Genomic DNA, 124,736 nt, shown 5'->3' with positions numbered 1-124,736 from the left:
GCTGTAAGCATGCGCAGCGGCCATGGCAACACCCAGCTTGAGCCGGAAGACAAGCGACCTCAGAGGCGTTAAGTTGTTTAAATCCATGGATCAGCTGGAGTCAGGAAATGCGTGTGTCGTCCATGCCGTGGGTTGTCATGACAACCACACATTACGAACGTGGACATATTTTTATCTTTATTCTAGTGATGCATAAGTGACGTCATGACATTAAATACCCAACTATCTTGGCCAAATTCAAAAATGTAAAACGTCGTAAAACAAGCAGCCACACGTCCTATGCTTGCGATGCGCAGTCGATTATTTCGTTAGTCTTTTTTTTTACTCAAGAATCAACAGGTTGCCCAATCGTGTAGCACAAATATTATGAATATGAAGTTTACGAAAGACCAGTTAGCCAGCCATAGCCTCATTTGCATATCTTTAATCAACATTGACGCTACCGTTGACATTTGAATGGGCGATATTACTTCCACGGGGACATGTATTTTCAGCGCTAAAATTCAGGTTTAAAATACTGTGATCTCAAATAAAAAACATTCACACACAAGGAGTATGTTTAGAAATGTACCAAATTCTAATTTTATTGACAATCTGATGTTTATTTTCTGAAATAAGAGACGTCAAAACGAACAATCGTCAGTAATAGTATTTCACGGCAGACTTCTGGCTGATTTACTCAAAAAATAATCAACATGAGAAAAAGACACTTTGCGGGAAGGTAACATACTACGTAATGCACCGAAATAAGTACTTACTATATTTTTAAATCCTTGCGTTATGCAACGTGTCAAAATTAACCGTCACGAAGTCATTGCCGATGAACGCAAGGGCCACCACTTCCGCGGAATTAGGTCATGACCTCACATAGAACGGCTATTGAAAATGCTGGAAGGTGGGGGTGTACAAGCATTATCTCTAAGACAAACACATTATTACATGGATTATTTTATGGATCTTAAACGAAATAATTTTGTTTACACTAATTTATTAGTGTTATGGTAATTTTATATTTAAATACTGTTCATCGGGTAATAAATATAAAGAAAAATGCAGGAATAACAAAGAAGTAAACACCCCCCCCCCCCCGCACAGCAGATACCTACTGTGCGTGTGTGTGTGTGTGTGTGTGTGGATGCCATAAAACAGAACTTTCCATCATACATTCTGCAAAAACAATATAGAAAAATACAGCCAAAAAGTTCAATGTTTCTCAGCTTGAAATATAAAAAAACATGTATACTTTCAATAGCAAGGCTAGTTTAAAATAAAATCCAATATCTGAAATTCATTTTTATGATACGAAATAAGCCGGCATACAATAACACATTCGCGCATAAATGTGATCACGTGATCCGTAATATAACAGGCGTGCTTGATTGATGTTTTATTGCATGTTGGACATTATGAAATTGAATAAATTATAAAAAAGAATTTCATCTTCTTGCATGCCTAAGCATATGTTTGTTACAAACGAAGTAATGGTTTCACTAAATTACCGAATTAAGTATTCAAACATAACTTAGCAACGTGTACCATTAAATATACACGTATAAGCAATGATATACCAAAATGGCAAGCAATTTAAACACAAATTGAGAGCGAGTAGAGAATGGTTAAACTGGTCCAAAAAGATCAAAGTTGCGGCGCTTTGACTTAAAATTGTGTTTTCCATAAAAAATGCTAATGTTAAAATGGTCGAAATCTCAAAGCAAAGCAAAAGTTAATGAGCAAGAAAATATTCAGTCATGAACCATTCTCATTAGTTTTGCTATGTCACCATCATCATCATCATCAGGGTAGATATCTTGATCATCCTGTTCTTCAATCCATACGTGTTGCTCTACTAATTCTGTCAAATCGGGGTCATCTTCTAAGGTATCAATTTCTTCAATTCTGTTGTTTTCCATTTCCAATAATTCCTCCATTAAAAGTGTTTCCGCAAGTTCTTGGTCTGAATTTCGCACATTAGCCGTGATCACTGGTGGAGAATCAGTTTCCATTGCTTTTGGACAAATTCCATGTTTCTTGGAACCATTACAAGCTCCTGTATTATGTGGATTGTTACACCCAAGACACAAACAAGCTGGTCCACAAAATCCATGGATTTTGTAGCACTTACAACATCGATTGGTACAGGTTGGTGCTTTCTTACACCGGCATCCCTTTGTAAGTAGAGCAACAGTATTGGAAATTTTTTTAATGTTTTCATCACTGTCCCACACAATACAAAGATTACCATCAGTGCCAACCTTGTATCCATGCAAGTGCAAATCTGGAAAATCAACTACAGTTTGGTCAGCTTGTGCCCATAGCTGAGAAACCCAGCAAGATCTTTTCCAGTGTAGCTCAAGCGCATCAAACGACTGACTGAGCTCATCTTCGTACTGGATTCGCGGCCACATACGTTCCCTTATTTCGTTTAGCCATTTCTGATGATTTGCAAGTGCATTACAGCTGCTATCCTCTAATTTCCGATACAGTTGTGCTGGTGTGTTTTCCTCAAAAGCTGTTAAATGCTTCTTAAAATAAACACTACCAACAAGTCTAACAAATGCAAGTAGGCCATCTTTTAATTTATCCTGGCACGTATCAGACAATGTACCTGGATGTGTGGACACACCTGTAATGAATTCACAATACTGGTAAAATATATTGTAAAATGATCCTTTCCCTAACCCAGCAAAGAATGATACAAAATCACATCCTGTGCACATGAATAATGTTTGCATGATTTTACCAATCATGTCAAGTCGTGTGTGCTGCAAGTCAGGATCAAGATTTAGGGCTGATTTTAATTCAGACATGCTAATATATTTTAGATTGGTAGGATCATTATCCAATTGAACATATATCTCTTTTTGTGAGTGTTTATACAATAGGGGCAGTAACGCGTGATACGTGTCTGTATCAGGTGAAAATATCACTCCTTGATTATACTGTGAACTCAATGCATGTAAAATACACCGACTATCTGCTTCCTCGTGATTACTTTGAGCAATCCATTCATTTGTAATACCTGTAGCATCAACACACATAGAACTGTCCTTTTTATTTCCATCAAACCCACCAGCTGTTATAAAACGTTGGTCGCCTTGTAATAATGGGGCCACCAATTTCAGACACTCCTCAGATAGGAAATTCACTAATTTTCATTTATTGGGACGGCAACCAATAAACTTTCTCCAATTAGTGGGCACTGGGGTTTCTCTCTGAACTAAATCAATTTCCACGTCTGTATTAACATTCTTGTCCCGTCTTTGTCTTTCAATGTCCTTAGGACTGACACCCAAATGCTGAGGATCGTCAAATATTAAATGGACTTCAAAACAAAACCTATTGTAATGGGGAACAATCCATCTCCGAACAAAAAACTCAGCATAATGGGCAAAGGTTCGATGTGAAGCAAGAGGGGCCTTATTGATTAGAAACATTCCATCATATATCATAAACTTTGCTCTCCATTCAGGGGGTAAACTCTCTTTCATAATATCACTGTATCTGGTCTTAAGAATTTTTGTTGTATTGCTCTTTTGACTTTTATATGGCAACCCATCAGATAATGAAATTGCCCTGGGAAAAGTAACAAACTGTTCAAGTGTCTTTACTGGTTCGCCTGTTTTTTTTTGAATGTGCTATCTGTTTTTTTAAGCAGGCAGTGACCATTCTATGGTCATTATCTCCTTTTTTTGACTTGACTATTTGTTTTACTTTACCGGAAAAGGTTTTCAAATGGCGTTTACGAACTGGAGCTCCAGTACTTGGCTGAAACATGATACGAACTCTGACATATGCAAGAAAATCCTGTTTGCTTATTTCCCGACAAGACAATAAATCTTGCTGGACTAATTTCTCTGCAACTTCTCCAGTGAATACATTGAGTACACCCCTATATAAAAATAAACTCCAGACAAAAAAGATGAGTGTAATATAAACTTCTGTAATCCTCAATAATTTATAATATAACAAAACAACATCAGTAGTGGCACACTTGGTATTCTGCAAGATAAAATAAAAAAAAATATGAATAAATAATTTGTAAACACATTCCACAATTTGAAACGAAAAAAACAGAAATTGGGAAGGATCATTGTAGCCCATAGCAACCAGTTTACGGTATTTATCAATAATCTCCTTCAAATCCAATATTGTAGAATTTGTGTGGTAATTACCACCCTTTTAACTATTCTATGTAATGTGTATGTACATTTTAATATAATATTGGGAGTATAACAATTTTATGTGAGGTGATGAGATGTTAAATATCAAACTTTGTATTTTTTATCAACTGGAATTTTAATATTTGTACTTATTTGTAAAATTATGGAAATTCATTTTGTAGTTACCAAGGTATAAATATTGAAGCCCCTCCCCATATATGTATACTTGAACTAGAACGGCTTGCTACTTTGGGGCATGTCAATTTTTATTACATAAAATCACTAGTTGCTATAGAAAGTGTACTTATGAATATATATAACACCTAAAAAACAAACTTAACACGTAAGTTAACCGCACCGTCTCAGGCCCCACATTGACCTGACTAAAGTTGACCTCAATTGACCTAATTTATATAATGGCGCCAACGCGGTATAGTGGGAGAAATTGCTCGTTTTCAGAAAATCGCCAAATATTCTACAGAAATTTTGAAAACTTGAAACTTCAGGGAATAATTGCCTATACCCTTTGCTTAGTCCCCATATATTTGTTATAAATCAAAATTCTTGCGTTATGGTAGGTGTCACTTTTAAAGTTGGGGCGAAATCGTGAGCGTATTTTACCACAGCGGTTCCTATTTTCTAATTTACGAAAATATTTCATTGAAACCACTCTAAAAAATTACATATTCGGCAAGGATGAGATACTAACCTGTTGTGTAGCAAAAATCAGGAAGCTGCGTTGGCCGGTTTTGCTTAAATCACGGTTTCAATATGACCACAAGTCACAGCAGAAATTTGCCGGGAACAGAGTGATACAAATGTACTGGTCTGGAATTTCGAATTAGAATACTGTATAAATTATGTTAATGAGGCTTTGGCTGGCTAACTGGGTCCCGTGGAATTTGTAACTATGAACGACCCCTTCACATGTACAGAGAATAAATATTCGAATAGGAATATACTCACGCGGGATTTGATAATAAGTAGCGAGAGCCGAATCTGAATAAGAAACTACTAGTATTTTGATCACACATTCAAGATGGCGACTTCTTCACATGCCTTTGTCATTGTTGGACTGTTATCGCTGGCACACGCCGCGTATTCGGCGGCACAGCGTAAGTATATGGTGAACACTCGGTTACTCGAAAAATACATCAGGTTGTTGACTGCTATCGGCATTATAGCTCGAAGCTGTGTGTTTTGATATTGATGCTGAGGGCGCTGTTTATTTAATTTTTTTCTCTCTTGATTTAGTGATAAATCATATCCCCGGTCTATATACGACCTCTCAGGACTGACTGTACTCACGGTTAGACTTGGGCAGGGAAATGGTCATCGGAAGGAGGCCAACCTATATGACTGTACTCAGGGTTAGACTTGGGCGGGGGGATGGTCATCGGAAGGAGGCCAACCTACATGACCTACTCAGGGCTAATTAAATAACCAAGAACGAACCTCAAACATTAGCATCCATAAAAAAATACTTGAAAGAACAACCCCAAAAACAGTACTGAGATTACACAAAATATTCTCAAAATTGGATACTGAAACTCTCATGCCATGGGCTTGGATATAATGTAGTAACACTACTTCTAAAACAATTGATTGAAAGCTGCATTAAAGGATATCATATTTATGAGTTCTCTGAAACATGGCTTGATCAAATGTCAGTGTAATTACTTAAAAAATATGAAAACTATTATGTTCATCACAAAATACGCAAACAACTCAATACAGCTTGAACAAATGCTGGAGAAATCATTTATTCATTCATACTGTATTTATGAATGATTGATGACGATAAATAAACTCCTCATCCTGATCCAAACTACATTTATGACAGTAATTTTACAAAACAAGATGGGAATTTCCGAAAAATGTTTGTGGTGACCAACTAATACATCTATGTAATACTACATATTCTGAATACAATGGTGACTGACTTTCACATTTTACATTTTATGCAGATAACAGTGGTTCAAAAACTCTAGACTACATCATTATAGTTAGAACATTATATAAATGTATTCTAAACATCAAAATTGAAATGTTAATGCCTGGCAATAACAGCATTGTAGTCAAGGGTGCTTCTGAATTTTGCTGAATATTTTTGGCATTTTTGGTAAAAAGTGATATTTTTCGACTTCTTGTTGAAAACCACAAGTCCAATTGCTTTGATATTACATACATTGTATATAAGTACTACATGTGGACCTCTCTTTGTTCATTTTGTAATGATATCTTTAATTCTCTAATTTTGGTGAATATTTTTGTAATTTTTAGTAAAAAGTGATATTTTGACTTCTTGTCACAAGTTCAATTGCTTTGATATTATACATATAGGTACTACATGTGGATCTTTCTCAGATTTGTTCGTTTCATGATTATATCTTCAATTCTATAATTTGATGAATATTTTTGGTGAAAAGTGATATTTTTGAATTCTTGAAATGAAATGTGCATTGCTAACAGCGCAGCTATCTCAGCAGACAGGCTGCTTGTTTTTGATTTTTTTTTAACCAACATGTTTTGTTAAGAACAAATTCAAATTATGTTGTAAATATTGCTGAATATCATTGCTGATGTTGTCATCCATACATGTACATTACCTCATGTGGTGCACGTACATACATGTAGAGTTTGAGTGTAATTTAGCTGGCTTAAAGTTTTGATCTCAACATATTCAATAATCATATACATGTATGGTTAAGTGACCTCTTTAGATTACATAAATATCATATCTAGAGCACTATTACAGATTGACATTCAAGCAGTGCTTTATAGAAAAAAATCAATTTATTCATTTTAGAAAGATTATAAGATTTTAACAGATGGGTGGATTTACAATCTGGTACAATCTGATAATTGCTGTTAAATACTGTAAAATGCTTAATTTTCACTGCTAGAAATTCTAGTGATTTCATGGTATTCGATGAAGATAAAATTTTGCAAATATTTCTGACTGTGTTGTTGGAACAGAGAGATATTTTTACTGCTACAATATTTCACGATTTCACTTAATCTGATTTTTGAAAATTTATCTCTTGTAAATTAAAGTTTACATATGGTACATGCAGTGTATTGTAACAATAAATTATTGTATGTTTTCGTTACAACAGATAGAGCATATCTTCGACTCACAGAACAAGAATTTACCAGCTTACCCTCAGATGTAAGTAATAATTATTGCTTTATAATGGGTTTTCTGTTATCACTGATGTCCTATTATCCTATTACATGAATACCATCCCATAATATTAGCATGTAAATTTAATTAACTAAAGAACCTTCATTCATTTAAACTTATGTACAGAAAAACATGTTCTTTTACAAATTTCAAAAAGTAAATTTTTTTTTTTGTATTCTATATGTTTTTGTAATGTTCATGTGCTTTTCCATTTCTAGTCTCTGTTTCCAACATAATGAGTAAAGCAGTCTGAATAAAACAAAACATGCGCTAGATATATTTAAAATACAGTAGGTTTTGTTAAAAAGCAGTGTAAGTTTTAATGTGAAAGACGTACTTATTTATCCAGCTATGGTAAATATTGTGGATACATTTAACCACAAGTATATACATAGAGGTTTGCAATTATTATAGTCACATCTAACCATGTAAACCATGGAGCTAAAAAAAAGCATAAATTGAGTTTTGTTTAGCTAATTATTTTCTTGTATACACTAGCCTTTCACCCTATGAGAATATGGGAGGGGTGTTGTGGTGGAAGTATTATGGTTCATATTAGTTGGGTTCCCTCCTAATGCACAGGCTAAGATTAAGGTCAAAAATGTTAACCACTGCTAAGAAAACATGCATGTACATTTAGTATGAGTACAAGCTACGGTATATCTGACCCATTTTTTAAACCCAGACTGGACTCTTAGCATGACTAAAGAAATGTGCGTGGAAACACCAAAAATCAATGCCAATTTTGAAGATGTAGTATATTCATAACTATTCATTTTGGTATGTCATTTCCAACTTGACAAAGAACACAAGCACACTGAGAGACGTTATTCTTGAGAAAAGGAATGAACTGATGATGAGACTTGGTATCCAGGGTACTCGCTTTAAAAATAATATGCTTCAGGGGTGTGGTCACTCAGCTGAGCACCCTTTGAAAATGAATGCAAATGACAATTTTAGTTCACCATGTGTCATATTGTGAGAAATGAATGCAAATGACAATTTTAGTTCACCATGTGTCATATTGTGAGAAATGAATGCAAATGACAATTTTAGTTCACCATGTGTCATATTGTGAGAAATGAATGCAAATGACAATTTTAGTTCACCATGTGTCATATTGTAAGAAATGAATGCAAATGACAATTTTAGTTCACCATGTGTCATATTGTGAGAAATGTTTTGTCTCTTTCAGGAAAAAAAATTGCAAAATTATTTATGTCGTCATTGATTTCCATAACACTTTTACAATTCAAAAACAGTAATGATAACAAAAATATGCACATTTTATTACAATATTAACTATGTATCAGTACCACCAGAATATGCAATGTTGAAATTATTAGGATCTGTGATACAGTCTAAATCTTCTTCATTATCATTAAATTCTTGTAATCTCTAGTTGCTTAGGTTGCTGTATATATATATATATATATATATATATATATATATATATATATACTGTTTTATCTAAAATGCTTCTCTTTTATAGATTGTTCTTCAGTGTTTAATCAGTCTGCTCATTACAATTTACGGTGTTGTCCATTTAGCTGGCAATTTTAGAGAAATAAAAGCAGCAGCAGAGTTGGAAAACAAGTAAGTGTAATTTCAGTTCTGGTTTATTCTGTTAAATACAAATCCTATTACATTTACAGACTTATTCTGGCTGCTTCTCTGTGTTTTTATGTAAATTGTAAATAACTGTCATTTATGTGCGCACAAGTGTGACTAATAGAGCAAGATATTAGTGACACGTGTATTTATATAAAAATTGTAATTAGAATTTGTACTCGCATGGTGATTTAAATGACTACAACTGTATTCAATAAATTAATAAACGCTGCTCGCACTGATAAATATGATAAACATTTTCTTCTATGCTATCGATAAAGAGCCATTGTTCAAAACGTCTAGCTATTTTTAATAGTTATTTAGGACTATGATTACCAAATATTATCTTCTATATATCATACAGCTGTATTCACATGGACATTAAAATGGCTACATTGTATTCATATGGAAATTGGAAATGGCTACATTGTATTCCTGTTCCTGTGAGTTAAAAGTATATTCATGTAGGGAATTGTTACATTGTATTGTTGCTTTCTCAACACACTTGTTTCTTTTCATCTTATTTTCAGATCTTTTGATACAGCAAGCAATAGACCATCATATTATATGTTTATGCATCGAGGAAAGGTGTTAAATTGTCAGTAAAAACTGAACTGAAATTTATTGAAGAACATTTGCATATAGTATGTGAATTCAGTTGCCAAGACTACACTTACATACTACTCATTGATGTACTGCTATGATGAATGTGAAGGGCATAATGTGTAATGTTAACTGTTTTAACAGGGCATTTATATGAGCTTTCAACATGGTAGTCTCCACAATGTATATTTTAACAAATCCACATTGCCTCATACAATCTAACAGTAGCCATGAATTTCTTTCACTATAATAAAATATAAGAAAATTGTATGATTTGTATTAAAGATTATAACCACACTGATGTAAGACAGTGAACATTATTATGTCACAGTATATGTATTGATAAACTGTATGCCATCAAAGACATATGCCACAGTTATATGTATTGATGTACAGTATGCCATCAAAAACATATGTCACAGTATATGTATTGATATACAGTATGCCATCAAAGACATATGTCACAGTATATATATTGATATACTGTATGCCATCAAAGACATATATCACAGTATATGTACATGTATTGATATACAGTATGTCATCAAAGACATATGTCACAGTATAGGTATTGATATACTGTATGCCATCAAAGACATATGTCACAGTATAGATATTGATATACTGTATGCCATCAGAGACATGTCACAGTATAGATATTGATATGCAGTATGCCCTCAAAGACATGTCGCAGTATAGATATTCATATGCAGTATGCCCTCAAAGACATGTGTCACAGTATAGATATTGATGTACTGTATGCCATCAAAGACATGTCACAGTATATGTATTGATAAACTGTATGCCATCAAAGACATGTCACAGTATATGTATTGATATACAGTATGCCATCAAAGACATGTCACAGTATATGTATTGATATACTGTATGCCATCAAAGACATATGTCACAGTATATGTATTGATATACAGTATGCCATCAAAGACATGTGTCACAGTATATGTATTGATATACAGTATGCCATCAAAGACATATGTCACAGTATATGTATTGATATACTGTATGCCATCAGACGTATGTCACAGTATATGTATTGATATACTGTATGCCATCAAAGACATATGTCACAGTATATGTATTGATATACTGTGTGCCATCAAAGACATATGTCACAGTATATGTATTGATATACTGTATGCCATCAAAGACATATGTCACAGTATATGTATTGATATACAGTATGCCATCAAAGACATGTCACAGTATATGTATTGATATACAGTATGCCCTCAAAGACATGTCACAGTGTAGATATTGATATGCAGTATGCCCTCAAAGACATGTCACAGTATAGAAATTGATATGCAGTATGCCCTCAAAGACGTGTGTCACAGTATAGATATTCATATGCAGTATGCCCTCAAAGACATGTGTCACAGTCTAGATATTGATATACTGTATGCCCTCAAAGACATGTGTCAAAGTATAGATATTGATATGCAGCATGCCCTCAAAGACGTGTGTCGTAGTATAGGTATTGATAAGCAGTATGCCCTCAAAGACGTATGTCACAGTATAAGTATTGATATACTGTATGCCATCAGAGACATGTCACAGTATTTATATTGATATGCAGTATGCCCTCAAAGACATGTCACAGTATAGATATTGATATGCAGTATGCCCTCAAACACATGTCACAGTATAGATATTGATATGCAGTATGCTCTCACAGACATGTGTCGCAGTATAGGTATTGATATACTGTATGCCATCAAAGACATATGTCACAGTATAGATATTGATATACTGTATGCCATCAGAGACATGTCACAGTATAGATATTGATATGCAGTATGCCCTCAAAGACATGTCGCAGTATAGATATTCATATGCAGTATGCCCTCAAAGACATGTGTCACAGTATAGATATTGATGTACTGTATGCCATCAAAGACATGTCACAGTATATGTATTGATATACAGTATGCCATCAAAGACGTATGTCACAGTATATGTATTGATATACTGTATGCCATCAAAGACATATGTCACAGTATATGTATTGATATACAGTATGCCATCAAAGACATATGTCACAGTATATGTATTGATATACTGTATGCCATCAGACGTATGTCACAGTATATGTATTGATATACTGTATGCCATCAAAGACATATGTCACTGTATATGTATTGATATACTGTGTGCCATCAAATACATATGTCACAGTATATGTATTGATATACTGTATGCCATCAAAGACATATGTCACAGTGTAGATATTGATATGCAGTATGCCCTCAAAGACATGTCACAGTATAGAAATTGATATGCAGTATGCCCTCAAAGACATGTCACAGTATAGATATTGATATGCAGTATGCCCTCAAAGACGTATGTCACAGTATAGGTATTGATATACTGTATGCCATCAGAGACATGTCACAGTATATATATTGATATGCAGTATGCCCTCAAAGACATGTCACAGTATAGATATTGATATGCAGTATGCCCTCAAAGACATGTCACAGTATAGATATTGATGTGCAGTATGCCCTCAAACACATGTCACAGTATAGATATTGATATGCAGTATGCTCTCACAGACATGTGTCGCAGTATAGGTATTGATATACTGTATGCCATCAAAGACATGTCACAGTATAGATATTGATATGCAGTATGCCCTCAAAGACATGTGTCAAAGTATAGATATTGATATACTGTATGCCATCAAAGATTGTATTGCCATCAGTATTGATATTATCCAAGGATCTGAGGAAGGATGCTTAAACCAGATTCAGGAACTGTTGGTAACCCAGGCGCAGCTGAACGACATGGAGTACAGGCTTAGAGAATGGATGTTCAGCCCAGGCACTCAGTAAGGATGTTTAGCGCAGGCTTAGAGGTATGATGTGTAGCCCAGATGAAGGCTGTTTGTGAGGGGAGAGATCCAAATTTCTGGGATGATGACAGGGTGTATAATGAAACTATAATGAAATTTGGTTGAGTATGATATAATGTATTGTATTTCACACAGCTTATATCAGTAAATGCAGGCTGGAATGCTATAGAAGTTTATCTTGTATAGCCTTGATAAGATTCACACGAAATTCAGACGAAATAACCAGTGCTACACAGTGACTGGTCATTGGGTTTTTACTTAGCATTGTATCAAGGAGAAGAATTTCTCGTCTCAGGTTTACATATGAATACACAAATGGCTACAGCTGTGTCTGTTTGCCATTGAAATACATGCAAGTGTAATGAATGATAAATGTAGAATCTAGTAAATAAACTAGTGATTATAAAGTTTCACTGATAATGTGTAACACAGACCCTGAGGAAGGATGTGTAACACAGACCCTGAGGAAGGATGTGTAACACAGACCCTGAGGAAGGATGTGTAACCCAGACCCTGAGGAAGGATGTGTAACACAGACCCTGAGGAAGGATGTGTAACACAGACCCTGAGGAAGGATGTGTAACACAGACCCTGAGCAAGGATGTGTAACACAGACTCTGAGGAAGATGTGTAACACAGACCCTGAGGAAGGATGTGTAACACAGACCCTGAGGAATGACGTGTAACACAGACCATGAGGAAGGATGTGTAACACAGACCCTGAGGAAGGATGTGTAACCCAGACTCTGAGGAGGATGTGTAACCCAGACCCTGAGGAAGGATGTGTAACACATACCCTGAGGAAGGATGTGTAACCCAGACTCTGAGGAGGATGTGTAACACAGACCCTGAGGAAGGATGTGTAACCCAGACCCTGAGGAGGATGTATAACACAGACCCTGATGAAGGATGTGTAACCCAGACTCTGAGGAAGGATGTGTAACACAGACCCTGAGCAAGGATGTGTAACACAGACCCTGAGGAAGGATGTGTAACACAGACCCTGTGGAAGGATGTGTAACACAGACCCTGAGGAAGGATGTGTAACACAGACCCTGAGGAAGGATGTGTAACACAGACCCTGAGCAAGGATGTGTAACACAGACCCTGAGCAAGGATGTGTAACACAGACCCTGAGGAATGACGTGTAACACAGACCATGAGGAAGGATGTGTAACACAGACCCTGAGGAAGGATGTGTAACCCAGACCCTTAGGAAGGATGTGTAACACATACCCTGAGGAAGGATGTGTAACCCAGACTCTGAGGAGGATGTGTAACCCAGACCCTGATGAAGGATGTGCAACCCAGACCCTGAGGAAGGATGTGTAACACAGACCCTGAGGAAGGATGTGTAACACAGACCCTGAGGAAGGATGTGTAACACAGACCCTGAGGAAGGATGTGTAACACAGACCCTGAAGAGCATGTGTAACCCAGACCCTGAGGAAGGATGTGTAACACAGACCCTGAGGAAGGATGTGTAACCCAGGCCCTGAGGAAGGATGTGTAACACAGACCCTGAGGAAGGATGTGTAACCCAGACCCTGAGGAAGGATGTGTAACACAGACCCTGAGGAAGGATGTGTAACACAGACCCTGAGGAAGGATGTGTAACCTAGACCCTGATGAAGGATGTGTAACACAGACCCTGATGAAGGATGTGTAACACAGATCCTGAGGAGGATGTATAACACAGACCCTGATGAAGAATGTGCAACCCAGGCTCTGAGCAAGGATGTGTAACACAGACCCTGAGGAATGATGTGTAACACAGAACCTGATGGCGGATGTGTAACACAGACCCTGAGGAAGGATGTGTAACCCATACTTCGATGAAGGATGTGTAACCAAGACTCTGAGGAATGATGTGTAACACAGAACCTGATGGCGGATGTGTAACCCAGACCCTGAGGAAGGATGTGTAACACAGACCCTGAGGAGGATGTGTAACACAGACCCTGAGGAAGGATGTGTAACCCATACTTCGATGAAGGATGTGTAACACAGGCCCTGAGGAAGGATGTGTAACACAGACCCTGAGGAAGGATGTGTAACACAGATCCTGAGGAAGGATGTGTAACACAGATCCTGAGGAAGGATGTGTAACACAGACTCTGAGGAGGATGTGTAACACAGACCCTGATGAAGAATGTGTAACCCAGACTCTGAGGAATGACGTGTAACACAGAACCTGATGGCGGATGTGTAACCCAGACTCTGAGGAGGATGTATAACACAGACCCTGAGGAAGGATGTGTAACACAGACCCTGAGGAGGATGTGTAACACAGACCCCGTGGAAGGATGTGTAACCCATACTTCGATGAAGGATGTGTAACACAGGCCCTGAGGAAGGATGTGTAACACAGACCCTGAGGAAGGATGTGTAATCCAGACCCTGAGGAGGATGTATAACACAGACCCTGATGAAGGATGTGTAACCAAGACTCTGAGGAGGATGTATAACACAGACCCTGAGGAAGGATGTGTAACCCATACTTCGATGAAGGATGTGTAACACAGGCCCTGAGGAAGGATGTGTAACACAGACCCTGAGGAAGGATGTGTAACACAGGCCCTGAGGAAGGATGTGTAACACAGACCCTGAGGAAGGATGTGTAACACAGACCCTGTGGAAGGATGTGTAACCCAGACTCTGAGGAATGACGTGTAACACAGACCATGAGAAAGGGTGTGTAACGAATCAAACCACCTAATATATGTGATTGACTCCTGTGTTAGTTCATCATTCACCCCTTGTTTCGTATTGCTTACAGCACAGCCATTTCTAGATATGCCATATGCCCATAGCTTAGCAACAGCGATAGATAATCAAACGTTTTACTGAGGTCCATCTATGTGGTGATATTGCCAAAATTCAAGTGTTTTTCTGTATATTATCATTAAGTTGACATTTTTATATTTGCATTAAGTTGGCATTGTCTTGGCACTTTTATACTGTCTTTGTATTAGGTTGGCACTTTACATTTTATCATTTTGAACTTTCGTTATTATGTCTTGACATTGTTTAAACTTTCATTATTATGCTTTGTGTCATTATCATAATGTATACTCTACCCCAGGTATTACAACACCCCATTGGCAGCTAATTGATGGGTGGCTGTATTTTGACATTAATCTCAGAATATTCTCACTTTGTTCTTATCAGATAAGCTACTATGTTGGATAATTAAAATTGTCAAAATCACATGGGGTCAGCACCATCAAAATGTCTTCTGATCACGCTATGGTAGAAAGTTGTATATCTTTTCTTATCGTGTAATGGCTGTTGAGAGAATGCATGTTGACACCTCGGACCTCGTCGATCGTTGTTGCTTGACAGCCTTTCTGTACTTTATTATATTAACCTCATTTCAACCTTTTTGTCATTCCAGATTAACCTCATTTCAACCTTTCTGTCATTCCAGATTAGCCTCATTTCAACCTTTCTGTCATTCCAGATTAGCCTCATCACAACCTTTCTGTTCTATCATATCAACCTCATCTCAACCTTTCTGTCCTACCTTATTAACCTCATCTCAACCTTTCTGTCCTACCATAAATAACCTCCTCTCAACCTTTCTGTCCTACCTTATCAACTTCATCTCAACCTTGCTGTTCCACCTTATTAACCTCACAATCTCCGTCCTACCATATCAACCTCTTCTCCAACTTTCTGTCCTACCATATCAACCTCATCTCAACCTTTCTGTCCTACCTTATCAACTTCATCTCAACCTTGCTGTTCCACCTTATTAACCTCACAATCTCCGTCCTACCATATCAACCTCTTCTCCAACTTTCTGTCCTACCATATCAACCTCCTCTCAACCTTTCTGTCCTACCTTATTAACTTCATCTCAACCTTGCTGTTCCACCTTATTAACATCACAATCTCCGTCCTACCATATCAACCTCTTCTCCAACTTTCTGTCCTACCATATCAACCTCATCTCAACCTCTCTGTCCTACCTTATTAACCTCATCTCAATTTTCTGTCCTACCATAAATAACCTCCTCTCAATCTTTCTGTCCTACCTTACTAACTTCATCTCAACCTTGCTGTTCCACCTTATTAACCTCCTCCCAACCTTCCTGTCCTACCATATTAACCTCCTCACAACCTACGTCCTACCATATCAACCTCTTCTCCAACTTTCTGTCCTACCATATCAAACTCATCTCAAACGTTCTGTCCTACCATATTAACATCATTACAACCTTTCTGTCCTACCATATTTACCTCATCTCAACCTTTCTGTCTCACCTTATTAACCTCATCTCAATCTTGTGTTCAAATTTTTAATATTCGTTATACATCATGTCATATATATACAATTATTGGTTTGACGATCCTATTCAAAATAGCCGAATGGTGGCCATTTTTGTGCTAAAAAATCACTTCTGGCTGGCATTTATGGATGGATTTCGTTCAAACTTGGTACATACATTAGACAATACTGGTTCCTGATGCACATCATTTTATTTTTCAGATTGATTTCAAAATGGCTGACTGGCGGTCATTTTGTTTTAATGAATGTGCTTCTAGAGCCATATCTCTGACATGCTTTGACTGATTATGTTCAAATTTTATTCGTTATACATCATGTTATATATATACATGTATTCAAAATGGCTGATTTTGAATGCTGTTCCAGAGCAATAACTCTCTATATGGACAAGTAGTTGTTTAACGATCAGATACAAATGTCAATCATTTTAATGTTAAAAAATCATATTCCTAACATGGTTATATTCCAGCTATATTACTATAAACAAAACTGTATATCTTAAATTTGATAACTAACAGGGACTGTTTCATGCATGGCTTTTTAACCTCATCTAAACCTTTCTGTCCCACCATATTAACCTCATCTCAACATTTCTGTCCCACCTTATTAACCTCATCTCAACCTTTCTGTCCTACCACATTAACCTCATCTCAACCTTTCTGTCCTACCTTATTAACCTCATCTCAACCTTTCTGTCCCACCATATTAACCTCATCTCAACCTTTCTGTCCTACCTTATTAACCTCATCTCAACCTTTCTGTCCTACCACATTAACCTCATCTCAACCTTTCTGTCCCACCTTATTAACCTCATCTCAACCTTCCTGTCCTACCATACTAACCTCATCTCAACCTTTCTGTCCTACCATATTAACCTCATCTCAACTTTTCTGTCATACAATATTAACCTCATCTCAACCTTTCTGTCCCACCATATTAACCTCATCTCAACTTTTATGTCATACAATATTAACCTCATCTCAACCTTTCTGTCCTACAACATTAACCTCATCTCAACCTTTCTGTCCCACCTTATTAACCTCATCTCAACTTTTCTGTCATACAATATTAACCTCATCTCAACCTTTCTGTCCTACCATATTAACCTCATCACAACCTTTCTGTCCTACCACATTAACCTCATCTCAACCTTTCTGTCCCACCATATTAATCTCATCTCAACTTTTATGTCATACAATATTAACCTCATCTCAACCTTTCTGTTCTACCATATTAACCTCATCTCAACCTTTCTGTCCCACCATATTAACCTCATCTCAACCTTTCTGTCCCACCTTATTAACCTCATCTCAACTTTTCTGTCATACAATATTAACCTCATCTCAACCTTTCTGTCCTACCATATTAACCTCATCACAACCTTTCTGTCCTACCATACTAACCTCATCTCAACCTTTCTGTCCTTCCTACCATACTAACCTCATCTCAACCTTTCTGTCCTACCATATTAACTTCATCTCAACCTTCCTGTCCTACCTTATTAACTTCATCTCAACCTTCCTGTCCTACTTTATTAATCTCATCCCCTTTTGTGTGACTTACCCTTACTTATCTTCATGTCTCTGCTTTCACATTTCGGTCTTTTCGTTAAATGACAATAATTCAAACAAAATATAGATTGTATGAAAACACAAAATATCAAATATACTACTTTTATTGAAAACTGTAAATGTAAACAAATCACAAGATTGTTGCATAGTTTATTACAGAAACAATTACTACTCAATTTCATGGCCGAGATGTCATTCACAGGCTCAAATTTCTCAAGATCCCTGTTAACTGACAGCGCATATTTTCATAACGCGCAAACCAATCAGAGTTACACATTCATGAGACAGAGATGACCAAATATCCGTCGTCACAGTACGCCGGACAATACGTAACGCGTAAGCCAATCTGAGTTGTACATCACTAGATGGATAAGTCCAGTTGTCTAGCAGCACCCCCTGTAACCTCACATATCACATTACGTAAGATAATTTAATCTCGCATTGTGCATTACATGGAAGATATAAACTGATCTTGTCGACCTAATTGTGATTTAAAATTAGTGAGAAAAAAATTAAAACAAATATGCGAGTGAATCGCTATAAATCAATAATGTAAATATCCAATTCAATCAATTATATACTACATGACCTATTTTACGTCAGAAACGGCAATAACCCTATGGCAAAACAACGTTGTGACTGCGAACTGCAAGATCAGTTATATAATAGATTAGTTATAAAATACTACATAAAATATAGATTTATGTACAATATGGTAAACAAATGTTTTAGAGTTCAGTGTCGTTTTCTTTGGCTTCCTCTTTATTGACGACTTGTGCTAAATTGTTCCATGTGCTGAATATGCTGTAGTCTACGCGTGGTGAACGCATAGACCGCAGATTCCTCAGTGTTTCCACTTCTCCTTCAGGATCAGAAAACGCATATTGATCAAAAGCCTTGGCCCTGGCTTCGGGTAAAGTCATTCCCAGACGTACCGGATCCGGCGTTATTCGATAAGGTCGACGTTTCAGAGATAGCGCGAATGACGTCATCGTTGATCTATTCGTATCTATAAAATCGTCACTTCTTGCATCCCCTGCCGTATAGCTACTACTAGTACGCATCCCACTGCGCATGCCCTCTGTTGTAATACTGCCATTACTGGTTTGCGTGTATTTCGGTGAATCCCACATTGAATGGCGTCTTGCAATGTCAAGAGAGTCTGTTAGTTTGTCAGCATCTAGTGTTCTTTGATTTGTACTGGAACCAAGCAACGTTTGCAATGCGCTTTCTTTTTGTGAATCCCTGTGTAGCAGTGAGTCGTGATTGCTTGATGGGTGGGATGATGATTTAATGACTTTATCATCAATAGAACTTTGAAGAGATTTGGAATCACGTGAACTCAGTAACGCATTGGTTGTTTTAGTATTTCTCAACTTGACTAGTTTGTTTAAGTCATCCTGAGTAATTCCCGAAATGTGTGTGCGCAATCCTCCATTTGAATCCTGGGTAATTCCCGAAATGTGTGTGCGCAATCCTCCATTTGAATCCTGGGTAATTCCCGAAATGTGTGTGCGCAATCCTCCATTTGATAGAGGTCTCTCAACTCCGTCCTTTGAATTAGGAGGAAGAACGACTTCTGCTCCATTCTGCGTTTCTTGAAAATAATTGCCTTTTATTGAGTTTCGTTTTGAGTTCCACGTTTTGTTCTGTTCACTTGATATGTGTTCATCCTTCTTTATACCATCTAGAAATAAAACATATTCGTGGTATGAGATACAAAATAGAATGAATATGTTTACAGCTCGATAGAAGGTCTAAATTAAATCATTAACTGTAATTTGTAATACTACTTTCTGGTACTATGTGTCGATGAATATATTGGATTATGATTACTAAAAACATTTTGTAATACACAGCAGTATTCGGTGATTCTCTCTCACACGTGAGTTTATTCTTTTGGTAGTACATACAATAACAATCACTGCACATGTGTATTAGTTGTTTGATCTACGTATAGTATACAATAACAATCACTGCACGTGTGTATTAGTTGTTTGATCTACGTATAGTATACAATAACAATCACTGCACGTGTGTATTAGTTGTTTGATCTACGTATAGTATACAATAACAATCACTGCACGTGTGTATTAGTTGTTTGATCTACGTATAGTATACAATAACAATCACTGCACATGTGTATTAGTTGTTTGATCTATGAATAGTATACAATAACAATCACTGCACATGTGTATTAGTTGTTTGATCTACGAATAGTATACAATAACAATCACTGCACATGTGTATTAGTTGTTTGATCTACGAATAGTATACAATAACAATCACTGCACATGTGTATTAGTTGTTTGATCTACAAATAGTATACAATAACAATCACTACACATGTGTATTAGTTGTTTGATCTACAAATAGTATACAATAACAATCACTGCACATGTGTATTAGTTGTTTGATCTACGTATATTATACAATAACAATAACTGCACATGTGTATTAGTTGTTTGATCTACAAATAGTATACAATAACAATCACTGCACATGTGTATTAGTTGTTTGATCTACAAATAGTATACAATAACAATCACTACACATGTGTATTAGTTGTTTGATCTACAAATAGTATACAATAACAATCACTACACATGTGTATTAGTTGTTTGATCTACGTATAGTATACAATAACAATCACTACACATGTGTATTAGTTGTTTGATCTACAAATAGTATACAATAACAATCACTGCACATGTGTATTAGTTGTTTGATCTACAAATAGTATACAATAACAATCACTACACATGTGTATTAGTTGTTTAATCTACAAATAGTATACAATAACAATCACTGCACATGTGTATTAGTTGTTTGATCTACAAATAGCATACAATAACAATCACTGCACATGTGTATTAGTTGTTTGATCTACAAATAGTATACAATAACAATCACTACACATGTGTATTAGTTGTTTGATCTACGTATAGTATACAATAACAATCACTACACATGTGTATTAGTTGTTTGATCTACGAATAGTATACAATAACAATCACTACACATGTGTATTAGTTGTTTGATCTATGAATAGTATACAATAACAATCACTACACATGTGTATTAGTTGTTTGATCTACGAATAGTATACAATAACAATCACTACACATGTGTATTAGTTGTTTGATCTATGAATAGTATACAATAACAATCACTACACATGTGTATTAGTTGTTTGATCTACGAATAGTATACAATAACAATCACTGCACATGTGTATTAGTTGTTTGATCTACGAATAGTATACAATAACAATCACTACACATGTGTATTAGTTGTTTGATCTATGAATAGTACACAATAACAATCACTACACATGTGTATTAGTTGTTTGATCTACGTATAGTATACAATAACAATCACTACACATGTGTATTAGTTGTTTGATCTACGTATAGTATACAATAACAATCACTGCACATGTGTATTAGTTGTTTGATCTACAAATAGTATACAATAACAATCACTACACATGTGTATTAGTTGTTTGATCTACAAATAGTATACAATAACAATCACTGCACATGTGTATTAGTTGTTTGATCTACAAATAGTACACAATAACAACCACTACACATGTGTATTAGTTGTTTGATCTACGTATAGTATACAATAACAATCACTACACATGTGTATTAGTTGTTTGATCTACAAATAGTATACAATAACAATCACTACACATGTGTATTAGTTGTTTGATCTACATATAGTATACAATAACAATCACTACACATGTGTATTAGTTGTTTGATCTACGAATAGGATACAATAACAATCACTGCACATGTGTATTAGTTGTTTGATCTACGAATAGTATACAATAACAATCACTACACATGTGTATTAGTTGTTTGATCTATGAATAGTATACAATAACAATCACTGCACATGTGTATTAGTTGTTTGATCTACGAATAGGATACAATAACAATCACTGCACATGTGTATTAGTTGTTTGATCTACGAATAGTATACAATAACAATCACTACACATGTGTATTAGTTGTTTGATCTACAAATAGTATACAATAACAATCACTACACATGTGTATTAGTTGTTTGATCTACAAATAGTATACAATAACAATCACTGCACATGTGTATTAGTTGTTTGATCTACGAATAGGATACAATAACAATCACTGCACATGTGTATTAGTTGTTTGATCTACGAATAGTATACAATAACAATCACTACACATGTGTATTAGTTGTTTGATCTACAAATAGTATACAATAACAATCACTACACATGTGTATTAGTTGTTTGATCTACGAATAGGATACAATAACAATCACTGCACATGTGTATTAGTTGTTTGATCTACGAATAGTATACAATAACAATCACTACACATGTGTATTAGTTGTTTGATCTACAAATAGTATACAATAACAATCACTGCACATGTGTATTAGTTGTTTGATCTACGAATAGGATACAATAACAATCACTGCACATGTGTATTAGTTGTTTGATCTATGAATAGTATACAATAACAATCACTACACATGTGTATTAGTTGTTTGATCTACGAATAGGATACAATAACAATCACTGCACATGTGTATTAGTTGTTTGATCTATGAATAGTATACAATAACAATCACTACACATGTGTATTAGTTGTTTGATCTATGAATAGTATACAATAACAATCACTACACATGTGTATTAGTTGTTTGATGTACAAATAGTATACAATAACAATAACTGCACATGTGTCTTAGTTGTTTGGTCTACAAATAGTATACAATAACAATCACTACACATGTGTATTAGTTGTTTGATCTACAAATAGTATACAATAACAATAACTGCACATGTGTATTGTTTGATCTACGAATAGTATACAATAACAATCACTACACATGTGTATTAATGGTTTGATCTACGAATAGTATACAATAACAATCACTGCACATGTGTATTAGTTGTTTGATCTACAAATAGTATACAATAACAATAACTGCACATGTGTATTAGTTGTTTGGTCTACAAATAGTATGCAATAACAATCACTGCACATGTGTATTAGTTGTTTGATCTACGAATAGTATACAATAACAATCACTACACATGTGTATTAGTTGTTTGATCTACGAATAGTATACAATAACAATCACTACACATGTGTATTAGTTGTTTGATCTATGAATAGTATACAATAACAATCACTACACATGTGTATTAGTTGTTTGATGTACAAATAGTATACAATAACAATCACTGCACATGTGTATTAGTTGTTTGATCTACAAATAGTATACAATAACAATAACTGCACATGTGTCTTAGTTGTTTGGTCTACAAATAGTATACAATAACAATCACTACACATGTGTATTAGTTGTTTGATCTACAAATAGTATACAATAACAATAACTGCACATGTGTATTAGTTGTTTGATCTACGAATAGTATACAATAACAATCACTACACATGTGTATTAGTTGTTTGATCTACGAATAGTATACAATAACAATCACTGCACATGTGTATTAGTTGTTTGATCTACAAATAGTATACAATAACAATAACTGCACATGTGTATTAGTTGTTTGGTCTACAAATAGTATGCAATAACAATCACTGCACATGTGTATTAGTTGTTTGATCTACGAATAGTATACAATAACAATAACTGCACATGTGTATTAGTTGTTTGGTCTACAAATAGTATGCAATAACAATCACTGCACATGTGTATTAGTTGTTTGATCTACGAATAGTATACAATAACAATCACTACACATGTGTATTAGTTGTTTGATCTACGAATAGTATACAATAACAATAACTGCACATGTGTCTTAGTTGTTTGATCTACGAATAGTATACAATAACAATCACTACACATGTGTATTAGTTGTTTGATCTACAAATAGTATACAATAACAATCACTACACATGTGTATTAGTTGTTTGATCTACGAATAGTATACAATAACAATCACTGCACACTGCACATGTGTATTAGTTGTTTGATCTACGAATAGTATACAATAACAATCACTACACATGTGTATTAGTTGTTTGATCTACGAATAGTATACAATAACAATCACTACACATGTGTATTAGTTGTTTGATCTACAAATAGTATACAATAACAATCACTGCACATGTGTATTAGTTGTTTGGTCTACAAATAGTATACAATAACAATCACTACACATGTGTATTAGTTGTTTGGTCTACGTATAGTATACAATAACAATCACTGCACATGTGTATTAGTTGTTTGATCTACAAATAGTATACAATAACAATCACTGCACATGTGTATTAGTTGTTTGATCTACAAATAGTATACAATAACAATCACTACACATGTGTATTAGTTGTTTGATCTACGAATAGTATACAATAACAATCACTGCACATGTGTATTAGTTGTTTGGTCTACAAATAGTATACATTAACAATCACTGCACATGTGTATTAGTTGTTTGGTCTACAAATAGTATACAATAACAATCACTACACATGTGTATTAGTTGTTTGATCTACGAATAGTATACAATAACAATCACTACACATGTGTATTAGTTTGATCTACGTATAGTATACAATAACAATCACTACACATGTGTATTAGTTGTTTGATCTACAAATAGTATACAATAACAATCACTGCACATGTGTATTAGTTGTTTGGTCTACAAATAGTATACAATAACAATCACTACACATGTGTATTAGTTGTTTGATCTACGAATAGTATACAATAACAATCACTGCACATGTGTATTAGTTGTTTGGTCTACAAATAGTATACAATAACAATCACTGCACATGTGTATTAGTTGTTTGGTCTACAAATAGTATACAATAACAATCACTACACATGTGTATTAGTTGTTTGGTCTACGTATAGTATACAATAACAATCACTGCACATGTGTATTAGTTGTTTGATCTACAAATAGTATACAATAACAATCACTGCACATGTGTATTAGTTGTTTGATCTACAAATAGTATACAATAACAATCGCTGCACATGTGTATTAGTTTGATCTACGAATAGTATACAATAACAATCACTGCACATGTGTATTAGTTGTTTGATCTACGAATAGTATACAATAACAATCACTACACATGTGTATTAGTTGTTTGATCTACGAATAGTATACAATAACAATCACTGCACATGTGTATTAGTTGTTTGATCTACGAATAGTATACAATAACAATCACTACACATGTGTATTAGTTGTTTGGTCTACGTATAGTATACAATAACAATCACTACACATGTGTATTAGTTGTTTGATCTACGAATAGTATACAATAACAATCACAGCACATGTGTATTAGTTGTTTGATCTACAAATAGTATACAATAACAATCACTGCACATGTGTATTAGTTGTTTGATCTACAAATAGTATACAATAACAATCACTACACATGTGTATTAGTTGTTTGATCTACAAATAGTATACAATAACAATCACTACACATGTGTATTAGTTGTTTGATCTACGTATAGTATACAATAACAATCACTACACATGTGTATTAGTTGTTTGATCTACAAATAGTATACAATAACAATCACTGCACATGTGTATTAGTTGTTTGATCTACAAATAGTATACAATAACAATCATTACACATGTGTATTAGTTGTTTGATCTACAAATAGTATACAATAACAATCACTACACATGTGTATTAGTTGTTTGATCTACGTATAGTATACAATAACAATCACTACACATGTGTACTAGTTGTTTGATCTACAAATAGTATACAATAACAATCACTGCACATGTGTATTAGTTGTTTGATCTACAAATAGTACACAATAACAATCACTACACATGTGTATTAGTTGTTTGATCTACGTATAGTATACAATAACAATCACTACACATGTGTATTAGTTGTTTGATCTACAAATAGTATACAATAACAATCACTACACATGTGTATTAGTTGTTTGATCTACATATAGTATACAATAACAATCACTACACATGTGTATTAGTTGTTTGATCTACGTATAGTGAACAATAACAATCACTACACATGTGTATTAGTTGTTTGATCTACAAATAGTATACAATAACAATCACTACACATGTGTATTAGTTGTTTGATCTACATATAGTATACAATAACAATCACTACACATGTGCATTAGTTGTTTAATCTACGAATAGTATACAATAACAATCACTGCACATGTGTATTAGTTGTTTGATCTACGAATAGTATACAATAACAATCACTACACATGTGTATTAGTTGTTTGATCTACAAATAGTATACAATAACAATCACTACACATGTGTATTAGTTGTTTGATCTATGAATAGTATACAATAACAATCACTACACATGTGTATTAGTTGTTTGATCTACGAATAGGATACAATAACAATCACTGCACATGTGTATTAGTTGTTTGATCTACGAATAGTATACAATAACAATCACTGCACATGTGTATTAGTTGTTTGATCTACGAATAGGATACAATAACAATCACTACACATGTGCATTAGTTGTTTGATCTATGAATAGTATACAATAACAATCACTACACATGTGTATTAGTTGTTTGATCTATGAATAGTATACAATAACAATCACTACACATGTGTATTAGTTGTTTGATGTACAAATAGTATACAATAACAATCACTGCACATGTGTATTAGTTGTTTGATCTACAAATAGTATACAATAACAATAACTGCACATGTGTCTTAGTTGTTTGGTCTACAAATAGTATACAATAACAATCACTACACATGTGTATTAGTTGTTTGATCTACAAATAGTATACAATAACAATAACTGCACATGTGTATTAGTTGTTTGATCTACGAATAGTATACAATAACAATCACTACACATGTGTATTAGTTGTTTGATCTACGAATAGTATACAATAACAATCACTGCACATGTGTATTAGTTGTTTGATCTACAAATAGTATACAATAACAATAACTGCACATGTGTATTAGTTGTTTGGTCTACAAATAGTATGCAATAACAATCACTGCACATGTGTATTAGTTGTTTGATCTACGAATAGTATACAATAACAATCACTACACATGTGTATTAGTTGTTTGATCTACGAATAGTATACAATAACAATCACTGCACACTGCACATGTGTATTAGTTGTTTGATCTACGAATAGTATACAATAACAATCACTACACATGTGTATTAGTTGTTTGATCTACGAATAGTATACAATAACAATCACTACACATGTGTATTAGTTGTTTGATCTACGAATAGTATACAATAACAATCACTGCACACTGCACATGTGTATTAGTTGTTTGATGTACAAATAGTATACAATAACAATCACTGCACATGTGTATTAGTTGTTTGATCTACGAATAGTATACAATAACAATCACTACACATGTGTATTAGTTGTTTGATCTACGTATAGTATACAATAACAATCACTACACATGTGTATTAGTTGTTTGATCTACAAATAGTATACAATAACAATCACTGCACATGTGTATTAGTTGTTTGGTCTACAAATAGTATACAATAACAATCACTACACATGTGTATTAGTTGTTTGGTCTACGTATAGTATACAATAACAATCACTGCACATGTGTATTAGTTGTTTGATCTACAAATAGTATACAATAACAATCACTACACATGTGTATTAGTTGTTTGATCTACGAATAGTATACAATAACAATCACTGCACATGTGTATTAGTTGTTTGGTCTACAAATAGTATACATTAACAATCACTGCACATGTGTATTAGTTGTTTGGTCTACAAATAGTATACAATAACAATCACTACACATGTGTATTAGTTGTTTGATCTACGAATAGTATACAATAAAAATCACTACACATGTGTATTAGTTGTTTGATCTACGTATAGTATACAATAACAATCACTACACATGTGTATTAGTTGTTTGATCTACAAATAGTATACAATAACAATCACTGCACATGTGTATTAGTTGTTTGGTCTACAAATAGTATACAATAACAATCACTACACATGTGTATTAGTTGTTTGATCTACGAATAGTATACAATAACAATCACTGCACATGTGTATTAGTTGTTTGGTCTACAAATAGTATACAATAACAATCACTGCACATGTGTATTAGTTGTTTGGTCTACAAATAGTATACAATAACAATCACTACACATGTGTATTAGTTGTTTGGTCTACGTATAGTATACAATAACAATCACTGCACATGTGTATTAGTTGTTTGATCTACAAATAGTATACAATAACAATCACTGCACATGTGTATTAGTTGTTTGATCTACAAATAGTATACAATAACAATCGCTGCACATGTGTATTAGTTTGATCTACGAATAGTATACAATAACAATCACTGCACATGTGTATTAGTTGTTTGATCTACGAATAGTATACAATAACAATCACTACACATGTGTATTAGTTGTTTGATCTACGAATAGTATACAATAACAATCACTGCACATGTGTATTAGTTGTTTGATCTACGAATAGTATACAATAACAATCACTACACATGTGTATTAGTTGTTTGGTCTACGTATAGTATACAATAACAATCACTACACATGTGTATTAGTTGTTTGATCTACGAATAGTATACAATAACAATCACTGCACATGTGTATTAGTTGTTTGATCTACAAATAGTATACAATAACAATCACTGCACATGTGTATTAGTTGTTTGATCTACAAATAGTATACAATAACAATCACTACACATGTGTATTAGTTGTTTGATCTACAAATAGTATACAATAACAATCACTACACATGTGTATTAGTTGTTTGATCTACGTATAGTATACAATAACAATCACTACACATGTGTATTAGTTGTTTGATCTACAAATAGTATACAATAACAATCACTGCACATGTGTATTAGTTGTTTGATCTACAAATAGTATACAATAACAATCATTACACATGTGTATTAGTTGTTTGATCTACAAATAGTATACAATAACAATCACTACACATGTGTATTAGTTGTTTGATCTACGTATAGTATACAATAACAATCACTACACATGTGTACTAGTTGTTTGATCTACAAATAGTATACAATAACAATCACTGCACATGTGTATTAGTTGTTTGATCTACAAATAGTACACAATAACAATCACTACACATGTGTATTAGTTGTTTGATCTACGTATAGTATACAATAACAATCACTACACATGTGTATTAGTTGTTTGATCTGCAAATAGTATACAATAACAATCACTACACATGTGTATTAGTTGTTTGATCTACATATAGTATACAATAACAATCAATACACATGTGTATTAGTTGTTTGATCTACGTATAGTGTACAATAACAATCACTACACATGTGTATTAGTTGTTTGATCTACAAATAGTATACAATAACAATCACTACACATGTGTATTAGTTGTTTGATCTACATATAGTATACAATAACAATCACTACACATGTGCATTAGTTGTTTGATCTACGAATAGTATACAATAACAATCACTGCACATGTGTATTAGTTGTTTGATCTACGAATAGTATACAATAACAATCACTACACATGTGTATTAGTTGTTTGATCTACAAATAGTATACAATAACAATCACTACACATGTGTATTAGTTGTTTGATCTACGTATAGTATACAATAACAATCACTACACATGTGTATTAGTTGTTTGATCTACGAATAGTATACAATAACAATCACTACACATGTGTATTAGTTGTTTGATCTACATATAGTATACAATAACAATCACTGCACATGTGTATTAGTTGTTTGATCTACGTATAGTATACAATAACAATCACTACACATGTGTATTAGTTGTTTGATCTATGAATAGTACACAATAACAATCACTACACATGTGTATTAGTTGTTTGATCTACAAATAGTATACAATAACAATCACTACACATGTGTATTAGTTGTTTGATCTATGTATAGTATACAATAACAATCACTACACATGTGTATTAGTTGTTTGATCTACGAATAGTATACAATAACAATCACTACACATGTGTATTAGTTGTTTGATCTACGAATAGTATACAATAACAATCACTACACATGTGTATTAGTTGTTTGATCTACGAATAGTATACAATAACAATCACTACACATGTGTATTAGTTGTTTGATCTACGTATAGTATACAATAACAATAACTGCACATGTGTATTAGTTGTTTGGTCTACAAATAGTATACAATAACAATAACTGCACATGTGTATTAGTTGTTTGATCTACAAATAGTATACAATAACAATCACTGCACATGTGTATTAGTTGTTTGATCTACGTATAGTATACAATAACAATCACTACACATGTGTATTAGTTGTTTGATCTACAAATAGTATACAATAACAATCACTACACATGTGTATTAGTTGTTTGATCTACAAATAGTATACAATAACAATCACTACACATGTGTATTAGTTGTTTGATCTACGAATAGTATACAATAACAATCACTGCACATGTGTATTAGTTGTTTGATCTACGAATAGTATACAATAACAATCATTACACATGTGTATTAGTTGTTTGATCTACGAATAGTATACAATAACAATCACTGCACATGTGTATTAGTTGTTTGATCTACGAGTAGTATACAATAACAATCACTACACATGTGTATTAGTTGTTTGATCTATGAATAGTATACAATAACAATCACTACACATGTGTATTATTTGTTTGATCTACGAATAGTATACAATAACAATCACTACACATGTGTATTAGTTGTTTGATCTATGAATAGTATACAATAACAATCACTGCACATGTGTATTAGTTGTTTGATCTACGTAAGGTATACCAAGACAATTATTTATTTAGTTCATGACAAATAATAATCCAATTCTCAACATACAATATCAAATTAATCAACAAGCAAACAAATAAATGAGATCTTTGAAGTATGTTGCCGTTCAGTTTACTACAACAACAGTCATATAACACCAAACACATCACACAATACGTTTTTTTTTGTATTCACATATAATAGAATATATAATCAAACGGATACCTATCTGATCAGTTCCTTCAGATTTCTCTGTAGATGTCCGGACTACATTGCTAGTTATGATATGCTTTTTGTAGCTGCTTGGCCTGGGCATGTACTGAGTACCCAAAATACCATCATCAGATTCCGATGGTGAACAAGAAGTGCAATAATCGTGTTGTTCGCCCATTTCTCCTGGAACAAGTTGTGTGCGGGTGTTCTGGTCGCTGTTGATAATTGTGACGGAGTGTCTTCTTTCATCGTGAGTGTCGTCTATTTTGATATCATCTGAATTTTGAAAAACGAGACAATATTGAAATGCAGGGAAATATTGAAAAACGGGACAATATTGAAATGCAGGGAAATATTGAAATACGGGACATTATTAAAATACAGGGCAAAATTGAAAATACAGGGCAATATTGAAATGCATGGAAATATGGGAAAATACTGAAATACGGAACAGTATTGAAATACAGCCTGAAGGCATATTGAAATACCGGGTACAGGCAATATTTGAAATATAGGATAATATTTAAATGCATGACAGTATTGTAATACAGAACAATATGCAAATGATTTGAGGTATCATGTTATAAATACTGTAAACCTTTTAATTTGCAGTACGAGACATTTTTGGGATTTCAGAATTGTAAGACATTCGTGAAGTCACTGTTAGCACTGCATATAGTAAGACAACAGAAGAATTTGTCGCTCTCGAAATTACACTATTGTAAAATTATCTTACATTAACATTATCCTGTTGTTGTTGTTATTGTTGTAACATGGCCTACAATTTGTTTGTTTTAGTGTAACGTCGTGACGTAATATAGTTATGGGTCACCAATGAACAACACACGACTACACAGATCGGTACTTTACCTTTTGTCTGTATGTCTCCATCAACAATGTCAGTAGTTTGGGTTTGTATAACTTTTACAGTAGTTTTTCGTGTTCCTTTTGTTTTACCCTTTCCCCTCATCACATGTTTTCCTGATTTTTTTTTCTTTTCTTTGACATCGCTGTCTGAACTACTTAAAGAAGATTCGTCTTTTTTACTGGTAGTTTTCTTGGTTTTCTTATAATCTCTGTGAGTGCTATTGTTGGTAGTTTCCTTCTCCTGGGTAACCTTTAAAAACTGCTCCAGCTGTGACACTTGCTTGATGTATCTGCCATCTTCTGCTAAGTACCCAGGTGTTTGAGTTGACAGGTCAGAGGTCTGCTTACCTCGCGAGAATCCAATCAACACAGCATCGTCTGCTTCTATCATTGTCGAAGCTTCACTTTTCTCACTCTTCTTCATTGGTGCCACGCAGTATCGTAAACATGGACAACATGCTAAACATCTATCGGAATAATTACAGAATCCACAGGGTACTGCAATAGAATTCAACATAAGCTAAACTTAATCTAATATGAATCTGAGTGTCAACAAATGGCTATTACTAAATGATACGTGTGTTTCAGTATATTTGATAGAATTAAATCTCTCTGTCATAGTATGTTTTGATATACTCACACATTCCACGACAGCAACAACAGCAACACAGTATAAGTATTATAATTAAAGCTAGTAATAATAGAGCCAGTAAAAGCCAGAACCATACAGATAACCACCATGGAATTTCTATGAAATGAAAAAAAAATAATCCATGGGTTCTTTTGTGTAGGAACACGACACGACAGGGGTGACAACATTACCTGGCACAGCAGCAGGCGACTGAATAATTATGAAATAAAAACATCAGGTAACTGGTTATTTCTTTGATTATTTGAATTCAGTTCGTATGAATGTGTTCAGAATGTTCACCTACCCACTATGTTTAGAGGTCCCACTGTACACGTCTTCGTTTCGTTGAAAGCACTATGATCAGCTGCACAAGTAAAGATTGCTCCATCCATATCTCTGGTTAGGTTGATTTCTAGACCAATTCGGACTTCGGTTTCAGTGCTGAGCCATTCTCCATTATATACAACGTTATCTTTACTCCATGTCAAGGTAGCAGGGGGGTTACCGCCCATTGATTCACAGCTCAATAAAGCTGTGTCACTCAATATAAGGTTGTCATTGGAAATTGAGCATAGCGGCATGCTGGGCGGTAAACTCACTACAAACAATGAATTAAACACACCGTAAATAAACACAAGTATTGCCTTGTATATTGGTGTAATTCATCTGTAATTATTTTGTTAGTTGCAGCATGTGGTGTTTTTGGATTCGTCCGATGTGTGTACATTGATTGATTGGTAACTCTGGCGCTTAGCGATACTGAGGTCATTGTACAAGAACGTAAAACGTCTCGAGTGCGTAATTTGAACATACATAATACACTATACCCAGGGTAATAATGTATTAGATACTTACGTCCTGTTTGTATTGGTCCAACGCTGCATGTTTTCGATTCAGTGAATGTCACGTGATTAGACATACACGTTAATACAGCGCCCTCTAGGCTATGTGTTATTACAATCTCTGCCATCATAACATTGACAGATGACGATTGATTATGTACGCCATGTACAATATTATCTGCCCCTGACCAGTATAGGATGGCTGGTGGATCACCACCGCTCGATTCACATTTCAGTTGCAATGTTTGGTTATTGTTGATTCTACTCACTGAACACTTGGGTTCTTGGGGCGCTGTGGGGGCTGTAAAACAATATAGGAATACATTACAATTGGCGAGAGTCTGTATTATTGTAAAAAGTTTGTGTTATAGTTCTTTCCATGCGTGACACAGCACGTTGTGCATATAATAGTTGATTAGACAAGACGCACAAACATACCAAGATGGAATTTTTTATAGTGCTGAGAAGTGTTTTTAAAGAAAAAAAGAAACTATACAAACGATATCAATTAATCTCTAAAAGAACTAGTGTGTCGGTGACCTTACCTCTCACAACCAATGAGACATTGGATGACGTAATGCGACCTCACCTCTCACAACCAATGAGACATTGGATGACGTAATGCGACCTCACCTCTCACAACCAATGAGACATTGGATGACGTAATGCGACCTCACCTCTCACAACCAATGAGACATTGGATGACGTAATGCGACCTCACCTCTTACTACCAATTACACATTTGATGACTTAATGCGACCTTGCATATGACTACCAATGACACATTTGATGACTTAATGCGACCTTGCATATGACTACCAATGACACATTTGATGACTTAATGCGACCTTACCTCTCACAACCAATGAGACATTGGATGACGTAATGCGACCTCACCTCTCACTACCAATGACACATTTGATGACGTAATGCGACCTTACCCCTCACTGTCAATGACACATTTGATGACTTAATGCGACATTACCTCTCACTACAAATGACACATTGGAAGACGTAATGCGGCCTCACCTCTCACTACCAATGACACATTTGATGACTTAATGCGACCTTGCGTATGACTACCAATGACACATTTGATGACTTAATGCGACTTTACCTCTCACTACCAATGACACATTTGATAACGTAATGTAACCTTACCTCACACTACCAATGACACATTTGATGACTTAATGCGACCTCACCTCTCGATACCAATGACACATTTGATGGTTTAATGCGACTTTACCTATCACTACCAATGACAAATTTGATGACGTAATGCGACCTTACCTTACACTGCCAATGACACATTTGATGACTTAATGCGACCTTACCTCTCACTACCAATGACACATTTGATGACGTAATGCGACCTTATCCCTCACTGTCAATGACACATTTGATGACTTAATGCGACATTACCTTTCACTATAAATGACACATTTGATGACGTAATGAGACCTTACCTCTCACTGTCAAAGACACATTTGATGAATTAATGCGACTTTACCTCTCATCACCAATGACATATTTGATGATGCAATGCGACCTTACCTCTCACTACCAATGACACATTTAATGACTTAATGCGCCATTACCTCTCACTACCATTGGCACATTTGATGACTTAATGCGTCCTTACCCCTCACTGTCAATGACACATTTGATGACTTAATGCGACATTACCTCTCACTACCAATGACACATTTAATGTCGTAATGCGACCTTACCCCTCACTGTCAATGACACATTTGATGACTTAATGCGACATTACCTCTCACTACAAATGGCACATTTGATGACGTAATGCGACCTCACCTCTCACTACCAATGACACATTTGATGACTTAATGCGACCTTGCGTATGACTACCAATGACACATTTGATGACTTAATGCGACTTTACCTCTCACTACCAATGACACATTTGATAACGTAATGTAACCTTACCTCACACTACCAATGACACATTTGATGACTTAATGCGACCTCACCTCTCGATACCAATGACACATTTGATGACTTAATGCGACTTTACCTATCACTACCAATGACACATTTGATGACTCAATGCGACATTACCTCTCACTACAAATGACACATTTGATGACTTAATGCGACCTTACCTCTCACTACCAATAACACATTTGATGACGTAATGCGACTTTACCTCTCACTGTCAAAGACACATTTGATGAATTAATGTGACTTTACCTCTCATCACCAATGACATATTTGATGATGCAATGCGACCTTACCTCTCACCACCAATGACACATTTAATGACTTAATGCGCCCTTACCTCTCACTACCATTGGCACATTTGATGACTTAATGCGACCTTACCTCTCACTGTCAATGACACATTTGATGAATTAATGCGACCTTACCTCTCACTATCAATGACACATTTGATCATTTAATGCGACCTTACCTCTCACTACCAATAACACATTTGATGAATTAATGTGACTTTACCTCTCACTGTCAATTACACATTTGATGACTTAATGCGACCTTACCTCTCACTACCAATAACACATTTGATAACGTAATGCGACCTTACCTCTCACTACCAATGACACATTTGATGATGTAATGTGACCTTACCTCTCACTACCAATGACACATTGGGTGGCGTAAAGGTGGCCTTATATCTCACTACAAATGACAAATTGGATGACGTAATCTAACTACCATTGACATATTGGATAACGTAATGGTGACCTTACCTCTTACTGTCAATGACACAGTGGATGACGTAATTTCTTGGCTGTTATCCCCCGCCGACACCCGTACAGTGTATTGCCCAATATCGGCATACTTGATATCTGTGATCTGAAGGTGATATTCTCCGTTACTGTGGTCACCAACTATGCTGTATCGGCTGTCAACACCAGTTATAACAGTGTCCGAAGAAATATCGATCCCATCCTTTGACCAAATAAGCGTTCCTTCTTTGTGGTCTACTTCACAATAAAATACCAGTGTTCCGCTTTCTGCAACATCTGCCGATTCGGGCTCTTTGGTAAAACTTTGTGTTTCGATATCTGCTCGAAAGAAATGATATTTCAAAAAGGTGTTTGTCTGTGTGTGAACATGTCATGCTATGCTATGCTATCTTATGTTATCTTATGTTATGTTACCTTGAACAGTGATGTAGATCGGCACGGTCGTGATCTCGTAGTCAAAAAGGTTGGTATCTTCCAAAGCGCCAGCAGACACACGTACTGTATAGGAGCCTGCATCTGACATAATTACATTGTTGATGTGAAGATCAAAGTTGACGTCTTGTGTTGTCCCCTGTATGGACATACGAGCATCGTTTACAGTCATGGAGTAATCACTACTTATATCAACATGGTTTCTGACCCATGTCACAATGCCATGTTTGTTGCTCACAGAGACTTGTAGAACCAATGGCTGTCCTTCTACTATTGTTATGTTATCTGGTGTTGTAATGAACCTCTGATGATCTGTTGAAAGAAAACAACTACGTCATACTTCATATCTGACGGATCTAATGTATGTATAACAGACAATTAATATTGATCATTTTGGTTAAGAATCTATACAACACAGTTGGCGATATATTATCACTGGAAATTGTCAGTATACAACACAGTTGGCGATATATTATCACTGGAAATTTTCAGTATACAACACAGTTGGCGATATATTATCACTGGAAATTTTCAGTATACAACACAGTTGGCGATATATTATCACTGAAAATTGACGGTATACAACACAGTTGGCGATATATTATCACTGAAAATTGTCAGTATACAACACAGTTGGCGATATATTATCACTGGAAATTGTCAGTATACAACACAGTTGGCGATATATTATCACTGGAAATTTTCAGTATACAACACAGTTGGCGATATATTATCACTGAAAATTGACGGTATACAACACAGTTGGCGATATATTATCACTGAAAATTGTCGGTATACAACACAGTTGGCGATATATTATCACTGGAAATTTCCAGTATACAACACAGTTGGCGATATATTATCACTGGAAATTTTCAGTATACAACACAGTTGGCGATATATTATCACTGAAAATTGTCGGTATACAACACAGTTGGCGATATATTATCACTGAAAATTGTCGGTATACAACACAGTTGGCGATATATTATCACTGAAAATTGTCGGTATACAACACAGTTGGCGATATATTATCACTGAACATTGTCGGTATACAACACAGTTGGCGATATATTATCATTGAAAATTGTCGGTATACAACACAATTGGCGATATATTATCACTGGAAATTGTCGGTATACAACACAGTTGGCGATATATTATCATTGAAAATTGTCGGTTTACAACACAGTTGGCGATATATTATCACTGGAAATTGTCGGTATACAACACAGTTGGCGATATATTATCATTGAAAATTGTCGGTTTACAACACAGTTGGCGATATATTATCACTGAAAATTGTCAGTACACGACACAGTTGGCAATATATTATCGATGGGGATTATTAGTATACAACACAGTTGGCGATATATTATCACTGAAAATTGTCGATATACAACACAGTTGGCAATATATTATCGATGAGGATTGTCATTATATACTACAATGCGGGTCAGATTGTGAACCCCATTTCGCAAAATATGGAATATCAGTTTATCGAATACGTGTCAGTACTACGGGCAGGGTGGCCAACTGTTCTATGTGCGACACGGGAGTCCTTTGTTACCACCAAGAGGTTGGAAGTAACTAAACTCAAGTATATACTTACCATGTATAATTAGTGTAGCATCCTGTGATTTTATTTCAAGACTATTCTCGTTAATTGGGGCAGTTACTCGTACGCTGTAAATGCCATTATCCCCATTCTCAGTTTCAGATATTGTTAGAAAATACTCTCCCTGGGATTGGTCACCCGTTATGGAATATCGGGAACTGTACGCACTGCTGGTGATGGTGACGTCACTGGTGATGTCAACACCATCTTTTGACCAGATAAGTGTACCCTCTTTATGATCGACCTGGCATTTTAGTACGATAGCAAGTCCCTCAACTGTCTCTGTGGTGCTGGGCACCACAACGAAACTTTGCATTGCGAGATCTGAAAATGTAAATTCATTTTGAAATATAAATTCCCCACATATTTCCGTCATATAAACTTTGTAAATTGATAGAAGTCACACTAATTAAAGATTCATAGATAACTACATATAACCACTGTCAACATAATCGCTTTATACATTGAAGAGCAACATTACCGAGTGTTTGTCTTTTTATAAATACTCCATACACATTTCTAACTTACCATGTACGTTAAGAGTTACTGGGTTTGTTTCTATAGGTATATCATTGAGATCGCCACCAGTTACCCTTACTATATAGGTACCAGCATCTGACAAGACAGCTCCATTGATGTGAAGTGTATAATCAGTGTTTATAGTTATACTTGTCACACTAATACGTGTATCTGATACCAGTAATGAGTCATCGTGCGTCAGCTTTGTGTCATCTCTATACCAAGACAGTGTGCCATGTTTGTCACTCACAGACACTCTCCAGTCAACGTCCTCGCCTTCATTTATTGTCAAGGTTGATGGCACATCCACGAATGCTTGGTTTGCTGTTTTGAATGTTACAATATATGTATTAGATGTCGTGCACAGGACCAAAACTCCCTGATCATCCAACTTGGTGCCTACCTATGTAGCCAATCAACATCCAGTCTGCTACTGGTACTAGACCCTCATTGATAACCCACCCTGGTACCTAACTATGTAGTCAATCAACGTCCAATCTGCTACTGGGACTATGACCCTCATTGATCACTCATCTTGGTACCTAACTATGTAGCCAATCAACATCCAGTCTGCTACTGGGACTATGACCTTCATTGATCACCCACCTTGGTACTTAACTATGTAGCCAATCAACATCCAGTCTGCTACTGGGACTAGACCCTCATTGATCACCCACCTTGGTGCCTAACTATGTAGCCAATCAACATCCAGTCTGCTACTGGGACTATGACCCTCATTGATCACCCACCTTGGTGCCTAACTATGTAGCCAATCAACATCCAGTCTGCTACTGGGACTATGACCCTCATTGATCACCCACCTTGGTGCCTAACTATGTAGCCAATCAACATCCAGTCTGCTACTGGGACTATGACCCTCATTGATCACCCACCTTGGTGCCTAACTATGTAGCCAATCAACATCCAGTCTGCTACTGGGACTATGACCCTCATTGATCACCCACCTTGGTGCCTAACTATGTAGCCAATCAACATCCAGTCTGCTACTGGGACTATGACCCTCAGTGAACAGCCACCTTGATACCTAACTATGTAGCCAATCAACATCCAGTCTGCTACTGGGACTATGACCCTCATTGATCACTCACCCTGGTACCTAACTATGTAGCCAATCAACATCCAGTCTGCTCCTGGGACTATGACCCTCATTGATCACCCACCTCGGTACTTAACTATGTAGCCAATCAACATCCAGTCTGCTACTGGGACTAGACCCTCATTGATCACCCACCTTGGTGCCTAACTATGTAGCCAATCAACATCCAGTCTGCTACTGGGACTATGACCCTCATTGATCACCCACCTTGGTGCCTAACTATGTAGCCAATCAACATCCAGTCTGCTATTGGGACTATGACCCTCATTGATCACCCACCTTGGTGCCTAACTATGTAGCCAATCAACATCCAGTCTGCTACTGGGACTATGACCCTCATTGATCACCCACCTTGGTGCCTAACTATGTAGCCAATCAACATCCAGTCTGCTACTGGGACTATGACCCTCAGTGAACAGCCACCTTGATACCTAACTATGTAGCCAATCAACATCCAGTCTGCTACTGGGACTATGACCCTCATTGATCACTCACCCTGGTACCTAACTATGTAGCCAATCAACATCCAGTCTGCTACTGGGACTATGACCCTCATTGATCACTCACATTGGTACCTAACAATGTAGTCAATAAACGTCCAATCTGCTACTGTGACTATGACCCTCATTGATCACCCACCTTGGTACCTAACTATGTACCCAATCAACATCCAGTCTGCTACTGGGACTATGACCCTCAGGGAACAGCCACCTTGGTACCTAAATATGTAGCCAATCAACATTCAGTCTGCTACTGGGACTAGACCCTCATTGATCACCCACCTTGGTGCCTAACTATGTAGCCAATCAACATCCAGTCTGCTACTGGGACTATGACCCTCATTGATCACCCACCTTGGTGCCTAACTATGTAGCCAATCAACATCCAGTCTGCTACTGGGACTATGACCCTCATTGATCACCCACCTTGGTGCCTAACTATGTAGCCAATCAACATCCAGTCTGCTACTGGGACTATGACCCTCATTGATCACCCACCTTGGTGCCTAACTATGTAGCCAATCAACATCCAGTCTGCTACTGGGACTATGACCCTCAGTGAACAGCCACCTTGATACCTAACTATGTAGCCAATCAACATCCAGTCTGCTACTGGGACTATGACCCTCATTGATCACTCACCCTGGTACCTAACTATGTAGCCAATCAACATCCAGTCTGCTCCTGGGACTATGACCCTCATTGATCACCCACCTTGATACCTAACTATGTAGCCAATCAACATCCAGTCTGCTACTGGGACTAGACCCTCATTGATCACTCACCCTGGTACCTAACTATGTAGCCAATCAACATCCAGTCTGCTACTGGGACTATGACCCTCATTGATCACTCACATTGGTACCTAACAATGTAGTCAATCAACGTCCAATCTGCTACTGGGACTATGACCCTCATTGATCACCCACCTTGGTACCTAACTATGTACCCAATCAACATTCAGTCTGCTACTGGGACTATGACCCTCATTGATCACTCACCCTGGTACCTAACTATGTAGCCAATCAACATTCAGTCTGCTACTGGGACTATGACCCTCATTGATCACCCACCTTGGTGCCTAACTATGAAGCCAATCAACATCCAGTCTGCTACTGGGACTAGACCCTCATTGATCACTAACCCTGGTACCTAACTATGTAGTCAATGAACATCCACTCTGCTACTGGGACTATGACCCTCATTGATCACCCACCATGCTACCTAACTATGTACCCAATCAACATCCAGTCTGCTACTGGGACTATGACCCTCATTGATCACTCACATTGGTACCTAACAATGTAGTCAATAAACGTCCAATCTGCTACTGTGACTATGACCCTCATTGATCACCCACCTTGGTACCTAACTATGTACCCAATCAACATCCAGTCTGCTACTGGGACTATGACCCTCAGGGAACAGCCACCTTGGTACCTAAATATGTAGCCAATCAACATTCAGTCTGCTACTGGGACTAGACCCTCATTGATCACCCACCTTGGTGCCTAACTATGTAGCCAATCAACATCCAGTCTGCTACTGGGACTATGACCCTCATTGATCACCCACCTTGGTGCCTAACTATGTAGCCAATCAACATCCAGTCTGCTACTGGGACTATGACCCTCATTGATCACCCACCTTGGTGCCTAACTATGTAGCCAATCAACATCCAGTCTGCTACTGGGACTATGACCCTCATTGATCACCCACCTTGGTGCCTAACTATGTAGCCAATCAACATCCAGTCTGCTACTGGGACTATGACCCTCAGTGAACAGCCACCTTGATACCTAACTATGTAGCCAATCAACATCCAGTCTGCTACTGGGACTATGACCCTCATTGATCACTCACCCTGGTACCTAACTATGTAGCCAATCAACATCCAGTCTGCTCCTGGGACTATGACCCTCATTGATCACCCACCTTGATACCTAACTATGTAGCCAATCAACATCCAGTCTGCTACTGGGACTAGACCCTCATTGATCACTCACCCTGGTACCTAACTATGTAGCCAATCAACATCCAGTCTGCTACTGGGACTATGACCCTCATTGATCACTCACATTGGTACCTAACAATGTAGTCAATCAACGTCCAATCTGCTACTGGGACTATGACCCTCATTGATCACCCACCTTGGTACCTAACTATGTACCCAATCAACATTCAGTCTGCTACTGGGACTATGACCCTCATTGATCACTCACCCTGGTACCTAACTATGTAGCCAATCAACATTCAGTCTGCTACTGGGACTATGACCCTCATTGATCACCCACCTTGGTGCCTAACTATGAAGCCAATCAACATCCAGTCTGCTACTGGGACTAGACCCTCATTGATCACTAACCCTGGTACCTAACTATGTAGTCAATGAACATCCACTCTGCTACTGGGACTATGACCCTCATTGATCACCCACCATGCTACCTAACTATGTACCCAATCAACATCCAGTCTGCTACTGGGACTATGACCCTCATTGATCACTCACCTTGGTACCTAACAATGAAGTCAATCAACGTCCAATCTGCTACTGGGACTATGACCCTCATTGATCACCCACCTTGGTACCTAACTATGTACCCAATCAACATCCAGTCTGCTACTGGGACTATGACCCTCAGGGAACAGCCACCTTGGTACCTAACTATGTAGCCAATCAACATCCTGTCTGCTACTGGGACTATGACCCTCATTGATCACCCACCTTGGTGCCTAACTATGTAGCCAATCAACATCCAGTCTGCAACTGGGACTATGATCCTCATTGATCACCCACCTTGGTGCCTAACTATGTAGCCAATCAACATCCAGTGTGCTACTGGGACTATGACCCTCATTGATCACCCACCCTGCTACCTAACTATGTACCCAATCAACATCCAGTCTGCTACTGGGACTATGACCCTCAGTGAACAGCCACCTTGATACCTAACTATGTAGCCAATCAACATCCAGTCTGCTACTGGGATTATGACCCTCATTGATCACCCACCTTGGTGCCTAACTATGTAGCCAATCAACATCCAGTCTGCTACTGGGACTATGACCCTCATTGAACAGCCACCTTGGTGCCTAACTATGTAGCCAATCAACGTCCAATCTACTACTGGGACTATGACCCTCATTGAACAGCCACCTTGGTGCCTAACTATGTAGCCAATCAACATCCAGTCTGCTACTGGGACTATGACTCTCATTGAACAGCCACCTTGGTGCCTAACTATGTAGCCAATCAACATCCAGTCTGCTACTGGGACTATGACCCTCATTGAACAGCAACATTGGTGCCTAACTATGTAGCCAATCAACATCCAGTCTGCTACTGGGACTATGACCCTCATTGAACAGCCACCTTGGTACCTAACTATGTACCCAATCAACATCCAGTCTGCTACTGGGACTATGACCCTCATTGATCACTCAAGCTGGTACCTAACTATGTAGCCAATCAACATCCAGTCTGCTACTGGGACTATGACCCTCATTGATCACCCACCATGCTACCTAACTATGTACCCAATCAACATCCAGTCTGCTACTGGGACTATGAACCTCATTGATCACTCATCTTGGTACCTACCTATGTAGCCAATCAACATCCAGTCTGCTACTGGGACTAGACCCTCATTGATCACCCACCTTGCTGCCTAACTATGTAGCCAATCAACATCCAGTCTGCTACTGGGATTATGACCCTCATTGATCACCCACCTTGGTGCCTAACTAGGTAGCCAATCAACATCCAGTCTGCTACTGGGACTATGACCCTCATTGATCACCCACCTTGGTGCCTAACTATGTAGCCAATCAACATCCAGTCTGCTACTGGGACTATGACCCTCATTGATCACCCACCTTGGTGCCTAACTATGTAGCCAATCAACATCCAGTCTGCTACTGGGACTAGACCCTTATTGATCACTCACCCTGGTACCTAACTATGTAGCCAATCAACATCCAGTCTGCTACTGGGACTATGACCCTCATTGATCACTCACATTGGTACCTAACAATGTAGTCAATCAACGTCCAATCTGCTACTGGGACTATGACCCTCATTGAACAGCAACATTGGTGCCTAACTATGTAGCCAATCAACATCCAGTCTGCTACTGGGACTATGACCCTCATTGAACAGCCACCTTGGTACCTAACTATGTACCCAATCAACATCCAGTCTGCTACTGGGACTATGACCCTCATTGATCACTCAAGCTGGTACCTAACTATGTACCCAATCAACATCCAGTCTGCTACTGGGACTATGACCCTCATTGATCACTCATCTTGGTACCTAACTATGTAGCCAATCAACATCTAGTCTGCTACTGGGACTATGACCCTCATTGATCACCCACCTTGGTACTTAACTATGTAGCCAATCAACATCCAGTCTGCTACTGGGACTAGACCCTCATTGATCACCCACCTTGGTGCCTAACTATGTAGCCAATCAACATCCAGTCTGCTACTGGGACTATGACCCTCATTGATCACCCACCTTGGTGCCTAACTATGTAGCCAATCAACATCCAGTCTGCTACTGGGACTATGACCCTCATTGATCACCCACCTTGGTGCCTAACTATGTAGCCAATCAACATCCAGTCTGCTACTGGGACTAGACCCTCATTGATCACTCACCCTGGTACCTAACTATGTAGCCAATCAACATCCAGTCTGCTACTGGGACTATGACCCTCATTGATCACTCACATTGGTAACTAACAATGTAGTCAATCAACGTCCAATCTGCTACTGGGACTATGACCCTCATTGATCACCCACCTTGGTACCTAACTATGTACCCAATCAACATCCAGTCTGCTACTGGGACTATGACCCTCAGGGAACAGCCACCTTGGTACCTAACTATGTAGCCAATCAACATTCAGTCTGCTACTGGGACTATGACCCTCATTGATCACCCACCTTAGAACCTAACTATGTACCCAATCAACATCCAGTCTGCTACTGGGACTAGACCCTCATTGATCACTCACCCTGGTACCTAACTATGTAGCCAATCAACATTCAGTCTGCTACTGGGACTATGACCCTCATTGATCACTCACCCTGGTACCTAACTATGTAGCCAATCAACATTCAGTCTGCTACTGGGAGTATGACCCTCATTGATCACCCACCTTGGTGCCTAACTATGAAGCCAATCAACATCCAGTCTGCTACTGGGACTAGACCCTCATTGATCACTAACCCTGGTACCTAACTATGTTGCCAATCAACATCCAGTCTGCTACTGGGACTATGACCCTCATTGATCACTCACCTTGGTACCTAACAATGTAGTCAATCAACGTCCAATCTGCTACTGGGACTATGACCTTCATTGATCACCCACCTTGGTACCTAACTATGTACCCAATCAACATCCAGTCTGCTACTGGGACTATGACCCTCAGGGAACAGCCACCTTGGTACCTAACTATGTAGCCAATCAACATCCTGTCTGCTACTGGGACTATGACCCTCATTGATCACCCACCTTGGTGCCTAACTATGTAGCCAATCAACATCCAGTCTGCTACTGGGACTATGACCCTCATTGATCACCCACCTTGGTGCCTAACTATGTAGCCAATCAACATCCAGTCTGCTACTGGGACTATGACCCTCATTGATCACCCACCCTGCTACCTAACTATGTACCCAATCAACATCCAGTCTGCTACTGGGACTATGACCCTCAGTGAACAGCCACCTTGATACCTAACTATGTACCCAATCAACATCCAGTCTGCTACTGGGACTATGACCCTCATTGATCACCCACCTTGGTGCCTAACTATGTAGCCAATCAACATCCAGTCTGCTACTGGGACTATGACCCTCATTGAACAGCCACCTTGGTGCCTAACTATGTAGTCAATCAACGTCCAATTTACTACTGGGACTATGACCCTCATTGAACAGCCACCTTGGTGCCTAACTATGTAGCCAATCAACATCCAGTCTGCTACTGGGACTATGACCCTCATTGAACAGCCACCTTGGTGCCTAACTATGTAGCCAATCAACATCCAGTCTGCTACCGGGACTATGACCCTCATTGAACAGCCACCTTGGTGCCTAACTATGTAGCCAATCAACATCCAGTCTGCTACTGGGACTATGACCCTCATTGAACAGCCACCTTGGTACCTAACTATGTACCCAATCAACATCCAGTCTGCTACTGGGACTATGACCCTCATTGATCACTCAAGTTGGTACCTAACTATGTAGCCAATCAACATCCAGTCTGCTACTGGGACTATGACCCTCATTGATCACCCACCATGCTACCTAACTATGTACCCAATCAACATCCAGTCTGCTACTGGGACTATGACCCTCAGTGAACAGCCACCTTGATAACTAACTATGTACCCAATCAACATCCAGTCTGCTACTGGGACTATGACCCTCATTGATCACTCATCTTGGTACCTAACTATGTAGCCAATCAACATCTAGTCTGCTACTGGGACTATGACCCTCATTGATCACCCACCTTGGTGCCTAACTATGTAGCCAATCAACATCCAGTCTGCTACTGGGACTATGACCCTCATTGATCACCCACCTTGGTACCTAACTATGTAGCCAATCAACATCCAGTCTGCTACTGGGACTATGACCCTCATTGATCACCCACCTTGGTGCCTAACTATGTAGCCAATCAACATCCAGTCTGCTACTGGGACTAGACCCTCATTGATCACTCACCCTGGTACCTAACTATGTAGCTAATCAACATCCAGTCTGCTACTGGGACTATGACCCTCATTGATCACTCACATTGGTAACTAACAATGTAGTCAATCAACGTCCAATCTGCTACTGGGACTATGACCCTCATTGATCACCCACCTTGGTACCTAACTATGTACCCAATCAACATCCAGTCTGCTACTGCGACTATGACCCTCAGGGAACAGCCACCTTGGTACCTAACTATGTAGCCAATCAACATCCTGTCTGCTACTGGGACTATGACCCTCATTGATCACCCACCTTGGTGCCTAACTATGTAGCCAATCAACATCCAGTCTGCTACTGGGACTATGACCCTCATTGATCACCCACCTTGGTGCCTAACTATGTAGCCAATCAACATCTAGTCTTCTACTGGGACTATGACCCTCATTGATCACCCACCCTGCTACCTAACTATGTACCCAATCAACATCCAGTCTGCTACTGGGACTATGACCCTCAGTGAACAGCCACCTTGATACCTAACTATGTAGCCAATCAACATCCAGTCTGCTACTGGGACTATGACCCTCATTGATCACCCACCTTGGTGCCTAACTATGTAGCCAATCAACATCCAGTCTGCTACTGGGACTATGACCCTCATTGAACAGCCACCTTGGTGCCTAACTATGTAGCCAATCAACGTCCAATCTACTACTGGGACTATGACCCTCATTGAACAGCCACCTTGGTGCCTAACTATGTAGCCAATCAACATCCAGTCTGCTACCGGGACTATGACCCTCATTGAACAGCCAACTTGGTGCCTAACTATGTAGCCAATCAACATCCAGTCTGCTACTGGGACTATGACCCTCATTGAACAGCCACCTTGGTACCTAACTATGTACCCAATCAACATCCAGTCTGCTACTGGGACTATGACCCTCATTGATCACTCAAGTTGGTACCTAACTATGTAGCCAATCAACATCCAGTCTGCTACTGGGACTATGACCCTCATTGATCACCCACCATGCTACCTAACTATGTACCCAATCAACATCCAGTCTGCTACTGGGACTATGACCCTCAGTGAACAGCCACCTTGATAACTAACTATGTACCCAATCAACATCCAGTCTGCTACTGGGACTATGACCCTCATTGATCACTCATCTTGGTACCTAACTATGTAGCCAATCAACATCTAGTCTGCTACTGGGACTAAGACCCTCATTGATCACCCACCTTGGTACTTAACTATGTAGCCAATCAACATCCAGTCTGCTACTGGGACTAGACCCTCATTGATCACCCACCTTGGTGCCTAACTATGTAGCCAATCAACATCCAGTCTGCTACTGGGATTATGACCCTCATTGATCACCCACCTTGGTGCCTAACTATGTAGCCAATCAACATCCAGTCTGCTACTGGGACTATTACCCTCATTGATCACCCACCTTGGTGCCTAACTATGTAGCCAATCAACATCCAGTCTGCTACTGGGACTATGACCCTCATTGATCACCCACCTTGGTGCCTAACTATGTAGCCAATCAACATACAGTCTGCTACTGGGACTAGACCCTCATTGATCACTCACCCTGGTACCTAACTATGTAGCCAATCAACATCCAATCTGCTACTGGGACTATGACCCTCATTGATCACTCACATTGGTAACTAACAATGTAGTCAATCAACGTCCAATCTGCTACTGGGACTATGACCCTCATTGATCACCCACCTTGGTACCTAACTATGTACCCAATCAACATCCAGTCTGCTACTGGGACTATGACCCTCAGGGAACAGCCACCTTGGTACCTAACTATGTAGCCAATCAACATTCAGTCTGCTACTGGGACTATGACCCTCATTGATCACCCACCTTAGAACCTAACTATGTACCCATTCAACATCCAGTCTGCTACTGGGACTATGACCCTCAGGGAACAGCCACCTTGGTATCCAACTATGTAGCCAATCATCATTCAGTCTGCTACTGCGACTATGACCCTCATTGATCACTCACCCTGGTACCTAACTATGTAGCCAATCAACATTCAGTCTGCTACTGGGACTATGACCCTCATTGATCACCCACCTTGGTGCCTAACTATGAAGCCAATCAACATCCAGTCTGCTACTGGGACTAGACCCTCATTGATCACTAACCCTGGTACCTAACTATGTAGCCAATCAACATCCAGTCTGCTACTGGGACTATGACCCTCATTGATCACTCACCTTGGTACCTAACAATGTAGTCAATCAACGTCCAATCTGCTACTGGGACTATGACCTTCATTGATCACCCACCTTGGTACCTAACTATGTACCCAATCAACATCCAGTCTGCTACTGGGACTATGACCCTCAGGGAACAGCCACCTTGGTACCTAACTATGTAGCCAATCAACATCCTGTCTGCTACTGGGACTATGACCCTCATTGATCACCCACCTTGGTGCCTAACTATGTAGCCAATCAACATCCAGTCTGCTACTGGGACAATGACCCTAATTGATCACCCACCTTGGTGCCTAACTATGTAGCCAATCAACATCCAGTCTGCTACTGGGACTATGACCCTCATTGATCACCCACCCTGCTACCTAACTATGTACCCAATCAACATCCAGTCTGCTACTGGGACTATGACTCTCAGTGAACAGCCACCTTGATACCTAACTATGTAGCCAATCAACATCCAGTCTGCTACTGGGACTATGACCCTCATTGATCACCCACCTTGGTGCCTAACTATGTAGCCAATCAACATCCAGTCTGCTACTGGGACTATGACCCTCATTGAACAGCCACCTTGGTGCCTAACTATGTAGCCAATCAACGTCCAATCTACTACTGGGACTATGACCCTCATTGAACAGCCACCTTGGTGCCTAACTATGTAGCCAATCAACATCCAGTCTGCTACTGGGACTATGACCCTCATTGAACAGCCACCTTGGTGCCTAACTATGTAGCCAATCAACATCCAGTCTGCTACTGGGACTATGACCCTCATTGAACAGCTACCTTGGTACCTAACTATGTACCCAATCAACATCCAGTCTGCTACTGGGACTATGACCCTCATTGATCACTCAAGCTGGTACCTAACTATGTACCCAATCAACATCCAGTCTGCTACTGGGACTATGACCCTCATTGATCACCCACCATTCTACCTAACTATGTTGCCAACCAACATCCAGTCTGCTACTGGGACTATGACCCTCATTGATAACTCACCCTGGTACCTAACTGTGTAGCCAACCAACATCCAGTCTACTACTGGGACTATGACCCTCATTGATCACCCTCTTTGTTACCTAACTATGTAGCCAACCAACATTTAGTCTGCTACTGGGACTATGACCCTCATTGATCACCCACCTTGGTACCTAACTATGTACCCAATCAACATCCAGTCTGTTACTGGGACTGTGACCCTCATTGAACAGCCACCTTGGTACCTAACTATGTACCCAATCAACATCCAGTCTGCTACTGGGACTATGACCCTCATTGATCACTCAAGCTGGTACCTAACTATGTAGCCAATCAACATCCAGTCTGCTACTGGGACTATGACCCTCATTGATCACCCACCATGCTACCTAACTATGTAGCCAACCAACATCCAGTCTGCTACTGGGACTATGACCCCCATTGATCACTCACCCTGGTCCCTAACTATGTAGCCAACCAACATCCAGTCTACTACTGGGACTATGATCCTCATTGATCACCCGCCTTGGTACCTAACTACGTAGCCAATCAACATCCAGTCTGCTACTGGGACTATGACCCTCATTGATCACTCAAGCTGGTACCTAACTATGTAGCCAATCAACATCCAGTCTGCTACTGGGACTATGACCCTCAGGGAACAGCCACCTTGGTACCTAAGTATGTAGCCAATCAACATCCTGTCTGCTACTGGGACTATGACCCTCATTGATCACCCACCTTGGTGCCTAACTATGTAGCCAATCAACATCCAGTCTGCTACTGGGACTATGACCCTCATTGATCACCCACCTTGGTGCCTAACTATGTAGCCAATCAACATCCAGTCTGCTACTGGGACTATGACCCTCATTGATCACCCACCCTGCTACCTAACTATGTACCCAATCAACATCCAGTCTGCTACTGGGACTATGACCCTCATTGATCACTCAAGCTGGTACCTAACTATGTAGCCAATCAACATCCAGTCTGCTACTGGGACTATGACCCTCATTGATCACCCACCATGCTACCTAACTATGTAGCCAACCAACATCCAGTCTGCTACTGGGACTATGACCCCCATTGATCACTCACCCTGGTCCCTAACTATGTAGCCAACCAACATCCAGTCTACTACTGGGACTATGATCCTCATTGATCACCCGCCTTGGTACCTAACTACGTAGCCAATCAACATCCAGTCTGCTACTGGGACTATGACCCTCATTGATCACTCAAGCTGGTACCTAACTATGTAGCCAATCAACATCCAGTCTGCTACTGGGACTATGACCCTCAGGGAACAGCCACCTTGGTACCTAAGTATGTAGCCAATCAACATCCTGTCTGCTACTGGGACTATGACCCTCATTGATCACCCACCTTGGTGCCTAACTATGTAGCCAATCAACATCCAGTCTGCTACTGGGACTATGACCCTCATTGATCACCCACCTTGGTGCCTAACTATGTAGCCAATCAACAACCAGTCTGCTACTGGGACTATGACCCTCATTGAACAGCCACCTTGGTGCCTAACTATGTAGCCAATCTGCGTCCAATCTACTACTGGAACTATGACCCTCATTGAACAGCCACCTTGGTGCCTAACTATGTAGCCAATCAACATCCAGTCTGCTACTGGGATTATGACCCTCATTGAACAGCCACCTTGGTGCCTAACTATGTAGCCAATCAACATCCAGTCTGCTACTGGGACTATGACCCTCATTGAACAGCCACCTTGGTGCCTAACTATGTAGCCAATCAACATCCAGTCTGCTACTGGGACTATGACCCTCATTGAACAGCCACCTTGGTACCTAACTATGTACCCAATCAACATCCAGTCTGCTACTGGGACTATGACCCTCATTGATCACTCAAGCTGGTACCTAACTATGTAGCCAATCAACATCCAGTCTGCTACTGGGACTATGACCCTCATTGATCACCCACCATGCTACCTAACTATGTTGCCAACCAACATCCAGTCTGCTACTGGGACTATGACCCTCATTGATAACTCACCCTGGTACCTAACTGTGTAGCCAACCAACATCCAGTCTACTACTGGGACTATGACCCTCATTGATCACCCACTTTGGTACCTAACTATGTACCCAATCAACATCCAGTCTGCTACTGGGACTATGACCCTCATTGATCACTCACCCTGGTACCTAACTATGTAGCCAATCAACATCCAGTCTGCTACTGGGACTATGACCCTCATTGATCACCCTTATTGGTGCCTAACTATGTAGCCAATCAACATCCAGTCTGCTACTGGGACTATGACCCTCATTGATCACTCAGGCTGGTACCTAACTATGTAGCCAATCAACATCCAGTCTTCTACTGGGACTATGACCCTCATTGATCACCCACCATGCTACCTAACTATGTAGCCAATCAACATCCAGTCTGCTACTGGGACTATGACCCTCATTGATCACTCAGGCTGGTACCTAACTATGTAGCCAATCAACATCCAGTCTTCTACTGGGACTATGACCCTCATTGATCACCCACCATGCTACCTAACTATGTAGCCAACCAACATCCAGTCTGCTACTGGGACTATGACCCCCATTGATCACTCACCCTGGTACCTAACTATGTAGCCAACCAACATCCAGTCTACTACTGGGACTATGACCCTCATTGATCACCCGCCTTGGTACCTAACTACGTAGCCAATCAACATCCAGTCTGCTACTGGGACTATGACCCTCATTGATCACTCAAGCTGGTACCTAACTATGTAGCCAATCAACATCCAGTCTGCTACTGGGACTATGACCCTCATTGACTAATCAACATTGGTGCCTAACTATGTAGCCAATCAACATCCAGTCTGCTACTGGGACTATGACCCTCATTGACTAATCAACTCTGATGCATACATATCCAGTAACCAGTTTGATTATGACTATGGCACTGATAATGATAATGTTTATTCAATGTTTTTCATTGCATGCAAGCATTATTCGTCATCTATCAATATAATTGTAAATGGAGATATCTGTATTGCTATCAAATATGAGTGGAGCACACTCTCTCATAGATTAGGAATATTTATACTTACGAACAATGGTTATTGTTGCAGACTGCGACGTGATTTGCTCACTGTTGTCTGCAGCCGTAACTCGTATCTTGTACACGCCTACGTCAATTGACTGGGCATTGTCAATCGTTAAGTAGTACTCCCCGGTAGACTGGTCGCCTGTAATTGTCATACGTGAGTTGGCTCCGTTGGTTATCGCCAAATCGTTGCTCAAATCGATGCTGTCTTTGGACCAAATTGCGATGCCCTCTTTGTGGTGTATCTGACATTGTAGCCTTATTTGGTTGCCACTGACTACAGTTACGTCCACTGGCTCTAAAATAAAGCTCTGCTTCTCCAAATCTAAGTAATAAAACAAATAGATATACCGGTTATAGGACATTTAGACAGTGCCTGTGTAATATAGATATAAAATCGTATCTATGTACAAAAACATGCATCCCTGCACAAAAACATGTGCCCCTGCACAAAAGCTTGTGCCCCTGCACAAAAATATGTATCAATGTACAAAAACATACATCCTTGTACAAAAACATGCATCCCTGCACAAAAACATGCACTCCTATACAAAAACATGCACTGCTGCACAAAAACATGCATCCTTGTACAAAAACATGCATTCCTGCACAAAAACATGCGCCCTGCACAAAAAACATGCATCCTTGTACAAAATCATACATCCCTACACAAAACATGTGCCCCTGCACAAAAACATGCGCCCCTGCACAAAAACATGCGCCCCTGCACGAAAACATTCGCCCCTGCACAAAAACATACATCTTTGTACAAAAACATGCATCCCTGCACAAAAACATGCGCCCCAGCACGAAAACATGCGCCCCTGTACAAAAACATGCACTCCTGTACAAAAACATGCACCCCTGCACAAAAACATGCATCCCTGTACAAAAACATGCACTCCTGTACAAAAAGTGCGCTCCTGCACAAAAAAGTCACCTCTGCACAAAAACACGAACTCCTGTAAAAAAGGAACATGCATACAAAAACGTGCATCAACGTACAAAAACTTGCAATCCTGTACAAAAACATGCACCCCTGTGCAAAAACATGCAAACCCATACAACAACGTGAATCCCTGTAAAAAAACATGCATCAACGTACAAAAACGTGCATCAACATACAAAAACGTGCATACCTATGGAAAAACGTGGAATCGTGTATAAAAACATGCTCCCCTGCACAAAAACATGCATCCCTGTACAAAAACATGTACCGCTGTACAGAAACATGCATCCATGTACAAAAACATGCACCACTGTACAAAAACATGCATCTCTGTACAAAAACGTGCATCCCTGTACAGAAACATACATCCTTGTACAAAAACATGCATCCCTGTATACAAAAATTGCACCGCTGTACAAAAACATGCACACCTGTACAAAAACATGCACACCTGTACAAAAATATGCACCATGTACAAAAACATGCACCCCTGTACAAGAACATGCATCCTTGTACGAAAACATGCACACCTGTACAAAAACATGCATCCCTGTACAAAAACATGCATCTATGTACAAAAACATGCACTGCTGCACAAAAACATGCATCCTTGTACAAAAACATGCATTCCTGCACAAAAACATGCGCCCCTGCACAAAAACATGCGCCCCTGCACAACAACATGCATCATTGTACAAAACATGCATGCTTGTACAAAAACATGCATCCCTGCACAAAAACATGCGCCCCTGCACACAAACTTGCGCCCCTGTACAAACATATGCATCATTGTACAAAAACATGCATCCCTGCACAAAACATGCGTCCCTGCACAAAAACGTGCGCCTCTGCACAAAAACATGCATCCTTGTACAAAAACATGCATTCCTGCACAAAACATGCACTCCTATACAAAAACATGCACGTCTGCACAAAAACATGCATCCTTGTACAAAAACATGCTTCCCTGCACAAAAACATGCACCCCTGCACAAAAACATGCGCCCCTGCACAACAACATGCATCATTGTACACAAACATGCATGCGTGTACGAAAAAATGCATCCCTGCACAAAAACATGTGCCCCTGCACATAAACTTGCGCCCCTATACAAAAATATGCATCATTGTACAAAAACATGCATCCTTGTACAAAAACATGCATCCCTGCACAAAATATGCGCCCCTGCACAAAAACATGCATCCTTGTACAAAAACATGAATCCCTGCACAAAAACATGCGCCCCTGCACGAAAACATGCGCCCCTGCACAAAAACATGCACCCCTGTACAAAAACATGCACCCCTGCACAAAAACATGCACTCCTGTACGAAAACACGCATCCCTACACAAAAACATGCATCCCTGTACAAAAACATGCACCCCTGCACAACAACATGCATCATTGTATAAAAACATGCTCCCCTGAACAAAAACATGCATCCCTGTACAAAAACATGTACCCCTGTACAGAAACATGCATCACTGTACAAAAACATGCATCACTGTACAAAAACATGCACCCCTGTACACAAACATGCATCCCTGTACAAAAACGTGCATCCCTGTACTGAAACATGCGTCCTTGTGCAAAAACATGCATCCCTGTATAAAAAAATGCATTGCTGTACAAAAACATGCACACCTGTACAAAAGCATGCATCCCTGTACAAAAACATGCACACCTGTACTAAAATATGCACCATGTACAAAAACATGTACCCCTGTACAAGAACATGCATCCTTGTACGAAAACATGCACACCTGTACAAAAACATACATCCATGTATAAGAACATGCATCCCTGTACAAAAACATGCATCTATGTACAAAAACAGGCATTCCTGCACAAAAACATGCACCCCTGCACACAAACTTGCGCCCCTGTACAAAAATATGCATCATTATACAAAAACATGCATCTTTGTACAAAAACATGCATCCCTGCACAAAACATGCGTCCCTGCACAAAAATATGCGCCCCTGCACAAAAACATGCATCCTTGTACAAAAACATGCATCACTGCACAAAAACATGCACTCCTATACAAAAACATGCACGTCTGCACAAAAACATGCATCCTTGTACAAAAACATGCGCCCCTGCACAAAAACATGCGCCCCTGCACAACAACATGCATCATTGTACAAAAACATGCATGCTTGTACAAAAACATGCATCCCCGCACAAAAACATGCGCCCCTGCACAACAACATGCATCATTGTACAAAACATGCATGCTTGTACAAAAACATGCATCCCTGCACAAAAACATGCGCCCCTGCACACAAACTTGCGCCCATGTACAAACATATGCATCATTGTACAAAAACATGCATCCCTGCACAAAACATGCGTCCCTGCACAAAAAACGTGCGCCCCTGCACAAAAACATGCATCCTTGTACAAAAATATGCACTCCTATACAAAAACATGCACCCCTGCACAACAACATGCATCATTGTACAAAAACATGCATGCTTGTACAAAAACATGCATCCCTGCACAAAAACATGCGCTCTTGCACTCAAACTTGCGCCCCTGTACAAAAATATGCATCATTGTACAAAAACATGCATCCTTGTACAAAAAGATGCATCCCTGCACAGAAACATACGCCCTTGCAGAAAAACATGCACCCCTGCACAAAAACATGCATCCTTGTACAAAAACATGCATCCCTGCACAAAACAGGTGCCCCTGCACAAAAACATGCGCTCCTGCACAAAAACATGCGCCCCTGCACGAAAACATTTGCCCCTGCACTAAAACATGCATGCTTGTGCAAAAACATGCCTCCTTGTACAAAAACATGAATTCCTGCACAAAAACATGCGCCCCTGCACAAAAACATGCGCCCCTGCACGAAAACGTTCGCTCCTGCACAAAAACATGCGCCCCTGCACGAAAACATGCGCCCCTGCACAAAAACATGCACTCTGTACAAAAACATGCACCCCTGCACAAAAACATGCACTCCTGTACAAAAACACGAATCCCTGCACAAAAACATGCATCCCTATACAAAAACATGCACGTCTGCACAAAAACATGCATCCTTGTACAAAAACATGCGCCCCTGCACAAAAACATGCGCCCCTGCACAACAACATGCATCATTGTACAAAAACATGCATGCTTGTACAAAAACATGCATCCCTGCACAAAAACATGCGCCCCCTGCACATTAACTTGCGCCCCTGCACAAAAACATGCACGTCTGCACAAAAACATGCATCCTTGTACAAAAACATGCGCCCCTGCACAAAAACATGCGCCCCTGCACAACAACATGCATCATTGTACAAAAACACGAATCCCTGCACAAAAACATGCATCCCTATACAAAAACATGCACGTCTGCACAAAAACATGCATCCTTGTACAAAAACATGCGCCCCTGCACAAAAACATGCGCCCCTGCACAACAACATGCATCATTGTACAAAAACATGCATGCTTGTACAAAAACATGCATCCCTGCACAAAACGTGTGCACCTACACAAAAACATGAGCCCTGCACAAAAACATGCGCCCCTGCACGAAAATATTTGCCCGTGCACTAAAACATGCATCCTTGTACAAAAACATGGGCCCCTGCACAAAAACATGCGCCCCTGCACGATAACATTTGCCCGTGCATTAAAACATGCATCCTTGTACAAAAACATGAATCCCTGTACAAAAACATGCACCCCTGCACAACAACATGCATCATTGTACAAAAACATGCATGCTTGTACAAAAACATGCATCCCTGCACAAAAACATGCGCCCCTGCACAACAACATGCATCATTGTACAAAACATGCATGCTTGTACAAAAACATGCATCCCTGCACAAAAACATGCGCCCCTGCACACAAACTTGCGCCCCTGTACAAACATATGTATCCTTGTACAAAAACATGCATCCCTGCACAAAAACATGCACTCCTATGCAAAAACATGCACGTCTGCACAAAAACATTTATCCTTGTACAAAAACATGCATCCCTGCACAAAAACATGCACCCCTGCACAAAAACATGCGCCCCTGCACAACAACATGCATCATTGTACACAAACATGCATGCTTGTACGAAAAAATGCATCCCTGCACATAAACTTGCGCCCCTATACAAAAATATGCATCATTGTACAAAAACATGCATCCTTGTACAAAAACATGCATCCCTGCACAAAATATGCGCCCCTGCACAAAAACATGTATCCTTGTACAAAAACATGAATCCCTGCACAAAAACATGCGCCCCTGCACGAAAACATGCGCCCCTGCACAAAAACATGCACTCCTGTACAAAAACACGCATCCCTACACAAAAACATGCATCCCTGTACAAAAACATGCACCCCTGCACATCAACATGCATCATTGTATAAAAACATGCTCCCCTGAACAAAAACATGCATCCCCGTACAAAAACATGCATCCCTGTATAAAAAAATGCATCGCTGTACAAAAACATGCACATCTGTACAAAAACATGCATCCCTGTACAAAAACATGCATCCCTGTACAAAAACATGCATTCCTGCACAAAACGTGTGCACCTACACAAAAACATGAGCCCTGCACAAAAACATGCGCCCCTGCACGAAAATATTTGCCCGTGCACTAAAACATGCATCCTTGTACAAAAACATGCGCCCCTGCACAAACACATGCGCCCCTGCACGATAACATTTGCCCGTGCACTAAAACATGCATCCTTGTACAAAAACATGAATCCCTGCACACAAACATGCACCCCTGCACAAAAACATGCGCCCCTGCACGAAAACATGCACCCCTGCACAAAAACATGCACCCCTGTACAAAAACATGCATCCCTGCACAAAAACATGCGCTCCTGCACTCAAACTTGCGTCCCTGTACAAAAATATGCATCATTGTACAAAAACATGCATCCTTGTACAAAATCATGCATCCCTGCACAGAAACATACGCCCCTGCACAAAAACATGCACCACTGCACAAAAACATGCATCCTTGTACAAAAACATGCATCCCTGCACAAAACAGGTGCCCCTGCACAAAAACATGCGCCCCTGCACAAAAACATTCGCCCCTGCACGAAAACATTTGCCCCTGCACTAAAACATGCTTCTTTGTACAAAAACATGAATTCCTGCACAAAAACATGCGCCCCTGCACAAAAACATGCGCCCCTGCACGAAAACGTTCGCTCCTGCACAAAAACTTGCGCCCCTGCACGAAAACATGCGCCCCTGCACAAAAACATGCACTCTGTACAAAAACATGCACCCCTGCACAAAAACATGCACTCCTATACAAAAACACGAATCCCTGCACAAAAACATACATCCCTGTACAAAAACATGCACCCCTGCACAAAAACATGCATCATTGTATAAAAACATGCTCCCCTGAACAAAAACATGCATCCCTGTACAAAAACATGTACCCCTGTACAGAAACATGCATCCCTGTATAAAAAAATGCATCGCTGTACAAAAACATGCACACCTGTACAAAACCGTGCACACCTGTACAAAAATATGCACCATGTACAAAAACATGCACCCCTGTACAAGAACATGCATCCTTGTACGAAAACATGCACACCTGTACAAAAACATGCACCCCTGCACAAAAACATGCATCATTGTATAAAAACATGCTCCCCTGAACAAAAACATGCATCCCTGTACAAAAACATGTACCCCTGTACAAAAACATGCATCGCTGTATAAAAAAATGCATCGCTGTACAAAAACATGTACACCTGTACAAAAACATGCACACCTGTACAAAAATATGCACCATGTACAAAAACATGCACCGCTGTACAAGAACATGCATCCTTGTACGAAAACATGCACACCTGTACAAAAACATGCATCTATGTACAAAAACGTGCATCCCTGCACAAAAACATGCACTCCTATACAAAAACATGCACTGCTGCACAAAAACATGCATCCTTGTACAAAAACATGCATCCCTGCACAAAAACATGCGCTCCTGCACAACAACATGCACTGCTGCACAAAAACATGCATCCTTGTACAAAAACATGCATCGCTGTATAAAAAAATGCATCCCTGCACAAAAACATGCACTCCTATACAAAAACATGCACTGCTGCACAAAAACATGCATCCTTGTACAAAAACATGCATCCCTTCACAAAAACATGCGCTCCTGCACAACAACATGCGCCCCTGCACAACAACATGCATCATTGTACAAAAACATGCATGCTTGTACAAAAACATGCATCCCTGCACAAAACATGCGTCCCTGCACAAAAACATGCATCCCTTCACAAAAACATGCGCTCCTGCACAACAACATGCGCCCCTGCACAACAACATGCATCATTGTACAAAAACATGCATGCTTGTACAAAAACATGCATCCCTGCACAAAACATGCGTCCCTGCACAAAAACATGCGCCCCTGCACGAAAATATTTGCCCGTGCACTAAAACATGCATCCTTGTACAAAAACATGGGCCCCTGCACAAAAACATGCGCCCCTGCACGATAACATTTGCCCGTGCATTAAAACATGCATCCTTGTACAAAAACATGAATCCCTGTACAAAAACATGCACCCCTGCACAACAACATGCATCATTGTACAAAAACATGCATGCTTGTACAAAAACATGCATCCCTGCACAAAAACATGCGCCCCTGCACAACAACATGCATCATTGTACAAAACATGCATGCTTGTACAAAAACATGCATCCCTGCACAAAAACATGCGCCCCTGCACACAAACTTGCGCCCCTGTACAAACATATGTATCCTTGTACAAAAACATGCATCCCTGCACAAAAACATGCACTCCTATGCAAAAACATGCACGTCTGCACAAAAACATTTATCCTTGTACAAAAACATGCATCCCTGCACAAAAACATGCACCCCTGCACAAAAACATGCGCCCCTGCACAACAACATGCATCATTGTACACAAACATGCATGCTTGTACGAAAAAATGCATCCCTGCACATAAACTTGCGCCCCTATACAAAAATATGCATCATTGTACAAAAACATGCATCCTTGTACAAAAACATGCATCCCTGCACAAAATATGCGCCCCTGCACAAAAACATGTATCCTTGTACAAAAACATGAATCCCTGCACAAAAACATGCGCCCCTGCACGAAAACATGCGCCCCTGCACAAAAACATGCACTCCTGTACAAAAACACGCATCCCTACACAAAAACATGCATCCCTGTACAAAAACATGCACCCCTGCACATCAACATGCATCATTGTATAAAAACATGCTCCCCTGAACAAAAACATGCATCCCCGTACAAAAACATGCATCCCTGTATAAAAAAATGCATCGCTGTACAAAAACATGCACATCTGTACAAAAACATGCATCCCTGTACAAAAACATGCATCCCTGTACAAAAACATGCATTCCTGCACAAAACGTGTGCACCTACACAAAAACATGAGCCCTGCACAAAAACATGCGCCCCTGCACGAAAATATTTGCCCGTGCACTAAAACATGCATCCTTGTACAAAAACATGCGCCCCTGCACAAACACATGCGCCCCTGCACGATAACATTTGCCCGTGCACTAAAACATGCATCCTTGTACAAAAACATGAATCCCTGCACACAAACATGCACCCCTGCACAAAAACATGCGCCCCTGCACGAAAACATGCACCCCTGCACAAAAACATGCACCCCTGTACAAAAACATGCATCCCTGCACAAAAACATGCGCTCCTGCACTCAAACTTGCGTCCCTGTACAAAAATATGCATCATTGTACAAAAACATGCATCCTTGTACAAAATCATGCATCCCTGCACAGAAACATACGCCCCTGCACAAAAACATGCACCACTGCACAAAAACATGCATCCTTGTACAAAAACATGCATCCCTGCACAAAACAGGTGCCCCTGCACAAAAACATGCGCCCCTGCACAAAAACATTCGCCCCTGCACGAAAACATTTGCCCCTGCACTAAAACATGCTTCTTTGTACAAAAACATGAATTCCTGCACAAAAACATGCGCCCCTGCACAAAAACATGCGCCCCTGCACGAAAACGTTCGCTCCTGCACAAAAACTTGCGCCCCTGCACGAAAACATGCGCCCCTGCACAAAAACATGCACTCTGTACAAAAACATGCACCCCTGCACAAAAACATGCATCATTGTATAAAAACATGCTCCCCTGAACAAAAACATGCATCCCTGTACAAAAACATGTACCCCTGCACAAAAACATGCATCATTGTATAAAAACATGCTCCCCTGAACAAAAACATGCATCCCTGTACAAAAACATGTACCCCTGTACAGAAACATGCATCCCTGTATAAAAAAATGCATCGCTGTACAAAAACATGCACACCTGTACAAAACCGTGCACACCTGTACAAAAATATGCACCATGTACAAAAACATGCACCCCTGTACAAGAACATGCATCCTTGTACGAAAACATGCACACCTGTACAAAAACATGCACCCCTGCACAAAAACATGCATCATTGTATAAAAACATGCTCCCCTGAACAAAAACATGCATCCCTGTACAAAAACATGTACCCCTGTACAAAAACATGCATCGCTGTATAAAAAAATGCATCGCTGTACAAAAACATGTACACCTGTACAAAAACATGCACACCTGTACAAAAATATGCACCATGTACAAAAACATGCACCGCTGTACAAGAACATGCATCCTTGTACGAAAACATGCACACCTGTACAAAAACATGCATCTATGTACAAAAACGTGCATCCCTGCACAAAAACATGCACTCCTATACAAAAACATGCACTGCTGCACAAAAACATGCATCCTTGTACAAAAACATGCATCCCTGCACAAAAACATGCGCTCCTGCACAACAACATGCACTGCTGCACAAAAACATGCATCCTTGTACAAAAACATGCATCGCTGTATAAAAAAATGCATCCCTGCACAAAAACATGCACTCCTATACAAAAACATGCACTGCTGCACAAAAACATGCATCCTTGTACAAAAACATGCATCCCTTCACAAAAACATGCGCTCCTGCACAACAACATGCGCCCCTGCACAACAACATGCATCATTGTACAAAAACATGCATGCTTGTACAAAAACATGCATCCCTGCACAAAACATGCGTCCCTGCACAAAAACATGCGTCCCTGCACAAAAACATGCATCCTTATACAAAAACATGCACCCCTGCACAAAACGTGTGCTCCTGCACAAAAACATGCGCCCCTGCACAAAATCATGCGCCCCTGCACGAAAACATTTGCCCGTGCACTAAAACATGCATCATTGTACAAAAACATGCGCCCCTGCACAAAAACATGCGCCCCTGCCCGATAACATTTGCCCGTGCACTAAAACATGCATTCTTGTACAAAAACATGAATCCCTGCACAAAAACATGCGCCCCTGCACAAAAACATGCGCCCCTGCACGAAAACATGCGCCCATGCACAAAAACATGCACCCCTGTACAAAAACATGCACCCCTGCACAAAAACATGCACTCCTGTACAAAAACACGCATTCCTGCACAAAAACTTGCATCCCTGTACAAAAACATGCACCTCTGCACAACAACATGCATCATTGTACAAAAACATGCATGCTTGTACAAAAACATGCGCCCCTGCACTCAAACTTGCGCCCCTGTACAAAAATGTGCATCATTGTACAAAAACATGCATCCTTGTACAAAAACATGCATCCCTGCACAAAACATGCGCCCCTGCACAAAAATACGCGCCCCTGCACGAAAACATTTGCCCCTGTACTAAAGCATGCATCCTTGTGCAAAAACATGCATCCTTGTACAAAAACATGAATCCCTGCACAAAAACATGCGCCCCTGCGCAAAAACATGCGCCCCTGCACGAAAACATGCGCCCCTGCACAAAAACATGCAGTCCATGTACAAAAACATGTATCCTTGTACAAAAACGTGCATTGAAGTACGAAAACATGCATTCCTGTACAAAAACATGTATTCTTGTACAAAAACGTGCATCGACGTACGAAAACATGCATTCCTGTACAGAAACATGTATCCTTGTACAAAAACGTGCATCGACGTACGAAAACATGCATTCCTGTACAAAAAACATGTATCCTTGTACAAAAACGTGCATCAACGAACGAAAACATGCATTCCTGTACAAAACGTTCAATCATGTACAAAAACATGCATCCTGGTACCAAAAAATGCACCCTTGTACAAAAACATGCATCCCTGTATAAAAAAACATGCATCCCTGTACAAAAACATGCATCCCTATACAAAAACATGCATCCCTGTACAAAAAACATGCATCCCTGTACAGAAACATACATCCCTGTACAGAAACATGCATCCCTGTACAAAAACATGCATCCCTGTACAAAAACATGCATCCCTGTACAAAAAACATGCATCCCTGTACAGAAACATGCATCCCTGTACAAAAACATACATCCCTGTACAAAAACATGCATCCCTGTACAAAAACATGCATCCCTGTACAAAAACATGCATCCCTATACAAAAACATGCATCCCTGTACAAAAAACATGCATCCCTGTACAGAAACATACATCCCTGTACAGAAACATGCATCCCTGTACAAAAACATGCATCCCTGTACAAAAACATGCATCCCTGTACAAAAAACATGCATCCCTGTACAGAAACATGCATCCCTGTACAAAAACATGCATCCCTGTACAAAAACATGCATCCCTGTACAAAAACATGCATCCCTGTACAAAAACATGCACACCTGTACAAAAACATGAACACCTGTACAAAAACATGCATCCCTGTACAAAAACATGCATCCCTGTACAAAAACATGCATTCCTGTACAAAAACATGCATCCCTGTACAAAAAATATGCATCCCTGTACAGAAACATGCATCACGGTACAAAAACATGCATCCCTGTACAGAAACATGCACCATGTACAAAAACATGCATTCCTGTACAAAAACGTGAACACCTGTACAAAAACATGCACCATGTACAAAAACATGCATCCTTGTACGAAAACATGCACACCTGTACAGAAACATGCGTCCTTGTACAAAAACATGCAAACCTGTACAAAAACATGCACACCTGTATAAAAACATGCACTATGTACAAAAACATGCATCCTTGTACGAAAACATGCACACCTGTACAAAAACATGCTCCCGTGTACAGAAATATACATCCCTGTAAAAAAACATGCATCCCTGTACAGACACATGCATCCTTGTACAAAACATGCATACCCATACAAAAACGTGAATCCCTGTAAAAGAAATATGCATCGCTGTACAAAAACGTGCTTCAACGTACAAAAACCTGCATACCTATACAAAAAATTGCATACCTGTATAAAAACATGCACTCCTGTACAAAATCATGCATCCCTGTATAAAAACATGCATCCCTGTATAAAAACATGCATTCCCGTACAAAAACATGCATCCCTGTATAAAAACATGCATCCTTGTACAAACACATGCATGTATGTACAAAAACGTGCATCAACGAACGAAAACATGCATTACTGTACAAAACGTTCAATCATGTACAAAAACATGCATCCTGGTACAAAAAATGCACCCTTGTACAAAAACATGCATCCCTGTATAAAAAAAAAAAACATGCATCCCTGTACAAAAACATGCATCCCTGTACAAAAACATGCATCCCTGTACAAAAACATGCATCCCTGTACAAAAAACATGCATCCCTGTACAAAAACATGCATCCCTGTACAAAAACATGCATCCCTGTGCAAAAACATGCATCCCTGTACAAAAACATGCACAGCTGTACAAAAACATGCACTCCTGTACAGAAACATGCACCATGTACAAAAACATGCATTCCTGTACAAAAACATGCATCCCTGTACAGAAACATGCACCATGTACAAAAACATGCATTCCTGTACAAAAACATGAACACCTGTACAAAAACATGCACCATGTACAAAAACATGCATCCTTGTACGAAAACATGCACACCTGTACATAAACATGCATCCCTGTACAGAAATATGCACTATGTACAAAAACATGCATCCCTGTACAAAAACATGCATTCCTGTACAAAAACATGCATCCCTGTACAAAAAATATGCATCCCTGTACAGAAACATGCATCACGGTACAAAAACATGCATCCCTGTACAGAAACATGCACCATGTACAAAAACATGCATTCCTGTACAAAAACGTGAACACCTGTACAAAAACATGCACCATGTACAAAAACATGCATCCTTGTACGAAAACATGCACACCTGTACAGAAACATGCGTCCTTGTACAAAAACATGCACACCTGTACAAAAACATGCACACCTGTATAAAAACATGCACTATGTACAAAAACATGCATCCTTGTACGAAAACATGCACACCTGTACAAAAACATGCTCCCGTGTACAGAAACATACATCCCTGTAAAAAAACATGCATGCCTGTACAGACACATGCATCCTTGTACAAAACATGCATACCCATACAAAAACGTGAATCCCTGTAAAAGAAATATGCATCGCTGTACAAAAAGGTGCTTCAACGTACAAAAACCTGCATACCTATACAAAAAATTGCATACCTGTATAAAAACATGCACTCCTGTACAAAATCATGCATCCCTGTATAAAAACATGCATCCCTGTATAAAAACATGCATTCCCGTACAAAAACATGCATCCCTGTATAAAAACATGCATCCTTGTACAAACACATGCATATATGTACAAAAACGTGCATCAACGAACGAAAACATGCATTACTGTACAAAACGTTCAATCATGTACAAAAACATGCATCCTGGTACAAAAAAATGCACCCTTGTACAAAAACATGCATCCCTGTATAAAAAAATACATGGATCCCTGTACAAAAACATGCATCCCTGTACAAAAACATGCATCCCTGTACAAAAACATGCATCCCTGTACAAAAACATGCATCCCTGTACAAAAACATGCATCCCTGTGCAAAAACATGCATCCCTCTACAAAAACATGCACACCTGTACAAAAACATGCATCCCAGTACAGAAACATGCACCATGTACAAAAACATGCATTCCTGTACAAAAACATGCATCCCTGTACAAAAACATGCACCATGTACAAAAACATGCATTCCTGTACAAAAAACATGAACACCTGTACAAAAACATGCACCATGTACAAAAACATGCATCCTTGTACGAAAACATGCACACCTGTACAGAAACATGCGTCCTTGTACAAAAACATGCACACCTGTACAAAAACATGCACACCTGTATAAAAACATGCACTATGTACAAAAACATGCATCCTTGTACGAAAACATGCACACCTGTACAAAAACATGCTCCCGTGTACAGAAACATGCATCCCTGTACAGAAACATGCATCCCTGTACAGAAACATACATCCCTGTACAGACACATGCATCCTTGTACAAAACATGCATACCCATACAAAAACGTGAATCCCTGTAAAAGAAATATGCATCGCTGTACAAAAACGTGCTTCAATGTACAAAAACCTGCATACCTATACAACAATTTGCATACCTGTATAAAAACATGCACTCCTGTACAAAATCATGCATCCCTGTATAAAAACATGCATTCCCGTACAAAAACATGCATCCCTGTATAAAAACATGCATCCCTGTATAAAAACATGCATTCCCGTACAAAAACATGCATCCCTGTATAAAAACATGCATCCTTGTACAAAAACACGCAAATATGTACAAAAACGTGCATCAACGAACGAAAACATGCATTCCTGTACAAAACGTTCAATCATGTACAAAAACATGCATCCTGGTACAAAAAATGCACCCTTGTACAAAAACATGCATCCCTGTATAGAAAAACATGCATCCCTGTACAAAAACATGCATCCCTGTACAAAAAAACATGCATCCCTGTACAAAAACATGCATCCCTGTACAAAAAACATGCATCCCTGTACAGAAACATGCATCCCTGTACAAAAACATGCATCCCTGTACAAAAACATGCATCCCTGTACAAAAACATGCATCCCTGTACAAAAACATGAACACCTGTACAAAAACATGCATCCCTGTACAGAAACATGCACCATGTACAAAAACATGCATTCTTGTACAAAAACATGCATCCCTGTACAAAAACATGAACACCTGTACACAAACATGCATTCCTGTACAAAACGTTCAATCATGTACAAAAACATGCATCCTGGTACCAAAAAATGCACCCTTGTACAAAAACATGCATCCCTGTATAAAAAAACATGCATCCCTGTGCAAAAACATGCATCCCTATACAAAAACATGCATCCCTGTACAAAAACATGCATCCCTGTACAAAAAACATGCATCCCTGTACAGAAACATGCATCCCTGTACAGAAACATGCATCCCTGTACAGAAACATGCATCCCTGTACAAAAACATGCATCCCTGTACAAAAACATGCATCCCTGTACAAAAAACATGCATCCCTGTACAGAAACATGCATCCCTGTACAAAAACATGCATCCCTGTACAAAAACATGCATCCCTGTACAAAAACATGCATCCCTGTACAAAAACATGCATCCCTGTACAAAAACATGCACACCTGTACAAAAACATGAACACCTGTACAAAAACATGCATCCCTGTACAGACACATGCACTATGTACAAAAACATGCATCCCTGTACAAAAACATGCATCCCTGTACAAAAAATATGCATTCCTGTACAGAAACATGCACCATGTACAAAAACATGCATCCTTGTACGAAAACATGCACACCTGTACAGAAACATGCGTCCTTGTACAAAAACATGCACACCTGTACAAAAACATGCACACCTGTAAAAAACATGCACTATGTACAAAAACATGCATCCTTGTACGAAAACATGCACACCTGTACAAAAACATGCTCCCGTGTACAGAAACATACATCCCTGTAAAAAAACATGCATCCCTGTACAGACACATGCATCCTTGTACAAAACATGCATACCCATACAAAAACGTGAATCCCTGTAAAAGAAATATGCATCGCTGTACAAAAAGGTGCTTCAACGTACAAAAACCTGCATACCTATACAAAAAATTGCATACCTGTATAAAAACATGCACTCCTGTACAAAATCATGCATCCCTGTATAAAAACATGCATCCCTGTATAAAAACATGCATTCCCGTACAAAAACATGCATCCCTGTATAAAAACATGCATCCTTGTACAAACACATGCATATATGTACAAAACGTGCATCAACGAACGAAAACATGCATTCCTGTACAAAACGTTCAATCATGTACAAAAACATGCATCCTGGTACAAAAAAATGCACCCTTGTACAAAAACATGCATCCCTGTATAAAAAAAACATGCATCCCTGTACAAAAACATGCATCCCTGTACAAAAACATGCATCCCTGTACAGAAACATGCATCCCTGTACAAAAAACATGCATCCCAGTACAAAAAACATGCATCCCTGTACAAAAACATGCATCCCTGTACAAAAACATGCATCCCTGTGCAAAAACATGCATCCCTGTACAAAAACATGCACACCTGTACAAAAACATGCATCCCTGTACAGAAACATGCACCATGTACAAAAACATGCATTCCTGTACAAAAACATGCATCCCTGTACAGAAACACGCACCATGTACAAAAACATGCATTCCTGTACAAAAACATGAACACCTGTACAAAAACATGCACCATGTACAAAAACATGCATCCTTGTACGAAAACATGCACACCTGTACAGAAACATGCATCCTTGTACAAAAACATGCACACCTGTACAAAAACATGCACACCTGTATAAAAACATGCACTATGTACAAAAACATGCATCCTTGTACGAAAACATGTACACCTGTACAAAAACATGCTCCCGTGTACAGAAACATGCATCCCTGTACAGAAACATGCATCCCTGTACAGAAACATACATCCCTGTACAGACACATGCATCCTTGTACAAAACATGCATACCCATACAAAAACGTGAATCCCTGTAAAAGAAATATGCATCGCTGTACAAAAACGTGCTTCAACGTACAAAAACCTGCATACCTATACAACAATTTGCATACCTGTATAAAAACATGCACTCCTGTACAAAATCATGCATCCCTGTATAAAAACATGCATTCCCGTACAAAAACATGCATCCCTGTATAAAAACATGCATCCCTGTATAAAAACATGCATTCCCGTACAAAAACATGCATCCCTGTATAAAAACATGCATCCTTGTACAAAAACACGCAAATATGTACAAAAACGTGCATCAACGAAAACAAAACATGCATTCCTGTACAAAACGTTCAATCATGTACAAAAACATGCATCCTGGTACAAAAAATGCACCCTTGTACAAAAACATGCATCCCTGTATAGAAAAACATGCATCCCTGTACAAAAACATGCATCCCTGTACAAAAAAACATGCATCCCTGTACAAAAACATGCATCCCTGTACAAAAACATGCATCCCTGTACAAAAACATGAACACCTGTACAAAAACATGCATCCCTGTACAGAAACATGCACCATGTACAAAAACATGCATTCTTGTACAAAAACATGCATCCCTGTACAAAAACATGAACACCTGTACACAAACATGCATTCCTGTACAAAACGTTCAATCATGTACAAAAACATGCATCCTGGTACCAAAAAATGCACCCTTGTACAAAAACATGCATCCCTGTATAAAAAAACATGCATCCCTGTGCAAAAACATGCATCCCTATACAAAAACATGCATCCCTGTACAAAAACATGCATCCCTGTACAAAAAACATGCATCCCTGTACAGAAACATGCATCCCTGTACAGAAACATGCATCCCTGTACAGAAACATGCATCCCTGTACAAAAACATGCATCCCTGTACAAAAACATGCATCCCTGTACAAAAAACATGCATCCCTGTACAGAAACATGCATCCCTGTACAAAAACATGCATCCCTGTACAAAAACATGCATCCCTGTACAAAAACATGCATCCCTGTACAAAAACATGCATCCCTGTACAAAAACATGCACACCTGTACAAAAACATGAACACCTGTACAAAAACATGCATCCCTGTACAGACACATGCACTATGTACAAAAACATGCATCCCTGTACAAAAACATGCATCCCTGTACAAAAAATATGCATTCCTGTACAGAAACATGCACCATGTACAAAAACATGCATCCTTGTACGAAAACATGCACACCTGTACAGAAACATGCGTCCTTGTACAAAAACATGCACACCTGTACAAAAACATGCACACCTGTAAAAAACATGCACTATGTACAAAAACATGCATCCTTGTACGAAAACATGCACACCTGTACAAAAACATGCTCCCGTGTACAGAAACATACATCCCTGTAAAAAAACATGCATCCCTGTACAGACACATGCATCCTTGTACAAAACATGCATACCCATACAAAAACGTGAATCCCTGTAAAAGAAATATGCATCGCTGTACAAAAAGGTGCTTCAACGTACAAAAACCTGCATACCTATACAAAAAATTGCATACCTGTATAAAAACATGCACTCCTGTACAAAATCATGCATCCCTGTATAAAAACATGCATCCCTGTATAAAAACATGCATTCCCGTACAAAAACATGCATCCCTGTATAAAAACATGCATCCTTGTACAAACACATGCATATATGTACAAAACGTGCATCAACGAACGAAAACATGCATTCCTGTACAAAACGTTCAATCATGTACAAAAACATGCATCCTGGTACAAAAAAATGCACCCTTGTACAAAAACATGCATCCCTGTATAAAAAAAACATGCATCCCTGTACAAAAACATGCATCCCTGTACAAAAACATGCATCCCTGTACAGAAACATGCATCCCTGTACAAAAAACATGCATCCCAGTACAAAAAACATGCATCCCTGTACAAAAACATGCATCCCTGTACAAAAACATGCATCCCTGTGCAAAAACATGCATCCCTGTACAAAAACATGCACACCTGTACAAAAACATGCATCCCTGTACAGAAACATGCACCATGTACAAAAACATGCATTCCTGTACAAAAACATGCATCCCTGTACAGAAACATGCACCATGTACAAAAACATGCATTCCTGTACAAAAACATGAACACCTGTACAAAAACATGCACCATGTACAAAAACATGCATCCTTGTACGAAAACATGCACACCTGTACAGAAACATGCATCCTTGTACAAAAACATGCACACCTGTACAAAAACATGCACACCTGTATCAAAACATGCACTATGTACAAAAACATGCATCCTTGTACGAAAACATGTACACCTGTACAAAAACATGCTCCCGTGTACAGAAACATGCATCCCTGTACAGAAACATGCATCCCTGTACAGAAACATACATCCCTGTACAGACACATGCATCCTTGTACAAAACATGCATACCCATACAAAAACGTGAATCCCTGTAAAAGAAATATGCATCGCTGTACAAAAACGTGCTTCAACGTACAAAAACCTGCATACCTATACAACAATTTGCATACCTGTATAAAAACATGCACTCCTGTACAAAATCATGCATCCCTGTATAAAAACATGCATTCCCGTACAAAAACATGCATCCCTGTATAAAAACATGCATCCCTGTATAAAAACATGCATTCCCGTACAAAAACATGCATCCCTGTATAAAAACATGCATCCTTGTACAAAAACACGCAAATATGTACAAAAACGTGCATCAACGAAAACAAAACATGCATTCCTGTACAAAACGTTCAATCATGTACAAAAACATGCATCCTGGTACAAAAAATGCACCCTTGTACAAAAACATGCATCCCTGTATAGAAAAACATGCATCCCTGTACAAAAACATGCATCCCTGTACAAAAAAACATGCATCCCTGTACAAAAACATGCATCCCTGTACAAAAAACATGCATCCCTGTACAGAAACATGCATCCCTGTACAAAAACATGCATCCCTGTACAAAAACATGCATCCCTGTACAAAAACATGAACACCTGTACAAAAACATGCATCCCTGTACAAAAAAACATGCATCCCTGTACAAAAACATGCATCCCTGTACAAAAAACATGCATCCCTGTACAGAAACATGCACCATGTACAAAAACATGCATCCCTGTACAAAAACATGCACACCTGTACAAAAACATGAACACCTGTACAAAAACATGCATCCCTGTACAGAAACATGCACCATGTACAAAAACATGCATTCTTGTACAAAAACATGCATCCCTGTACAAAAACATGAACACCAGTACACAAACATGCATTCCTGTACAAAACGTTCAATCATGTACAAAAACATGCATCCTGGTACCAAAAAATGCACCCTTGTACAAAAACATGCATCCCTGTATAAAAAAACATGCATCCCTGTGCAAAAACATGCATCCCTATACAAAAACATGCATCCCTGTACAAAAACATGCATCCCTGTACAAAAAACATGCATCCCTGTACAGAAACATGCATCCCTGTACAGAAACATGCATCCCTGTACAGAAACATGCATCCCTGTACAAAAACATGCATCCCTGTACAAAAACATGCATCCCTGTACACAAAACATGCATCCCTGTACAAAAACATGCATCCCTGTACAAAAACATGCATCCCTGTACAAAAACATGCATCCCTGTACAAAAACATGCATCCCTGTACAAAAACATGAACACCTGTACAAAAACATGCATCCCTGTACAGAAACATGCATCCTTGTACGAAAACATGCACACCTGTACAGAAACATGCATCCATGTACAAAAACATGCATCCGTGTACAAAAACATGCATCCCTGTACAGAAACATGCACTATGTACAAAAACATGCATCCCTGTACAAAAACATGCATCCCTGTACAAAAAATATGCATCCCTGTACAGAAACATGCACCATGTACAAAAACATGCATCCTTGTACGAAAACATGCACACCTGTACAGAAACATGCGTCCTTGTACAAAAACATGCACACCTGTACAAAAACATGCACACCTGTATAAAAACATGCACTATGTACAAAAACATGCATCCTTGTACGAAAACATGCACACCTGTACAAAAACATGCTCCCGTGTACAGAAACATACATCCCTGTAAAAAAACATGCATCCCTGTACAGACACATGCATCCTTGTACAAAACATGCATACCCATACAAAAACGTGAATCCCTGTAAAAGAAATATGCATCGCTGTACAAAAAGGTGCTTCAACGTACAAAAACCTGCATACCTATACAAAAAATTGCATACCTGTATAAAAACATGCACTCCTGTACAAAATCATGCATCCCTGTATAAAAACATGCATCCCTGTACAAAAACATGCACAGCTGTACAAAAACATGCACTCCTGTACAGAAACATGCACCATGTACAAAAACATGCATTCCTGTACAAAAACATGCATCCCTGTACAGAAACATGCACCATGTACAAAAACATGCATTCCTGTACAAAAACATGAACACCTGTACAAAAACATGCACCATGTACAAAAACATGCATCCTTGTACGAAAACATGCACACCTGTACATAAACATGCATCCCTGTACAGAAATATGCACTATGTACAAAAACATGCATCCCTGTACAAAAACATGCATTCCTGTACAAAAACATGCATCCCTGTACAAAAAATATGCATCCCTGTACAGAAACATGCATCACGGTACAAAAACATGCATCCCTGTACAGAAACATGCACCATGTACAAAAACATGCATTCCTGTACAAAAACGTGAACACCTGTACAAAAACATGCACCATGTACAAAAACATGCATCCTTGTACGAAAACATGCACACCTGTACAGAAACATGCGTCCTTGTACAAAAACATGCACACCTGTACAAAAACATGCACACCTGTATAAAAACATGCACTATGTACAAAAACATGCATCCTTGTACGAAAACATGCACACCTGTACAAAAACATGCTCCCGTGTACAGAAACATACATCCCTGTAAAAAAACATGCATGCCTGTACAGACACATGCATCCTTGTACAAAACATGCATACCCATACAAAAACGTGAATCCCTGTAAAAGAAATATGCATCGCTGTACAAAAAGGTGCTTCAACGTACAAAAACCTGCATACCTATACAAAAAATTGCATACCTGTATAAAAACATGCACTCCTGTACAAAATCATGCATCCCTGTATAAAAACATGCATCCCTGTATAAAAACATGCATTCCCGTACAAAAACATGCATCCCTGTATAAAAACATGCATCCTTGTACAAACACATGCATATATGTACAAAAACGTGCATCAACGAACGAAAACATGCATTACTGTACAAAACGTTCAATCATGTACAAAAACATGCATCCTGGTACAAAAAAATGCACCCTTGTACAAAAACATGCATCCCTGTATAAAAAAATACATGGATCCCTGTACAAAAACATGCATCCCTGTACAAAAACATGCATCCCTGTACAAAAACATGCATCCCTGTACAAAAACATGCATCCCTGTACAAAAACATGCATCCCTGTGCAAAAACATGCATCCCTCTACAAAAACATGCACACCTGTACAAAAACATGCATCCCAGTACAGAAACATGCACCATGTACAAAAACATGCATTCCTGTACAAAAACATGCATCCCTGTACAAAAACATGCACCATGTACAAAAACATGCATTCCTGTACAAAAAACATGAACACCTGTACAAAAACATGCACCATGTACAAAAACATGCATCCTTGTACGAAAACATGCACACCTGTACAGAAACATGCGTCCTTGTACAAAAACATGCACACCTGTACAAAAACATGCACACCTGTATAAAAACATGCACTATGTACAAAAACATGCATCCTTGTACGAAAACATGCACACCTGTACAAAAACATGCTCCCGTGTACAGAAACATGCATCCCTGTACAGAAACATGCATCCCTGTACAGAAACATACATCCCTGTACAGACACATGCATCCTTGTACAAAACATGCATACCCATACAAAAACGTGAATCCCTGTAAAAGAAATATGCATCGCTGTACAAAAACGTGCTTCAATGTACAAAAACCTGCATACCTATACAACAATTTGCATACCTGTATAAAAACATGCACTCCTGTACAAAATCATGCATCCCTGTATAAAAACATGCATTCCCGTACAAAAACATGCATCCCTGTATAAAAACATGCATCCCTGTATAAAAACATGCATTCCCGTACAAAAACATGCATCCCTGTATAAAAACATGCATCCTTGTACAAAAACACGCAAATATGTACAAAAACGTGCATCAACGAACGAAAACATGCATTCCTGTACAAAACGTTCAATCATGTACAAAAACATGCATCCTGGTACAAAAAATGCACCCTTGTACAAAAACATGCATCCCTGTATAGAAAAACATGCATCCCTGTACAAAAACATGCATCCCTGTACAAAAAAACATGCATCCCTGTACAAAAACATGCATCCCTGTACAAAAAACATGCATCCCTGTACAGAAACATGCATCCCTGTACAAAAACATGCATCCCTGTACAAAAACATGCATCCCTGTACAAAAACATGCATCCCTGTACAAAAACATGAACACCTGTACAAAAACATGCATCCCTGTACAGAAACATGCACCATGTACAAAAACATGCATTCTTGTACAAAAACATGCATCCCTGTACAAAAACATGAACACCTGTACACAAACATGCATTCCTGTACAAAACGTTCAATCATGTACAAAAACATGCATCCTGGTACCAAAAAATGCACCCTTGTACAAAAACATGCATCCCTGTATAAAAAAACATGCATCCCTGTGCAAAAACATGCATCCCTATACAAAAACATGCATCCCTGTACAAAAACATGCATCCCTGTACAAAAAACATGCATCCCTGTACAGAAACATGCATCCCTGTACAGAAACATGCATCCCTGTACAGAAACATGCATCCCTGTACAAAAACATGCATCCCTGTACAAAAACATGCATCCCTGTACAAAAAACATGCATCCCTGTACAGAAACATGCATCCCTGTACAAAAACATGCATCCCTGTACAAAAACATGCATCCCTGTACAAAAACATGCATCCCTGTACAAAAACATGCATCCCTGTACAAAAACATGCACACCTGTACAAAAACATGAACACCTGTACAAAAACATGCATCCCTGTACAGACACATGCACTATGTACAAAAACATGCATCCCTGTACAAAAACATGCATCCCTGTACAAAAAATATGCATTCCTGTACAGAAACATGCACCATGTACAAAAACATGCATCCTTGTACGAAAACATGCACACCTGTACAGAAACATGCGTCCTTGTACAAAAACATGCACACCTGTACAAAAACATGCACACCTGTAAAAAACATGCACTATGTACAAAAACATGCATCCTTGTACGAAAACATGCACACCTGTACAAAAACATGCTCCCGTGTACAGAAACATACATCCCTGTAAAAAAACATGCATCCCTGTACAGACACATGCATCCTTGTACAAAACATGCATACCCATACAAAAACGTGAATCCCTGTAAAAGAAATATGCATCGCTGTACAAAAAGGTGCTTCAACGTACAAAAACCTGCATACCTATACAAAAAATTGCATACCTGTATAAAAACATGCACTCCTGTACAAAATCATGCATCCCTGTATAAAAACATGCATCCCTGTATAAAAACATGCATTCCCGTACAAAAACATGCATCCCTGTATAAAAACATGCATCCTTGTACAAACACATGCATATATGTACAAAACGTGCATCAACGAACGAAAACATGCATTCCTGTACAAAACGTTCAATCATGTACAAAAACATGCATCCTGGTACAAAAAAATGCACCCTTGTACAAAAACATGCATCCCTGTATAAAAAAAACATGCATCCCTGTACAAAAACATGCATCCCTGTACAAAAACATGCATCCCTGTACAGAAACATGCATCCCTGTACAAAAAACATGCATCCCTGTACAAAAAACATGCATCCCTGTACAAAAACATGCATCCCTGTACAAAAACATGCATCCCTGTGCAAAAACATGCATCCCTGTACAAAAACATGCACACCTGTACAAAAACATGCATCCCTGTACAGAAACATGCACCATGTACAAAAACATGCATTCCTGTACAAAAACATGCATCCCTGTACAGAAACATGCACCATGTACAAAAACATGCATTCCTGTACAAAAACATGAACACCTGTACAAAAACATGCACCATGTACAAAAACATGCATCCTTGTACGAAAACATGCACACCTGTACAGAAACATGCATCCTTGTACAAAAACATGCACACCTGTACAAAAACATGCACACCTGTATAAAAACATGCACTATGTACAAAAACATGCATCCTTGTACGAAAACATGCACACCTGTACAAAAACATGCTCCCGTGTACAGAAACATGCATCCCTGTACAGAAACATGCATCCCTGTACAGAAACATACATCCCTGTACAGACACATGCATCCTTGTACAAAACATGCATACCCATACAAAAACGTGAATCCCTGTAAAAGAAATATGCATCGCTGTACAAAAACGTGCTTCAACGTACAAAAACCTGCATACCTATACAACAATTTGCATACCTGTATAAAAACATGCACTCCTGTACAAAATCATGCATCCCTGTATAAAAACATGCATTCCCGTACAAAAACATGCATCCCTGTATAAAAACATGCATCCCTGTATAAAAACATGCATTCCCGTACAAAAACATGCATCCCTGTATAAAAACATGCATCCTTGTACAAAAACACGCAAATATGTACAAAAACGTGCATCAACGAAAACAAAACATGCATTCCTGTACAAAACGTTCAATCATGTACAAAAACATGCATCCTGGTACAAAAAATGCACCCTTGTACAAAAACATGCATCCCTGTATAGAAAAACATGCATCCCTGTACAAAAACATGCATCCCTGTACAAAAAAACATGCATCCCTGTACAAAAACATGCATCCCTGTACAAAAAACATGCATCCCTGTACAGAAACATGCATCCCTGTACAAAAACATGCATCCCTGTACAAAAACATGCATCCCTGTACAAAAACATGAACACCTGTACAAAAACATGCATCCCTGTACAAAAAAACATGCATCCCTGTACAAAAACATGCATCCCTGTACAAAAAACATGCATCCCTGTACAGAAACATGCACCATGTACAAAAACATGCATCCCTGTACAAAAACATGCACACCTGTACAAAAACATGAACACCTGTACAAAAACATGCATCCCTGTACAGAAACATGCACCATGTACAAAAACATGCATTCTTGTACAAAAACATGCATCCCTGTACAAAAACATGAACACCAGTACACAAACATGCATTCCTGTACAAAACGTTCAATCATGTACAAAAACATGCATCCTGGTACCAAAAAATGCACCCTTGTACAAAAACATGCATCCCTGTATAAAAAAACATGCATCCCTGTGCAAAAACATGCATCCCTATACAAAAACATGCATCCCTGTACAAAAACATGCATCCCTGTACAAAAAACATGCATCCCTGTACAGAAACATGCATCCCTGTACAGAAACATGCATCCCTGTACAGAAACATGCATCCCTGTACAAAAACATGCATCCCTGTACAAAAACATGCATCCCTGTACACAAAACATGCATCCCTGTACAAAAACATGCATCCCTGTACAAAAACATGCATCCCTGTACAAAAACATGCATCCCTGTACAAAAACATGCATCCCTGTACAAAAACATGAACACCTGTACAAAAACATGCATCCCTGTACAGAAACATGCATCCTTGTACGAAAACATGCACACCTGTACAGAAACATGCATCCATGTACAAAAATATGCATCCGTGTACAAAAACATGCATCCCTGTACAGAAACATGCACTATGTACAAAAACATGCATCCCTGTACAAAAACATGCATCCCTGTACAAAAAATATGCATCCCTGTACAGAAACATGCACCATGTACAAAAACATGCATCCTTGTACGAAAACATGCACACCTGTACAGAAACATGCGTCCTTGTACAAAAACATGCACACCTGTACAAAAACATGCACACCTGTATAAAAACATGCACTATGTACAAAAACATGCATCCTTGTACGAAAACATGCACACCTGTACAAAAACATGCTCCCGTGTACAGAAACATACATCCCTGTAAAAAAACATGCATCCCTGTACAGACACATGCATCCTTGTACAAAACATGCATACCCATACAAAAACGTGAATCCCTGTAAAAGAAATATGCATCGCTGTACAAAAAGGTGCTTCAACGTACAAAAACCTGCATACCTATACAAAAAATTGCATACCTGTATAAAAACATGCACTCCTGTACAAAATCATGCATCCCTGTATAAAAACATGCATCCCTGTATAAAAACATGCATTCCCGTACAAAAACATGCATCCCTGTATAAAAACATGCATCCTTGTACAAACACATGCATATATGTACAAAACGTGCATCAACGAACGAAAACATGCATTCCTGTACAAAACGTTCAATCATGTACAAAAACATGCATCCTGGTACAAAAAAATGCACCCTTGTACAAAAACATGCATCCCTGTATAAAAAAAATCATGCATCCCTGTACAAAAACATGCATCCCTGTATAAAAACATGCATCCCTGTATAAAAACATGCATTCCCGTACAAAAACATGCATCCCTGTATAAAAACATGCATTCTTGTACAAAAACACGCATATATGTACAAAAATGTGCATCAACGAACGAAAACATGCATTCCTGTACAAAACGTTCAATCATGTACAAAAACATGCATCCTGGTACAAAAAAATGCACCCTTGTACAAAAACATGCATCCCTGTATAGAAAAACATGCATCCCTGTACAAAAACATGCATCCCTGTACAAAAAAACATGCATCCCTGTACAAAAACATACATCCCTGTACAAAAAACATGCATCCCTGTACAGAAACATGCATCCCTGTACAAAAACATGCATCCCTGTACAGAAACATGCATCCCTGTACAAAAACATGCATCCCTGTACAAAAACATGCATCCCTGTACAAAAAACATGCATCCCTGTACAGAAACATGCATCCCTGTACAAAAATATGCATCCCTGTACAAAAAACATGCATCCCTGTACAGAAACATGCATCCCTGTACAAAAAACATGCATCCCTGTACAGAAACATGCATCCCTGTACAAAAAACATGCATCCCTGTACAGAAACATGCATCCCTGTACAAAAAACATGCATCCCTGTACAGAAACATGCACACCTGTACAAAAACATGAACACCTGTACAAAAACATGCATCCGTGTACAGAAACATGCACCATGTACAAAAACATGCACCATGTACAAAAACATGCATCCCTGTACAGAAACATGCATCCCTGTACAAAAACATGCATCCCTGTACAAAAACATGCATCCCTGTACAGAAACATGCATCCCTGTACAAAAACATGCATCCCTGTACAAAAAACATGCATCCCTGTACAGAAACATGCATCCCTGTACAGAAACATGCATCCCTGTACAAAAACATGCATCCCTGTACAAAAAACATGCATCCCTGTACAGAAACATGCATCCCTGTACAGAAACATGCATCCCTGTACAAAAACATGCATCCCTGTACAAAAAACATGCATCCCTGTACAGAAACATGCATCCCTGTACAAAAACATGCATCCCTGTACAGAAACATGCATCCCTGTACAAAAACATGCACACCTGTACAAAAACATGAACACCTGTACAAAAACATGCATCCCTGTACAGAAACATGCATCCCTGTACAGAAACATGCATCCCTGTACAAAAAACATGCATCCCTGTACAGAAACATGCATCCCTGTACAGAAACATGCATCCCTGTACAAAAACATGCATCCCTGTACAGAAACATGCACTATGTACAAAAACATGCATCCCTGTACAAAAACATGCATCCCTGTTCAAAAAATATGCATCCCTGTACAGAAACATGCACCATGTACAAAAACATGCATCCTTGTACGAAAACATGCACACCTGTACAGAAACATGCGTCCTTGTACAAAAACATGCACACCTGTACAAAAACATGCACACCTGTATAAAAACATGCACTATGTACAAAAACATGCATCCTTGTACGAAAACATGCACACCTGTACAAAAACATGCTCCCGTGTACAGAAACATACATCCCTGTAAAAAAACATGCATCCCTGTACAGACACATGCATCCTTGTACAAAACATGCATACCCATACAAAAACGTGAATCCCTGTAAAAGAAATATGCATCGCTGTACAAAAAGGTGCTTCAACGTACAAAAACCTGCATACCTATACAAAAAATTGCATACCTGTATAAAAACATGCACTCCTGTACAAAATCATGCATCCCTGTATAAAAACATGCATCCCTGTATAAAAACATGCATTCCCGTACAAAAACATGCATCCCTGTATAAAAACATGCATCCTTGTACAAACACATGCATATATGTACAAAACGTGCATCAACGAACGAAAACATGCATTCCTGTACAAAACGTTCAATCATGTACAAAAACATGCATCCTGGTACAAAAAAATGCACCCTTGTACAAAAACATGCATCCCTGTATAAAAAAAATCATGCATCCCTGTACAAAAACATGCATCCCTGTATAAAAACATGCATCCCTGTATAAAAACATGCATTCCCGTACAAAAACATGCATCCCTGTATAAAAACATGCATTCTTGTACAAAAACACGCATATATGTACAAAAATGTGCATCAACGAACGAAAACATGCATTCCTGTACAAAACGTTCAATCATGTACAAAAACATGCATCCTGGTACAAAAAAATGCACCCTTGTACAAAAACATGCATCCCTGTATAGAAAAACATGCATCCCTGTACAAAAACATGCATCCCTGTACAAAAAAACATGCATCCCTGTACAAAAACATACATCCCTGTACAAAAAACATGCATCCCTGTACAGAAACATGCATCCCTGTACAAAAACATGCATCCCTGTACAGAAACATGCATCCCTGTACAAAAACATGCATCCCTGTACAAAAACATGCATCCCTGTACAAAAAACATGCATCCCTGTACAGAAACATGCATCCCTGTACAAAAATATGCATCCCTGTACAAAAAACATGCATCCCTGTACAGAAACATGCATCCCTGTACAAAAAACATGCATCCCTGTACAGAAACATGCATCCCTGTACAAAAAACATGCATCCCTGTACAGAAACATGCATCCCTGTACAAAAAACATGCATCCCTGTACAGAAACATGCACACCTGTACAAAAACATGAACACCTGTACAAAAACATGCATCCGTGTACAGAAACATGCACCATGTACAAAAACATGCACCATGTACAAAAACATGCATCCCTGTACAGAAACATGCATCCCTGTACAAAAACATGCATCCCTGTACAAAAACATGCATCCCTGTACAGAAACATGCATCCCTGTACAAAAACATGCATCCCTGTACAAAAAACATGCATCCCTGTACAGAAACATGCATCCCTGTACAGAAACATGCATCCCTGTACAAAAACATGCATCCCTGTACAAAAAACATGCATCCCTGTACAGAAACATGCATCCCTGTACAGAAACATGCATCCCTGTACAAAAACATGCATCCCTGTACAAAAAACATGCATCCCTGTACAGAAACATGCATCCCTGTACAAAAACATGCATCCCTGTACAGAAACATGCATCCCTGTACAAAAACATGCACACCTGTACAAAAACATGAACACCTGTACAAAAACATGCATCCCTGTACAGAAACATGCATCCCTGTACAAAAACATGCATCCCTGTACAAAAAACATGCATCCCTGTACAGAAACATGCATCCCTGTACAGAAACATGCATCCCTGTACAAAAACATGCATCCCTGTACAAAAAACATGCATCCCTGTACAGAAACATGCATCCCTGTACAAAAACATGCATCCCTGTACAGAAACATGCATCCCTGTACAAAAACATGCATCCCTGTACAAAAACATGCATCCCTGTACAAAAAACATGCATCCCTGTACAGAAACATGCATCCCTGTACAAAAATATGCATCCCTGTACAAAAAACATGCATCCCTGTACAGAAACATGCATCCCTGTACAAAAACATGCACACCTGTACAAAAACATGAACACCTGTACAAAAACATGCATCCCTGTACAGAAACATGCATCCCTGTACAAAAACATGCATCCCTGTACAAAAAACATGCATCCCTGTACAGAAACATGCATCCCTGTACAGAAACATGCATCCCTGTACAAAAACATGCATCCCTGTACAAAAAACATGCATCCCTGTACAGAAACATGCATCCCTGTACAAAAACATGCATCCCTGTACAGAAACATGCATCCCTGTACAAAAACATGCATCCCTGTACAAAAACATGCATCCCTGTACAAAAAACATGCATCCCTGTACAGAAACATGCATCCCTGTACAAAAATATGCATCCCTGTACAAAAAACATGCATCCCTGTACAGAAACATGCATCCCTGTACAAAAAACATGCATCCCTGTACAGAAACATGCATCCCTGTACAAAAAACATGCATCCCTGTACAGAAACATGCATCCCTGTACAAAAACATGCATCCCTGTACAAAAACATGCATCCCTGTACAAAAACATGCATCCCTGTACAAAAACATGAACACCTGTACAAAAACATGCATCCGTGTACAGAAACATGCACCATGTACAAAAACATGCACCATGTACAAAAACATGCATCCCTGTACAAAAACATGCACCATGTACAAAAACATGCATCCCTGTACAAAAACATGCACACCTGTACAAAAACATGCATCCCTGTACAAAAAACATGCATCCCTCTACAAAAACATGCATCCCTCTACAAAAACATGCATCCCTGTACAAAAACATGCACCATGTACAAAAACATGCATCCCTGTACAAAAACATGCATCCCTGTACAAAAACATGCACACCTGTACAAAAACATGCATCCCTGTACAAAAACATGCACACCTGTACAAAAACATGAACACCTGTACAAAAACATGCATCCCTGTACAAAAAACATGCATCCCTCTACAAAAACATGCATCCCTCTACAAAAACATGCATCCCTGTACAAAAACATGCACCATGTACAAAAACATGCATCCCTGTACAAAAACATGCATCCCTGTACAAAAACATGCATCCCTGTACAAAAATATGCATCCCTGTACAAAAAACATGCATCCCTGTACAGAAACATGCATCCCTGTACAAAAACATGCACCATGTACAAAAACATGAACACCTGTACAAAAACATGCATCCGTGTACAAAAACATGCATTCCTGTACAAAAACATGCATCCCTGTACAGAAACATGCACCATGTACAGAAACATGCACCATGTACAAAAACATGCATTCCTGTACAGAAACATGCATCCCTGTACAAAAACATGCACCATGTACAAAAACATGAACACCTGTACAAAAACATGCATCCGTGTACAAAAACATGCATTCCTGTACAAAAACATGCATCCCTGTACAGAAACATGCACCATGTACAGAAACATGCACCATGTACAAAAACATGCATTCCTGTACAAAAACATGCATCCCTGTACAAAAACATGCATCCCTGTACAGAAACATGCATCCCTGTACAAAAACATGCACCATGTACAAAAACATGAACACCTGTACAAAAACATGCATCCGTGTACAAAAACATGCATTCCTGTACAAAAACATGCATCCCTGTACAGAAACATGCACCATGTACAGAAACATGCACCATGTACGAAAACATGCATTCCTGTACAAAAACATGCATCCCTGTACAGAAACATGCACCATGTACAAAAACATGCATTCCTGTACAAAAACATGCATCCCTGTACAGAAACATGCACCATGTACAGAAACATGCACCATGTACAAAAACATGCATCCCTGTACAAAAACATGCATCCCTGTACAAAAACATGCACCATGTACAAAAACATGAACACCTGTACAAAAACATGCATCCGTGTACAAAAACATGCATTCCTGTACAAAAACATGCATCCCTGTACAGAAACATGCACCATGTACAGAAACATGCACCATGTACAAAAACATGCATTCCTGTACAAAAACATGCATCCCTGTACAGAAACATGCACCATGTACAAAAATGTGGATCCCTGTATAAAAACATGCATCCCTGTACAGAAACATGCACCATGTACAAAAATGTGGATCCCTGTATAAAAACATGCATCCCTGTAAAAAAACGTACATATATAAAACCCCTTGCAGACACATATATTCCTGTAAAAAAAAACAAGCATCCCTGTACAATAATGTGTGAAATAATGTGAATTGTTAGTAGACACACTAAACACATCTTACCATGTACTACAAGGTTAACTAAATTCGTGTAGATGGCTTGATGTGCGTACTTAGCAGACACATATCCCACAAACGTGCCGGCATCATTGACTTCCGTATTCAGTATATGAAGATTGTACATGGTATTCGCTATCGTGCTAACAATACTGTATCTAGTGTCAGTTGTTTGCATGTTCAAATCTCTGTTAATATAGAAACTGCCGTCTCTGATCCACGACATAACACCGTGTTTATATAGGACAGAAGACTCAAATGTAACGTTCTCTCCCTCCGTTACGGTAACATTCACTGGTTCCACGTTGAATTCTTGTTGAACTGTGAAACATGAAAAAACGTGTTATTGTGCACGTAAAGAGAGTCACGAACAAAACAGCATTTTAAAATTCTGTACTTTTCGAGAAAAAGAATCACATTTAAATTGTGAGTTTCTACTCAATAAAAAATACGATCAAAGAATACCTAGCGAAGGTTGTTACAACCATGCAGCTATACTCGAATAACTACATGCATACCTGTATTTCATCGAGTTTATATACATCGCTATTATTGGTGAACATGTGTTTGCGTAAATGTTTGATAAATACTTACGAGAAGCTGTCCAATTCAGACTCCATCCGCGATATTGGCGAGTTTTATCAGTGTCAAAGAGCATCCATACAGTGTCCCCTGGTAATGTCAATGGTGGTGGCGCGACATAGCCCTCGTAAACGTAGTAAATAGGGTACGTGGTCTTATTTTGGAAGACCAGTGGAAAAGGGTGTTGCAGCCCTTCACCGGCGTACATCTCGTCTTTAGAGGTCTCTACTTCGAAATTTTGGTCAAAGACGAATGTTATGGAAGCAGCATTGGGTGCATAGATGAGATACAGACTACGGTGACGTGGAAGATACAAGTCTGGGTAGTTTGGAGATGTAAAGGTCCCAGTCATACAGCTTTCACCAAAACATGTCAATTTCGAATTTGCATCTATAAAAAATAAATTTCCGCATTATATAATATAATCAAAGATATGTAACCAAAGTGATGATTGTCACGGTATATATAAAGACGACTATAACTATTTTGGTATTTACCTGTCCATACATCACATGTGAATCCCATGAATGTGAGGGTGTTCATTGCAGTTTATATAATCAAAGATATGTAACCAAAGTGATGATTGTCACGGTATATATAAAGACGACTATAACTATTTTGGTATTTACCTGTCCATACATCACATGTGAATCCCATGAATGTGAGGGTGTTCATTGCAGTTTGTGGACATTCGCATACATATTGAGGCAGTGTAGAGTTCCATGGAAGTACTCTGTTATAACAAGGACCCAATGTACCACATGGATCACTGCTGCATTCATCTATCAATAAAAACAATGTAGTCATTTAATCCCAACTACACACCGAGTATCTTTTCTTTTGACTATATAATGGCTTATATTTTTGATGAACGGCAAATTATTCATTTGTATATGGTATAATAAATTGGATTGTACATTCTTGACAACTGCTTTTACTCCAGCGTAGTGTCAATTGTTATTGTATGTGTCACAATGCTGGAACTAGAGACGCTTCAACACGTCTTGTGTACAAATTTAAATAACTCACAGAAGCAGACTCTGCATTATTTATTTACTTAGAAATACTTAAGCTTTCAAAGGAGGAAAGAATTGGCAAAATGGAAAGAACAGGCACTTATAGAGAAATCAACGAATTTGCTTATTTCAGGGCCTAATGACGAGTGAGGTAGCTCTTTTTAATGAGCTTTACCATTTGAATACACATCTGTTCATCACTGAGTAATAAGATGAACTGTTCGTTCATTGTTTTCTGTCAAAAAGTTGGATCACAGTTTTAACCGACGTGAACATTTCTTTGCGACACCCGGATTAAAAAATGAATTTTATTCTCAATATAAGCTTGGTTGCAAATGTCCTGTCTTTTAACGGAATTCTTTTGTGTCGTCCTATTTCACTGTTCAGGGAATGGTCACTTAAACGAAACTTTTTTATAGTAACTAGGTAACTCTCTAATTTGAGATATTTTTGCAATAAACGCAATAACTTCAACCTCACTAATTTCCTTTTAGTCACTTTTATTCTGAATGTGATGTACTTATAACCACAACAAGTTAATTGTTCTTAAACAAATAACATTCGAATAACTACCACTAAAATGTCTTAATGCATACAATAGTTGACTTTGATTCGTTTTCGACGAGACGTCACAATTATTCAAACTTACCTTGAGCGGAAGTGTCCATCGCTGCTGAAAACAAACAAACATATACATATATATACATATATAAAACATATATAAAACAAAAAATAACGAAATAACTGAAGACAATTTTATTCAAAATCTGTTTAATGGCAAAACACACTTTGAACAACTCCACATTAAATTTTGCAAACAGATTTTAGGTGTTAATAATAAGGCCAGCAATGCAGCAACTAGAGCTGAACTTGGTAGCTATCCTCTAATTATTGACATTAGTTCACAAATGTTGAAGTATTATGAAAGGCTAAAATCTATTAAAAATAATCATCTTCTGAACTGTGCTTTCAATACTGACAATAAAATGAACGGTAATTCATGGACAGCATTTGTTAAAAGATTATTTACATTAACTAAAATTAGTGATGAATCTAACACTATAGAATTCAAAACCAAATTCAAACAAATTCACTATAATAAAGCCTTGTTGTCAACGGTATTTAAACCAGAAAAGAATAAGCTACGTACTTTAAGTTTAAACAAAATTTTGAATTTGAACCATATTTAGAACAAATCAAAAATATTCAGCCCGTTGCCAATTGAAAAATTTAGATATAATATAACACCCCAGAGGTCTTTGTTTTCTATGTAATGAACAGGCTGTTGAGGATGAATTTCATGTATTACTCACATGTAAAAATAGTCAGATTGTACAAGTTCGAACCAGATTTGAAGCTGAATTAGCAATTTATGATGACAATGTTTGTAAGTTATCAAATCTTGATAAATTCAAGTGCTTGCTATGCACTAAAGATAGCTTCATTGTCAATTGCTTTGGACAATTTATTGATTTTATTTCTAAGCTTTAGTTTAGTCTATTGTTTTGTTTGTGTTTTTCTTGACCATTGATTTATTGTATGTTTTTTTTCATTCATACTAAGTATGAATAAGATGTGAAAGGTTAAAGGTCAAGCGAAAATACCCCCTGATGAGTCTGCTTAGGTTTCAACTATCAATATAATGACATTACTATTCGACCTCAAGGCAATTGATACATACCCCATACAATCGTCACAATACACAGTACTACACAGCGTGGTCGTAACATAATAGACACATTTGGCAACCAATCCTGCAAATAAATAAATAGATTGCCATGAACTCTGTAGCATTGAAATATACTTTGAAAACGGTGACGTCACGCTGTGTCAGTTGTTACCTAAATTAGTATAACTTAACTCAAACAATATTATTATACACTCTAAGAAAAAGATCCGGAAAACAAAAAGCAAAAAGTTGTTTTATACTGATCTAATACGGTAATGACACAATATAGGCGCTGTACAACAGATAGAGAACATTTCGTCGAACTCGAGGTCGTTTTTAAGACTTGACAAAATTACACGTACAACAATAGGCATTGTTTGACTGCATTGTGTTGTGATAGTCAACTCAATGCCACAGTGAGGGAATAATCAAGGACAGTTTTTGTCACAAGGTTGTCTTGTATAGTGTATGTGCATTTGTTCGTATCACAGCATGGTTTATTGTGTCGTCCAGTTTCCATAACGCTGTAACATCGTTAAGCTAAACGTTCAATTGGGCTATACTGACACATAAATTTACCATTGCGATGAGGTAGCACTTAAATATTGTGTAGGCATATGGACATTTTAGTGTACACGTTTAGTCTATCTACAACACAAAGTCATATTTGTAATTAGACAAACTGTCAGTTTACAAGAATAGATAGTCATACCATTTATTAAATAAAAAAGCGTAGATCCCTGTTCAAAAACGTGGATCCCTGTACAAAAAGCGTAGATCCCTGTACAAAAACGTGGATCCCTGTACAAAAAGCGTAGATCCCTGTACAAAAACGTGGATCTCTGTACAAAAAGCGTAGATCCCTGTACAAAAACGTGGATCCCTGTACAAAAACGTGGATCCCTGTACAAAAACGTGGATCCCTGTACAAAAAGCGTAGATCCCTGTACAAAAACGTGGATCCCTGTACAAAAAGCGTAGATCCCTGTACAAAAACGTGGATCCTTGTACAAAAACGTGGACCCCTGTACAAAAACATGAAACTCTGTACAAAAACGTGGATCCCTGTACAAACACGTGGATGCCTGTACAAACACGTGGATGCCTGTACAAAAAAACATCATAACGTTTTGAACATTGTATACTGGTAACAAGAAATTAATAAGATTATGAACAAACTCAAAGTATAGAGCAGTTTTGACCAAATTCAGAATGTCAACGCATGGTTCACCGATAATAATAACGTTTTATATGTGTTTGTGTATGCTTTATTGCACTTCATTCAAAGTTACTTGTGTATGTGCCAAACAAAACACTTCATTCTTATAACACGCCTTTTGACAGTTGAAGCAGAACACTGGGTATGGGTGCTGAACTAAAAACATGCAATTCATTTATTCCGAGGATTAATTTGAACGTGTTTGTCCTACCAATGAAACCCGAAGAAAAATATATTTAGTTGTTTGGTATGTAAACGTTGATGCTTATGTCAAGTAAAACAAGTTAGTTTTGTACGGAAAACTATCAATTTTGAGATGGGTTTCAAGTTGACCTTTGACCGCAAGACATTTAATTTCATTATTTATCAATTTTCTTATTCATAATAGGTTGGCCAGAAAATAGCAAATAAATATTCTAAAGGTGCGCTTTGAGCGTCTCTACTTGGGGGGGGGGGGCGAGTTTGTTTGTGCAAACCATTTATAGCCCATGAGTACACTGTAATGCAGTGTACCGTTACTGATGAATGTCACTCTTTCTAGTATCACAGTACGTTACTGAAAACTAGTTTTACCTCTTATAGTATCACAGTACGTTACTGAAAACTAGTTTTACCTCTTATAGTATCACAGTACGTTACTGAAAACGAGTTTTACCTCTTATAGTATCACAGTACGTTACTGAAAACGAGTTTTACCCTTTATAGTATCACAGTACGTTACTGACAGCGAGTGTCACCCTTTATAGTATCACAGTACGTCACTGACAGCGAGTGTCACCCTTTATAGTATCACAGTACGTCACTGACAGCGAGTGTCACCCTTTATAGTATCACAGTACGTTACTGACAGCGAGTGTCACCCTTTATAGTATCACAGTACGTCACTGACAGCGAGTGTCACCCTTTATAGTATCACAGTACGTTACTGACAGCGAGTGTCACCCTTTATAGTATCACAGTACGTTACTGACAGCGAGTGTCACCCTTTATAGTATCACAGTACGTTACTGACAAGTATCACCCTTTATAGTATCACAGTACGATACTGACAAGTTTCGTCCTTTATAGTATCACAGTACGTTACTGAAAACAAGTGTCACTCTTTCTAGGACCACAGTAAGTTACTGGCGAGTGTCACCCTTTATGGTATCACAGTACGTTACTGAAAACGAGTTTTACCTCTTATAGTATCACAGTACGTTACTGAAAACGAGTTTTACCCTTTATAGTATCACAGTACGTTACTGACAGCGAGTGTCACCCTTTATAGTATCACAGTACGTCACTGACAGCGAGTGTCACCCTTTATAGTATCACAGTACGTCACTGACAGCGAGTGTCACCCTTTATAGTATCACAGTACGTCACTGACAGCGAGTGTCACCCTTTATAGTATCACAGTACGTCACTGACAGCGAGTGTCACCCTTTATAGTATCACAGTACGTTACTGACAGCGAGTGTCACCCTTTATAGTATCACAGTACGTCACTGACAGCGAGTGTCACCCTTTATAGTATCACAGTACGTTACTGACAGCGAGTGTCACCCTTTATAGTATCACAGTACGTTACTGACAGCGAGTGTCACCCTTTATAGTATCACAGTACGTTACTGACAAGTATCACCCTTTATAGTATCACAGTACGATACTGACAAGTTTCGTCCTTTATAGTATCACAGTACGTTACTGAAAACAAGTGTCACTCTTTCTAGGACCACAGTAAGTTACTGGCGAGTGTCACCCTTTATGGTATCACAGTACGTTACTGAAAACGAGTTTTACCTCTTATAGTATCACAGTACGTTACTGAAAACGAGTTTTACCCTTTATAGTATCACAGTACGTTACTGACAGCGAGTGTCACCCTTTATAGTATCACAGTACGTCACTGACAGCGAGTGTCACCCTTTATAGTATCACAGTACGTCACTGACAGCGAGTGTCACCCTTTATAGTATCACAGTACGTTACTGACAGCGAGTGTCACCCTTTATAGTATCACAGTACGTCACTGACAGCGAGTGTCACCCTTTATAGTATCACAGTACGTTACTGACAGCGAGTGTCACCCTTTATAGTATCACAGTACGTTACTGACAGCGAGTGTCACCCTTTATAGTATCACAGTACGTTACTGACAAGTATCACCCTTTATAGTATCACAGTACGATACTGACAAGTTTCGTCCTTTATAGTATCACAGTACGTTACTGAAAACAAGTGTCACTCTTTCTAGGACCACAGTAAGTTACTGGCGAGTGTCACCCTTTATGGTATCACAGTACGTTACTGAAAACGAGTTTTACCCTTTATAGTATCACAGTACGTTACTGACAGTGAGTGTCACCCTTTATAGTATCACAGTACGTCACTGACAGCGAGTGTCACCCTTTATAGTATCACAGTACGTCACTGACAGCGAGTGTCACCCTTTATAGTATCACAGTACGTTACTGACAGCGAGTGTCACCCTTTATAGTATCACAGTACGTCACTGACAGCGAGTGTCACCCTTTATAGTACCACAGTACGTTACTGACAGCGAGTGTCACCCTTTATAGTATCACAGTACGTTACTGACAGCGAGTGTCACCCTTTATAGTATCACAGTACGTTACTGACAAGTATCACCCTTTATAGTATCACAGTACGATACTGACAAGTTTCGTCCTTTATAGTATCACAGTACGTTACTGAAAACAAGTGTCACTCTTTCTAGGACCACAGTAAGTTACTGGCGAGTGTCACCCTTTATAGTATCACAGTACGTTACTGACAAGTATCACCCTTTATAGTATCACAGTACGATACTGACAAGTTTCGTCCTTTATAGTATCACAGTACGTTACTGACAAGTATCACCCTTTATAGTATCACAGTACGTTACTGACAAGTATCGCCCTTTATAGTATCACAGTACGTTACTAACGAGTATCATTCTTTTTAGTATCGCAGTACGTTACTGACAGCGAGTGTCACCCTTTATAGTACCACAGTACGTTACTGACAGCGAGTGTCACCCTTTATAGTATCACAGTACGTTACTGACAGCGAGTGTCACCCTTTATAGTATCACAGTACGTTACTGACAGCAAGTGTCACCCTTTATAGTGTTACAGTACGTTACTGACAGCGAGTGTCACCCTTTATAATATCACAGTACGTTACTGACAAGTATCACCCTTTATAGTACCACAGTACGTTACTGACAGCGAGTGTCACCCTTTATAGTACCACAGTACGTTACTGACAGCGAGTGTCACCCTTTATAGTATCACAGTACGGTACTAACAGCGAGTGTCACCCTTTATAGTATCACAGTACGTTACTGACAAGTATCGTCCTTTATAGTATCACAGTACGTTACTGACAAGTATCACCCGCGTGACGTTGCTGACAGCGAGTGTCATCCTTTATAGTATCACAGTACGTTACTGACAGCGAGTGTCACCCTTTATAGTGTCACAGTACGTTACTGACAGCGAGTGTCACCCTTTATAGTGTCACAGTACGTTACTGACAGTGAGTGTCACCCTTTATAGTATCACAGTGCGTTACTGACAGCGAGTGTCACCCTTTATAGTACGACAGTACGTTACTGACAGCGAGTGTCACCCTTGATAGTACGACAGTACGTTACTGACAAGTATCGTCCTTTATAGTATCACAGTACGTTACTGACAAGTATCACCCGCGTGACGTTACTGACAGCGAGTGTCATCCTTTATAGTATCACAGTACGTTACTGACAGCGAGTGTCACCCTTTATAGTGTCACAGTACGTTACTGACAGCGAGTGTCATCCTTTATAGTGTCACAGTACGTTACTGACAGCGAGTGTCACCCTTTATAGTATCACAGTACGTTACTGACAGCGAGTGTCACCCTTTATAGTATCACAGTACGTTACTGACAGCGAGTGTCACCCTTTATAGTGTCACAGTACGTTACTAAAAGCGAGTGTCACCCTTTATAGTATCACAGTACGTTACTAACAGTGAGTGTCACCCTTTAGTGTATCACAGTATGTTACTGACAAGTATCGGCCTTTATAGTATCACAGTACGTTACTGACAAGTATCACCCTTTATAGTACCACAGTACGTTACTGACAGCGAGTGTCACCCTTTATAGTACCACAGTACGTTACTGACAGCGAGTGTCACCCTTTATAGTATCACAGTACGTTACTAACAGCGAGTGTCACCCTTTATAGTATCACAGTACGTTACTGACAAGTATCGTCCTTTATAGTATCACAGTACGTTACTGACAAGTATCACCCGCGTGACGTTACTGACAACGAGTGTCATCCTTTATAGTATCACAGTACGTTACTGACAGCGAGTGTCACCCTTTATAGTGTCACAGTACGTTACTGACAGCGAGTGTCACCCTTTATAGTGTCACAGTACGTTACTGACAGTGAGTGTCACCCTTTATAGTATCACAGTGCGTTACTGACAGCGAGTGTCACCCTTTATAGTACGACAGTACGTTACTGACAGCGAGTGTCACCCTTTATAGTACGACAGTACGTTACTGACAAGTATCGTCCTTTATAGTATCACAGTACGTTACTGACAAGTATCACCCGCGTGACGTTACTGACAGCGAGTGTCATCCTTTATAGTATCACAGTACGTTACTGACAGCGAGTGTCACCCTTTATAGTGTCACAGTACGTTACTGACAGCGAGTGTCATCCTTTATAGTGTCACAGTACGTTACTGACAGCGAGTGTCACCCTTTATAGTATCACAGTACGTTACTGACAGCGAGTGTCACCCTTTATAGTATCACAGTACGTTACTGACAGCGAGTGTCACCCTTTATAGTGTCACAGTACGTTACTGACAGCGAGTGTCACCATTTATAGTATCACAGTACGTTACTGACAGCGAGTGTCACCCTTTATAGTATCACAGTACGTTACTGACAGCGAGTGCCACCCTTTATAGTATCACAGTACGTTACTGACAGCGAGTGTCACCCTTTATAGTATCACAGTACGTTACTGACAGCGAGTGTCACCCTTTATAGTATAACAGTACGTTACTGACAGCGAGTGTCACCTTTTATAGTATCACAGTACGTTACTGACAGCGAGTGTCACTCTTTAAAGTATCACAGTACGTTACTGACAGCGAGTGTCACCCTTTAAAGTATCACAGTACGTTACTGACAGCGAGTGTCACCCTTTATAGTATCACAGTACGTTACTGACAGCGAGTGCTACCTTTTAGTATCACAGTATCTGCTATGTCTTATAAAATGGTGCTATATTCAATGTTTGCTGAGCTGAAAAGGTTACAGATAATAGTAAGGGTCACGTCATGCCTTCTTGACCACGACTATAATATACATAGAATGTACCTACGTATGCAAAATATACTCGTGAAACTGAATATTTGTCTGATATTATACAAACAATGTTATTGTGATCTACGCCTTTATCGTATTGAATGTATTGTCATAGGCTTCAAATTAGGGAAAGGCCGCTTTTCTTTTCGACTAAAACCGATGAACGTAACCATGGAGACGAATGCAGTGCACACTGTCTTCCATCTATTCATGTCTCGACCCAATCATAAGAATAAAGGCATTGGTAATAATGCGCCCATGAAGAAGTTCTTTGTCCATTATCGTCTGAAATGGGGTTACGCGCAAACCGCTAAACAGATACGTAAGCTAGTACGTTCCTGAATTGCGGTTAGGCGCACGTCAGAAAACAAATTACGTACTTCCTATTAAAAGTAAATAGACAATTAGATCAAAGTTGTAAAAACAGATACAAAGGTGTATCACATTGAACTGCCGGTGCCTGTCCATATGCTCACGATTAGGGAACAACAACCACCACCATATAACGACTATTATATTCAATTGTTAAGATGCTGCATTGATGACGATTCTTTCTTTAAATTAAATTTGGCGATTTTAGACTTTTTTAATGACAACATAATTCACTAAAACATAACTACTAAAAATAATTATATACTTTATCATAGAATGCAGCAGAATTCATTTGTGGTAAGCGTCTACCTTGAAAATAGTTGCACACCAGTACTGATAAAACCAGCATGTGAGAAGGGGATAAAACACCGCCAGTACTGGTAAGAACAGTGTGGGGGAGAGACACTGGCAACACTGATAATGACAGTGGGGGCACTGCCGGCAATGGCAATGACAATGTGTGGGAGGGATATGACACTTCCAGCAGTGATGAAGAAGCAGTTTCAGGAGAAGACGACATCGCCACTGGACACATTGTCGGGTTTAGTTTGTGGTAGATAAGGCAGGATTTAAAGCCCACAACAACATATTATTGTAATTTGAATGTTTATATAAATAAGAACACAAATTTAACCCACCTGCATTGCACTTGGATGATTGCTGAAAATTGCTTTCTATGCGCCTATTAACTGCGAACATAAGCCGTAATCCAGCGTTTGCTAATGTTGATTCGATTGATGTCATATATAAACGAATATTTTGACGACTGTTATTCTCGCTTATTACAACTGCAAGACAGAAAGAGTTTGCGAGTGACTGGCGTATTTAATAGCTCTCATTTGCATAACACCATGCCAACAACAAAGAAAACAGTAAAGTGCAAAGGAGGTCACTGGGCGTCTCCTTGATTTATCTTCGTCTTATTGTGTCAAACTTCAGTCAAGATGGTAGCTATTATCTCCAAGTCACCCATCAAGCGGAGGACGTGTCCCGAATGCAGTGGTCTAATTTAAAATGTGCTGAGACTAACCGTGCTTCGAGAGAACAATGCGGAATGCTTTGAAATAATATATATCTTTTACATTGATCTACAGAAACTGGTACCGTTAGTGACGATTTATTGTTTTCATTACTGTGCCATGAGTCATGTGATTCGCTAAATTTATATAAAAAACAGGCACAATAATCAACTGTCTCTCTTTCAGTGAAAGGACACTTGACTGAGCAGACCTCGAACGTGTTTGCCTGACCTTCTTTTCATTTACAATGACGAAGGCCTCATCCCATTGTGATGAGTGGATGCACTGCCAGCACGTATCCAGACTACACTGCTGCGATACTGTATGGATGCATTAGAGTCATCTCTGGTAGAGCTGTGTGGATGCATTAGAGTCATCTCTGGTAGAGCTGTGTAGATGCTTTAGAGGCATCTCTGGTAGAGCTGTGCGGATGCTTTAGAGTCATCTCTGGTAGAGCTGTGTGGATGCATTAGAGTCATCTCTGGTAGAGCTGTGTGGATGCTTTAGAGTCATCTCTGGTAGAGCTGTGTGAATGCTTTAGAGTCATCTCTGGTAGAGCTGTGTGAATGCTTTAGAGTCATCTCTGGTAGAGCTGTGTGGATGCATTAGAGTCATCTCTGGTAGAGCTGTGTGGATGCATTAGAGTCATCTCTGGTAGAGCTGTGTGAATGCTTTAGAGTCATCTCTGGTAGAGCTGTGTGGATGCTTTAGAGGCATCTCTGGCAGAGCTGTGTGGATGCTTTAGAGTCATCTCTGGTAGAGCTGTGTGGATGCTTTAGAGGCATCTCTGGTAGAGCTGTGTGGATGCATTAGAGTCATCTCTGGTAGAGCTGTGTGAATGCTTTAGAGTCATCTCTGGTAGAGCTGTGTGGATGCTTTAGAGGCATCTCTGGCAGAGCTGTGTGGATGCTTTAGAGTCATCTCTGGTAGAGCTGTGTGGATGCATTAGAGTCATCTCTGGTAGAGCTGTGTGGATGCATTAGAGTCATCTCTGGTAGAGCTGTGTGAATGCTTTAGAGTCATCTCTGGTAGAGCTGTGTGGATGCTTTAGAGGCATCTCTGGCAGAGCTGTGTGGATGCTTTAGAGTCATCTCTGGTAGAGCTGTGTGGATGCATTAGAGTCATCTCTGGTAGAGCTGTGTGGATGCTTTAGAGTCATCTCTGGTAGAGCTGTGTGGATGCATTAGAGTCATCTCTGGTAGAGCTGTGTGGATGCTTTAGAGTCATCTCTGGTAGAGCTGTGTGGATGCTTTAGAGTCATCTCTGGTAGAGCTGTGTAGATTTTTTTTAGATAACTACTAAAATTAAGACCAAGTTTGGAAATATATATAATGTTTGATATAAATTACGCTTTAAAATACGCAATGACAATACATGAATCGCCAGTGTATTTGCATTAGTGCGTCACCATGGATACGATCCATAATGTTATACAGCTTTTATTTAACATTGTTGTTTTTAAGGCGTACCGTATTTAGGAAAGTGGGGTAGGTAAAAATAGTAAGGCACTATTCTAAGAGACGTCGTAAATCTAGTTTGTTTACTGACACTGTTACCAAGCGATGTAATTGTAAACATACAAGGCGTGAATTTATGCAAAGAGAAGTCCGCTGAACTATATATATATATATAAATGTTATCAAAGGTTGTCATGTAAGAAAACAAACAACATAATTATCGAAGCTGCTTTTAAAGAAAGTAGTGGGTTTAAATACGATCCCTGGTATAAATTTGTCCAAAAACGTCTACAAATTACAAATATGACAAACACGGATACTAATCAGGCAAATTTTTGCAATCTGTTTAAAGAAAGGTTAAACCAAATTTACTCAACAAATGTGGAAAGTCAGTTGAACAAAACTGGTCATAATAAACTAAGTACTTATAAAACATTCAAAAATAATTATAAATTTGAAAAATACTTGGATGATATAAAAAACAAAAAACACAGAGTAGCATTAACCAAATTTCGTATTTCAGCCCACTTCTTGCCAATTGAAATAGGTCGTCACAGGGGAATAAATAAAATTGACAGGGTATGTAACAAATGTGACTCTAAGGATGTGGGTGATGAAAAACATTACTTTTTTCATTGTGACAGTTTTTCTGAACACAGAAAAAAATTCCTCTATACATTGTTCAAATACTCACCTGACTATCAAACATTACCAAATGGAGAATTGTTTATTAATGTTTTCTCTAGTGTAGACAAATATATTTGTAGTATTTTAGCTAATTTTGTTTTTCAGATTTTAAAATTATTTTAGATTAGTTGTGATACTGTATGTTTCTTACGTTGGACTTTACTCAAGCATTGTTTTTGTGTACGTTCCAAATAAAATATCCTATCCTATCCTATCCTATCCTATATAACTAGTAACTTCGTTATGAGTGGTCTTCGTATTGAGTAGCTTTCGCAGTAAGAATAGCTTAATCGCAGTGACTAGTCCTTTCATTAGAGTTGAGAATTAATGTTTATTGTGTCATTATTATTATTAATTAATATTAAAATATTGGTGTTACACTAGACAGCAGTCTCAACATGTTACAACATGTCGGAAATGTGTGTAAGTCGGCATACATTCAGCTAAGACAGATAAGTTTGATTCGCCATTATTTGACCCCTGATGCTACCAAGACTCTAATCTGAGCATTTGTACTCTCTTGTCTACATTATTGTAATAGTCTACTGGTCGGCTTCCTCTCACTATCACAAACAAACTGCAACGTGTTCAAAACTCAGCTGCCCGCTTAATTTGTAAATCAAAGAAATCGGATCATGTCAGTCCACTTCTAAAATCACTGCACTGGTTACCAATTACATCTCGTATACATTATAAAGTCGGAACTATTTGTTACAATTCCATAGCTGCCACCGGTCCATCATACATATAACAACTACTTCAACTATATACTCCTGCCAGACAACTTCGTTCATCCTCAGACACCTGTATTTTCTTGAAATCGTGCGTTTCAACCAAAACATATGGTGAACGCACATATATAATGTTTGATATAAATTACGCTTTAAAATACGCAATGACAATACATGAATCGCCAGTGTATTTGCATTAGTGCGTCACCATGGATACGATCCATAATGTTATACAGCTTTTATTTAACATTGTTGTTTTTAAGGCGTACCTTATTTAGGAAAGTGGGGTAGGTAAAAATAGTAAGGCACTATTCTAAGAGACGTCGTAAATCTAGTTTGTTTACTGACACTGTTACCAAGCGATGTAATTGTAAACATACAAGGCGTGAATTTATGCAAAGAGAAGTCCGCTGAACTATATATATAACTAGTAACTTCGTTATGAGTGGTCTTCGTATTGAGTAGCTTTCGCAGTAAGAATAGCTTAATCGCAGTGACTAGTCCTTTCATTAGAGTTGAGAATTAATGTTTATTGTGTCATTATTATTATTAATTAATATTAAAATATTGGTGTTACACTAGACAGCAGTCTCAACATGTTACAACATGTCGGAAATGTGTGTAAGTCGGCATACATTCAGCTAAGACAGATAAGTTTGATTCGCCATTATTTGACCCCTGATGCTACCAAGACTCTAATCGGTGCATTTGTACTCTCTTGTCTAGATTATTGTAATAGTCTACTGGTCAGCTGTCCTCTCACTATCACAAACAAACTGCAACGTGTTCAAAACTCAGCTGCCCGCTTAATTTGTAAATCAAAGAAATCGGATCATGTCAGTCCACTTCTAAAATCACTGCACTGGTTTCTAAATACATCTCGTATATATTATAAAGTCGGAACTATTTGTTACAATTCCATAGCTGCCACCGGTCCATCATACATATAACAACTACTTCAACTATATACTCCTGCCAGACCACTTCGTTCATCCTCAGACACCCGTATTTTCTTGAAACCGTGCGTTTCAACCAAAACATATGGTGAACGCACATTTGCTCGTATTGGCCCCGCTACCTGGAACAATCTATCATATGGTGTCCGCCACTCAAGTTCTTATGACTCTTTTTGTAATAGGTTGAAGACTGGTATTAATCTGGAAATTACGGTAGTCCACAAGTGACAACATATGTTTAATTCATTGCGGTAAAAATCTGCTAAATGTATCTCACGGCAAAATTTTATTATTTGACGGCCAAACACTAATACTTCACGGCAAAACTTTATTATTTCACGGCAAAACACCATAATTTGATGGCAAAACTGTATTATTTGACGGCAAAACTATATTATTTGACGACAAAACACTAATATTTCACGACAAAACTTTATTATTTCATGGCAAAACTTTATTATTTGACGGCAAAACACTATTACTTCACGACAAAACTGCACAATTTGATGGAAAAACTTTATTATTTCACGGCAAAACTTTATTACTTCACGGCAAAACTTTATTACTTCACGGCAAAACTATATTATTCCACAGCAAAACTATATCATTCCATGGCAAAACACTGTTACTTCACGGCAAAACTGTAATTAGTTGCGTCAAAGCTGTTATTCAGCAACAAAACTTATCACTTGTCATAGCAAAACTCTATGTGTCACGGCAAAACTCTATTTAAATGCCTTGCAAGAACCAATGAAATTTTTTAAATATTTTTTTCTCAGGTGCTCCCTGTTTGAGGGCGTAATCACCTGAGTCAAAGGTGAGACCAACATGTGGTCTTTTGTTTTCTACTTAGCGGCTGTGTACCTGTGGGTTTATTCTGTGTGTATTTGGATGTTCTAATCTTGCTGTTTTCCAGTGATTTCTCTTGGTGCAATCCAAATACAGTAGATGTGACTTGTTTACCTGAGATTTGCAAGAGTTTGGCTGGTCAACATGTTAGTTTTTTCATATGATTGATTACTGGCATGTTGAAACGAAAGACTGGTCAATGTCGACACTGTTTACTGTGATCACCGCTGCTGTCTGCTGATAAGTCGAATGATATATAGTAGATAATATTTGGTAATCATAGTCCTAAGTAACTACTAAAAATAGTTAGACGTTTCGAGCAATGGCTCTCTATACATAGCACATCCGGGGACGATATTGAAGTACCGACTGATAAAGAAGAGAGCATTTTATTGAGTACAGTGAAGGGTCAGTTTGTTGGAGCATGTGGTTTGCGCTGCAGCATGCTACTGACGACAGAATCCACAGGAAGCCCAGGAACTAAATAATCAACTACACGTAGTCTCTATAAGCGGGGGGGGGGGGTATCGGCTGGTATCTAGTGTAAGAAATAGTCAAGGGGTGGAGGCCCCAGCGAGCCCATATTTTTAAACTAAAAAAAATGAAGTTTTGCGAAGTAACAGAGCAGCAACTAATTATAGTTTTGCCGTCAAATTGTGGAGTTTTGCCGTGAAGTAATAGAGTTTTGCCGCAATGAATCATGTTATCACTGCGGGCCACCGATGGAAATACCATTGTTTGGACTGCTAATGATGTATCCTAAAGAAGACCCATTCAACCAAGAATTATTTGACCATTTATAGAATTGCCTTTGCATCGTGCATTCTTGTCATACTGCGTAATGACATACTATAAGTAATGATCTTATTTCTGTTGCAAAAGAATAGTTGAATAATGTTTCAAAGTTATTAAAATTAATAATCCCTAGAACAATTTTCCAACATAGATAAGAAATTATAGTTGAAATATATGTATAACTACTACTCGACTAGTAGGAAATAGGAATAGTAAAAAAAAGAAGCTAAAAGTCAGAACCAAACCAATCTGTCAGGCGTCGCCGTCCACACCAGCCATATGATTTCATACATAGTACTTGAGAATCGCATTTGCATAGAAATGAACACTAAATACAGCTATCCTGATCAGCAATCCAATCATTAATTTTCATAGGTGACGTAACTGGTATTTCAATCTATATGCTTGGTGGATCTGAGAGTGAGTGTTGTCAAGTTCGAGAATATGTTCAAAAATAAATGCAGTTTGAAAATATAGTGACAACTTTTGTATTATTTGAATACAGATTTACAGGCAATTTCCGCGTCAAAATCTCGAAACTATCCGTTTTAAAGTCCGAATTACTAAACGAAGTACAGGACGACGAAGCTGAAATATCTAAGAACCAACAAATACCAAAAATGATATCTCAAAATTAAATATTCATGGTATATTTTAAGTCTAACCGCACGGGAAATATCCAAACATGTTTTAGTGTAATGTAGTAATTAACGCGAGAAATGTTGCCATTAACGCGAGAAATGTTGCCATTAACGCGAGGAATGTTGCCATTAACGCGAAGAATGTTGCCATTGACGCGAGAAATGTTGCCATTGACGCGAGAAATGTTGCCATGACGCGAGAAATGTTGCCATTGACGCGGGTTTGGATTTGATAAATAGTGAATGTAGAAAACAATTGTTTTTTGTCAAATTCATATCTTTTCATATACCCCTTATATTGCCCGGCATCGTAACGCTATTGAAAGTGCGCCCTCACATATGATTTCCCGTTTCACGCCCGGCTTTCACAAATCAAAACGAAACCCTTCAATCTAAATTACGTCGAGTTTTAGGTCACTGAAAATGTAATTAGACCTATAAGGTATATGATACAACCTTTATGTGCTGGGTACGGCCTTTTCTGCAAAAGCCGTATCCAGTCCATAACGAATAATAAAATACTGGGCGGTACTATGCCATGATATGATTCACAGTCCCCCCGGGTACATAGAAGTTGCCTAATGGGGACGTGCCCCTGAAATGCGTCTTGTTTTTTGTATTGTAGGTATAAGTATCGGTCTTATTTCTGGTCAAGATATATATCGGTAATATTTTTCTCGATTTGTGTTGATAATATGCTCTTATATAAGTGACGGAGTTATTTCTATGGTTAACATACATATTTTAATAAATCAATACACAGCGGTTGGCTTAGATGTGCTTCTATTGGAAAGGCTCTTCTAATAGAGCAAATACGGTAACTTTTTTATTTGGAATAAACAGTGATGACTGAAATGGTACTTTGGTATAAATATGGGTATAGATTTTGCCACTATCCAGGTATAAAAATGGTCACACTTTTGAGCACTCAGGGGCACCTCCCTACCCAGCTATGTATCACCCCCGGGTAGTCCAACGCATTACTGATTTAGGGTGATTATGTACAAACGTTCACTAATAAACTTATTTACGTTAATTCCAATATTCATTACAAGTCGTACTGACACATTATTTTAATAAAGAAATCATGACAAGGTTATCTGGAGTTTATCCCACAACTTCTGACGTTCAGAGTCATAACATCAATTAAATCAGCCTTAGCAACAGTGGGTTGTCTTCACTTTTTGAGATCATAAATTCATATAATAATGGCTGTGTTGACTAACAATTACTTCAGTATCAGTTCACAGTTTACTTCACTCACACTTTTGTACCAACGTGTTTCAATCATCAACTTTTTCGGTAACGAACCAAACAAGAAATTAAATTCATGCAATACAGACACATTAGAGCTAAAACCAACACACAATCAAGAAGAATTGGCACTCTCATCAAAATGGACATACAGCCAACTAAAACAGGTACAGGTACTCACCATTATAGAGGTTTTTTTTAATCTTACTTCATCTTCGGAGTCCGATAAGTCCACCTTCCAAAATTCCCAACAATAAAACAAATACGTAAACAAATACGTAAACAAATACGTAAACAAATACGTAAACAAACGTGCATGTCAAACAACACCTCCAAGTAATTCCGTTTATGACAAAACAGTTGTATGTATTCAAATAGAGAAGGTCCAATTACATTGACTTTTTTCAAATCCCAGTGGTTGTTATGGAGATTACCATGGTGATAGCAGCATATAAAATGACATCTACCTTTGATGAATAACATTGTGCATTTAAAAAGTCACATGAGCAAAGGGAAATTAGATTTTGATTAGCTGTTTGGGATTACAGATGCCAGAGCCAAATTAGGACCTACTTGATTACCATAGTGAAGGAAATCATGTGAGCGTTGCCAAGAGTAACCAAACTTATTAATATTAGGTGGTACATATAATAAGGGTTTTAAGCAAAGAGAATATACAATTAGATAAGGATGAATGTGATTGGATGGCATAAAGCATGAATGTGATTGGATGGCATAAATAGGATACGTTGGCATGAATATGATTGGATGGCAATGATCAGATAGGTTGGCATGTGATTGGTTGGCATAGATCGACCATGTAATATGTAGATAGATATACATGTTTGATGCGTAACAGATTCGCTAATATTAGGCTACTACACCAGTATGACATTATGTACGAAAATACGGACATATACAGGGTGTGGGTAGACTATGATATAATACCGTCATTTGCCGTACTTTATCCACCATGTAATATATAGATATATGATATTTATGATATATTAGCAGATAGTGTGTTGATTGTGCGTTCCGGCTATATATTGTAAGAACACTGTCGTTAACAGAAATGGGAAATATCCTTATCTAACAGAATATTGCAAGGTGTTATATGCATTACATATAGGCCAATTTACCCGCGTATTACAATCAAGTACTTTGTCCATGTACACATGGTAACTATAGCCTTCAAAACTTACACTTTGACCACATATACCATTTGGATACATGTCGAACAAAGTCGGGTATAACATGTGTGGTAAAGGTGGCCACATCAATCCAAATGCACGACTTTGTCCTAATACACAAAGGGTTACATAGCAAATAAAAATATATTTCTATAACAGACAGACAAAGTTGGGTACCTAACTGTGAACCTACTTTAACCCCCCCCCCCAAAAAAAAACATACCTGGTCAATATCGGAATTTGGTGTATCCGCTCAAAAAAACAAGCAACATGTTTTCGGCTGTATCCCTGGTAGGACATGAACGTGAAGCTTACGTCGGTTTGTAACAAAATGGGCCTCGTGTACTAAGTGCACAAAAAGCCATTCATTTTTTAGAAGGCACTTTATTTTAGTGCTAGGACGTATTCTGTTGTTAAATTCATTATTTCCAACCGTTTTGTGATAGTATTTTTTATAATGAAGGCAGCATTTACAGTTCAATCAAGTTCAAAGTTAGTAGTTTAAGCGCTACTATAGGTACGACCATGAGGGCGCTGTTCATATTGGGATGCGACGACGTCATACGGGGCGCTGTTCATATTGGGATGCGATGACGTCATACGGGGATGGATGACGTCACAATGGGAGGCCGTGCATAGCTTAGCATAAATAATGACGTCACAATGGGAATTCGTGCATAAATTAGCATAAATGAGGACCATGGCTGTAAAGGGGTTCATTTGAATGAGGATGACGTCACAATGGGATATTGTGCATACAATTGCATACATAAAATTGATGTGAATACGAGGTCGTGTCGAGGTCATCGTGAATACATTTGCATAAATTACCATCAATTTTTTTTAATTATTTTTTTTTTAATTATTTTTAATTATTTTTTTTTAATTGGACAGAATGTGTTGTAGAGGGCGCTCACACACACACACACACACACACACACACACACACACACGTTAATAAATACACGTCATTTTGAAAACTAATGAAGTTTATTGCACAAAAGAAGTAAACAAGAATGAAATATTGACATGGAGTATATATTTATGACATGGTTGAGTATTTTTTTAACGTCACAAAAAAACATACGATGTGAGTAAGGAAAATAGTTGCGTAGTGTATAAATGTTTAGCGTGATTAAATATTTCTTTGTTAACACCTCGACAAATACGTAGATACATGTAAATGTGCGGCGTGGTTAAATTTATTTTTAACGCCACGAAAAATACGAGTACATAAACGATTCGTTTAAAACACAGAAACGAGAAAAGTCAATAATAGTAAACATTGATCAATAAAAAATAATTCATTCTATATATACATATGTTGTTTATTTTTACATTTCTTACTTCCTTTCAATGAGTCAAGCAGTCTGTACACTTTTTTTTTTATTCCATCGCTCCAATCAGAATCGCTCATCTGTCGTACAAGAAAAAGAGAGAGAGAGAGGATAATATTAAAAACCGATAGTTATATAAAGAAAGTATAATTTATGTGTTAAAAATTTAATAGTATGAGTTATCCCGTAAAACTGCGGTCATCAATCCGCTAAAATGCAAAGTATGCAAAATCGGTTGATCGACGTACAGTTTGTTTTTCAAAAAAATGGCGGACTACGCTACTATGAGTTAAAATTTATAATTACCTGATCGTTTCACAGAATAACTTTTGACATACATAATCATCACACGGAATGAGTTTACGGTGTAACGTAGTGATTTTCGTTTTTCCCTCGGCGAAGAAGATATGTCCTCGCTTCTTGCCAAAGATTCAAACGCGGTAGACCAAGTTTGACCTTCCGTGAAAAGTTCATCTCATGGACACAACGAGTCATACAGGACGTATTGGCAACACATGGCTTGAAAGTATTCGATGATTGTAGATCCACGTACGAGAAATCTTATAAATTCCATGACATGACATGACTACCGTACGAGTCAAAATAGTCTTCGTGGTAAGGGTATTTCAGACAGAAAGTGGCCCAACGCATTCCACTCGCGAATATCAACGGTGTTTGATATAAACGATGTGTATCATTCCGAAGCACACTTGTGAATGCCAGTCTGAACTCAATCACAAGATTAAATGTAAGGCGTAGGGTTATTTATAACTCGCTAGTCATAAGTGTTCCCAACATGAAATAGACCTCCCACGTAGATGATAAACAACAGATGTTGGTATATTTATGTTATCTAAAACATGAACACTCACAAACAGCAGAGGGATATCGAGTTTCAAGTTGAAAGCGTGAATTTCGACCTGCGTGTATGGGATACTGATAACATGGCTCAACATTCTGTTGACCCCAGCGCTATCAGTCAATTCACTGACTTAAACCACAGTCACTCTACTAGGACGGTTAGGAAGCGCCGCGACATTCTATTGTACCCACCCTAAACATTGAAACAAGAGAGGTGTTAACAAGCTAAGAAGTCATTAGCATTAAACAGGCGACGGAAAACACGCGATTAATCATGAGACAGTGCGAGAGTTGCGTCATTTTCCCCACAAAGCATTGCAATACATGGCACTTTGACCTTTCAACGAAAAGCAGTCTCAAATGCGGAAATGAACATGCTTTGTATATACACGTTTTTCGCGAGAAAATCTTGCTGTCTTGTACGGCATTCTTAAATTATAAATAGTTAATAGAATACTATATTAGTGAATTTTCCCCAAAAAATCGCCCCTGTCTCGACTGAATCAAAAAACAGTGCGAACATGTTGAACGGGATTTGTATCAGTCGTCAAATAAAGCGAATGGAGGGATATGAAAGCACGACAATCAAAAATCTCTTTTGTACGATTACCTCCTATAAAAACTATGCAATAAAGCAACACGGCGACCATCTCCATAGACGAAAACATGCAAAACTTCGCCATAAAGTGACTCTAAAAACACACAAAAAATACGAGAATGGACAAAGGAATATTGTAAAGGTTTGCAGACATCAATGTTTTTAGCGATAAAATTGTTTCTAAACTGAGTGAGGGGTTTATTTTACGGACCGAAAGACTGTTAGAGATCAAGACAAAGAGACTGTCAACAAAACACCGTTTTTCTCGAGTAAAGCATCTTCAAGATTGCAAAAGAATGCTCATCTGAAAAATACAATATCACTCCTAGTCACAGTTCAGTTGAGATTGTAGTTTGATGTAAAAATAAAGCACAATTTAAAAAAGTTCACGGTCTTCTCGAGGGTCTTCTTGAGCAACATCGAACGCAATAAATAAAGGTGAAAAATAGCGCCTTCCAATGACAAATACGCCATAATTTTGAGACCAGCGTGGGTTCTCAGAAGCTGCTCGTTCACACCTTTAACCAATAGCGCTTCCTAACCGTCCTAGTAGAGTGACTGTGCTTAAATTAGTTTTATCGATTAGCCTTTGCTAAAATACTACCGTCATTTTCTACGTCATTAAAAAAACATGGCCCGCAGCGGAGGGATTTGAAATAAAACACGTTCAATCTCGTAATGACGCGTTCTCCGTGTCAATGTTACGATTATACTCGAAATTGACTCTTTGGGGGATAAAAACTGGATCAACTTGATTCAGTCAACATGAATCTGACCCAGGCAGTATGATGATTCCAGTCCGTCACCAATTCACTTGTCTGAAAAGGCACACCCCAAGAGTGTATGACGCCTTGTCTCAATTCAGGCCGAATCAAAGACTGTGCACGCCGTCGATCTATATCTGTGATCGGTGTAGACGAGAAACATTCCACCACTCTGATCGTTTTTATATCATCGGTAATTCAGTGTACCGCTCGAATGTAATGCATCAATCAATAGTTTATTTTTGAAGGTTTATTTTACAATAACTGGAAAACCGACCGAAATCGCGAAATTTTAGGATTCAATCTTTACTCAGTCAAACATCAAAACTAAGTATTGAGTTCATTCTCTCTTCACTAATAAAATGGCAGTACTCAGCAAACTATCATTCATCGTTTTTTAAACATCATTTCGAGTATCCACGATTTCGAAATACTAGAAGAGGCAAGAACGAACGTTACATTTGAATGGTCAAATGACAAGGGGCTGACCCCGCTCGAACGTGCAACAGAATGTATTAAATACATTGACCCATTTGAAAAACAGAGTCAACCTCAAAACATTGAGAGCCATAGCCGATGCTTCAAAAAACGAGTTTCTCTTCAAATGGTTCAAAACCAAATTAAATGAAGCACTATGATTCGTCACAAATTACGCTGACATCCTTAGCAGCCTGGCAAAAGAAATCACTCAACTAACCTCACCACCAGATTCAAATTTCCACGAGCAACGACAAAAAAGAAACATTATAGGCGATCTCCTGTTCGAGGTAACGGGCTTGGCTTGGCTACAAAGAGACAATTGTAGTTACTAGCTCGCCAAATTGACCCATATTTCTAAGACAAAATTAACCAAATTTTGAAATTATACATATTTTAATACCAAACTTGCTATTTTTACCATCAAACTACTAAATCACTGTACGTATAATTACGTATACCATTGACAAATTCAGACTCCGCTTATAAATTATACTCGATTATGTCTTTACCACTAATTTAAAATAAACAGTTATATTGGAAAGAATGAGATGAAATTTTATTATTATCATTGTTGATTCAATAAGCAAACTGGAAGCGGGTCAAGAAATCGTAAATGTTTCATATTATAGAGATGGTGCGTAGTTTGTACTTTGACGGTAAACACGTACGCATTTTCAATGGCGAACATCGACCAGTAATAATGGTATATACTTTGTATGCTAATTCATGTTTAATAAAATGCGCTAAGTTTTGATTATTCCCAAGATGTACAGAGAGCACTCGCTTATCCATTAGGCAGATTCCACTATACAATTATAATATCCTGACCGCATTGTTTACACTCTCGTAAATTGACTGTTTGACGTGACTGGGGCACCGGTGGACGAGGAATGCGTGCGTGCACATTACATTTCGTCAACACTTTCATTCATAATAGTATCACTTGTAATATGGCGTAATATCAATCGACGATCCTCAAAATACTGTATGTATGTATGCACGTTGTAGTTCGAATGATTAGATATTTCTTTTATTTTGCCATTTTTGTCGATTCTTTCATTATGAACAGTGTTGACTTGCTCTCGAAATAAATACTTTTACACCGATGTTACCGTTTTTAATGTTTATAGTGTATACGTGAAAGATATTCGCCTTTGAAATAATAATTGAAGACACAACTATATAGTCTTCAAATCAGCTGGGTGTTATTATTGAAGTAACGCACGACGCGTGATATTGTTTTAATGGGGTCTGATCGCGTTTCATAACTCCTGTATTGAATAATGCCATGAATCAAATTGTCCTAACAACATGGTAAACACGGGTCAGCAATAAGTAGCTATTTTATCGGTGAGGAAAGATCTGCTTCTTGATTGCGATTATGATTATGTCTAATATAATGTATAATAATCTATTACTTTACGTACACAACTTGAAGCGGGCTTTTCAATTCAACTCACTGCGGCCGTACACAAACATGGCTAGTTCCCCCTTCGAAAGAGTGCGTGCGTGTGCTGCGTTAGCAACATTATCTGTGACCACTGAGCTTTTCAAATATTTACAAAGCACGATGTGATAACTGAGGTGGTAAACTGACCATGATGTCAATATCCAACCATCTAATTTGCACAATAATAATTAAAATTGAAACCGTATTCATGCGTGGGATCTTGGTTGGAAATACAGCGAAGTAACAAAAAACCAGCAAAGTGTAACAATAATAAAATCACAAACATGTGAATGTAAAGCAAAAAAAAAAAAAATATTTGGTGGTTGGTTTAGGCATTTGGCATTTTAGGATTTTTTTTTCTTATCGTGCCCTGAATCAGATGTGGACGAATGTTCCTAGCTCAATGATTGTTTTGTCATTTTAACTTTTTAGTATACCTGTTAGGTGTTCATTATCTGTCCTAAAGTTGATTTTATTGTATTTAATATTTTAATCATGATTTTTTTGTTTCTTATTGTATAGATTACAAATGAGAAGATATTGTTTTTCGTTCTCAATTTTCTAGTTGTCACAAACTGAGCAAATTCAGTCTTCAGCTATAAGATTATATACAATAAAGTAACAAAAATAAGCAATGTGTAACAATAATAAAATCACAAACATTTGAATGTAAAGAAAAACAAAATTATTTTGTGGTTGGTTTAGGCATCTGGTATTTTAGTTTTTTTTCTTGTCGTAACCTGAAACAGATGTGGACGAATTTTCCTAGCTCAATGATTATTTTGTCATTTTAACTTCTTAGTATATCTGTTAGGTGTTCATCGTCCGTCCTAAAGTTGATTTTATTGTATTTAATATTTTAATCATGATTATTTCGTTCCTCCATGTATAGATTACAATTGAGAAGTTGTTTTTCGTTCTCAATTTTCTAGTTGTCACAAACTGGGCAAATTTAGTCTTCAGCTATAAAGTTATTATATCTACCCCTTTCCATTTGAAGGGTATGAGCCCTTATTCCGAGTTTCGCCTTAGCGCAGCACTATGTTTTAGATTTTTGATTGTGGTGAGATATTTTTTATATGCAAATTCTGTTTTAATTTTTCTGTAGGTTCGTAACTTGTTTTTATGATGTGTACTTTTATTTGCATCATGTAATGTTTCTGTGCTATGAATTTCTAAAGGATTGTTCGAATTACCTGTCAATGTTTCAATGGTTTTCTTTTTTGTCATCCTGAGATTTATGTGTATTCCAAAATATTTTTTTTCCATAGTCAAATTGTCTAAAATCTGATTCATGTCTTTTACAAGGATATTTTCTCAACTCTAGCAGGCTTGCCAAATTTCTTGGTTTGCTATTTGCTGTGATTCATGTCTTTTACCCAGTTGTCTTTTCCCTTTTCGTCAATATGTATTCCAAGTTTGTGAGCTTCGTGAACTAGCGAGTTTGGGTTAGAATTATTTATTTTGATCCAATATTTCAATCTAGTTGCTATGGGGGAGGATATTTTCCCAACTCTAGCAGGCTAGCGAAATTTCTTGCTTTGCTATTTAATTTTAGAAGGTATTTGCAGTAATATATTTTCATTTTTTTTCCATTGGTCTAGACAGATTTGCCATAAGACGGGATTTTTGTGTGTGGATGTTCTCCCTCGTACAAATTTCATTTTTATGAAGTGAAATTTTATGCTGATGGGGGAGAACTTGAATATACAAAAACCTACATATACCTGCATAATAAAACACACAAATCAGGAATATTCATCGTAAAACAAGAAGTCCTTAAAGCTAGAGCAAAATGAAACAAATGCAGTTCTCAGAAAAACTAATTCCAATCAAAACACACCTAAAATATTCGATTCAATCGAAAACCAATTATGCGTTACAGTGAAATTGGTTAGGGTTAGAGTTAGGGTTAGGTCTCGTTTCTGTGTTTTAATCGAATCGTTTATGTACTCGTATTTTTCGTGGCGTTAAAAATAAATTTAACCACGCCGCACATTTACATGTATCTACGTATTTGTCGAGGTGTTAACAAAGATATATTTAATCACGCTAAACATTTATACACTACGCAACTATTTTCCTTACTCACATCGTATGTTTTTTTTGTGACGTTAAAAAAATACTCAACCATGTCATAAATATATACTCTATGTCAATATTTCATTCTTGTTTACTTCTTTTGTGCAATAAACTTCATTAGTTTTCAAAATGACGTGTATTTATTAACGTGTGTGTGTGTGTGTGTGTGTGTGTGTGTGTGAGCGCCCTCTACAACACATTCTGAAAAATCTTTCGTCCACGCCTGTCCAATTAAAAAAAAATAATTAAAAATAATTAAAACAAATTGATGGTAATTTATGCAAATGTATTCACGATGACCTCGACACGACCTCGTATTCACATCAATTTTATGTATGCAAATGTATGCACAATATCCCATTGTGACGTCATCCTCATTCAAATGAACCCCTTTACAGCCATGGTCCTCATTTATGCTAATTTATGCACGAATTCCCATTGTGACGTCATTATTTATGCTAAGCTATGCACGGCCTCCCATTGTGACATCATCAATCCCCGTATGACGTCATCGCATCCCAATATGAACAGCGCCCCGTATGACGTCATCGCATCCCAATATGAACAACGCCCTCATGGTCGTACCTATAGTAGCGCTTAAACTACTAAAGTTGCCTTGGAATTACGTTGATACAGTTTAACAATGCCGCCGCCGGTGATCTCTTACCGGTGTGCAACGTAGCCAAAATAAAAAGCATGATCATATGGACACTCCTATTACAAGACTGGTAGGAGGTAATACATTTTGGGCGAAAGTATTTCAATTAGTGACGGTACGGCCTGCTTGTCAAGTATGAACAAAATCAGCCAGGCCAAAGAAAAGGAGTTAAAAGACGTTGCTGTTGAACAGTTACTCCAAGTTTGAGGTTATTTTTTTCTATAATGAAAATAGAAACAGTAAATTTATGCCCACACTCAAGCTGAGTAGAATCAGCTACGTCCGTGCTTTTTATTCAAAGAAACGTAGGGCGAGACATTTGGCGCAATTACGTTGAACGAAAATACCTTCCCCCCTCCCAATTGGCTAGCGCCACCAAAGTCTGCATAGTTTATAACATCAGCTCTTGTAGAGGTCCACTTGGTTTAACTGGAATCCGTTTGTATTATTTGATTACAGGCATGGTTGTAACTATTCATAATTTTGCCTAGCAACTACAAGATAATATTACCTTACTTCCCAAAGTATAAGCCCCTCCCCCGAGTATAAGCCCATCCCTTTGTTTTTTGGACATTGAACGAGTTGAGGGCATCCCCGAGTATAGGCCCATGGTGTTTTTACCGGGCATCAACGACATTTATTAAAATATGCATGTAAAAAGTGTATTTCATTGCATAAAAATCATTATTGGTACAGTAGTTTGGTTCCAGTTTTTAAGAGAAAACTCGCATTAATTACATGAGAGTGCACGACCAGTACCAAGTACGTGACGGAACATAATTCACACGTTTTCTATTCTGTTACAGATGAACTCCGATGTTGCAATACTGAAATAATCCATATTTCTTTCGAGTAGTAGTTTTCTAAACGGCAAAAATGTGATCGTCAAGTCGTGAAACTTGGTCACCGATTATCGTTTTCATTTTCCGAATAATCTTATCTATTGTGTATGGGATGTGAACGAGCAAACTATTCTTCGACTTGACTTGTTGGCGACCGTGGAAGGTGTGAATACTTTCCTCGCCCTCAGTTTACCTTTCCAAAATTGCGAATCAATAGCTTTTAGGGGAAAACGTCACAGCTTTTGTCGAAATTAGTGTTAACAGGTCGCATTTTAACATCGCGGTAATTCACTTCCGCATTGCGTTGAAAAAGTAATTCGTCAATAATCGGAAAACTTCGACTGTATGACACAGCATTTTTATTGGTTAAGGAAAGACGTGATCTGTTAGGTCAAAGGAAGTTGTTCAGGTCAAACTATGATGAAACCATGGCGGAAATAGCTTTGTATCCAGAGTTTGCGTACGATCTTGCCTTCGACAGTTTTCCTACAGACCCTACCCATTTTTGTACCGTAAATTCAGACGGTATGTACATCGTATTGTAATAAAATGTTCGTATTTTTATGAACATGTTTGTTTCTTAATTGTAAAAAGTGTCGTGGAAATCAATGACTCGTTTCGCTGTTTTTTCTTTAAAAAAGACTACCGTAATATTCTTCCGAGACCGGCGCTGTGAGCGGAAAATGTAATTTAGATAATTTTTCGAGGTTGGGAAAATGGTTACAGTTTTAAACGCACCAAAAGTTTATTTTTTCTGAGGTGGTCCTCGAGTATAAGCCCACCCCTTATTTTTCCCGATTTTACATGTTCAGGACCCTGGGCTTATACTCGGGGAAGTACGGGTGTTAATCACACATTTTTGCCAGCCAAGGTGCATTTATTCGGCCTGGATTATTTACGTTATTACATATATTGACCTGGTAGGTTTTGTGGGTTGCCAAGTCCAAAAAAAGTTCATTAAATCATAGACCTTATAAGGTCTATGACGAAATGAACCAAAAAACATGCATTAGACGGACACAGTCAGCTGGCATCGGTGTCGCTGGGTGTATATGTTAAAGAGAAGTTGTGCAACCAAATTTGCCGAGTTGGCAGTTTCTCGCCGATTAAAAAATAACCAAGGCAAAAACTCACGGTTTTCAGCATTTTTGTAATAAAGACATTATTTTCTATCAAAAATCCGCCAAAAAAGGAATATTTCTACTAATTCTTGTGTTTTTTCGACGTTTTTCGAAAAACCTGCGATTAGGCTGCAAAAGTAAAACATTCCGAAGGGGTGAAACGAAAGATCCAAATTTAAAGCGTAAAAATAGAACGCGTATTTTGACCTCTATTATGTATACAAATTTTTATCTTTTTTTTGTTTTTATAAATGCTTTTTCGTTCCTTTACTTTTTATGTAGTTATTTTTCTTTTACTAATATATGTTTTGTAACCCTTTTCATCCCCTCCGGGGGATGTTGTGTGTTAATAAATAAAATAAAAATAAAAAAATGTGGCCAGCCAATGACTGAACACGATACGTTTGCGCATGTGCGGTCGTTCGCCTGGCGATGCTCTGGCGTTCCACCCCTCCGGAATGTTCTACTTGACCGTTACACCAAGTCACTGTACACACTGTACAAAAGTTGTCTCCTTGTACTATCTTTTGTACTACATTATATTGCGTAAAGCGCAAAGGCCTCTGGGAAGGAGATTGCGCTCTACTATGAGCATTCTGTGAAGGAAAACATTTTGTAATTGACAGTTTTTGATTCGAATTAAACCAACGTAAGAGCTGAGGCTAGCATGCATGAATGAAATTTCTTGGATATCCTTATTCTTAATTTTTGAAAAACAAAAAACACTATTTTTTGCAAATAAAATAGCAAATAAAAATAGTTATTGCACAATTCTTGATGATTTGATTCTTCAATTAGCCTTACCGTCTACCATATGCACCCAGCGACACAGATGCCAGCTGACCGATTAGAGACGTACGTATTCTCAAAGACAGACCAGAACAGAAAGTCAGAAGACAAGATTTGTTCATTAACATGGTGGGGGGGGGGACTCAGTTGTGAATCTGAAAATTCATTGTCCATTCTCGTTTGTGATTGATCCTTGCAACTTTTGGAGTTCCTTCTTTGAGAATACAAAATTTAATTTTCCAGTACTTAATCCATTTTTAACACTTTGCATATTCTATTGACATTGGATGTTCCATTGACTTTGCCCTTGAGCTAACTGATAACAGGCATTCAAAACAAGCACACAACAGCCAAAACATGCACTTTCATACAGAAAAAAAAGAAGTTGTGAGCAGACATTTTCATATGCAGGACATTAGTGATGATCTGATTTTGTTGCCTCTCCCCAGAGGACAGCATTACTGCATAGATGTTTAATTCCAGCCTTGATTAGAAAACCTAGTGCACACTCCAACTCTATGGTATAATATACCGGTACTAAAATGCCTGATCAACTTGGGCTCATGAGAATGGGACGGGAACAACCAGATATATTGCATCACTTGATTACAGGCATAATACCAACGTCCACAGTTAACACACATTCACAATAAATAACTACAGTTCTAGAAATATAATTCTTTATTATAAAAAAAAATAACTTAACAAAAGTACATTACCTGAATGTCACCCATCCCAATAATAACAATGACTTGGTTGTCATGATGTAAATTAGCTGAATTTCACCCATCCCAATAATAACAATGACTTGGTTGTCATGATGTAAATTAGCTGAATGTCACCCATCCCAATAATAACAATGACTTGGTTGTCATGATGTAAATTAGCTGAATTTCACCCATCCCAATAATAACAATGACTTGGTTGTCATGATGTAAATTAGCTGAATTTCACCCATCCCAATAATAACAATGACTTGGTTGTCATGATGTAAATTACCTGAATGTCACCCATCCCAATAATAACAATGACTTGGTGTCATGATGTAAATTAGCTGAATTTCACCCATCCCAATAATAACAATGACTTGGTTGTCATGATGTAAATTAGCTGAATTTCACCCATCCCAATAATAACAATGACTTGGTTGTCATGATGTAAATTACCTGAATTTCACCCATCCCAATAATAACAATGACTTGGTTGTCATGATGTAAATTAGCTGAATTTCACCCATCCCAATAATAACAATGACTTGGTTGTCATGATGTAAATTACCTGAATTTCACCCATCCCAATAATAACAATGACTTGGTTGTCATGATGTAAATTACCTGAATTTCACCCATCCCAATAATAACAATGACTTGGTTGTCATGATGTAAATTAGCTGAATTTCACCCATCCCAATAATAACAATGACTTGGTTGTCATGATGTAAATTAGCTGAATTTCACCCATCCCAATAATAACAATGACTTGGTCGTCATGATGTAAATTAGCTGAATTTCACCCATCCCAATAATAACAATGACTTGGTTGTCATGATGTAAATTACCTGAATGTCACCCATCCCAATAATAACAATGACTTGGTTGTCATGATGTAAATTACCTGAATGTCACCCATCCCAATAATAACAATGACTTGGTTGTCATGATGTAAATTACCTGAATGTCACCCATCCCAATAATAACAATGACTTGGTTGTCATGATGTAAATTACCTGAATGTCACCCATCCCAATAATAACAATGACTTGGTTGTCATGATGTAAATTACCTGAATGTCACCCATCCCAATAATAACAATGACTTGGTTGTCATGATGTAAATTACCTGAATTTCACCCATCCCAATAATAACAATGACTTGGTTGTCATGATGTAAATTAGCTGAATTTCACCCATCCCAATAATAACAATGACTTGGTTGTCATGATGTAAATTAGCTGAATTTCACCCATCCCACTAATAACAATGACTTGGTTGTCATAATGTAAATTAGCTGAATTTCACCCATCCCAATAATAACAATGACTTGGTTGTCATGATGTAAATTAGCTGAATTTCACCCATCCCAATAATAACAAGTCATTGTCAATGACACGTCCCCGTTCCGTTCATATTTGAGTGACATATACATTCAAAGCAGATCATGACCGAAATGCACCTGCATATGTACAACACATTGTACTAAATCTGAACAAAATCCATCCATGCATGACTGAGATCTGGTTCCGGAATTGTGAAAATACGAGATTTTAATGCATTTTCGGTCTTAAAATGGCCATCATTCAGCTATTGTTAAGCGGATCATGAAACAAATGCACATATCTATTTGTGACATGATGCACCATGTGTGTGTGAAGTTTGAACTTGATCAATCCAGACATGTCTTGGATACGGATCCAGAACTGAATTCTTTAAGAAAATGGCCGCCAGTCGGCCATTTCGAACTTGATCCGAAAAAAAAAATGACGTGCATCAAGGTCCTATTATGTTTAATGTAAGTACCGAATTTGAACGAAATCCGTCCATGTATAACTGAGATCCGGGTTCGGAATGGTGAAAATGTGCGATTTCAATGCATTTTCGGCCTTAAAGCGGCCGCCATTTGGCTATCGTTAATGGGATCATGAAACAAATGCACATACATATTTGTGACATGATGTACCTTGTGTGTGTGAAGTTTGAACTTGATCAATCCAGACATGTCTCGGATACGGATCCAGAACTGAATTCTTTAAAACAAAATGGCCGCCAGTCGGCCATTTCGAACTTGATCTGAAAAAAAAAATGACGTGCATCAAGGTCCTATTATGTTTAATGTATGTACCAAATTTGAATGAAATCCGTCCATGCATAACTGAGATCTGGGTCCGGAATGGTGAAAATGTGCGATTTCAATGCATTTTCGGCCTTAAAGCGGCCGCCATTTGGCTATCGTTAATGGGATCATGAAACAAATGCACATACATATTTGTGACATGATGTACCTTGTGTGTGTGAAGTTTGAACTTGATCAATCCAGACATGTCTTGGATACGGATCCAGAACTGAATTCTTTAAAACAAAATGGCCGCCAGTCGGCCATTTCGAACTTGATCTGAAAAAAAAAATGACGTGCATCAAGGTCCTATTATGTTTAATGTATGTACCAAATTTGAACGAAATCCGTCCATGCATAACTGAGATCCGGGTCCGGAATGGTGAAAATGTGCCATTTTGATGCATTTTCAGCCTTAAAATGGCCGCTATTCGGCTATCGTTAATCGGATCATGAAAAAAATGCATGTGCATATGTCCCATATAATGTGTGATGTATGAGTGAAGTTTGAACATAATCGGTCCATGCATGTTCGAGATACAGGTGATCACGGACGGACAGACGGACGGACGGACGGACGGACGGACGCACACAGGGCAAAACATAAGTCCCCGTTTTAGGACTCCGTCCGAACGGGGACTAACAATGACTTGGTTGTCATGATGTAAATTACCTGAATTTCACCCATCCCAATAATAACAATGACTTGGTTGTCATGATGTAAATTACCTGAATGTCACCCATCCCAATAATAACAATGACTTGGTTGTCATGATGTAAATTACCTGAATTTCACCCATCCCAATAATAACAATGACTTGGTTGTCATGATGTAAATTACCTGAATTTCACCCATCCCAATAATAACAATGACTTGGTTGTCATGATGTAAATTAGCTGAATTTCACCCATCCCAATAATAACAAGTCATTGTCAATGACACGTCCCCGTTCCGTTCATATTTGAGTGACATATACATTCAAAGCAGATCATGACCGAAATGCACCTGCATATGTACAACACATTGTGCTAAATCTGAACAAAATCCATCCATGCATGACTGAGATCCGGTTCTGGAATTGTGAAAATACGTGATTTTGATGCATTTTCGGCCTTAAATTGGCCATCATTCCGCTATTGTTAAGCAGATCATGAAACAAATGCACATATCTATTTGTGACATGATGTACCATGTGTGTGTGAAGTTTGAACTTGATCAATCCAGACATGTCTTGGATACGGATCCAGAACTGAATTCTTTACAGTCGGCCATTTCGAACTTGATCCGAAAAAAAAGAAAGACGTGCATCAAGGTCCTATTATGTTTAATGTATGTACCAAATTTGAACAAAATCCATCCATGCATAACTGAGATATGGGTCCGGAATGGTGAAAATGTGCGATTTCAATGCATTTTCGGCCTTAAAGCGGCCCCCATTTGGCTATCGTTAATGAGATCATGAAACAAATGCACATACATATTTGTGACATGATGTACCTTGTGTGTGTGAAGTTTGAACTTGATCAATCCAGACATGTCTCGGATACGGATCCAGAACTGAATTCTTTAAAACAAAATGGCCGCCAGTCGGCTATTTCGAACTTGATCCGAAAAAAAAAATGACGTGCATCAAGGTCCTATTATGTTTAATGTATGTACCAAATTTGAACAAAATCCATCCATGCATAACTGAGATATGGGTCCGGAATGGTGAAAATGTGCGATTTCAATGCATTTTCGGCCTTAAAGCGGCCCCCATTTGGCTATCGTTAATGAGATCATGAAACAAATGCACATACATATTTGTGACATGATGTACCTTGTGTGTGTGAAGTTTGAACTTGATCAATCCAGACATGTCTCGGATACGGATCCAGAACTGAATTCTTTAAAACAAAATGGCCGCCAGTCGGCTATTTCGAACTTGATCCGAAAAAAAAAATGACGTGCATCAAGGTCCTATTATGTTTAATGTATGTACCAAATTTGAATGAAATCCGTCCATGCATAACTGAGATCCGGGTCCGGAATGGTGAAAATGTGCGATTTCAATGCATTTTCGGCCTTAAAGCAGCTGCCATTTGGCTATCGTTAATGAGATCATGAAACAAATGCACATACATATTTGTGACATGATGTATCTTGTGTGTGTGAAGTTTGAACTCGATCAATCCAAGCATGTCTCAGATACGGATCCAGAACTGAATTCTTTAAAACAAAATGGCCGCCAGTCGGCCATTTCGAACCCGATCCAAAAAAAAAATGACGTGCATCAAGGTCCTATTATGTTTAATGTATGTACCAAATTTGAACAAAATCCGTCCATGCATAACTGAGATCCGGGTCCGGAATGGTGAAAATGTGCGATTTTGATGCATTTTCGGCCTTAAAATGGCCGCTATTCGGCTATCGTTAATCGGATCATGAAAAAAATGCATGTGCATATGTCCCATATAATGTGTGATGTATGAGTGAAGTTTGAACTTAATCGGTCCATGCATGTTCGAGATACAGGTGATCACGGACGCACGGACGCACACAGGGCAAAACATAAGTCCCCGTTTTCGGACTGCGTCCGAACGGGGACTAACAATGACTTGGTTGTCATGATGTAAATTAGCCGAATTTCACCCATCCCAATAATAACAATGACTTGGTTGTCATGATGTAAATTAGCTGAATTTCACCCATCCCAATAATAACAATGACTTGGTTGTCATGATGTAAATTACCTGAATTTCACCCATCCCAATAATAACAATGACTTGGTTGTCATGATGTAAATTAGCTGAATTTCACCCATCCCAATAATAACAATGACTTGGTTGTCATGATGTAAATTAGCTGAATTTCACCCATCCCAATAATAACAAGTCATTGTCAATGACACGTCCCCGTTCCGTTCATATTTGAGTGACATATACATTCAAAGCAGATCATGACCGAAATGCACCTGCATATGTACAACACATTGTACTAAATCTGAACAAAATCCATCCATGCATGACTGAGATCTGGTTCCGGAATTGTGAAAATACGAGATTTTAATGCATTTTCGGCCTTAAAATGGCCATCATTCAGCTATTGTTAAGCGGATCATGAAACAAATGCACATATCTATTTGTGACATGGTGCACCATGTGTGTGTGAAGTTTGAACTTGATCAATCCAGACATGTCTTGGATACGGATCCAGAACTGAATTCTTTAAGAAAATGGCCGCCAGTCGGCCATTTCGAACATGATCCGGAAAAAAAAATGACGTGCATCAAGGTCCTATTATGTTTAATGTAAGTACCAAATTTGAATGAAATCCGTCCATGCATAACTGAGATCCGGGTTCGGAATTGTGAAAATGTGCGATTTCAATGCATTTTCGGCCTTAAAGCGGCCGCCATTTGGCTATCGTTAATGGGATCATGAAACAAATGCGCATACATATTTATGACATGATGTACCTTGTGTGTGTGAAGTTTGAACTTGATCAATCCAGACATGTCTCGGATACGGATCCAGAACTGAATTCTTTAAAACAAAATGGCCGCCAGTCGGCCATTTCGAACATGATCCGGAAAAAAAAATGACGTGCATCAAGGTCCTATTATGTTTAATGTAAGTACCAAATTTGAATGAAATCCGTCCATGCATAACTGAGATCCGGGTTCGGAATTGTGAAAATGTGCGATTTCAATGCATTTTCGGCCTTAAAGCGGCCGCCATTTGGCTATCGTTAATGGGATCATGAAACAAATGCACATACATATTTGTGACATGATGTACCTTGTGTGTGTGAAGTTTGAACTTGATCAATCCAGACATGTCTCGGATACGGATCCAGAACTGAATTCTTTAAAACAAAATGGCCGCCAGTCGGCCATTTCGAACTTGATCCGGAAAAAAAAATGACGTGC

The 124,736-nt window shown here is 38.5% G+C and overlaps 2 protein-coding genes and 2 long non-coding RNA genes across 4 annotated transcripts; 1 reads left to right on the top strand and 3 right to left on the bottom strand.

Annotated features, from left to right (window-relative positions):
- Positions 1 to 3,920: 3,920 nt before the first annotated feature.
- On the bottom strand, positions 3,921 to 5,082 carry LOC146750910 (uncharacterized). Its single transcript, XR_014930102.1, has 2 exons — positions 4,870 to 5,082; positions 3,921 to 3,999 (listed from the first exon to the last, which is right to left on the bottom strand). It is a non-coding gene; the product is annotated as an uncharacterized LOC146750910 (long non-coding RNA).
- On the top strand, positions 5,061 to 9,867 carry LOC100370199 (ER membrane protein complex subunit 5-like). The gene is made up of 4 exons (XM_085502377.1): positions 5,061 to 5,275; positions 7,280 to 7,332; positions 8,840 to 8,943; positions 9,489 to 9,867. The coding sequence occupies exons 1-4, from the start codon at positions 5,200 to 5,202 to the stop codon at positions 9,562 to 9,564; spliced, it is 309 nt and encodes a 102-aa protein (XP_085358503.1). The 5' UTR covers positions 5,061 to 5,199; the 3' UTR covers positions 9,565 to 9,867.
- Positions 9,868 to 18,389: 8,522 nt separating this feature from the next.
- LOC100376368 (uncharacterized) lies at positions 18,390 to 98,152 on the bottom strand. Its single transcript, XM_085498033.1, has 17 exons — positions 98,075 to 98,152; positions 90,491 to 90,563; positions 89,459 to 89,482; positions 88,423 to 88,575; positions 87,806 to 88,183; positions 87,218 to 87,532; positions 53,717 to 54,037; positions 39,046 to 39,360; positions 38,512 to 38,841; positions 36,882 to 37,211; positions 36,468 to 36,785; positions 33,746 to 34,033; positions 33,195 to 33,488; positions 32,900 to 33,007; positions 32,263 to 32,757; positions 31,405 to 31,668; positions 18,390 to 19,988 (listed from the first exon to the last, which is right to left on the bottom strand). Exons 1-17 carry the CDS (start codon positions 98,078 to 98,080, stop codon positions 19,030 to 19,032), a joined length of 4,971 nt encoding a protein of 1,656 aa, XP_085354159.1. The 5' UTR covers positions 98,081 to 98,152; the 3' UTR covers positions 18,390 to 19,029.
- A 9,834-nt stretch (positions 98,153 to 107,986) lies between these two features.
- LOC146750909 (uncharacterized) lies at positions 107,987 to 109,121 on the bottom strand. The gene is made up of 2 exons (XR_014928835.1): positions 108,659 to 109,121; positions 107,987 to 108,432 (listed from the first exon to the last, which is right to left on the bottom strand). It is a non-coding gene; the product is annotated as an uncharacterized LOC146750909 (long non-coding RNA).
- Between the last annotated feature and the right edge of the window lie 15,615 nt (positions 109,122 to 124,736).

This window comes from Saccoglossus kowalevskii, chromosome 1 (assembly GCF_978046115.1).
Source record: "Saccoglossus kowalevskii chromosome 1, keSacKowa6.1, whole genome shotgun sequence".
In the NCBI taxonomy this organism is placed as follows: Eukaryota; Metazoa; Hemichordata; class Enteropneusta; family Harrimaniidae; genus Saccoglossus; species Saccoglossus kowalevskii.
This window is presented reverse-complemented; position numbering and strand designations above follow the sequence as displayed.

Excerpts from the sequence above, each read along its gene's own strand:
- LOC100370199 (XM_085502377.1), top strand. The coding sequence starts at position 5,200 with ATGGCGACTTCTTCACATGCCTTTGTCATTGTTGGACTGTTATCGCTG. Across the intron at positions 7,333-8,839 it reads TTACCAGCTTACCCTCAGAT|ATTGTTCTTCAGTGTTTAAT; the intron begins GTAAGTAATAAT and ends TCTCTTTTATAG. Across the intron at positions 8,944-9,488 it reads GCAGCAGAGTTGGAAAACAA|ATCTTTTGATACAGCAAGCA; the intron begins GTAAGTGTAATT and ends TCTTATTTTCAG.
- LOC100376368 (XM_085498033.1), bottom strand. Across the intron at positions 33,489-33,745 it reads TGGACCAATACAAACAGGAC|TGAGTTTACCGCCCAGCATG; the intron begins GTAAGTATCTAA and ends CATTGTTTGTAG. Across the intron at positions 32,758-32,899 it reads TTGTTGCTGTCGTGGAATGT|TACCCTGTGGATTCTGTAAT; the intron begins GTGAGTATATCA and ends ATTCTATTGCAG.